The 140,245-nt window shown below is 54.3% G+C and overlaps 2 protein-coding genes across 4 annotated transcripts; both read left to right on the forward strand.

Moving 5' to 3' along the window:
- The first annotated feature begins 4,158 nt into the window (after window positions 1-4,158).
- On the forward strand, window positions 4,159-68,385 carry PRDM15 (PR/SET domain 15). Of its 3 annotated transcripts, none has more exons than XM_053657882.1 (25): window positions 4,159-4,222; window positions 18,421-18,466; window positions 18,979-19,072; window positions 20,523-20,676; window positions 23,099-23,351; window positions 30,030-30,131; window positions 31,399-31,623; window positions 32,943-33,072; window positions 34,532-34,713; window positions 34,843-34,937; window positions 35,353-35,440; window positions 36,134-36,193; window positions 39,242-39,409; window positions 41,595-41,689; window positions 42,752-42,883; window positions 44,380-44,514; window positions 45,369-45,532; window positions 46,374-46,453; window positions 46,748-46,867; window positions 56,888-57,019; window positions 58,123-58,206; window positions 58,586-58,761; window positions 62,389-62,469; window positions 63,895-64,104; window positions 65,016-68,385. In XM_053657882.1, the coding sequence occupies exons 2-25, from the start codon at window positions 18,430-18,432 to the stop codon at window positions 65,493-65,495; spliced, it is 3,477 nt and encodes a 1,158-aa protein (XP_053513857.1). In that variant the 5' UTR covers window positions 4,159-4,222; window positions 18,421-18,429; the 3' UTR covers window positions 65,496-68,385. The 3 variants fall into 3 exon arrangements, with proteins under 3 accessions (XP_053513857.1, XP_053513858.1, XP_053513859.1); XM_053657883.1 differs by having other exon boundaries at window positions 63,895-64,086; XM_053657884.1 differs by lacking the exon at window positions 36,134-36,193.
- A 19,646-nt stretch (window positions 68,386-88,031) lies between these two features.
- RIPK4 (receptor interacting serine/threonine kinase 4) lies at window positions 88,032-111,610 on the forward strand. The gene is made up of 8 exons (XM_037144602.2): window positions 88,032-88,279; window positions 96,952-97,243; window positions 101,722-101,864; window positions 103,691-103,740; window positions 105,934-106,092; window positions 106,892-106,995; window positions 108,329-108,587; window positions 109,182-111,610. The coding sequence occupies exons 1-8, from the start codon at window positions 88,092-88,094 to the stop codon at window positions 110,339-110,341; spliced, it is 2,355 nt and encodes a 784-aa protein (XP_037000497.1). The 5' UTR covers window positions 88,032-88,091; the 3' UTR covers window positions 110,342-111,610.
- Window positions 111,611-140,245: the final 28,635 nt, after the last annotated feature.

Below are 140,245 nucleotides of genomic sequence, written 5' to 3' on the forward strand. Positions count from 1 at the left end.
GCAACCTTCCTTTCAGCTGTTCTGAGCCCACCTCCCTGTTGGGGTGTGGAATGCTCGCTCGAGAGCCGGGATGGAGCCCCAGCTTTGCATTTTGGGGTAAGAGTTTGTCTGTAGAAAGCCCCAGCCATTACAGGGCTCAGATTCTGGACCTTTGAGGTGAGAAACGGCGACGTCACCGTGTCTTGTTTGGGACTGAGGTGTTCGGGCTTAGGATTGAACTGCTTCCTGTGTGACCTGAAGTCCACTTGGGGCTGACACCCCCAGAAGAGCCTGGATGGGCTTGTCCTAACTTACCAGCTTCCCTAACCTGATCTCCTCCTACCTGTCACCTCCTGTGGGCACCGAGTTCCACCAATCCCGGCTACATGGCCCAGATGAGTCTGCCTTCCCTGTGGCCCCCCTGGGAGGTGCACCCAACACACACCCCTTACTTTTCTGATGTTCTAAATGCACGCAGGCCCTGCCTTCTCCACGAGGGGGCTTCGACCACCAGGTGTGGCCCGGCTCATCTGTCGGCACGCCCCAGGCCCTGTCTCGTGGCCCTACACATTCTCTCTTGTGCTCACGCCCCAGTGAGAATGCCAGTGCCCGAGCTCCCTGGGCTGAGAAGAGTGCCCACCTGACCAAAGTCAGCAGGTGGCGCCAGATAAGCACACACGGCCGATGCCCATCCTGACAGGGCCAGACAGAGGGGATGCACATGATGAAAAACAAACTGTTTTTGACTTCAGTCACCTTTACAAATTCAGGGTGCTGTGTGTACAGGTCAAGGAGTCATTTATTTAAAAGAGAAGGCAGGCCACTCTCCACAGAGGGCTGCATACCCGACGGATGACCCAGTGCAGTGCTCCCCCACTCCCCGACCCATGAGGAGAGAGGGTCAGGCCAAACACTTCCCACGGCAACCTAGAAGCATCAGCTTTTCCACGAATCCCCACTCAGCCCGGCTCTCTACCCTGACTCCAAAATGCAAACTGCCAGGTTGTGCCTAGCAGGTGCCAGACATTCAAAGCTGTGATTCTGTTCATGTCCTCAATATTGATGAGATCAAATTAGATGCTTAGGTGCCTTCCATATAAGGTGTCTACTCAATATTTTTTACAAAAACTAGAGAAAGACTTGAGATCACAGTGATACTAGCTAACTGAACACTTACTACGTACCAGGAATTATTTCCAGTGTTTTATACATAGTGGTCCCTGTGCTCTTTGAGATAACCCTGTGCATTTGATCTGGCCCAGTTTTACAGACTGGGGAATGGAGCACAGACAGGTTAAGTAACTTGCTGAAGATCACACAGCAGGTAAGCGGCAGAGGAGACGCTGAGCCCAGGCCGTCTGATTGGAGAGTCCATGCTCAGAGTCAGGAGTTTCTGCTACCTCGTGTCAAAGGGGAGAATAGGACTTATGGCCTCATGCAGTCTTTTCTGAACTGTAAGTGAAATGCTCCCTGTTATGGGTGAGGATAATATGAAGTGCGATGCAATGCTTTGCACATAGTAGGATTTAAATGATCTGCTGATTGCTTCTTTGTTTACCTGCATGGGGGAAATTAGCCAGATTGAAAACACAAGCTAGAGAGGATGTAGAGAAGTGGCTTAGGATACATTATGTCCACAATGTACTAATGGAGTTTTATACTTAACTCAATAACCAGAGCTGATGAGATGGGTCAGGCCAATGTCAGGGCCAGGAGCATCACCCCCAGTCAGAATCTCATGGAAGAGCAGTTACTTCTTCTTGCCACAGCTGGTCTTTGCTTGGGGAGAAGATGGTGTTCTTAGGAAAACCCACTGATAATAATGGAAGCTCTTCTGTTTATTTTTTTAATTACTCCAGCTTATTTTTTAAAATTTCAAACCTACAGAATGATCCTTTACCTAGGTTCACCAATTCCGTGACATTTTGAGGTATGGTATTTCATTCTAAATTTCTTCAGAATGCATTTCCTATGATAGCATCCGCCTATCATATCCGGCACAATTTCCATGCTTGGAAAACTTTTCATTGACTCAATGCTATTATTGAGTATCAAGTCCATATTCAAATTTCCCCAATAACATCTTTTATAGATGGCTTTTATTTATTTATTTATTTTCTGCCTGGGGCTCAAAGATTGTACATTCATTGCATCAGCTGTAATCATTGAACATTTAAAACTTTAAACAACAAAACTTTTTACCTTAAAAATTTTGGATATCAATCTGTCTTAAAAAGACACCATTTCCAGCCTTCACAGAGGAATGCATTAAACGCGCTGGGAACCCTTTCGAGGAGATGATGACGTTTCAAGCCCCAGCCCTGTGCCCCATGCCCTCCTGTGAGAAATGCCTTTATGTGGGTTGAGCTCATCTACTTTTTCAGCCCTGCTGTGATCTGTCGCTTTTTCTGTGAATGACCTCTTTTGTTTTTTGTGTGCTGGTACCTAGGTAGCCCACAGAGGCCCAGAGAACTGGCCGTCTGAGCATTCGGGAATTGTAATGCCACTAGAAGGGTGTGTGGGGCCAGGGAGGGGTGCCCATTAGCAATAGTGGTCAGTTCGTGCCTTTAGAGGTTGGGGAGCATTTGTGCAAAGACCTGGGAAACCTGGGAAAGTGTTCCAAGACAGACGGAGTGGGTACGAAGGACTCTGAGACGGTGTTGCCTGCAGAGCAGAGGCAGGCTGGGCTAGTATGAGCCCGGCTCGGCTAGTGTGAGCCTGGCAGAGGGGAGAAGAACAAGACGGGTCTGGGAGGCTGTGGTCCGGACCGCTGGGAAGTCACTGCAGGGCGTCAGGGAGGGCGGAGAAAGGAGTCTTTAGCAGCAGGACACTCACTCCACACGGCCCCACACCTGAACATCTAGCAGTCAGCCTTCCACCTGTGCATGCGCCCTTCAGATGGGGACTCAGGACTGACCTTACACTTGTACCAACTCCAAGTGAAGCTGGCGGTGGGATAATAAACCCCTCCTTACCAATTTACTCTCCCACCAGAGAAGGATGAGATAGTAGTTTTCTTGGTCTCTTCAAAACAATGCTGTTATACTTTAAAAATAGTTGCTAATGTAACAGATAAAAACGATCTCATTGCACTTCATTTTTTATTACAGTATTTGAACAGCTTCTCATAACCTTAAGAGCCCTAGTATTTTATTGTGAACTGTCCTTAGACTTTTTTTCCCTATTGGATTATTTATACTTAAAAAAATTGACTCGTAAGAGTTTTACATGTACCATGCAAATGAATCCCTGCCCCTGTCAACTTCAATCGATGTCCCCCCAGCCCATCACCTCTCTTTGACATTACTAAGGGGGTTTTGACCAGGCAGACATGAACGAGGCAGTTTACTTCTCTGACTCTAAAAGGCCAGGACCAGGTGAAAAGACTCTATAGTCCTTCCATTTCTAATATTTTGTTTCCGTTCTCCTTTGGATGGTTGGGGTCAAGAGGCCACACAAGCCCCCAAGCTGATAAAGGGAAGAGGAAGAAGAAACACTCAGTGCCAGGGTCTGGCCTCAACCTGCCTGTGCCCTGGGTCATAGGTGCGTTTCTGGGACTGTCCACTTAGCAGCCCGCGCTCCCAGGATTCAAGGGCCTGGCTGTGCCACTCGCCAGCCAACTGCTGGGCATCTAGTACTTAAAGAGCTTGTTAGGGGGCAGAGCAAGCGCTGTGGTTACCGGGCCAAGAAGCGCAGCAGCCCATCGGCTAAATTCCGAAGTTATGTTTGGGCAGCACACCCCAGGCCCGATTTAATAAAAAATTCGACCCCTCCTTCCATCTAACCCCCCCAAAGAAGTCAAGACTCGGCCTAGCCACCACAAGGGTCGTCCGTGCACATCTCAGTCGGGATCGCGGGGCCGGGCCTAGCCACTCCGTAAGAGATAGTGCGTGGCTGCCAGACACCTCCTCCTGCTCCGGGGAAAGGGTAGTTGGAACGCGGCCCTCTTCTCCCGGGCGCTCCAGATCCACGCGGCCCGCTCACCCCGCACCCCCTGCTCCCCAGTCCACGCCTCCTGCTGTCGGACCACACTGTCCGCTGCTTCATCCATACTGCCCGATTCCCGTCGAAGCCACCGCAACCAGGCCGCCCGCTGCCGAGCCACGCTGCCCGAGCCCCGCAGCGAACGACAACTCCCATAATGCCACGCCGCCGTCCCCCGGCTTCCGGTGCTGCGCAGTTTCCGGAGCGGATCGCAACCCGGAGTCCGGATCCGATCCCGCTCGGCACATTCCAAAGGCAGGTAAAGCCCGGGGCCCAGCGCCCGCCGGTGGTCCCCGCGCGCGCTGCCCCCGCCCGGCCCGCGCTTGCTTCCTCCGCGCGCCCGCTCGTCCGCCGCCCCAGCCCAGCTCGGCCTGCTGCCGCCGCCGCCCCGGTCCATCCGCCATGCCGACTGTTCTTTGTTACATTCGCCGGCTGTGGGCACCGTGGGCGATCAGAGTCAAAACCCGGCTGGATTTCCCGGAGCCGCTCCGGGATCGCCCTGAGTGCCGCCCGCCACCCGCCCCGCCGCCGGGGCGCTCCGGGCCCGCCGCCCGCCGCCCACCGGCCGGCGCCCACCATCCCCGGCCAGCGCGGCCCGCGGGCGCGGGGCGGGGGGCTCCTCCGCCCCCGGCCCGCCGTCCCCGCCCCCAGTGCTTTGGTCGCCGACGGGCCCCCCCCCGTGGTGTCACTCTCTCCTTACCGGGGCACAGGCCCTGGGGCGCGCGAGAGGGCCCCTGGACCTCTGTCATCTCGGTTAGAGAAGCAGGACCCTGGGCGATGGGGCTGCCCAGGCCCCCCAAGAACACCCTGCATCCTGTTTCTGTAAACCCTTGGGTGGTAGAGGGAAGGTAGTCAAATCCGTGAGCAGGTGCCCATCGGGATCTGCCCGCCTTCGAGTGGGTGGCTAGGCTGGGAAGGGCGCGCCCTGGCGCAGACAGGTGGAGGAGCTGGCCATGTGGCCCCTGATGAGAGGGACAGGTGTTCTCGGTGAGGTCAGCTTTAGAAGTGGGAACTCATTATGGAAATATAGGTCTACCTGATGGTTATGTGTTTACCTTTATTAAGCTCTTAATGGAGTGGATGAGATTTTCTCCCACAAATGCTCGGAAATCGCCTACTTCCCTCTTCCCTGGAAGGTGGATTAAAATGGTAGAATCAAGTGTGTGACCAAAGGCAGGTGGACCCGTGTGTGTATGTAAAGATGCCAGTGCACAAAAACCACATTTGCTTAAGCCTCTTGCATACAATTCCGACTCACCTGATGAGTCCAGAGATCCCAGTGTGGTTCCCGAGGGTGTTTTTAGGGTGAAAAGTAAATGAGCAACTGGTTTTGTGATAAACCTTAAAAGGCAAGGATGAGCACTCTCTCCAGAGAACACACCAGTGCAGACACTTTGTTTTTATAAGTGAGATCCTCCCCCCATTCACAGGCACTACACCATGTTTTGTTTCCAAACCTGGACATTTCCACATTCTCCACATTTTCACTGCTCCACTCGGCTCCTCTCATTTCCTTGACATCACTGCCTTATGGTGAATGGTTAAGAAATAGGAGAACTACAGTGTGGATTTTGAAAGGGAAACCTAGTAAAATTTATCCATTACCCCGACAGCTTTGATTCATACTTGTACAGAAACGTTGCCAACAAGGCCTATAGTTAGTAATATGTTTGCTTTTGGACGCAGCAGGGACATCCTGTTGTATTTTTTCTGGAGACAAATAAGTGAATACCAATAGGGGTTAATAGCTATTCTTGGAGCAATTGTATTTGAGAAAGGACTCTGTTTCCTTAGGACATACCCCTTGTATTGTTCTTTTGATAACATCTGTGTAGAAGAACAAGAGAAGACCACTCTGCCATTTTGCAGGTTGATGGGAGATTTAAAACAATTCTTTTTGACACATGATTTCAGAGCTTAAGATTACAGGCAGCAATTTAAGTGCTTTCTCAGCTTCCTCTTCCTTTTCACATGTGTAAAGTGTGGGCAGTCCCTGTCCAGTTCACCTCCTGGTTCCTGAATGCGTGCGTTCATTCATTTATTCATTCAACAAGTGTTTATTCCTTGGGCAACTGCTGTGTGCCTGGCACTACCAAGAACAAGAGAAATGTCCTGGCTGGCGGACCAGTGGTCAGGAGGGAGGAGGATAAGACGATGAACAATAGGCTGTGTCAGGTTGAGGGTGGGTAGAGCCAGTGGAGGCCCTGGTTCAGGTAGGGGTGGGTACACCTGGCCAGTTGGGACCAGAAAGGTCTGCCTGAGCTGGAGACCAGTGCTGGGGGTGCTCAGTGGAGATCTAGGGTAAGGGCATCACTAGCAGACGAATGGTGAGTGCAAAGGCCCTGGGGTGGAAACAAGCTTTGTTGCCCAGGAGAGAAAGCACAGGAGGGCAGCACAGGCTGTCCTGAGTGCCAAGTGGATGCCACTGGGGGCTTTGGGCAGGGAGGGACAGAACCTGTGTCTTCATTGATGACCCCATGGCTGACATGTGGAAAATGCTGGCCCCAAAGATTCTATTAGAAATGGGGAGAGGCAGAGGGGAAAATGAGGAGTGAAGACAATGTGTATTTCTGGAGCCAGGCAGACCTTGCTGCTGGTTTGGTTGGGGAATGTGCGATAGGTGGCAGGAAGTGCCATTTACTAAGGAGAAGATGACAGGTGTGCCCATGTGAGATGTGACCTGGGGGATTCAGGGCCCTGCAGAGGAGCAGAATCTTCTGACTGCCCCACTGGGGTGGGGTAAACCTTTGCCCAGGGCCCAGGGTCCAGGTCCCTTAGCTTCCTGAGAAAGAGTCCCTTGTACTGTCCAGGAGACGGCGACCTGCAGCCCCCAGTCTTGGTGTGGGCCGTGGCCCAGGGGTGTGGAAACCTCAGGGTGCCCACAGATGTGTGGATGAGTGGGGAGTGCACCCACTGTGGGATAAGACCTCAGACTTTTGGCAGATGAAAGGGGCCCTCCTGCTGACAGAGGAAGTGGGGACCCACTGGCATTGACAGTGGTCATGGGTAAGTGGCTGTGGGCACCAGGCCATAACCGAGCTCTTCCAGTCCCATCTATGTGTCTGCAGAACAGGGTTTCCTGCACCCAGACATAGAAAAATGGAGAGCAGGGCTCAGCTGAACGTTTGCCCACGATTTGTGAAGCGATTGTGGAGAAAGCCTTGCCTGCCTCAATTAGTGACGCCACAGCTTCTGTGTTGGTGACTTTACTGAAGCAGATGCTGCATTTGAGTTCTGATCAGTGGGGTCTCGATGAAGGCAGCGACAACTCAGTCCAGAAGAAATTAGCACGCCCTCGTGGTCATAGAAAGTCAGGACTAGTTTGGTTTCTGTGCACATTTGTAGTGTGATCGACAGAGCCATTTCAGGCACGAATATGTGACACTGGGTTTAGTGACTGTAGCAATGGGGTTAGGAGATGCCAGAGAAGGAAGTGCCGGAACTTCCTGGCAGCCCAAGAGGAGCTTGCTCGTGTGCTTCGTAAATAGATGGCAGTGGGCATCACCCTGTAGAGTCCAGCAGACACACTTAGAAGAGTGACGTAACGCTTTTGTTTTAAGATGTCAGCATTTATAATATACTGGAAATTTACGTCCCTTGCAGCTGTTTAAACCAAGGGTGCCAGTTTATATTGTCGGTTCAAGTGCAGAGAATAGCATCTGGTAAAAACCCTTTTGCAGAAATATTAGCAAAATACTTGCTGGTGCCTGGAACCAGGCCTCAGGCAGGGTCTGGGGCCTCGGGTGGGGGCAGTGCTGGACTGGACCATGGTCTTGGGAGGTAATGGGAGTAAGTGCTGTGTGCAGAGGGAGAGAGGACCAAGGGGCCAGCTTGGTTTACCTGTTTTGGCACTTTGGACAGGAGATGAGATGAGAACAAAGAAGGGCTTAAGAAGGAGCACCCAGCAGGACAGAAAGAAGAAAAGGACTGGAGACCACAGAAGAAAGGTTTCCCCGAAGGGAGGGTGAGGGCCCACTGTGGAATGCTGCCCCGGGACCGGAGCTGAGGGAGGGGTGGGTGGCCAGGTGAAGTGGTGGAGGCAGGCTTTCTCATTGGCAAGAGAATGGAAGGTGAGGAAGCCCTTTCCAGAATCTTCGCAATGGGAGAAAGCAGAAATGGGGCAGTCGAGTGGAGAGCGGAGGAATGAGCGGGTGCTGTTGGAAGCTGGTCTGAATAACCCAGGAGGCGCGACTGGCTGCTGCAGAGCGGGTGTGTGATGACAAAGGCTGGGCCTCCTTGGGGAAGGTGAGTGCGGCCTGCATGGTATGTGACAAATGTGGCCAAGAGGGCTTCAGGGAAAAGGGCTGTTCAAATGAGGTCATACAGATGAGGTGGGAGCTGGAGAGAGGGAGAGTTTCTGGGAGAGGAAATGAAAAGAAGGGGGTGTAGAGGCCAGTCCTGGATGATTTGGGATGGGGAGGAGCCCTCGGACTGGCTGAGCAGGCGGCTCAGGGTCATCGTGGGGTCCCTGTGGAGGCCTTTCTTCCTGGCAAGATCTGAGGAAGCCCAGCTCCGAATCTTCCCCTTGAGTCTTCCAGAGCCCATGGTGTCCTATTTCCACAAGCTTCCATAAAATTGAAAGTTAGGTTTCTCAGATATGACACCTTCCCTCCTTACCTGAGAGGCGCCCTATGTTTTTGGCTCCATGTGACTTGCTGACGTCCAGCGCGGTCTGTGTCTCCACAGCTGCGAGCATTGATGTGCTGCAGGTGTCGTCAGAACACCCTCATCAATGGGCCTTCCGCCCGTGGTGCGCTGGAAGCAAACTCCTCAGAAGTAGGGTGTCCTTCAGTCATGCTTCCTGCAAGAGGACTGTTACTTCTTACTTGCTGTCTGGGGAGAGGGGACTGTACCTGCCGGACGAAGAGTCTGTCTTTGAGAAGGAGTATTCTGAGTGTTTAGTAACTCTCAAGGCCTTTGGCCTGTTGTAAGTTTAAAAGATATGGATGCTAATCAGTTATAGTAAGTTTGCTTTTTATTGTAATTAAAAACATAAAATAATTTTAGCACCTTTTTAGTCAAGAGAAATCCCTGTCCGACCAGGCTGCTTCAGTTCTGTTGACTGATCCTATGGTCTGGCTTCCCGATGTCCCTCTTGGTCCCCTTCCCCCAGCACACCCACCTCCTCTGCACTTGGTTCTCCGACATGACTCATTCTCTCTACAATGCTCCCCAACCTTATGCTGAGGGTGCATGAGGGTCTTTCAGAGGTCCCAGGGTGCCTAGTTTAAACTTTCTTGTCTGTCACACCAGGCCCATTATGTAATAAGACTCAGTACTCATGTACCCCCTTTTTTGTTAAGTAAAAAGATGACTGCAGGTTAAAACTCTAACCAACATGATAATGTTAATGCTACCTCAGTTTCTATTCTTAAGATGACAGAGTAAAGACCTCTCTCTCACCTTTTGCTGAGAAATTCCTCTTAAAGAAACAGATGTGCAAATCAGAAAGACAGTTGCCATCTTTGATGAAACTAAGAGGTTAGGAAAGAGAACAGAAAGAATTATGCAAGAAATAATACAAGAAGGTTTGCAGGCTGAAGGACACGAGTGCCAGGGTAAAAGGGCCAACCGGTGCCCAGCATTGAAGCAGGTCATGAAACTTGAGGTCCCTGCAGCTAAAACAAAAATTCTAAAAGATTTGGAGGTTGGGAGTCACATACAAAAGGTTGCTGGCCAGAAAGACGCCAGACTCATCAGCCGTAACACTGGAAGCTGAAGGGCGATGGAGTGCTGCTTTCAGTGTTCTGTGTGAAAACGACCATGCACCCAGGCAAACCAGCTGTCACGTGGGATTAGAATAAAGACATTTGCAGATATGGTAAGCCCCCTCAAAAGATGTACCTCCTAGGCCCCATTCTAAGGAAATTAAAGGAAAATGTGCTCCCCACACTGAACGGCTAAACAAGCCAGTGGAAAGAGGAGGCCTCAGGAAACAGAAGCTCCAGATACACCAAGAGAACAGACAAAATTCAAGTGATGGTGAAGGGAAGGCCCAGCACCCGGCCTGCGTCAGACCTGACGGGCAGGCATCCAGGACAGGAAGGGTGGGCTCCATGCAGCTCTGGTCCACCATTGGCTGGACCCTATAAAAAAACCATAGGAGGATGGGCAAGGATGCAGCCCTGGGTACCCTGCCCACCACACTGCTGCCTCTACCAGCAGACTCCACACACGTGCGCACTACATAACCTCCACACAACCCGCAAAACAGCACAACAATCACACACAATGTAAAAACCTAACCAAAACAGCCCAACAAAATCTACACACAAACAACATAAGACTTACACAAAAACAGTACAATAAACCCCCCATACAAACAACAAACAGCACAACAAAATCTGCACACAGCCACATAAACCTACACACAGCACAAGAAGGCCTGCACGGAGCAGTGAAACGTCCCCACAAACAACAGAAACAGCACACGCCAAATCCGCACCCGACAAGACTGCCACAAAACAGCACAGAATTAACACACAACAAGACCTACACACGCACAGCAACACGAGACCTGGGCAAATCACAACAACACTAACATAACACATAAAACAACGTTGAATTGACACACTGCAGTGGCAAATAAAATATTAAGTCAGTTGCCCCTAGAAAAGAAACGTGTTAGTGAGGGACGTCAGATGTCACTGGGGGCAGCTTCTCGAGACCTCAGTAGTGCGTCCAGAGCTGTCACTGCACACTCCGGTTTAACCAGACTTATAGTGGGGAGTGACGGGAGGGGAGAGCGTGTGATTCGTGTACCATAGGAAGAGCTAAAGCTGCAACCCCCAAGGCTGAGAGTTCTGGGGATCCCAGAAGAAGCCTGCCGTTTCAAGACGTGGAAGTAGGTTTAGCAGGAAAACCCAAGGACTTGAGAGGGGTCGACCTGGGAATGGGATCAGAAAGGAGAGGGGCAGGAGAGGGTGCTCCTTAGCTTCTAAGGCTCTGCATATGCTTTATAGCCATTCACTTTAGAATACAAATGATCTTATACTGGAGCAAAAGCAAGCAGTGGAGGTGAGACACCCGCTGCTCTGTTGTACTGAAGAGCCTTGCCTTGAGAGGTGGCTAGAGTTGGCCAGGGGGCTGGCTGTGACCATGTAGGTCATGTAGGCATGTGTCATGTCACACGGGTGCCCCTGCTGCCCCCGATTCCCACGTCTGAAGTTAGGCAGCCGCTGGTGGGCTGTCTGTGGTCTCGGCGGAGACTGCTGATCTCTTTCCATCCTGTTAGGATACGTGCAGAGGGTGTCTGGGCTTCCCCCACCTGCTGTCACGACCCTGCGTCAGACGCCTGCAGATGCTGCCCTGGGAGCCAGCGGGGCGGGTGACGTGGCTCTGGGAAATTAGTCTCTAAAGCGATGAATGTACTACATACAGTCACCAAGGCTGGGGCTGGGCCCGGCTGTGGCAGAGTCTGATTCTGCCCTTGGGGTGGGCTCACTGTGGCAGCGAGGAAGGATGTGGGCTAAACAGTGGCAGCCTGGGGTTTTACCATTGGCACTCGTGACCACAGACAGACCAAGACAGAGGGAGAAAAGGACCCGAAAGAGACAGAGCCAGTGGTGCGGTTGGGGGGAGGGGTATAATGGGGGGGCAGAGAAAATCCAGAAATGAAAGCTCTTGGGGCCGGGAAGTCACTTTGTGTGGCTGGAACAGCGCGTCATGTATCATGTGAAGTAAGATTAGAAGGCAGGGGGGTCCTAGCTGTTTACAGAATTGTCAGTGCCACATTCATGAGTTTGAACTTGGTTAACACGCGTCGAGGAGCGGTCACTCTGTATGCCATTTCCTTATGACATGAAAGCTGGCTTCTGAAAACACAGCCATAGCACAGCAGTGACGCTAGATAGAGGATCACGGGATGGACGTCTCTGAGAGCCACCATCGCACGAAGTCCTAACAATGAACTAGAATTAGAACGGTGTGTGCCTCTGCAGGCTGGGAGGGGGCTCGGAGTAGGTATTCTAACCCTCCCCTTGCACAGGCGAGGAAACTGAGGCCCGTGGAGGGGAAACTAACCGAAGGCCTCGCATCTAGAAAATGGCAGAGTCAGGCTCACTGCCTGTCCCTGCTGCCCCTCCTGTCACAGCAGGCCCAGCCCCTCCCCTCGCACCGACAGCCCGGAGTCCGTGCCCCGGACCATGGTTCTAGCACGTGAATCGCTGGCTGCCGGGGGGGGGGGGGGTTCCGGTCCAGGTAAGTTCAGGAACTGCACACACTCCCACAGATCTTATTGCGGTGCCCTCGGGGCCTTTAATGTGCCCTTCTGTGTCAAGACTCCAGAATGGGGACTGCAACATGTCACAAACTTGCAGGTCACAAAACTGCTCTCTGCCCACCTGCTGCCCCCACCCTGGTCCCCACAGGGCACCTTTCAGAATAGTTCTGCAGCACATTAGTGCAAATCGCTTGTTTTTTGTTAGCTTTTTTCCTCTCACGATTTTTTCCTTAATGCTTTTAATGTCATGAGGGCGTATCCTGAGGGAAATGTCCCTCTTGCTTAAAAAAGTGTTCTGTGCCTCTGGACCAGCGCTGGCTGCCGAGTACCTGCGATGCAGCTGATGGGAATTGGGATGGGCTCGCAGTATTAGATACAGACTGGATTTCCAAGAGTTCGTATGAAAAAAGTTACAAAATGACTTTTATTATGAACTATATGTTGAAATGATAGTATTTGGGATATAGTCTGTTAAATAAAATGTTACCAAACTTACATATGTGAATCCTGGCAAGGATTTTTGTCAAGTTAGACGAGATTGTCCTAAAATTTATGTGGAGGGACAAAGGAACTGGAATGGCTGAGAGAATTTGGAAGCAGAGCCCCATTACAGGATTTACTATAAAGCGATGATGCCAATCAGGATGGTATTGATTGCTCTCTGCCCAGTGTGGTGTTGGTGGAAGGAGAGACAGATCAATAGGACAGAAGCGAGAACCCAGAAATAGACCCGCACAAACATGGTCAGCTGGTTTGGGATAAAGGTGCAAAAGCAATTTAATGGTGCTGATGCAGCTCTATGAGCACGAAAATGAACTTGGACCACAACCTCACGTCTTACATAAAAATGAACTCAAACCGGAAACTAGACTTTGAGGTAAAATGTAAAATGGTAAGTCTTTTCCAAGAAGTGTAGGAGAACATCTTTGGGACTTAGGGCCGAGGGCAGAGGTCTCAGACACAGTGCCCAAAGTGCAGTCCATAAAAGGAAAAACTGATAAGTTGGACTTCCCCCAACTCAAACACCTTTGTCCTGTAAAGGCCTTGTGAAGAGGATGCAAAGACAAGCTGTGAGCAGGGAGAAAATATTTGTGAACTGCCTCTTTGAGAAAGGATCTAAATATAAGGAACTTTGAAATCTCAGCGGTGCAAAAACCATACAGTCCGACTAGAACATGGGCAAAAGACAGGAAGAGGCATTTCACTGAAGATTTACAATTATTTGAAAAGATGTTCAATCTCATTGGTCGTTAGGGAAGGAAATGCAAATGAAAACTCCAGCAAGAGCCACTGTAACCTGTGAGAATGGCCGCAGTGACGATTGTGAGCCCTGTGCTGGCACAGGGGGAGAAGCTGGGTGGGTCCTACGTCACCAGCCCAGCCCGCCACCCACAGTGCGCCGTCTTCACCAGCTCCCAAAGACTCGTGCCCGTGGCTTCAGTTATGGAGTTGCTTCATCTTGTGCGTGCGTGGTCTTCCCCTTTTCCTGTTGCCTCCCATTTTCCCAGTGTCCACTTAGCATGTGGCCCAGAGATTGCACTTGTGGGCATTTATCCCAGAGGGATGACCACTTATGTCCATGGAAGAACTGGAGCACTTTTTTATAGCAGCTTTATTTGTTGTAGGCAAAAACGGGGAGAAACCCCAGTGTTCTTCAGTGAATGTATGGTCCAGCTGTGTTGTGGAATATTATGCAGCAGGAAAGAGGAATGAACTGTCAATACATGCAGCAACCTGGATGGATCTCAAGGGCATTATACAGATCCATAATTTTATTTTCTATTTTTTTTTAAAGCTTGTTTCCAAAGACCACACACTGTATGATTCCATTTATATGACATTCCTGAAATGAGAAATTACAGAGATGCAGTTAGGGATGGTGTGAGGGATGAGAGGTAGCTCTAAAGGGGACCCACGATCGAGGTCTTCTTAGTGATGGAACAGTCCTGAGTCTTGGTGGCGGTGGTGGGTGCATGAACCTACACCTGTGAGAAAATGACTTCGAATTACGTGCACACGTGCGGGGCCAAGGTCAGTTCCCTGGTTTCGATAGCGTGCAATTCTTAGTGCTACAGTTACATGAGAGTCTGAGTATTGTCTGTAGTTATGTAAGATATAAGCCTTGGGGAAAAACTGAGCAAAAGGTACATGGCACCTCTCCGTGCTATAATTGAAACTTCCTGTGACTCTATAATAGTTCAAAACTAAACAGCAGCCAAAATCATACTACAAGTGTGGCTCGCCTTCTGTGTCCCTTGGAGAGGGCTGCTTGGGACCCTGACAAGGCTGTGGGAAGTCATCCAGGCCGGGGACAGTCTCCTGGCACATCCTCCTTCATTGCCCCCTCCTTTATCTGTCCCCCTCTGTCATGTGAGTGGGAGGGTGTGGCCAGGCACGTCCCATCAGGGTCACAGACCAGATAATCTTCCTTTCACAGTCCCGTGGGCTGCCTCCCTGAAAACGCCTTTTTCTCTGAGTTATTTTTATTACCTGTGTTTTAAAATTATGAAGTTTTTGTTTTCCAGTGTTTCAAAGCTGATTACTTTTCCTAAAACCCAGCCTTGGTAGATCATTAAAATATTAAATAACCTTAAAAAATCTTTTACCACCTCACATCCATTAGGATGGCTACTACATTTTTAAAAATCAGAAAATAACGCGTGTTGGAGAGGATGTGGAGAAGTGGGAGCCTCGCACACCGTGGGTGTGGATGTGAAGCGGTGCAGCTGCCGTGGAAACCAGCAGGAGGCCCTCAGAAAACCGCCCGCGTAGCCGTCCCGTGGCCCAGCAGTCCCCTTTCTAAGCGTTGGGTTGGCCAAAAAGTTCCTCTGGTTTTTTCCATATGATGGGCACTGATACCACTTAGTTTTCTTTAACTTCATTCAAAATTATTCTGTTAGACTGGACAGTGAGGGCTGTCTGTCAGCGTGCATTTAAAAAATCTTACCAAATCGGTAAATTTTTATGTAGCCATTTTAATGTTGAAGACGGAAGAAAATAAGCAACATTTTCAGCGTATGATGCTTTATTATTTCAAGAAAGGTCAAGCCCTAGCTGAGACACGAGAAGACCTGTGCAGAGTGTGGAGAAGGTGCTGGGACTGGGTGAGCACATCAAAGGGTTTGCGAAGTTCCGGCAGGAGATTTCTCGCTGGGCAGTGGGTGCTCCGCATTCAGGGAGACCAGCTGAAGTTGATGGCGATCCAGTCGAGACACTTAATTGAGAGTAATCCATGTTATACCACGCAGGAGGTGGCCTGCATACTCAAAATATCCAAATCAATGAAGTTACTGGTGAAAATGAAAAACGTGTCTTTTATTTTACTAAAGAAACTAAGCAGACTTTCAGCCAGCCCAGGGCACACACCCCAAAGTGCTGAAGGCAGGGTTTTCGGGAGGGATTTGTGCACTTCCGCTCCCAGCGGCAATTGGTCACAACAGGGAAAACGGGGAAGCAGCCCAAGCGTCCGACAGCAAACACACCTAAACAAAACGTGGTCCATCCAGACAATGGAACACTCTTCAGCCGTGAAAAGGAAGGGCGTTCTGATCCCCCCTACCATGTGGGAGAACCGTCAGGACACCGTGCTGAGTGAGGTCAGCCAGGCCAGGGAGACCTGTACTGTAGGACTCCGTGTGTTCGAGGGACCAGAGTAGTCACCGCTGTATTAAATAGTCTTGAAAAACATTCTGAGCTTGTCTGCTGCTGCAGACCGAGCCTGCACTTCTTCCGCTCCCCCAGGACCCTCACCGGGCCCTGCTTGCCTGGGGCCTGAGTGCGGGGCCTGTGCTGGGTGAAGGGCTGCTCCCTGAGCCTCTCAGGCCAGCACTTGAAAAGCGGTGGGCTTTAGAACTCCACGTGGTGGTGCAGAAACGCTGTGCTTTTTGCAGAAAATGTATGCAGAACTCGAAGTAGTCTGATGAAAATTCTGTGTTTGCCACACTGGGGTAGCGGTGGGGTGTCTTTACATCTCAGCAGCCTAGAGAGGAACCGGCCCCCTTACTCTCTGCTCTAGGCCGCTGGAGCACTGGGCCATCACTGGGGGGATGGCACGGGCTCGGCGCTCTCATGCGCCTGCCTCCGCCCCATACAGATGTGCCACAGTGTTGAACCTGCCTAGTGACCACAGGAAAGCACATTGTTCTAGATCTCTACCCCCTTGTTGAGTGCATAGTGTTTCCGTGGGGAGCCGAAGTATTTGCCAGCTTCTCCTCAGAAGCAGAAGACAAGGACACGTTTATTTGGCCAAATCTGGATCGTTCCACAGCCCCCTTGTTGGCCTTCCATCAGGTCCCGGCGGCCCCTCATCCTGCAGTGTCCGTGGGAGGAGAGGCTCATACTTGGCATTGCCATCCCAGCTAAAGTGAGCCGTTAGCACAGCCTGGTGGCGGCGGCGAGTGTCCCGGGAATGCCTGGGTGAGGGAGGGACGCGTCTTATTAGAGCCCATGAAGTGTTCCCGGGAACACCAGGCGCCGTCCTGAAAAGCTGCCCTTGCCTGTAGCACCACTACTGGTTTGCGAGATTTCTTGACTTGTACGGTAGCAGAGATTTTCTGTGTAAACTCTCTTTCCAGTATGTGTAGCTGAAAACCGTAACCAATCTTAGTGTCCAAGGGAGGGGAGGCAGGAGCCCTGAGAAAGCAAAGACAGGCCAGTGCAGCCGCGCCCCAGGAGGCCACAAAGGAGCGGGACCTGGGCTCCAGGCCTGGCCTGCTGGGGGGCGGGGCCCACACAGGTGCCGAGCACCTGCAGCTGGTCCCTGCCTCTTGGCCCCCGGGTCCAGTGTGGGGAGAGACACCCGATAAGCAGCACACAGACAGATGGTCTCGGCGGTGAAAACCGTGGTGAGGGGAAATTGTGGGCTGCTTTCAGGAAGAGTTACAAGGGCCCCAATTTGGGCAGGTGGGTCAGAAAGCACTGCCCAGAGAAGTGACAATTAAAGTGAGACAAGAAGAACAAGTGGGCGTCCGCCTGTGGCAGAGGTGGTCAGAGGTCACGGGCACAGGGAGCAGCACGGGGGAGGCCCGGAGGCAGGAAGGAGCTGGAGCTGAATAAACCAAGGCTGCTGTGGCCGGAGAGGGTCAGCTCGGGGGAGGCGGGCACGAGAAGCTGGTGGGTTTGGGTTTGGTCCCAGGAACAGCGGGAAGCCCTTCAGTTTCCATTTGGCAAGTTAGTCGCTTGGGTTCGTGCTCTGGGCCAGGGCAGGGCGGGGGAGCCGTCCAGGTGGGAGAAAGCGGGGCGTGGCCAGGGGAGGTGCGGAAGTAGACAGTGCAGGACAAAATACCCCCTGGTCATTTGTCTGCGGCACCTTGAGGGCAAATCAGCATTCCCGTCTCTGCCTTGTTTCCTCGTTAACTCGCTGCCACCGGGAGCCCTTCCACCCTGCTCTTGTCTCTGCCGATGCAGGCGTGTGTTCGGCAAATCCAAGTTTTTGTTGGACTTGACATTGTCTGTGTGTCATGCTTCAAGCTCCTGGGAGAGGGGTGCCGTGTGGAATAGCTTTCCGGAAGCGCCAGCTGCACCCGTTCCCCAAAAGGTGTCCACATCACAGGGGCTGAGACGAGAAGTGGGATGTGGGAGGGTGCGCTGGGTTGGCCTCTCTGGGGATGGAGGGCGTGGGAGGGGGGATCATTATGGAGCGGCACATGCTGGGTGTGTCGCCCTTTCTGCTCCCCCAGAGCTGTGTGAGATGAGCCTTTTCATTTCCAGGCTCCAGGGTTAACATGTCCAGATCACCCTGCAATATGCGGGGGCGCATAAGCTCAGCTGCCCGTGGTGGGGGTGGCTCTCGAGCTGTCCCTCAAAGGATGGTCAGGAACTCGGGGTGACCGGGTTGGACTCTGAGATTCTGTGGCGAGCAGGGGGCCCTCCTCTGCGATGTCATGGTTGCTTTAGGCCCATGGGTTTCAGGCAGCAGCCGGCAGCTGAAGAACAGAGGTGGCTCTAGACACGGTTGTCCTGGAAGAATTCACTGTCTAGTGGGGGAGGGGGGAAGTGACAGTGTGAAAACTGGCTCTTAAAACGTGGTGACGTATTTATTTTACAAGTGGAAGCATGGCTAATATAAAAAGGCGAAAGTCTGAATTCATGAAGGCCCCCAGCCCCGTCCTGCCACACGGGGGCCCACCGTGGGCCGCTGGGACGCGCAGGCGCCGGGAGGCGGTGCGCAGGGACTTCCTTCAGAAGTGCTTTGTCAAAAAGCTCGTCATTAACGACGCTCTCTCGTGTCCTGACAGGTGGCAGCGATGGCCGAGGACGGCAGCGAGGAGATCATGTTCATCTGTGAGTGGCCGAGCCTGCCCTCCGGCGCGGGTGGTGTGGCGCTGGCTGTCGGGGCAAAGTTGCGTCCTCGGGTCCACACTGTCTTTCCAGTGCACAAGCGCTGTTTCTTTTTTGGTTGAAATGACTTTACTTGCCTTAAGAAACATGATTTATTACATGAGAGACATGTGGCAGGGGTGTAGTTTTAAGAGGTTCATCTTTCCCAGAATCCCCAGCAAAGGGCACTTCGCAGGGGGTGGCGGTTGATCTAGAAAAGTAATCCAGGGCTATGGAAAGTGACTTACGATGCGTTAGACTTATCGTAAACAGGTGAAGTGGGTGAGTTTTCGTTTATCGTCGTTCCTTGGGACGACCCGTTGAAATGCTCCACAGAGCTGGGCCTTTCCTGGGGGAGCACGTCCCGTGTTTGCGCTGTTCATCCACGTGGGGGGCAGTGTCAGTCCCCCCGCTGGGCAGGGAGCCCAGCAGTGTCTGTCTGGTGCCTCGCCCTGATGCTGGACGTCTCTTTGCAGGGTGTGAAGACTGCAGTCAGTACCACGACTCCGAGTGTCCTGAGCTGGGCCCCGTGGTCATGGTCAAGGACTCCTTTGTGCTGAGCAGGGCCAGGTGAGTGACTGCCTCGGCTGTTCCTACAGTTCCGCCTGGCCGACGGGGCGGTCTCTGTGGCGGCTGCAGTGAGGGGCTGGGGGCCTCCACGTCTGCCAGCAGGGAGGACGCCGCCGAAGGGGGAGGACAGGGTCTAGTGAGGAGGGCCACCCTCGGCCTCGCACGGCATCTGTGACTTCCGTCCCCCTGGGGGCTGCGTCATGCATCCCCAGGAGGAGCCAGGCGTGTTTCTGAGGCTGCAGAGGGGGTGGCTCATAGCTGGTTCGTGCCTCTAAGGAGCCAGGCGGAGACCCGGACCAGCACCACGGAAGAACCGATCGGTTGGCCTGGTTTACATTGGGGAGCGACGGCCACGTGGCGGGTCTGCCCGCGCGGTTTCCCTGTGGCCAGCCTGGGCCTGCCTCCTGCCCAGACGCCCACTGTGGGCCTGGCTGGGGAGGGGGGGGGCGGGCGCAGCAGTGAGTGCAGGCGGATTGTGGGTAAGTACCTGCAGGTGCCATCAGGGGCACCGTGGCTCTGCCAACCCATGTGTCCCTGTGGGGCCGGGTCACCTGGTGGGCGGGAGCAAGGGCTGAGTGGCCGCTGGTTCACGGCCCAGGTCGGCCACGTCTGGCTCTTTGTACTTGGATGAGGCGTTCTCTGTGCGCCTCAGTTGCCCCGTCTGTGAAGCAATCAGAGTAACGGTTCCCCGCCCCCGCTCCCGTAAAATCATTGTGTCCTGCGTAGTGTAGTGCCTGGCACGTGGAGACGTACACTTATCAGTGTTATTCTCAACTGGTTGTCTGGCCTCTTTATTTATCTGCTTTTTCTCACTGTGACTTACCTTCTCGAAACAAAGAGATTAATATCTTTGCCTAGAGATTGAATCAGGTCTCCCCAAAACCTTCAGCGGCTGCCTGCTGCTGCCCTCAGAACTCACTGGGACGCTCAGTCCCACAGCGGGACCGTCCGCGATTGGGTCCCTCGCTGAGGCTCTGGCACGTGCTGGCGTCCCGGCCCCGTGCCCTCCTCCGGCACCGCACCCTCGACGCTCTCCTAGTTCACTCAAAAAGGCCGCGTCCCCCACGAAAGCAGCCCGTTCAGCCCAGCCGGAAGCCCTTTTCTGGCCTTTGGAATGCCATGGCTTTTCCTGTCTTTCTTGTGGAACTTTCCACGTGGCACCTGGTCTCGGGGCTGCTGTGGTCTTCCTCCTTCCCGGACCGTGTGCTTCTGTGGGTGAGGGCTGTCTGCGCTGTGCCTGTTGGCCTACCGCACCCTGCACCCCGCACCCAGACACGAGCGTGTTGGCTCTGCCTCGGGCAGGTGGGGACTGGGGCCGCCCTTTAGTAAGCGACCCTCCGTTGAGTGTCCTGGGTGACAGTCATCTTTCCATTTATCTTCACTGCCTGTGTCTGGGTGCAGGCCCGGCTCCAGCCAGTGGCGCTCAGGAACTTACTTTGTCCCATTTCAGGTCGTCCCTTCCTTCCAACTTGGAGATCAGACGGCTGGAGGACGGAGCCGAAGGCGTGTTTGCCGTGACACAGCTCGTCAAGCGGACCCAGTTTGGTCCCTTCGAGTCTCGGAGAGTCGCCAAATGGGAGAAGGAATCCGCGTTTCCGCTGAAGGTAAAGGCCGTGCCGACGGTGCCGAGGAACCGGGTCCTTCGTGACCCTCCTCCGCGCCACTGGGCGCCGTGGCCAGAGTGCCGGTGGCCTTCAGATGTCCCGGAAACAGCTCCGACTAGTGCAGTTCTGCTTACTTTCCAGCAGAATCTTCCCCTTTTTTCTTTTAGTTCGTTTTTCATGACACCAGAGTGTCAGAGTTAAGTCAGCATTTTGTCATTTTCCACTTCGCAAACGCTAAAGAGACTATTTAAAACGTAGGCACGAGGAGACCCAGGTGCTGCCCTCACTTCTGTTACGACCCAGGAGGGTGTGGCGGGCCGTAGGGGTGGGCAGTTCTGTCATTTCTCGCAGCAGTGTGCTGGTACGGCTGCCGCCACACCTGTGCGGAGCGCATGTCCTGTGCCCGGCCCTTCCCAGAGGAAGGTGCCGTGTCTGGGCTGCGATGGACCCCGGCAGAGTGTGGCGGCTCTGAAAACCCGCCAGACTGGGATGGGGCAGGTCTTCTGTGAAGCTGAGAAAAGTGAAATAGAGTCGCAGGGAGGGCTTACAACACCAAAAGTGTGGCCCGTGGGTGCCCCCAAGGCCAGGGGACGCAGGTGTTGTTCTCGGGCTGTCCCTGTGCCCAGCGAGGTACCAGCCCCGAGCGGGCCTGAGAAGGACCAACGAGGAACAGGGCGGGGCGCTGGTCGGGCCGCAGTTACCTGCAGGGGCGGACTTGCCTTGGACACCCTGAGCGGGGACCCACATTTCGGGACAGAGACAAAGTCAATGACCTCAGGTTTGGGGCAGGCCTTGGAAAATGGCACTTTCGAGGCCAATGTCAGCAAAATGAGGGAAAGGGAGGGGCACTTGATTTGTTTACCAGCAAGAAAGGAAGAACTCGAGGCTGCTGGCCACTGGCCTTTATGGGACCCAGGCCACACGGGACAGTCTCTGTGGGTCGAGGCCCCTTGGAACCGTCCTTGGTGCGCCTCTTGGTTTCTTTTGGTGACTTGGTACTGAAGGTCCGCATCTGGCACAAGTTGTTTGCGGCCCCAGCTCAGTGCCCAGCACCTGTGTGCCGGGGGCAGCTTTCTGTCCCCTGGAGGGAGGGCAGAGGCCCACTGGACAGAGGCCCAGGGCAGCTTTCTGCCCCCTGGAGGGAGGACAGAGCATGCCCCCACAGCAGCTGGGGGTCGCCAGGTACCCAGTGGCCCCCTTGCCCCCCCCCCAGTTTCTGAGGGGTCCCTCCTCAGAGGGGCCTCCAGCCCATTAGCAGCGGGGAGCCCCTATGGGGAAAGCTCAGGAGAAGGGAGAGGCTCTTCTCCTACAGTGAGGGAGGAACACTTGCATCAGAAAATAGGGGACGAGAACCCCTACACTTGTGTGTTTCCTTTGAACTTCAAAACACTTGTTTCTCCCCCTGCTCCCTGCTTGCATTGAATCCACAAGGAACAGTGCTCTGTTACAGAGGAGGGCGCATCTTAGAAAGACAGGGGACTTTGCTTAAGTCACTGAACACCCTGTAATAGAACCGGGAGAACTCAGGTGTCTCGATGCCCATCAGGACCATGAATATGACCTGCCACCCTGATTCCCACCTGGGCCATACATAGCACTCAGGAGAATCGATGACACCTGGACCAGGTGTAGAGCCCAGATATCCCAATGACGCCAGCACCTCGAGAACACCTCAGGCATCCTGATTCCCAACTGGGGCGCGGGCAGGTATAGAACTCAGGTGTCCATTTCCCACCTGGGTCAGGAGGAGAACTCAGTGATTCTAGTTCCCAACGAGGTCCTTTGTAGAACTTACGTGTCCCGCTGATACCTGGACAAGGTATAGAGCTCAGATGATCCAGCGGCACGTGGACCAGGAATAGAACTCAGGTGTCCTGATGCCACTAGACCAAACGTGAACTCAGATGCTTTCATGCCCTCTTGACAGCTGACTAGTTTGTCCACGAGTGGACCTCGAGACCTCAAATGTCCCCCTGCCCAGCTCGGCCAAGCATTGAACTCCAGTCTCCCAGTAACTCTGGGACTCGGAGTGGGCCTCAGGTTTCCGTCTGTCCCCTGAAGCACGAGTAGAACTACTCGGCCCCCTGTCAGGACCACAGGTCAAAGTCAGGCATCCTGATCCCCAGCTGAGCCATGCATGGAACTCAAGTGTCCCAGCGACACCTGGGCCCGGCGTAGAGCTCGGGTTCCCCAGCGACACCTGGGTCTTTCACTGTATCTACCGCTTCCCTCTCGCCCTCGACCAGCCTGATCCGTCTGAGACCCTCCGAACTACTGTAACCCCCCAAACGGGGTGTGTACGGGGCCTGACCTGGTTCCCAAGGTCTGGACTGGTTGCTCAGCCCCGCCCCCCAGCACACACACACAGACGCTGACTCGCAGACTGGTGGTAACCAGACCCTCCTCGGTGGGCGCCCCCCAGGTGTTCCAGAAGGACGGGCACCCCGTGTGCTTCGACACCTCCAACGAGGACGACTGCAACTGGATGATGCTGGTGCGGCCGGCGGCGGAGCCCGCGCACCAGAACCTGACGGCCTACCAGCACGGCAGCGACGTGTACTTCACCACCTCCAGGGACATCCCGCCGGGCACCGAGCTGCGCGTGTGGTACGCGGCCTTCTACGCCAAGAAGATGGACAAGCCCATGCTGAAGCAGGCCTGCTCCGGGGCCCACGGTATGTGGTGGCCTTGTGCAGGGGCCTGACGTCAGTGAGGGGCTGTGCTGGCTGCGCGTGGGGAGGGCAAAGGGGCGGTCTTGACCCCGCGTGGCTGGGTCTGCTGTTCTGCTTGGAAAGTATCCGGGCTGATAGAGAATGGAAGAGCTCGCCCCTAAGCCAGACTCTTACTGGTGGGAAGTCAGGCCTCTTGGCTCTGCTGCCATAAGCCCCACCCTGGGACACGGCCAGCTGCGTCCTGGTCCCCCTCACCCCTGGTGGGGAGCTCCTTCCGCAGACCGCAGCTCCTCCTGGTCCTCTGAGGCTGGGTGCTGTTCTTCTGGTTTGGAGCAGAGGAAACCAGTCACAGAGAGGGCGAGGAGCCTGCCCTGTCACAGTGCAGGAGATGGGACGTCTGGCTCCGGGGCTGTGCGGTCCCCCGTACAGCCTCCAGAATGTGGGGTACGTGTATGTGTGTGCAAGAGTGTGTGTATGCATTCAGAGAAAGACCTGGTGAAAATCACATGTGCAATTGGCCCAAGCCCGACCTTCCTATTGGAAAAGCGAATCAGTCGTGTCTGGAGAACCAGGGTCCCGGCATCACTTCGTGAAGGGGACCCACTGAGTTTAAATCTCTCCTGGCTGTGGGTCTTGGTGGCTGGTGGCATGGGCCCTCTCCACAGACCCCTGAGAGACTGGGGACGTGGCTGACGCTTGGACGTCTTTCACCTGACCTAGCTGCGCTGGCGCACACTCCACCTGGTGCTGTGGGGGAGACGTGTTGTTTCTGGTTGCCATGAGGATTATTGCCCCGATGCCCCCTGGTGGCGGGACTGCCGCAGCGAATGACTTGTTTCCTTTTTGTTACAAACCCAGTGTGATAGAAAAGGGCTCCAGAGCGAGAGCTTCCTCATTCAGAAGGTCTGTCTGTCCTGTGTGTTCATGTGGCTGAGGTCTGGTGAGCTGCCCTGGGTGACACACCCGGCACTGCGTGAGGGGAGGACTCTGGGACGCTGCCGGAATAACAGGAAGAGATTGTCCCAGGGCCTGGAGGCCAGCAGTCTGAGATCCAGGTGGGGCGGGGCTGGTTCCTTCCGGAGGCCGAGGGAGCACCCTTTCCAGCCTCTCTCCTGGGTTCTGGGGCTGCGGGCAACCCTTGGTGTTCCGTGGCTTGTGGCTGCATCACTCTGGTCCCTGCTGTGGCTTCACAAGGCCTCTCCCTGTGTCCCTGTGTTCCTTCTTATAAGGACAACAGTCACTGGGTGTGGGGCCCACCCTACACCAGCCTGACCTCCCCTTACTTTCCTGACGACTACAGAGGCTACTTCCGAAGCTTCCAGGTGGACCTGAGTGTGGGGGTCCCTCTCCAGCCCACTGCAAGCTAGGTGGGCGAGGGTGGAGTGGGGAGCCCCCGGGGGTGTCCATGGGAATGTTGGGGGCACCAGACGGCCCCCCCGCCAGTCTGGTGGCAGCAGGAAGATAAAGTAAGCATGGCAGTGGGTGTTTACCCCTTCCCAGAGATGATTCATGGGAAGACTGGGCTCTGTGGCGTGTCTTACTTCGATAGTGAACTGGACAGAAAGAATTTGGAGAGACCGATGACTTTCCACCACCCTCTAGGATTTGCTACAACCAGGCACCTGGCCCCCAAGGGAGGCACCGCTGCGGCGCCGCACTGGGTCAGGCGGCACTTCCCAGCATGCCGAGCTGGCCTCCCCAGGCACGGCCCCCGATTGCTGGGCTCTTTCTGACCTGGTTTTCTCATGTCCCCGATGCCTCATGGCCCAAGCAGCTGACATCGTGTGTGCCTGGGAGCAGCCCAGTCTGCACGTCAGGATTTGGGGTGTTAGAGGCTGACCTGGTCTCTTATGTCCTGGATGATGGTACATCCCTCATGATGATCAAGGTCAAGGTCAAAGCAAAGGCTGATGCCACTTATCGGAGTTATAGTTGTTCTGTTTGCTTTTGCCTGCCGGAGAGATTTTTCACCTGGAGCTGATCGTTGAGAGAACAGATTGTGAGGCTGTGAGCCTGGCGCTGTGTTGTCCCAAGCACTGGCAGTCAGGACTACGAGGTGACCGAGGTGCCTCCTCCAGGCTTCTGAGAACGTAGGCCGCTGTTAGTGATGGGACAGCCAGCATAGGCTGGGAGGCGTGGTCACCCTACAACAGTGAACTTAGGTGCTCTGAAATTTTAGACATACCATTTATGGATTTCTGTTTCGAGACCAATGACAAGCAGTTTTTGAACTTAGCGAAAGTTACTGGCCACCATAGTATATCTGAGTGGACGGCTGTGGGGCTCAGGGTTGGCCACCAAAATCGGACGTCCAAGACCGCCTTTGTGAAGAAAAAGGTGAGGCGTGCACACATGTCGTGCCTGTGGGCACGTGTTTTAAAGCACACAGAATGTCACCATTTTAACTCAATGACGGCGTTTTTGACTGGCTTGTTCCAGTATTTTTTAAAGCAGCACCAGTGACGAGTGGTTGACATACAGTAAAACGTGGCGATTTCAAGGGTGCAGGTCTGAGAGCTTTGACAGATGGGTGCAGCTGTGTGAGCCCCACCACAGTCAGCAGGCAGGACCTGCTCCTGACCCAGAGACGGGCTTCTCACGCAGCGCCCTGGAGACTGGGGACTCCTTTGCGCCCCCCACGTTCCGCCGTTTCTTTTCCCAATTTAAAAAACTGTGCGTTTTTGCCCAGGTGGGTCCTGCTGTAGTGCCATTGTACTGCTCACTCGTACTTACCTGTGCGCCTTTTCCTTGCCCCTGGTGTAAGCACTTTCCCTGTTGTCACCATCTCTGTGGCATTGTTTCCTGGGCACGGTGTCACACTTTGGGGAGACACTGCTCTTTTGTTGGCCATCAGGCATTGCCTTCTGGTTGTTGGTTATTTTCTTTCTTAAAAATGCTTACCTTTGAGGGAACAGTGGGGACTTCCATCAAGATGGAGGCATAGGCGGATGTGCCGTGCCTTCTCACACAACCAAGTTTAGAGACAACTAAATATTAGCAACAGAAAACACAGCCAGAACACAGAAAATTGAACTTCTTGGAAGTTTGTTAACAACAAATTCTTCAGCCTGACCAGTAAGGGGCGAAACCAGCAGCGGGTGTAGCAGGGTTGCACAGGACTCGGTCAGACAGACTCAGGCGCGCGGAATCCAGGCGCAGAGTTGGACCAAGCGAGCGACCGTCGGGGAAACAGCCAGGGAGCAGGGCTGCTGGTTGACTGTGGTCGCACATTGGTGCGCGGATAGACAAGCAAGGGAGTGGGCAATTGGACCGGAACCCAGCTGGTCCCCACAGCAAGCTGCAGGGAGGGCACCACCATTTCCCTGCTCTGACCCCACCTCCACATACAGTATCATAACCCAGCGACCCTGAGTGGTCCGGCCCTGGTGAACCACCTAAGGTGCAGCTCCTCACCCAGCAGCGCGAAACAGCAGAGGGGGTCGCCATTTCCCCGCTCTGACCACGCCCCCACATACAGCGTCACAACCCAGTGACCTGGGAGTCCGAGGTGCCGCTCCTCACACTTAAAGGGCGCAAACAGACCAAAAATGGCTCAAGAAGATCTCAAAGCCCCAGAGCCTATAAATCTAAGTGATGAAGAAATAGCAAAACTCTCAGATGCACAGTTTAAAACACTGGTGATCAGGATCCTCACAGAACTGGTTGATTATAGCCACAAATTAGACAAATATATGAAGGTGAAACTAATTGAAATGAATGGAATTGCACAGGACACCAATAGCAATGAAAAGGAAACTGGGACTCAAATCAATGGAGTGGACCAGAAGAAAGCAAATAATGGCCAAACAGAAAAGAGTCAAGAAGCAAGAATTCAAAGAAGTGAGGAGAGTCTTAGGAACCTCCAGGACATCTTTAAACGCTCCAACATCTGAATTATAGGGGTACCAGAAGGGGGAAAGGCACAGCCACCAGTGGAAAACTTATTTGAACAAATAATAAAGGAGAATTTCCCCAATCTGGCAAAGGAAATAGACTTCCAGGAAATCCAGGAAGCTCAGAGAGTCCCAAAGAAGTTGGACCCAAGAAGAAACACACCAAGGCACATCATCATTACATTAGCCAAAATTAAAATGAAGGAGAGAATCCTAGAAGCAGCAAGAGCTAAGGGGACAGTCACCTACAAAGGAGTTCCCATCAGACTGTCAGCTGATTTCTCAAAAGAGACCTTACAAGCAAGAAGGGGCTGGAAAGAAGTATTCCAAGTCATGAAATCCAAACACCTACAACGAAGATTGATCTATCCAGCAAAGCTTTCATTTAGAATGGAAGGACAGATAAAGTGCTTCTCAGAAAAGGTCAAATTCAAGGAGTTCATCATCACCAAGCCCTTATTATATGAAATGTTAAAGGGACTTATCGAAGAAAAAGAAGTTAAAGAAACATGAACAGTGAAAGGACAACAAACTCACAGTTATTAACAACCACACCTAAAACAAAAGCAAACTAAAAGGACAGCTAGATCAGGAGTGGAAACATAGAAATGAAGATCTCATGGAGGGTTAGCAACAGGGGAGTGGGAGGAGGAGAAGGGGGGAGAAGGTACAGAAAATAAGTAGCATAGACAGTAGATAGAAAATAGGTGGGGGGGCAAGAATAGTAGGGGAAATATAGAATCTAAAGGACTTGAGACACATGGTTATAAACTAAAGGGGGGTAATGGTGGGGATGGGGGGTAGGGTGGAGGAGAATGAAGGGGGGAATAGAACAACTGTAACGGGATAATCAATAAAAAATTAAAAATAAATAAATAAATAAATAAATAAATGCTTACCTTTGGGGACATGAAGCCCTTCCCCTGGTGAGGGGACAGTCGTCATGACCAGTTCTTGGTGGTCCTGCTGACCCAGCTTCAGGGGTTCCTTGCGTCACGTCAGTTGAACTCACATTCACAGTAGTGACGTTGTTCCAGGAGATGAGCCTTGGCACACGAGGGTCAGCTTCCAGCCAACCCGTGTCCGGGACTCTCCCGGGCAAGGGTGGTTTTCCCTGTAGAAGCCTGTGTGTGTGAGAAGGTGAGTGAGAAGCGGGAATTTGGCCCCGACCTCTGTTTGTCTTGCTGTCCCGATACTCGGTGCTCGATACTCTCCGAGCGGGGATTCCCAGAGGGTCAGCAGAGACCAGGGCCGGTTGGGCAGGACCACCCATCACAGCCTCCTGCTTCCCCTTCTGCTCCCGACCCTCTGCGGGCTGTTTGTTCTTAGTATAACAAAAGTTTCATAGTGCATTTATATTTTTTCTTTTTGTAATCTTGTAAGGACTCAGAAAGGGCATGTAAACAGCTGCAGCAAAGGTTGACATCTTTTTCTTCCATTCTTTGGAACCTTGTTGCTCATTTTTGATACAGGAAGGTCTGTGCTTCCTCACCCCCCCCCCCCAATACTGAAAGCCTGTGCATTCACAATTCTGGATGATTTAGTTAAGGACCCGGGACTTTGTTGCGTACGTGGCCTGAGAGTGTCAACACAGGCTATACAGTGACAGTAGTGGATGTGGTGCTGACGGCTTGGGGCCCCAGGCCAGCATGGAGAAGCTGCCAGGCGGGGTTCAGAGAAACCAGGCTGGGACAGGAGGTCCCCTCCCCAACATTTAGGTCCCACAAGAGCATCAGTAATTTTTTAAATGTAGTTTATTGATTATGTTATTACAGTTGTCCCATTCCCCCCCTTTATTCCCCTCCGCCCAGCACCCCCCCTCCCACCAGCATCCCCCCATCCTTAGTTCATGTCCATGGGCTGTACATATCAGTTCTTTGGCTTCTCCATTTCCTATACTATTCTTAACCTCCCCCTGTCTATTTTCTACGTATCATTTGTGCTTTATTAACCCCCTACAAGGTTCTCTCCCTCACTTGTTCCCTGCACCTTTTCCCCCATCCTCCCTCCTCCCCCTCCCCGCTGATAACCCTCCAGGTGATTTCCTCAGGCATTTTTCAAAGGAAGCTGCAGTCCCCTCCTCCCAGCCAGGGTCTCCCGCTGTCTTCCGTGGACCCTGGTCACCTTCTCTCTCTTTGGCCCCTGTGGTTCTGTGAGGAAGAAAGACCAGAGGCTCGCCCTGGACAGCAGCCACCTGCCCCGGGGGGCTATTTAAATCTAAATTCAAGTGAAATAAAATAAAAAATTCAGTCCCCTGGGGCACTGGCACATGTCGCCTCCATCCGGGACCGCACAGTCACACAGAATTTCTGTCATTGCCCAACTTGGTGGACAGCGCCGGCTGAAGCTGCGGCCACACTGGCCTCAGGGCTCACTGGCCGCTGTTTGAGTCCCACTCTCATGGTGAGCTCATAAGAGACTGAGGAGTTGATTTCGTCTTTAGGATGCATTTTTTCCTTGAGGTCGTTTGAAGGGTCCTCCTGGTCCCATGGGGCTGGCTTGTCGGAGGAAGACAGGCTTCCGTGACGGGAGACAGACCCTGCCTGAAGCTGCTTTGGCTCCGCCTCTCGGTGCCCAGTCTCCTCATCTGAGAAATGGGGAGATTCACAAGTACCCAGTGAGTCCGTGCGTGTAAAACTCTGAGCGCAGAGTGGCAGCTGGACCCTTGAAAGTGCTTGTGAGCAATGGCCGCTGTCACTGTCACCTGTGAGGACAGGTGCACCCTCTGCGGGGCGGGGCCTCTGGGGGCAGAGGAGCTGCTGTGGATTGCCTTGTCTCTGTTTTGAAGCTGCAGGCACCCCGGAGAGCAGCACCCCAGTGGAGTCGGAGCCAAGCCAGTGGGCGTGCAAGGTGTGTTCCTCCACCTTCCTGGAGCTGCCGCTCCTGAACGGTAAGGGCGGCGTGGGGCATTGCGTCAGGCTTTTCAGAGTCCTGGGTTGGTCCCTGTGATGCCTGCTGTCACTTGCATACCACCATACCACACCTTTTATGGCAAGATGCACCACCGCCGGGATGCTCCCCAGCCTCCTGGAGCAGCTCGGCTCCGGGGCCTCTGCCCCTGAGACCTGCGTGTGTGGAAACCAGGCCCTCCACCCAGTGCCCCGCTCAGCTCGTGTTTTTGTGCTTTGGCTTGAAGGTCCCCCTCTGGGCGTCTGGCACCACGGGGTCTTTTGCTTATTAAGCTCAGCGGTGCCTTACAGCCGGGGGAGGCTCCGATTGGATTTCGTCTTTCCAAGTGTTTTTCTCCGGGCAGGTCTTGGTTAGCTTGCTCTGCTGGGTGTGGCCCGGCTGCCAAACCCTCCCTCCCACTGGTGTCACGTTTGCTGTGATGAGTTTCTCTCCCTCACTCGTTCTGTGTGGGCACTCTGCCAGCACCATGTCCCCAAATACGACACCAGTGCCATGAACTTCCTACATAGCACCCGAGTTGAACCAGTGGTTTGCAGCAGGAAGAATCTGGCCTGGCCCCTGTGCGTTTGAGAACGTCAGTCCCCATCGTCCTTTGGGCCCTCCCTCCTCCTGCCTGCGGGGGCCCGAGACCCCGCCCGTCTGAGCCGCGCGCACCACCCTGGGGAGCCCGGCCACTCTCACCTTTGCACCCACCTGTGCCACCTGTTCCCTGTGTTTTGTCCAGGTCTCGGCTTGGGGCGTCTCTGAGGCTTTTTTCAGTTGAAAATAAAGCAAAGGGTTTTTTGCTTTTATGCAGTGATTTTAAAGGCACGGGTTGAATGTTTCTCACTCCTCTTAGAGGTTACATTTTTAAGTTATCATGTTATGTAGTTACTGTAGAGAAATTACAAAATACAGATAAACCGAAAGAAGAAAGTTACAATGGCCTGGCACGTTTCCATCTGGAGATTATTGACGTTCTCACGCATCCTTCGATACTGCTGTGTGCACACAAGCGTTTAGTTTGCACACACCCGTGTGTGGTGAACCTGCTCTGTTTCTATCATCTTGTTGACGTTTTAAAGTACTAGTTGCCTCTGGTACAGCGGGAACGCTTTATTTTCAAAAGCAGTGGAAATGAAGTTTTACTTACCTGTGCAGGGGGCACATGATCGGCAAACACAACCGAAGCAACAGACCAGGGGGCGGGGGCGGCCACACCGACGGGCTTCCCCGCGCCACCTCGCACGTGCCTCCCTCTGCCGCAGAGCACCTGCTGGGCCACCTGGAACAAACCAAAAGCCTCGCCCCGGCCAGCCAGCAGGAAGGGGCCTCGGACAAGGAGCCGGACGCACCTCGGGGAGAGCCTCCTGCGGTTCCCAGGAGCATCGGTGCCGCCAAAGAGCAGAAGAAAAAGCCTCGAAGAGGGAGGAAACCCAGAGCCTCGAAGCCAGAGCAGCCTCTGGGCACCATTGAGGGCAAGGAGCCGGCAGGTGAGGGCCGGTCCTGGGAGACTGGGAGGGACCTGAGGCTATGTCACCTGTCACCTGCATTTGGGGCAGTGGGAGCCTACAGGGAGGTGGACTCTAAGTCCTCTTTTTCTGTAAATTAGCTCCTTTGGAGTACACCTTACACATGATACAGTTTGTACTCCGAAGTGTGCAGGTTGTGGACTTGGGCAGGAGGGTCCGCCTATGGAAGCAGCACCTGGCCCTGACCAAGAACTTGTCCCTCTCCCAGCCACCCCCCACCCCTCCATCTCTCGTGAATCTGCCTTGCCCACCCCAGCAGTTCGCATGAATGGTCTCCTTCAGTGCGAGGTGTCTCGCAGGGGGCATGTGGGGTGCCTTGTCCATGCTGGGTTTCAGCCACTCCCCCTTGGTGGCCGAGCAGTGTTGTCCACTGTGTGGACACCCCAGTGTCCACTCCTCTGTCACCGGTAGGTGGGCACACAGCGTGTGTCCCGGCCCTGGTAGAAGCTCATTCTCGGTGACAACATCCCCAGTTGAGTTTAGAGGGACCTTTACTTCCTTTTGTGGCATGGGTCCCCTCGCTGCCCTCTCTGCTGACCGCTGGGCCATGTCCTTTATGCTGCTGTCACACTCCAGGATTCCTTCTGCTGGCCGGTGCGCAGCCCACTCTGTGGGCGTGTGTGGGGCTGGTAGGGTGGGGACGGTTGGACCCCCTCCCCTCGTCTGAACAGGGAGGGCCAGCGAAGGGGCAGAGCTGTTCCGTGATTATTTCCCAGGTGGGGAGTTGCGCTGGGCAGACACACGGTGGGCGAAGCGGTGGGAGCCGTGAGAATGGTTTGCATGGTCTCCCCACGCCTTGTCTGTCTCCCCGAGCCGGGGCCCCTACCACCGTGGTTGCTTTGTAGCTGGCTCCTGCACTGGATGGTTATCCGCTTTGGGACGTACTCAAGGCGGCTTATCTGATGATGAAATTAGTAGCTCTCAGTCTCTGTCACGACTAATGTATTAAGTTGTAAGATCCCACAAACTATCACAATGCATTGTTTTCGGTTGGCATGAAGAGGGATTGGAATAGCATTACGACTGCTGTGGTTTTAAAAAGGCATCTCGCGGTGAAGCTCCGGTTTTGAGTTAAGAACATGGTTTTGTTTTCCTGGTTGTGCAGGTAAACATGTGGGTTCCAAAGTGGTGCTGGTTTTCCTTCCTTTTCTTTGCACCTGTGTAAATCTTGCAACCCATGTCGTGGGCCCCGCTGCAGTGCCCTCAGGCGTGCCGTCTCGGTTGGTGTGTTCTGCCCCTGCCCTGGCGACGACGTGGCCTTGCCCCTTCTTTCTGCGCAGAGCAAGTTGCAGAGATCGTCACGGAGGTACCACCGGATGAGCCTGCAGCTTCGACCCCGGATGAGCACATTGTGGAGCTGGTTTTGGGGAAGCTGGCTGCCACCCCCAGCGACGCCACTTCTGTGCCCAAGTGAGTTGGACCACAGCACGCGAGACCGGAAGCACTGTGGCCGTGAATCCTTTGGGAGGGAAGGCACCTCCCAGTGGGAAGGCCAGATGACGGGCAGGGGTGGCGCTTGTGTCTCGTGGGGACAGACAAGCTGGGGAAGCAGCGGGAACCCAGGAGTTGAATGGCACTGAGAAAAACTTTTAAGGATTTTAATTTTGGTAAAATAGGCACAGCATGACATTTGTCACCTTAACCGTGTTAAGAGTTTAGTGTCTTTAAGTACATTCCCATAAATTCCCCACTGTCCATCTTCATAACTTTTCTGTCTTCCTTAAACTGAAACGCTATACTTTCTTAACAATTATTCCCTCCCCTTCTACTCTCTGTGTCTGTGAATCTGAGTACTGGAGGGACCTCATGAAAGGGAGGTCACACGGCATGGTCCTTTTGTACCTGGCTTACGCCAGTCAGCGCGGGGCCCCCGAGGTCCACCCCCGTGGGAGCCTGTGTCCGGGCCAGGGCGGCACCCGCCACGTGGGCAGGCCACGCTCTCCACTCCGGCTCCAGTGGGCACACACTCGGGTTGCCTCACCTCTCGGCTGTAATGATAAAGCAGCTTTGTATTTCAGCTTCCGTAAATTCAACACCTTACTCAGTGTTTTCCTTTTTTTTTTAATTTCACTTATTTTTAGAAAGATGGGGAGGGAGAAAGAGAAGGAGAGAAAGATCGATGTATAAAACATACACCGACCCGTTGACCTGGCTTCAACCCAGGCACGTGCCCTGACTGGGAATGGAACTGGCGACCCTTTGGTTTGCAGGCCCCCACTCAACCCACTGAGCTACACCAGTTAGGCCCTTTTTTTTTTTAGTGAATGAGGAAAGCGTATTTTGTCTTTTGTTGTTATTCCCAGGTAAGTTTTGCCCTGAAGTTGAACAAGCTGGTGGCGATTGTTCTCCCCTCTGGCTCTGTTTGGAGTCCTCTTAACCATTGTCAGATGTGCCTGCTCCTCCGCAGTTCGGAAACCTGTAGAAACACTGAAGCCAAAGCTGAGTTAGAAATGGTGTTACCTGTTAATTTACTTACGGTCTATCTTAGTGCCCTGAGGTTTTCTGTGACTCACGGGAGAAGACATTTTAAAATCAGGCCCAGGGAAAGTAGAAAGCAGTGAGGAAAGCCGCACAGATGTGTCTGCTTGAGCTGAAGCCCAGACTGAGCCTGAGGCTCCCAGGTGGCCGGAGTTAAACGGCCCAGCACATGTGGCTGGTGCAGAGACAGCTTCCTGCACCGTTCTGTGTTCCAGGTGCCCCTCCCTCTGGATGTCCAGCCTCTGGGGGTGCCTGAGCTTGTCCTCTTCCTTCTCCTGTCAAGTCGGGACGATTTGGAAGGACCCTTTCCAAGATGGCTGTAGCCTTGAACTCTTGCCCCCAACAGCCCAGGGCCCCAGGTGCCTCACAGTTTGCCTGTCTCCCCGGTCAGGTTCCCCCATCATCAGAGCAGCAGCATCACGCTCAAGAGGAGTCTGATCCTCTCGAGCCGACACGGCATCCGGCGGAAGCTGGTCCGGCAGCTGGGGGAGCACCGGCGGGTCTACCAGTGCAGCACCTGCAGCAAGGTCTTCCAGAACAGCAGCAACCTGAGCAGGCACGTGCGCTCGCACGGTGAGTCCCGGCTGTCACCGTTGCCGGTGGCCGAGGGGCTGCCTGTCCCCTGCAGGTCAGCGGTTCCGGGGCACACGTGTCTCAGGTCACACCTGCCGTTGGGTCAGCTTCTCACTGTTGGTTGCGTAGGTGACAAGCTGTTCAAGTGTGAGGAGTGTGCGAAGCTGTTCAGCCGCAAGGAGAGTCTGAAGCAGCACGTCTCGTACAAGCACAGCAGGAACGAGGTGGGCGCAGCTGCGAGTCTTCTTCCTGGTCTCGGGGGACGCGTGCCTTCGACCGACAGTCAGGGCCGGGGGAGAAGGCAGAGTCAGGAGAGAGGAGAGAACCGAAATGGCCGGGCCACCTGGCGGTTCAGGACACATTTCGGTGGCCTGGCCAGGTACAGACGGGGGTCCCGGAGGAGTTGTGGGGGGCAGGTGGCCGCTGCGGGCTGTGCGGCACCTGGGTGTGGGTACTCTTTCTAGGACGGTCGGTGGGAAGAGGGAATGATTTTCATTTTCCCAAGTTGAGTGGGAGAGTCATAGAGAAACGTCGTAAACCATACACACGTGGAAGTTGCTAGAATGTTCCATCAGGAAGCTCGTTCTGCTTGAACCTCCCTGGGCTCCTCCGCTCACTGACGCCCTGCCCTCTGCCCAGGTGGACAGCGAGTACAGGTATCGGTGCGGCACCTGCGAGAAGACCTTCCGCATCGAGAGCGCACTAGAATTTCACAACTGCCGGACAGGTGAGCGGGCACCATCCAGCGCCAGTTCCCAGGGGACGGGCTGGAAACCACGGACATGAGAAGGGAGTAGAGATGGAGTTCCCAGACAGCCGTACTTCTTACCTTTCCCACCGCTCACGGGCTGGTCTAAAGGCACAGGTGGGAACTCCCTGCGTCTACAGGAGCTTACTTATCTCGCTTCCTGTTGCACATGCCCCACATCTGAGGCCCCGTGTCACCCTCCAGAAGCGTGGTGAGCAGTGGTGTTGCGGTTGTGCCAGGGCCACGGGAGAAATGAGGAGGTGGGGTGCGCCTGCCGGAGTGCCTGTCCCTCACCTGGCGGCAGGGTCTTCCGTAGCCATTAGCCTTCCCTTCTGTGTGGAACCGCCAGCGGCCAGGACAGGGCGCTGCAGCGCCATGCCCAGACCACGCTGCTGTGAGCCCACTTCTGCCCTCCAGTCTCCAATGATATGAGACCTTGCTTTACTTGTGCCAGGATGAGCCTGTGCAGAGGGGGCCTCCCCGGGTCTGGACAAGCGTGCTGGGCGCCGTCTCTGGATGAGCTGGTGACTGGCGAGCACACGTAATACAGAGATCCCCACGCACAGCCAGGAGGCAGCGGTGTGGGAGCCCAGCCAGCGGAGAAAGCCCTACCCTGCCCCCTCTGCGCCCTCCTGGTGCGCCCTGGGTGACTTGCATTCTCCCTCTCTCTAGGACCCCTAGCACACCCGGGAGAGGGGGGGACCAGTGGCAGTCGGCTTAGAGACCTACCAGGTTAGCCTTTGATACTGAACCCTTTCCTGTCGACCCCTCTGTGTGCGTCACTCGTATTCCTGTGCTGGTTCTCCTTATGGTGGGTCTCTGGGGAACCTTAGCCAGCATTAGCGCAAGCTCCACGGCCTCTCCTGCCGCGGCCAGCGTCTGGTCTGGGGCGTCTGCCGTGTCCCTTCGTTTGGTTCATTTGTTTGTTCTGCTGTGAGGGCTCCTGGCTGAAACCAGGGCCTGTCTTTTGTCCATGGCAGGCAAATCTTATTTCACCTGAGCCCCAGGTGCTCCACAGCCTCTGCATCCGTGACACTCAGTGACCTTGGAAGGTTTCAGTCAGACTTCCGGTGTGCTGAAGCACCTGCATTCAGAGCCCTGCACCCCGGGTGTCGCCCCAAGTCTGGGGCCAGACCACCCAGCAGTCTCCACTGCTGCACTTGCAGCAGAGAGCTACAGGTGGAGCTGTGGTTCCGGTCAGGCGACGCCCTGTGTGGCTGCTCTCGGATCTGTACTAGTGCAGGAGTGGCGTGGGGCTGTTGGGCTGTCAGGAGCAAGAGTGGTGCCTGCCCTGTCCTGTCCGGTGTGTGGTGAGCAGCTCCAGGTCCAGGAGGACTAATCGTCCTCTTTAACTGCCTCTCTGGACACATGAGATGGAAAGTAACAACAGAGGGTAGCAAAGGGGGTCAGAGCCGCAGACGCTGCACGTCAGTTGAAGTTCTGGCCGACCGGACCTCCTCCTTCCAGACGGGAAGCAGCCGAGCAGCTGTGGCTGCGGTGCGCTTTCTAAACTCTTCCTAGGACACTCTCATTTCACAGACTAGAAGTTTGGGTGGAGAATGAAGGATAAACCTGGAAATGGAGATCGTTCACACAACACAGTATTTGTAGACCGTTACACTTTTTACCTGTTCACCGTAGGAAAACGTGTGTGTTCCATAGACCGTGAAGCCAAGAGCGTGTGTGATGTGAGGGAGGAGCTTTGGAATGTGCAGTCAGGTGGGCTTTTCTCAAGCTTTTGCTCACCACATCCTGTCCTGGGTGTGACGGCGTTGGCGTAACTCTTCTAAGTGGTCCCTGCACTGCCCTTGGCCATCAGACTCTAGAATAGCGAGGGTTCCGTTCAGACCCTGAAGCAGAACATAGCCCTTCATGCCCCCCGGGCAGGTCGGCTGCCCGAGAGATCTGTAGTCTTGTCTCCAGGTGACCCTGCGCCCACACCCTCTGCCAGAGCCCGGTGAACAGGCCTCTGTTGTCTGTTGCTGCACACGCTCCACGCAGTCATCAACATGGAGCCCGAGGGCACCGGCTTGTTGGCGGGAGAGAGTGTTGGCACCAGACACTGTCTGCATTCCCGACGGTGCCCGGGTACCACGGTGGGAGCAGCAGCCCTGGGCGGGGCACCGGCGCCGGCAGCTCTGCTGCAGCTTACTCTGGTGGGCAGAGGCCACACCCGAGCCAGGGATGGTTACCAGGGATTTCTCGCCACACGCTGGGAGGGACAATGGGAGGGACTCTTGAGAGGGAAAGCTAGAGCCCAAGGGCGCACCACACCTTCCAGTGCTGTTGGGCTCCGGGGGGAGGGATGCAGCGGTCCGGAGGGGGCTCACCGGGGCGTAGCAGGTGCAGGCCAGGCAGGGGTCTTTGTGATCTGATGAAACAGCCTGGTGGAGGCGGCTCCTCACGAAGCAGGTGGCAGGCGCCCTCAGTCTGGTGGTCCCATTCCTGCGAAGCTCTGCTAGGGGAATTTAGCAGAAAGGCGGGGAAAGAGCTACGTTGCTAAGGAGCACTGAGTTATCCATAGTATCAGAGCAACGAAGTGAACTGTGATAAGTGAACAGGATGGACTGTCACATAGCCACTGAAGTAAAAGTGAACACGTTTTGCAAAAGCACACGTACTGCCTACAAGTGAGTGTGCACAGGCGATCATGGAGGTGCACCTGGGATGCACCTGGACTTCATCGGGGCCACCTGAGAACTGTGGCCTGAGCCCCTGGGACGTGTTGGTTCTCGCAGCAGGCTGGGGACGGGGCAGGATGCTGCAGACCCCCGCAGAGCCCAGGCCGGCCCCACAGGGAAGGGTCTGGCCCACGCGTCAGCAGAGCCCAGTCGGAGGCCCTGGACGCGGGCTCCTTCGACACACCCAGGGCTCCGCTACAGCAGAGTGAGACCTGCATCAGATTCACTGCAGAAAATAGCAGATTTCTGGTGGCCTCAGGGGTCCAAGTGTTTGGCAGTGTTTGCCGACATTCTCAGAGGTTAGCAGGCTGAGCCCAGGGCCCAGAAACAAGGGTGATGTGCTGTGGCCTGAGGGTCTGGGTCTGGGGGGGCATGCACCCCGTGACCCGCACTGGCAGGCCCACCTGCACAGGGTCCTGCGGGGAGTTCCTGTAGTCTACGAGTCCTGGCGTTGGTGCTCCAGGAGGGCCGTGGGCAGTGAGGGCTGCCCCCCGGGGCTTGTGTAGGTGACGAGCCTGCGGGTGACTGGCCTTGGGGGGGACATATGGTGGGGGTGGGGTGAGGGGCAGAGCTGAGAGCAAGCAGAGAGGGCCGGATGCTCGTGCTGGGCATGAGGCCCTGAGATCCCTGAGCCGAGGGGAGAGCCCAGGTGTGTTGGGGACAGACAGACACCTGGAAAGGTGGCCCTGCGGTGCAGGTGCCCAGTGGTCAAGCTGCTTTACCCACCCAGAGCAGGCCTTCAGGGGAGCCGGGAGAGCCGAGGGACATCCTTGGCACGTGGAGGGAGAGGGTGCAGTGGGACAGAGAGGTGTGGGGACTGACAGAGTCCCTGGCAAAGTGCTGTGACTGCTGGTGAGGAGCCTTTGGGTGGCGTGGTGGGGCAGGGTTCGGTGTTAGGAGGAGGTGAGCTAGATGTCGGCTCCAGCCTGGTGCCTGGGAGAAGCTGCAGCAACACCGGCGACGCTGCTCCCCGGCCGGGTGGCCCTCACGCATCTCCGCCCTTCACCCGCACTCATTGCCGCCCCCATGGCCGCAAAGTGGAGCCTGCATCTGGCGCTGTTCACCTAAGAGCCGCTGTGTCTGCTTGCTTCCCGGACAGATGACAAGACGTTCCAATGTGAGATGTGTTTCAGATTCTTCTCCACCAACAGCAACCTCTCCAAGCACAAGAAGAAGCACGGGGACAAGAAGTTCGCTTGTGAAGTCTGCAACAAAATGTTCTACCGCAAGGATGTCATGCTTGACCACCAGAGGAGGCACCTGGAAGGTGAGCACACCTGCCCGGGGGCTGGGCTCCTGGGGGCAGGGGGAGGGGGAGCCACGCCCACGTCGTCACCAGCTCTCTGGACGCAGTCTGGCTCTGCCATCCTCTGACAGAGTCATCGAGCTGTGGGAATTCGGCTCGGGCAGGGAGACGGGGCCACAGAGTCATGTGCTAATGGGACCCGCCAGAAGGGCCCCAGGTGTTCAGGGGGGAAAGAGTTAGGGAGACCGGGCTCTTTACAGGATTGCATGTTACGCAGTCATTAAAAACATTTTTCCCAGAGGTTTTTCTTAACATTGTGAGCAAATGCTTTTGACGTGATACAAGGAGGGGAAAACCAGTGTATGAGACCCGCACGGCACACGCTTCCCACCATGTGCACGGAGCAGAGTGTTCGGGCAGGTGCGCTGGTGGGGCCCAAGGCGGATGTTCCTTGGCTCCCCTGCTCTCTGGGGGGGCCCTGGCCCTGCCATGTGTAGCAGGCTCGGGGCCCAGGGGCTGCCTGTCCAGGCGGTGGATCCCCGAGAGGTCAGGGGAGAGAGCAGCGTGGACTTCAGGGGTCCGGCGATGGGGTGAGCTGGGCGAATGTGTCAGGACTGGAAACAAGGGCCGGTGGGCCAGACCCCAAGCTGTGCAGGCGGCACCCCGAACGGGAGGGCGAGAGCGCTGAGCAGAGAACACTCCCCCGGAGGCCTCCGTAGGGAGCCTGCCCCGCACACCTTCTTTCAGGGCAGCATGTTTATGTCGGCCGTCCTGCGTTTTACCCCAACAAGGCTGTTCTCCTGCTGGTCGGCCCTCACAGAGCGAAGCACCTTTTCTTAAAATTTAAAAAAAAAAGAAAAACATTTTCTAAAGAATTGCACATGAAGTACAGTTAAGCCCACAGTCACCACTGTTGGCAGGTTCTGCGACTTTAAGTGAAATGACCCATAACGGAAGCGGCTCTACCATAGACTAGTTGATGGAAACAAGATCCTTTAGCATGTCATCAGGTTAACCTGATGATGAAATGACGCTATTATGTGAGGACTTGCTGTGTGTGCTTGTCAGGAAGTAGTGTATGACGCCTGGCGGTGCCACACACGTGTAGGGGCGCATGCATTGCGTCATGCCTTTCTTAAACCAGCCCGGAGTCGCGGCTCGTCCACTCCACCGCTTTACCGGGCAGTTCTTCCTGCGGCCTCGTCAGATGCACCGCTTCTTCCTCTGACTCGTTACGGGGTGCACACAGGGACTCACGAGCCAAGCGTCATGCCTGGGCGGCCTCCGTGTCCTGACCTGTGCTGCAGGACTCCCTAGGCTGGTGGGTGGTCCAGCCAGACCCCGCTTGTGAAGTCCGAGTGCGGCCCTACGTGCTGGCCACCGTCAGCACCGCTAGTGTTTCCCAATGGACAGGTCGATGCCTGCGCCCGGGTCGCGTCGCAGCCCGGCGTTACACGTGACGCCTCGCTTGTCATTTCCCGCTGGGTGAGCAGTGCTGCCGTGGCCCTTCTGTGGCCCCCTCTCCACCGAAGTCCATGCAGGCCCTGCTCCGGCCTGGTGTGCGTCACGGCAGCCTGTGGGGACCACGTGGTTTTAGGCGTTCTCACATCCAGCCCCACATTTCACACCATGTTACGTGGGAATGTCCCAGACGTGTAGAAAAAGAGACCATGGGAAGTGACTTTCTTCTGTTCAAAGATAACCTATTTCATGCAAACTTCTAAAAGTGTTTTGATCCCATTTATGAACAGTTATGCCTTAAAACCATACAGATTTTATTATCATCCAAGTTTGCACCCTGATCCCAATTGAACTGATTTAGTTGGAAGGATGAATATCGGCCCCTGTTTAAAGAAAAGCCTGCCTACCCAGAGCCACCCTGAGCAGCCTGGCTTTTCCCCGAACCTTTCCATCGGGTGCGGACACCCACACTGGGGTCCTCCGTTGTAGCTCCTCCGCCACATGTGAAACGGAGACTGCTCGCTGCTCTTGGGTTTCCAAGTGCAAACACCATGTCACCGCACCCGAGGCACACGCGGTCGGTCTCTGCTCTCGCTGTGTAGGCGCGGCGGTCCAGACTGGCCCACGTCACACCCAGGTGACACCACCCACTTGTTCATCTGCCCTCTGGAAGTGGCGCTGGGCTGAAGCAGAACTGACCGCTGTCACGTGTTGACTCTCTCACTTGGGTGGGTGGGCTTTTCAGGAGTCCGGCGGGTGAAGAGAGAAGACCTGGAGACCAGCAGTGAGAGCCTGGTCCGCTACAAGAAGGAGCCTTCGGGATGCCCCGTGTGTGGCAAGGTAACGTGCGCGGCCCGGCAGCCTGAGGCCTAGAGCTCATGGTTTCCTCACGTTACAGCTCGGAGCCCTGCCCGCTGAGTGTCCAGGGGGCGTTCGGGGGAGACGGGCTCTCAGGTGGCCTCAGGCTACACTGTCCACTCATCAGTCCCCTTGTCACTTTGCTCTTTTGCCGTTGGGCTGGGTCTCCAGTGAGTGAGCTTAGAAGTGAGTGTTTTCCTGGTTAGAGCCCCTTTTCCTTCTGCTACGACCCCGCCTGCACACTCTCAAGCTCTCTGCGCTGCGGCAGAGACCAGAGCGAGCGCTCCAGGAGGCGGGAGGCCCTAGGGGCTTGGTTCTGTCTGCTGAGGCGGGTCTCCCCCGTGGCATGTCTGAGTGACAGCCCGACAGCCCCATGGCCACTGGTGTTCTGTGGCATGTTCCCCATGTGAGCGAAGGGGACGTCACCCTCATGGGCAGACTTGCCCGGGGTGCGGCTGAGGTGGGCCAGCAAAGAGGCCAACTCCACAGATAAACAAGACCCTGAATGTCCACAAGTGCACCGCCCGTCAGCAGGGTTTGCACCACGTGGGAGCCCACACTGGCACTGCCACCCAGGCCACAGAGAGTGCCAGCGTTCTCTGCAAACGAGCCCCCTGGTCTCCACTTAGACTCTCCTCCCAGGACTCTTGAATGTGCTCAGGTGGGCTGTGTGCCTGGGACTAGAAGTAGTGTCCCCCTCGGTATGCGGGGCACCTGCTGCAGAGGGGGCCCCAGCACCACCGCATGAAGGGAATGTGGGGGGAGACGTGCCCACTGGCCTGTGTTGGGGTCCAGTTTCTGAGTGAGCCACGTGCAGCCCACGTGAGCCATCGGGTGCCGGGGCCCCAGTTTGGACACTAGAGAAGCAATGGCCTCCACTGGACCGCCAGTGGCAACTCGGCCAGCCTGCTGCCGTGTGGCAACATTACCGGATTGGTTGGGGCTTTTCCAGAGAAAACGGAAACTGTGTTTGTGGTTGTGGCTTCCCTGGTGAAGCCCGGGGTCTGGGCAAGGCGCCTTCACGCCCGGTCCTTCGGCCCCCAGGTGTTCTCCTGCAGGAGCAACATGAACAAGCACCTGCTGACCCACGGCGACAAGAAGTACACCTGCGAGATCTGCGGCCGCAAGTTCTTCCGCGTGGACGTGCTCAGGGACCACATCCACGTCCACTTCAAGGTGGCGGCGGCGGCGCCCTCTCCCGGCGGCTCACCCGGGGCGCGGTGGGCCCTCATGCCTCATTCTAACACCCTGAGTATTTGTGGTCTCTGCAGCCCCACGCAGGGCCCTGTTAAATTTCCTCCCGCCAGGCGGTGGGGGGTGGCATTTGCTCCCCTCCTCCCTGCCTTTGAGGAAGGTGAGGAGGGGGCTAGAGCTGGGGGGCAGCAAGGACTTGGGGTCACCATTAAGGGGGGGGAGAAGAGCCGATCCAGGGGAAACGAAGAGGTGATGGGGGTGCTGAGACCCAAATGCAGCTGGGAGCCCCCTCCCTGGAGACCCCACCTGCCTGCAGCTCTGCGATTGTCGGGGCAGTTCCCAGCCCGGCACAGCTGGAGTCTCACTGAGCAGGTCTGAGAGACGGGGGGGTGAGGCGGGAGCAGGCGGGCGGCCCCCAGGGGGGACCTGCAGGTGCTAGTCCCACCACCCCCTGAGCCCCCACATTTCCCTCTGTGAAACGGAGCCCTGAGACCTGCCACGGAAGTTGGGTTTCTCTGGCGGTCAGACGAAACCCAGTGGAGGCGAGGGGCCTGGCGTGTCTGAGTGCCATCGGTGGCCCCTGAACGGGCGCTTGTCCTCCTCGGGCTTGCTCTCCTCCTGTTGCCCGTCCTCTGCTAGTGGGAAGTAGGTGATCAGCTAGTGCCGACATGAGGACTCCCGTAGAATAAATGGAACCGCAGCCCCTGTGGAAACCTCTGTGCTTCAGCTGGAGGGAGCAGGGGAGAAAGGATAGCGAGCTTTCTGCTGGGACGCTGTTCCCATCCCCACCCCTGCCCCCCCACTACCTCCAGCTCCCTAAGTTTTACTTTCCAATGAAACTTGGCCAGCAGTGCTGTGCGTCCTGGCAGCCACTGCCTGAAAGCGGGCAGTGGTGGGGAGAGTGGCCGAGAGCCCCTGCGGCTGTCGGAAGGAGCTGACCACCAGGCATGGCCAGCCCTCCTCCATTGCAGACGTGGCCACCGACCCCCTGAAACGCCACTCCCTCAGCTCCCAGGCTCACCTGCCACACAGCTGCCCCTCCCTGGGTGTTTCCAGCCTCTGGAACAACTGCCGGAGTGTTTCTTTTTCAGAGAAGTAAACGGAACTTTAGGAACTCGAGGGCAATAAACGTCACGTCAGACGGAAGGAGGCCTTAGAGTCGCCCCCACCGACAGAAGCCCCTGTCGAGGCCAGGGGTGTTAGGTGTTTCCAGGTTCAGGGGGCAGGAAGTGCACTGTTGCCCACCTTCAACCCCCGGTGGGTGTCAGCGTCAGGGAGGTGGGGTGCGCCCCCCTGACCCGAGGGACAGCGGCTGTATCGGGCCCACACCTGTCCCCACACAGGGAGCTCGCAGGACTGCCTGCCTGCCAGGGAGGCGCTGCCTTCTCCCCGTGGGGGAACCTCACCGTGGCTGCGGAGTTAATAACCAGCTGAAGCTTCACCAGGCACGTTGGAAACCAGCTCTGTGACTTTTGCAGGACATCGCACTGATGGATGACCACCAAAGGGAAGAGTTTATTGGCAAGATCGGGATCTCCTCAGAGGAGAACGACGACAATTCCGACGAGAGTGCAGACTCAGAGCCTCACAAGTACAGCTGCAAAAGGTGTCAGGTAACCCGACGGCCCTGGCGTCGGGACGGGAGGCTGGGCTGCAGGGCCACTGGCCCCCTCAGGCTCAGGCTCGGGGAGCCTTGCCGGCTGGTGGCCCCATTCACAGGGGCCTTGTCACAGGTGTCCTGAAAGGCCGCCCTGTGTCACTGGTTCTTAAGGGTGGCGCATGGTCTCGGCTGTCACGTGGACCACCTCTCAGAGCCAGTCTCCCGACTGGCCTGCGCACCGGCCCAGTGGCTAACCGAGGGGATGTCTGGCTCCCTGAAGGCCGGCTGCAGACGGGGCCTCCCCTCCCCTCTCCTTCCCCCGTCTCAGGCCAGTGGCCCTTCACCACCACCTGCCCCACGTGTGGAAGGCGGGCCTTGCCCAGAGTCAGCAGTTTTGTTTTCAGGGAACCCTGGGCTCCATTTTCAGCAGCTTGCCATACGAGCCGTGGTCCCTGCTAGGGGCTTGGCTGCTTGGGAAAGCGCAAGGCATACCCTGTTGAGTACAGGTGCCCATGTTCCCTGTGAGCACTGGCACCTGTGTGCTCATTTGGGCACCTGGCCCTGCACCTGCCTCAGGCAGGGGTGAGAGACAGGGAGGTCAGGTGGGTGGAGAGGAGGTGCGGTCAGGGTGCAGCTGGTCTGGAGAGGAGGCTGTGAGGCCAGGACATGCCAGGGGGCCCAGGAGGGGCTGGGGTCTACTCCCCATGTCCTTCTGCTGTAGGTTGGCTCTGCCCCTGCCAGTCCCCTCTGCACCTGTCAGGGTGACGGGCTGTCACGGGCATCGCTGTGCCCTGGTGGGTGGCAGTGCGTGCTGAGCTGCGGGGGCCGGGCTGTGCTCTGGGTGAGCCGTGGTGGGCTTGTCCACAGCTCACCTTCGGCCGTGGGAAGGAGTACCTGAAGCACATCATGGAGGTGCACAAGGAGAAAGGCTACGGCTGCAGCACCTGCAACCGGCGCTTCGCCCTGAAGGCCACCTACCACGCCCACATGGTCATCCACCGCGAGAACCTGCCAGACCCCAACGTGCAGAAGTGAGGACCCCGGGGCTGTGGGCTGCAGCACTGGGTGGGGGCGCTGGAGTGGGCCAGTCCGTCTGCTCTGCGAGCCCCAGCTGGGTCCCCATTGATCCTGTTCTCCGCTCCTCCTGCCCTGGGCCCACATACACCCCTGCCAGGACTCTGTGTGACCAGCCACATTCCAGGCCTGTGGAGCCACCAGAAGAAGCCCTTCCCCCAGTGATTAGGGTCCCTGACTGGCAGCCCCATGTCTGGCTGCATCCCAGAGTCGGTGCCCCGAGGCCAAGTGAGTGACTAAGTGGACTGGTGGAGGCTGCAGTAGCCAGCTCGAGCCGCCACAGCCTACGGCCGCAGACTGGGCGGCAGGAACAGCAGGACTGTGCTGTCCCAGTTCCCGAGGCCAGAGTCTGAGATCCCCACGCTGCAGGCTGCTTCCCTCGGGCGGCTGTGAGGAAATCTGCTCCAGGGCCCTGCCCTTGCCTCCCATTTGGCCGTCTCCCTGTGTCCTCATAGTCGTCCCTGTTACCCAGGTCCCTGTCCAAATCTCGCCTTTTCATGAGGACGCCAGTCGTACTGGATTGGGCCCTACTCCAGGGACCTCGTGTTCTCCTACTCCCTTGTTAAGGCCCAGCCTCCAGATCCAGTCACCTTTCGGGGAGTTGGGGTTACGGCACGGACATGGGTTGAGCGGGGGTCACATGAAGCCCCTGATAGCCCTAGAATCTTTGTGTCCGGGGCCATCTCCATCGGACCTTTTCGGTCCCACCTTTGCCGATCGTGGTGCTCAGGAAAGGTGTCCCTGCTGCGGCCGGTCCCTGCCTCTGTGGGCCACCCTGAGGCTGTGGTCTGGTTCCAGGTACATTCACCCTTGCGAGATCTGCGGGCGGATCTTCAATAGCATCGGGAACTTGGAGCGGCATAAACTCATCCACACCGGTAGGTGAGCCCTCAGGACCCGGGGCCTGGAGCTGGCCTGGCGCACTGGCCTTCTCTGCGGAGCAGTCCTGCATCGTCCCCTCCCGCCTCGTTCTTCTTTCCCCGGCTTCTCCCGTCCTGGCCACCTCGTCCACTCCCAGCACAGCCTCTCCCTGCTCGTCACCCCTGCAGTCCTCGGATGCCTCCTTGTTTCCAGCTGCAGGGGGGCTGCCTTCCCTCCCGGTTACTGCCTTTGTGCTGTGACCATGGATGCGGGTCTCACGGGCTTCAAATTTGGATCCGTTTGTTTGTAAGGTGTGAAGAGCCACGCCTGCGAGCAGTGCGGGAAGTCCTTTGCCAGGAAGGACATGCTGAAGGAACACATGCGCGTGCACGACAACATCCGGGAGTACCTGTGCGCCGAGTGCGGGAAAGGTAGGTGTGGGGCTGGGCGCCGGGGCCACAGGTGTGCCAGGTGGAGCTCTAACCGGAGGGTGTGCGAGAACTGGCACGTCAGCGCGAGGGGTCACCACGGCCATCAGAGGGAGCCCAAATGAGAGGGCAGCATTAAATGAGGGACCTAAAACAAACACGGACATGAAGAATTCAAGGCACAGGCTGCTTTAAAAGCGGGGAAATAGTACAACATGTACTTGTTTGAAATACCAAACAGTTCTAAGAATCGCCATGCGGTCTAAGCGTAGACTCGGCTGTGAACTGCTGCCGAGTACAACCCACTAGGCGCTAAGACGGTGATTTGCTCTGACCGGTGAGCACCGTGACCTGTGTTTAATCAGGTGAAATTACTTAACTAATAAGCCTATTCATAAACTATCTCCCAGTAAGTGATATTTAAAAACAGATAACCCCAGTACATGGTATGATTTTAATCCACTTCTGATTTTAAAAAACCACCACAAGGACCCAGAGCCCTTGCTCAGGGGCCCCTTCTTTGTCCCCTTCCAGCAGCCGCAGCGTGCAGAGCAGCAGGCCCGCCCTCCTTCAGTAAAGTTACCCGCTCTGCCATTAGGTCTGGGTGAAGTTCTGTGTTCCATGGAGATTCCTTTTCCTTTCTTAAGTTGAGACATAGCTGACCTGCCACGTTGTGTAGGTGTGACGCGTGCATCGATGCAGCTGTAAACGCAGTGCGGTTGCTACAGTGCGGTTGGGTAACCCCTCCGCACATCCCATGTTTATTGGCATTTCGCTTTGTGTGGAGGCCGGTTCAGGTCTGGGCTCTTAGCAGCTCTGCGGTTTAGTGTAACCGTGTGGACAACAGACGCCACGCTGAGCGTCCCATCTCCAGAACCGGCTCGTCTGCTCTTCGTGCCTTAAACCACCTCTCCCTGGTCCCCCCCACCCTACTCTGCTTTCACAAGTTTTGTTTTTCAAGAATCCACATAGAAGTTTTTTGTTTTTTTTTAAACTTTTTAAAAATTTTATTTATTCATCTTCAGAGGGAAGGCAAGGAGAGAGGGAGAGAAATGTCAATGTGTGGTTGCCTCTCGTGCGTCCCCTGCTGGGAACTGGCCTGCAGCCCAGACATGTGCCCTGACTGGGAATCGAACCGCGATACTCTGGTTCGCAGGCCCGCACTCAACCCACTGAGCTACACCAGCCAGGAAGAATCCACATAGAAGTTATACATAGTATTTGTCTTTCTCTGTTGGACTTACCTCACTTAACATAATGCCTTTAACATCCATCCACGTTGTTGCAAATGGCAAGATTTCCTTCTTTCTCGTGGCTGAAGAATACTCGTTGTGTAGATCACACCTTTTTTATTTATTCATCTGTGACGGACCCTTGGGTTGTTTTCTTTCTTGGCCATTGTGGCGAATGCAGCGGTGAACATGGGGATGCAGCTGTCTCTTCAAGACTCTGATTCTGTAGACGTACCCAGAGCAGGGATTGCTGGATCATATGGTGGTTCAGTTGTCGATCTTTTGAGGAACTGCCATTCTGTCTGCCCCAGCGGCCGCCCTGATTCTCATTCCCACCAGCAGTGCCCGAGGGCTCCCTTTCTCTCTCTCTTTCTTTTGCTATTGAGCTGTACAAGTTCCTTATCGTGTCTCTTATTCAGTGTACGGTTTGTGACCATGTGTCTGGCCCTGTAGGTTGTCTTCCTGGTGGTTTCCCGTGCTGTGCAGGGCTCTTTAGTTTAATGCCGCACGTTTGCTTTAGTGTTTGTTGTCTGTGCTTTTGTGACTTAGCCGAGCAGTCATTGCCTCAACCAATGGCAAGGGTCTTGTAGCCTGTGTTTCCTTTCAGGAGTTTTATGTTTTGGGTCTTACGTTGAAATCTTTGATCCATTTGAGTTCATCTTTGTTTGAGTGGCGTAAGATGGGCGTTTACTTTTCTACATGTGGCAACCCAGTTTTCCCAGCACCATTTATCCAAGGGGCTGCCTTCTCCCCATTGTGTGTTCTTGGTGCCCTTGTCACAAGTTAGTTGGCTGTTTTGGGAAGGGTTTATTTCTGGGCTCTCTATTCTATTCTGTGGATCTATATGCCTCTTTTTATGCCAGTACCATGCTGTTTTGATTACTGTAGCTCTGTGATATGTATTATAATGCATCATGTATAGTGATGTCTCCAACTTCGTTCTTTCTCAGAATTGCTTTGGCTACTTGGGGCTTTTTGTGGTTCTAAACCAATTTTAGAGTTGTCTGTTTCGGTGGAAAATGTCATTGGAACTTTTATCAGGATTGCATTGAATCTCTAGCTTGCTTTGGCTGGTCTGAGTATTTTTACCATATTAATTCTTCTAATTCATGAACATGGGATATCTTTCCATTTATTTGTGTTCTCTTTGATGTCTTTCATCAATGTGTTACAGTTTTCAGTATACAGGTCTCTCACCTCCTTGGTTAAATATATTTCTGAGTGTTTTATTGTTTTCAATACTATTGTAAATGTGATTGCTTTCTTAATTTCTCTTTTATATAACTTGCTGTTAGTGTATAGAAATGCAACTGATTTCTGTATATTGATTTTATACTCTACAACTTAATTCATCTATTATTTCTAACAGCATTTTATTTTTTTGTATTTTATTTAATCTTTATTGTGTTTTTCCATTACCATTTAGTCCCCTTATACCTCCCTCCCCACAGCAGTCACCACACTGGTGTCCATGTCCGTGAGTCCTTTTTCCATTTCGCTCCGCCCCTCCAGCTCGTACCTTTGCCCCCCACCAGCTGTCATCTGCTCTCTATGTATCTGTCTCCATTTTCCTCGTTAGTTCAGTTTGTTCCTTAGAGTCCAATAGGAGTGAGATCACATGGTGTTGTCTTTCTATGACAAGCTTATGTCACTTAGCATAGTGTTCTTCAGGTCCACCCATGCTGTCACAAAAGGTAAAATTTTCTTCTTTTTTAGAAAAGAAGCCTTCTACTGGGCTGAGTAGTATTCTACTGTGTAAATGTCCCATAGTTGTTTCATCCACTCATCTGCTGATGGACACTTGGGCCGCTTCCATATCTTGGCAATTGTAAACAGCGCTGCAGTGAACATAGGAGTCTTGTGTTCTTTCCAAGTCGGTGTTCTGGATTCTTTTGTATTCCCAGAAGTGGGATCACTGGGTCAAAAGGCAAATTCATTTTTAACTTTTTGAAGTATCTTTATACTGCTTTCCACAATGGCTGCACCAATCTGCATTCCCACCAGTAGTGCAGAAGGGCTCCCCTTTCTCCACATCCTCACCAGAACTTGTTGTTGTTGATTTATTGATGATGGCCATTCTGACAGGTGTGAGATGGTGTCTCACTGTGGTTTCAGTTTGCATTTCTCTGATGATTAGTGATGTTGAACATCTTTTCATATGTCTATTGGTCATCTGTATGTCCTCCTTAGAGAAGTCACTAGTCATGTCCTCTGTCCATTTTTTAACTGGGTGGGGGTTTTTTTTTGGTGTTTTGTAAGTTCTTTATAAATTTTGGATATTAAGCCCCTATCAGATGTATTAGCGTATACGTTCTCCCATTCTGTGGGTTGTCCTTTTATTTTGTTGAAGATTCCCTTTGTTATGCAAACACTTTTTAGTTTGATGTAGTCCCAATTGTTTATTTTTTCTTTTGTTTCCCTTGCCTGGGGAGGTATATCCGGTAAAAAATGGCTACAAGCAACATCTGACATTTTGCTGCCTATGTTTTTATGGTTTTTTATCGTTTCAACTCTAACATTTAAGTCTTCGATCCATTTTTTTTTAAGATTTTATTTATCTGTAGAGGGGAAGGGAAGGAGAGAGGGAGAGAAACATCAATGTATGGTTGCCTTCATGCGTCCCCTGCTGGGAACTGGCCTGCAACCCGGTATGTGCCCTGACTGGGATTCGAACCGCGATTGTCTGGTTCGCAGGCCCGAGCTCAATCCACTGAGCTACACCAGCCAGGGCTTCGATCCATTTTCAATGTATTCTTGTGTGTGGTGCAAGGAGATCTAGTTTAATGTTTTTGCACGTATCTGATTTTCCCAACACTATTTACTGAATAAACTTTCCTTAGCTCATTGTATGTGTTTGCTTCCTTTGTTGACTATTAATTGACTATAAAGGTGTGGGTTTATTTCTGGGATCTCCACTCTGGCCCATTGTTCTGTGTGTCTGATTTTATGCCAATACCATGCTGTTCTGCTTTACTACGGCCTTATAGTTTGATGTTAGGTAGCATGATTTTTCCAACTTTGCTCTTCTTTCTCAGGATTGCTGTTGCTATGTGGGGCCTTTTGTGGTGCCATATAAATTTTCAAAATATTTGTTCCAGTTCTGTAAATACGTCATTGGAGTCTTGATAGGGATTGTGTTGAATCTATATATTGCTTTGGGTAGTACGGACATTTTCATGGTGTTAATTCGTCCTGTTCATGAACACAGTACACGCTTCCACTTATTTGCATCTTCTTCAGTTTCTTTCCTCGGTGTCTTATAATTCTCCAAATACAGGTCTTTTACATCCTTGGTTAGGTTTATTCCTAGGTATTTTATTCTTTTTTGAAGCAATTGTGAATGGGATTGTTTTCTTTTTGTTTTAAATTTATCTTTAGAAGGGAAGGGAAGGAGAGAGGGAGAGAAACATCAATGTGTGGTTGCTTCTGGTGCATCCCCTGCTGGGAACTGGCCTGCAACCCAGGCATGTGCCCTGACGGGGAATCGAACCAAGATATTTTGGTTCGCAGACCCGTGCTCAATCCACTGAGCTACACCAGCCAGCGTGGATTGTTTTCTTCATGTCTATTTCTGTTAGTTCATTATTGGCATATAAAAATGCAACTGATTTCTGGATATTAATTTAGTATCCAGCTACTTTGCTGAATTCACTTATCAGTCCTAGTAGTTTCTTGGTGGAATCTTTGAGGTTTTTTATATACAGTATCATGTCATCTGCAAATAAAGACAGTTTTTCTACTTCCTTTCTAATTTAGGTGCCTTTTAGTTCTTCTTGTCTTATTGCTGTAGTAGGACTTCCTATAAGTATTATATTGAATATGAGAGGTGAAAGTGGACATCCCTGTCCTGTTCCTGATCTTAAGAAGAATGCTTGTAATTTTTGCCCATTGAGTAGGATGCTGGCGGTGGGTTTCTGTTACATGGCCTTTATTATGTTTAGGTATTTTTCCTCTCTTCCCACTTTACTGAGAGTGTTTATCATAAATGGGTGCTGGATTTTATCAAATGCTTTTTCTGCATCTACTGATATGATCATGCGGTCTTTAGCCTTCATTTTGTTTATGTGGTGAATCACATTTATTGATTGGCGAATGTTGTACCAACCTTGCAATTCTGGAATAAATCCCACTTGATCATGGTGTATGATCTTTTTGATGCATTGCTGTATTCGGTTTGCTAATATTTTGTTGAGGATTTTATTACCTATGTTCATCAGAGATATTGGCCTATAGTTTTCATTCTTCGTAGTGCCTTTCTCCCTGGTGAAATGAGTTTGGGAGCCCCCCCTCCTCTTGAGTTTTATGAGTTCTAACGGTTTTTTAGTTGGAGTGCTTGGGGTTTTCCGAACATCAGATCATGTCGTCTCCAAACAGAGATCATTTTACTTCTTCTTGATCTGAATACTATTTCTTTCCTTGCCTATCTGCTCCCTCTGGTACTTCTAATGTTAAGTCGAATAGAACTGGTAAGAGTGGCCATCCTTGTCTTATTCCTGATCTTAAAGGAAAGGCATTTAACTTTTCACCATTAAGTATGAGGTGGGTTTGTCAGATTCGGTCTTTAGTGTGTTGAGAGGAGCATTCCTTCTGGACCCAGTTTGTGGAGCACTTTCACCATGAAAGGATGTTGTGTTTTGTCAGATGCTTTTTCTCGTCTGTTGAGGTGCCCGTATGCGTTCTATTCTTCGTTCTGTTGCTGTGCTACGCAGCACATGAGTTGATTTGCAGATGTTGGGCCCTCCTTGTATCCCAGGGGTAAATCCCTCTTGATCATGGTGAGCGGTCCTTTCAATGTGCGGTTAAACTCTGTTCGCTGATATTTGGTTGAGAATTGTACACTCACGTTTCTCAGGGATGTTGGTCTGTAGTTTCCTGGCGGTGTCTCGCTGTGCGGCCTTGGTGTCGGCGAGTGCTGCCCTGGTGAAATGAGTTTGGGGGTGTTGCCGCCTCTCGGATTTTTTTGGCAGAGTTGGAAAAGGATTGGTGTTAATTCTTTAAATGTTTGGTAGAAATCACCAGTAAAACCATCTTTTTCTATTTGGTTTTTAAAATAGAAAAGTATGAAGATAACACAGATGCCCCGTAATTCCACTCACTGGATAACCTTTCTGGTCCACTTAAGACTAGATCAAGTGTACGAGGGGAAAGAACAAACTGCAAGGAAAAGTGTGACGAAGCTTCCTTCCTCTTCCTCAGCTGCCTGTCTCCCAAAATCTCTCCCTGCACGGGCAGCGTGCAGGCTGTTTCACTGAGGAAGTAACTCGGGCGCCCGACCACGCACAAGTGGGTGTGTCCTGTGAAGTGGTTGCTGCCACCTCAGACCTCAGTTAGACTCTTCGAAAGATGCGTTGTTAATCTTTTGGTGGGAACATTTCTAGTAGTTCTGTGCCTTAGTGAGGGCCATGCCGGCCCAGCTCCCGTTGCAGCTGCAGCCAGTGCCCGAGTTCTCCCGGCCCCTGCCCCACTTGCTGCCCACCGCCCACCCTCCCCCCCAGGTCCGGAAGAGACTGCAGAGCAGCGTGGAGGTGGGGGAGGGTTGGAGGTAGACAGCCGTGGTTGGGCGTCCCTTCCAGGTGGGCAGGGAGAAACCACACCCAGGCCCGCAGCGCCCATCCCCCATCTAGCGCTGCTCAGCGGCCTGGCTGGACAGGCAGAAGGTGCCCAGGGAGGACCCTGAGGTCAGAGCTGCAGCTTATACTGCTATTTTTATATTTGAAATGTGTCGGGTGTTTAGTTTGAGGAGTTCTCTCCTGAGCCCTGCTTGCAGCGAACACCTGCGTGAATCCTCGGGCTGCCACGTTGTTTTACGTGCCTCGTAGCGTCCTCACTGTCCTTCCCCTGTCATCCCACAGCCGCCAGTGCGGGCCTGCAGACTCGATGTTTGCCTGTTCTTTCTTGCTTTTTACTTACCTGAAAACCCACCGTAGACAACTTTCCGTTTTCAGGACGGGTAGATACTGCTTAGCTTTTTCTCACAGCCTTGCCCGGATTCGGTCCTGGGCACCCTATAGGCGGACCCTGTCGCTCATGCATTAAGGGGCACTGTGTGCACAGCCTTTCACCACCACGGGTGTCTCTGGTGCTCGCGCACCGCGTTCCTTTACACTTTCCTCAGAAATTTGAGATCTGACTGGCACTTTCGGGTGAGCGGCTGTTAGAGGTAAGGAGAGTCCCATACCTGGCAGCCGGGGCCACTGTGCCTGGCCCAGTGGGTGTCCACAGGCAGCAGTGGTAGCCGAGGGTCACAGGAAGATAGCTTGTTCAAGCTCAGGACGAGTCCTGGTGAGACAGCCACATGGCCTGCAGGAACGCCAGCTAACCAGGCCTTTAGAGATGTAAAAAGGGACCCATTCCAGGTTTGGGAATTCTTTTCCTTATCTTTTAATTGATTCTAAAGAGAAGGGAAGGGAGGGAGGAGGGGAGAGGAACATTGATGTGAGCAACAAATGTTGCACGTGCCGCCCCCCCCCAGGGTCCGAACCCGCTACCCAGGCACGTGCCCTGACTGGTAATTAGACCTGCAACCTTTTGGTTTGCAGTGTGACGCCCAGCCAATTGAGCCACACCAGCTAGGGCGGGAATTCTAAGTATTTAAAAAATATCTGTTTTCCCCAAAGACGGTGGTAAATGTGATGCAGACTGAATCAAAACCACAGTATGCAGCCTTAAGGTGCCTGCCCTGCAATGGCCACCAGGTGGCAGTCGTGTGCATTTCAAAGCTGTCCTCAGACTTTATTTTCTTATTTATTTAACTGGAGAGAGAAACATGACCGTCACTAACACTGGCTGGGATGGGGAGGTCAGAGTGGGCGGTGGACTTTGTCGTCCCTTCACTCCTGACTACTTTCTGTTGTGTTTTCTAATGACCGTGTGCTATTTCTGTGATTTAGAGTAAGTTCGTTTTGGATGCCCGTGGGAGAGAGGTGCTAGTTGGGGCAAACGGCAGAGACCAGCTCCCTTCTGTTCATCCAGCCACCGGGTGCTGACCCTGCAGTGACTGCCCATCAGGGGTCAAGGCCAAGACGGCAGAGCCTGGGCGAGTGGCTGGTGCAGGGCAGAGTGTGCTTGTGTGCAGAGGCCTGCACGGCCTGTGGCGGGGTAGACGGGTTAAAACGCCGAGCTGTAGGTTCCGGCAGCCCGGGGCCTCTGCACTGGCTGTTCCCCGGACCAGGAGTGCTGTTCCCCCCACTCTGCCTGGCCACTCTCAGGGGCCCATCTGAGGGAGATCCCGTAACGCCCCCCATGAGCCAGCATCCCGGCTGTCTGGGCTCCTGCCATCTTCATAGCTTTGTCCTTCTCTTCATTCTTTCTCACGTGACACTCTGCCCTGCTTGTCTGCCCCTCCCCGGAGGAGCTGGGGACCTTGCTTGGCTCCTGCTGAGCCTCTGGCCCCTGGCGCAGTGCCGGGCCGCGGCAGGCGCTCCAGCGTCTGTAATGAACAGTGCACACCGTGAGCAGTGCGCGCTGTCGAAAGCAGTGCAGGGGTCAGGCAGGACCTGACGTTGAGTGACAGCAAGTAGCGGGGCCCCCAGAAGTGGCCAGAGTGTGCCCAGGAGTGTGGCCCCGGACGGGCAGGCTGTTGGAGAGCCATCCACCAGGTTAACGTCTTGTCACCTGTTGTTTTTTTCACTGTGAGTGCATGTGATTTTTAAACGGAAAGATGCTGCCCCGCAGTCAGGGCCAGGCCCACACATGTCCTTGCCCCCCACAGCCCAGGAGCCCCTTTCTGTGTGCACGGGACAGGCTGAGGAGGAAACGGCCTGGCAGTGCATCGGGGGCCCAGTCAGGAGCTGGGTGACGTTCCCGTCCCTGTGGACGGTGGCCGAGGGTTTCCTAGGCAACCTGGAAGGGTGCTGGTGACCCGATGAAGCCTAGAGGATTCTGTGGGCACAGGGGTCCTCCCACGGCTGTTGGTGAGGATGGTGGTAGTTGTCTGCCCCCACCACCCCCTTGCAGAGGCCAGTTCCTGGGTCAGCCTGTGGCCAGGGGATTGGATGTGTCGACTGCATGCTTGGGAACTGCTTCCCCCTGCTCCAGAGGGGCCCCGCCTGCCGCCCCGTGGCCCTCACACTGGCCCTTCCTGTGCGCCACCGCCTGCCTAGCTGGTGTCCTGGGCTAAGACCCTCAGCACCTCATTCACACCCTGCCGGCCTGGGTGGTCCCATCTCTGCCGGCCTGAGCAAGGTGGTAGCTTATGTTACTGTCTTCAGCAAAGGTTGACTTTGTGAAGTTAAGCTAAGGGTGGGTTGAAAGTTCGAGCTGAGACCATAAAGCTAGAACGTTGGTGGCTTTATTCCTGACCTTCATTACTTTTACACCAGTATCAGCAGGAAACTCCAGGAGGCTCATACTGCCCTTCCCTAATGACCTGACTGCGTCACGACCGCACACTAGGGACGTTTACTGACAGCTCTTGTTGTCCTGAGCGCTGACTGCCAGGGTGGGGTGGGCACTGCTGAGATGAGCTGTCCAGATGCTGACAGTCAATTTTAAGCACCTTCAATGGCACGACTCCCTGTCTCTCTTGGTGGGTGAGCCTTCCTGAGAGGAACCTCTAGCCCTGTCCTTCCCTGTCACCGTCCCTGCAATCCCTGAGACCCGTGTGTGCAGCACTGTGGCAGGGAGGGCGGTCCTGAGCTCAGAGTGCCTGTGCTGCACGGGGGTCCTGGGCGCTGGCACTGTGGGGGGGTCCTGGGCGCTGGCACTGTGGGGGGGTCCTGGGCGCTGGCACTGTGGGGGGGGGTCTGTGCTGCGGGTCAGCCATGGCAGCGGCCCCTGCTGTGCCCGGCAGGCATGAAGACCAAGCATGCGCTGCGCCACCACATGAAGCTGCACAAGGGCATCAAGGAGTACGAGTGCAAGGAGTGCCACCGCAAGTTCGCGCAGAAGGTCAACATGCTCAAGCACTACAAGCGGCACACGGGTGAGTCCTGGCCGGAGTGCAAGCACACGGCTAGTGCACAGCAACCGCTGTGCCTCTTGGTGGAACGACCCCGACAAGAACACCTCACGGCTTCTCACTTTCTTTAGCTCCCATTAAACCCAGGTTCCAGTGAGCTCAGAGCTCCAGGAGGCGGCTGGGTAAGCAGCTGGCGTCAGGGAAACTTCCAGTCCCCACTGGCACCGTCACTTGTGTCATTGCGTGTGTGCACTAGAGTAGGCCGCTGCCTACTCGCCAGTGCAAGTTTGGCGACACCTGCCAGTTCTGCAGGGCCCTTGCCCCTCTCAGCCGTTGCTCTGCGGGAATGTGTGCCCGGAAGTGATCACACAGGGGTCCAGAGGTGTAAACAAACTGATTTCAGATCCTGGGACGTCTTAAGTGTCTATCATTAGGGCAATGGCTAAAAAAGAATGCATCCGCTAAAAGTGATGAGATGCTGTTAGTCTGCATAGAGTTCATGGTACAACAGGCTGCATTGAAAAGCAGCCTGTGCAACATCAAATACGCGCCCATTGTTTATAAAACACTCACACATGGGTAATTTTGTACGTAAGAGGGAGTTGAGATAGACGTGAGAACAGAAGGAGGCTTACCTGCCTGGGGACTTCCCGGAGTGACATTTCTGGTGGGAGCCTTTCTGCCTTGGTTCCGTGTGCTCACCAACTGGGATCATCGGCCCAGACTGAGGGCCAATGGGAGCTCTGGGATCTAGGTCGGAGCTGATAGGCACCTAACAGTACCCACCTGAGTTCCACAAACGTGGCGTCTGCCTTCCCTTGTCGTGAGCTAGTGCAGAATGAAGCTCCCTGCCTCGGGTCCTGCTCATTCAGAGTGTCTGACATTCGGTGGGGGCCTGGCCGAAACTCAGCTGCCACCCTTTCTGAGGAAGGGACCTTGCCGCCACCTCCAGAGGGCAGCCTTTCCAAGCCACAGTTTTCCGATGACTAGAAGTGAGCGATCATGGCCTGTGACCCTTGGCAATCCGCCTTCCCCTGCAGCCTCTCCAAATGTCAGGGACCAGACACCTGCCATGCCTAGTTACAGCCCTGTGAAACCCCTGACAGTGAGTGTGCCTTTTCCCGCAGGGATTAAAGACTTCATGTGTGAGTTGTGCGGGAAGACTTTCAGCGAGAGGAACACGATGGAGACCCACAAGCTCATCCACACAGGTGAGGGGGTGTGGCCAGGGTGGGTCCCAGGGGGGCGGAGGGGATGGCTGTGTGGCCCTGTAATGTGTCTGACTGTTGGGGGATGTCTGGTGCCATCCTGCCTCAGTGGTAGCCCTCTGCCCCCTAAGCATCAGCCTGATACAGTCTCTAGATGTCTGGTCTGGGACTTTCAATCACTGGAGCAGTGACACAGCTCCGCACTCAGGGAGGGAGAAGACCAGTCATACTTGTCTCGGGCTGACCTGGGGGGCCGTCTTGGCAGCACGTGCAGGGGGAGGCACCCTCCCCGCCTGTCCTGCAGGCCTGTGACAGCCTCACTCATGGCCTGTGCTTGTCTTTTCCTCCTTGTGTGTGTGTGTGTGTGCGTGTCTGTGTGCAGTGGGCAAGCAGTGGACGTGCTCCGTGTGCGACAAGAAGTACGTCACCGAGTACATGCTGCAGAAGCACGTGCAGCTCACCCACGACAAGGTGGAGGCGCAGAGCTGCCAGCTGTGCGGGACCAAAGTGTCCACCAGGGCCTCCATGAGCAGACACATGCGGCGCAAGCACCCAGAGGTGAGCGTCCTTCTCTCCGCCCCCGCCCCGCCCTCTGCCCCGGGCATGCCCCTGCCATCCCCGGACACCGCCACCTGGCTCGTGGATCTGTCTCCCCTCGCAGACCCAGACCTCCCGGAGGCAGGGCCTGGGTCTCACGTTCCCTCTGACCGCAGGGCCGGCACGTAGGAGGGAGGCACTGAACAAGTGAGCAGAAGAGCCTCGCCTGGCGTTTGCTCAGGCTATAAATTAATTGTCCCCGGAGTTACTGCAAGACGGAAGTACAGCCCTGCCCCGTTTCCCCCATTCTTCCCTCTGGAGAGACGAATAAAATGTGCAGAACAGGGAGTGTCCAGGTGGTGTTGGGGGCCGATCTCCAGGTGGCGTTGCGGACCCAGAGGGAGAAATTGTAGAGGCAAGAAGACCTGGCTTGCCTAGAAGCTTGTACTAAAAGAAGGTCCAGGACATTAAATAATTCATCCTGCTTTAAAAAGAAGCAAACTGAAAAATAAAACTAGCAGGACGTGCAGGTAAATAGCTCTCAGATCACCGAAAGGGAAAGGCTCACCCTGCATAAAAGCAACAAAAGACCTCTCGAACAAAAACACCAGTAGATTTGACTACATAAACACCACCACACCTGGAACCGATGTAGCTAAAAGAACACGCAGAGGGCAGACTGGGAACGTGGGAGATGTCACTGCTGCTCACAGGCACCGCCTTCACTGGCAGAGGGGCAGCATTCGGTGAGAAGAACGCGCGCAATGCCACGTGTGCAGTAGGGCGGTTTGTGAGAGGGAACACGCGAGGGGAAGGAGCAGGAAGAAGCACTCATCGAGTTGAATCCCACAGACGCAGGTGCTGATGTAGCAGTGCTGTCCCCACCCACCCGCTGAGCAGGAGGGTTTTAGATTCGAAGTGACCATGTTGCTGCACGAGCCAGGCCCTCTGCGGTCGGGGTCCTCTGGGGGCAGCGTGACGTGAGGGATGATCCTCTGGGCGCCTCCATGCCACGCACGAGGAGTGGGCTGAATCAGTGTCAGCTTAGCCACATGCTTGACTCTGTGAACAGAATTCTGAATAAACCTGTGGGACGCGTGTTGTAGCAAAAGCAGGATGCGCTGCGCGAGTGTGCACAGCGCACCTCGTCCGCACCCGAGTGTCTGCAGCACTCGCCTTGACAGTGTTAGTGGGACGGGTGGGCGAGGCCAGGAAGGAAACAGCACACACAGCGTTTTCTCCCTCTGGTGAGGTCACAGGTCACGCTCTGCTCCATGCGGACACACTCCTCGGAATGACGTTAGCCACTTTTGCCGTCACAGGAGCACAGTCTGCTGCATGTGGGGGATACGTGCAGGGTCCTCGGCGCCCATGCCGGCAGGGCAGGGTCACCAGCCCTCCAGTCCCTGGAGGTGCCCGCATCCTCTGGTGCGCGGCGCTGGGGTCCCCTCGGAGCTCTCCCTGCTTTCACCCGGAGAAACAGTCCCGAGCAGGACGCCAAAGTGCCGGCACTCAGGGTGGCCCAGGGTGGGGGGGTGGCCAGGGTGGGGGGCTCCAGGCAGGCGCTGCGGACGCCTCCAGCGGCACCCCAGGAGTTGGGCAGAGCCCTTTTTTCAGCCTGCGGGTCTCTGTTCTGGGGGTTACGCGCGTGTTCGAGTCCACGTCTGCTGACTGACTGGGTGCTGCTGGGTGGAGAGAGGCCTGGCACACACAGAGGGGCTCCGCAGGGGTCTGTCCACCAAGTCCTTCTGCGGGGATAATGATCACTTCTAAATGGATCGCTCCACAAGGCTGCCTTTTGTGGCCGCGACTCAGACGGGGCAGTGCGCCCCCAGCACCCACTCCTCGCTGGGCAGATCTGGCTTCCGGAAGGGGACGACAGGCAGATGAGGAAGGGGAAAGAAAGTGCCTCGGTGACTCATCTCTCGTCAGCTTCGTCCTCGGCCCCTTCGGTCTCAAGCCGGTAGCCTGTCCTCTCTGGGCTCTCCTGGGTCGTTTCGCTGGCCTTTCATTCTATATTGGTGCGGACGAACGCATCGTCAACGCCCACTAGTGGTGAGCGGTGTGGGGCCAGCCAACCAGGGCGAGCCCCGCCCTCCTGGAGGTGCCAGTCTTGGGTGGGAGCAGAGGGAACAAGGAAGTAGGCAGGCCGTTAAGTAGTTACAGGTGATGGGGGAGGAGGCGATACCCGACGGAGAACAAGGCAGGCAGACGGTGACGGTGGGGCCGGCAGAGACCCGGGGAGAGGGTTTCTCCGCTGCTGCGGTGTGAGGCCAGCTGGGTGCTGGTGTCTGTGGGCCTCACAGCCGGCCCCACAACTGCGCGCAGGCTCAGGGCTGTGGGCCGCTGGAGGCGGACTCAGGTTCGGGTGCTGGGCATGGACGACTTCCATGTGTTCGGGATCTTTTAGACTCGATGCCGTATGACGGCTTCAGCCTGGGATTGTTGTGGTTTGAGTGAAGGTTACATTTTAAAAACTAAGGCACGCAGAAACAGTTTCCATTTACGGTCTTACCTCCTAACGAGAGTAAAGCCAGGGCACGCGTCTGTGGTTGCTGCTGTGTGGCATCAGTTTCCGGACTGTGTGACTAGGACCCTGGTGATGATGATGTTGATGATGAAGGTGGTAGGTGCGGTCGTGGTGGTGGTCATGCTGGCAGTGGTAGGAAGCACGTCAGTGGCCCCTGGCTGCTTTTCCTCGGTCTCACAGCACCCCAGTGACATGCGGGTGCTGCCGTCGGCATTCCCGTCCACCTGAAACGCGCCCCCCCTTGTTCGCTGACCTGTCAGGGACGGCGCCAGCCTGTCACCCGAAAGCTGCTTCCCCGTCGTCCTTTTTATGCAGGCCACACCCACAGTGTGGAGTCTGTGACTTTCCATCTTTGCTTTAGTTGAGCAGAAATGTAGGCACTTGCGAAGCTGGTGGGATGCGGAGCCCTACGGGCAGACTGCCGCGGTCCCCCGTCTCGTGCACCCTCCACGGCCGGTCTCCCTTTGTCAGCAGCTCACCTTCATTGCGCCCTTTTGGAGGGTTCATTCTCTCTCTGCTCACGTGTTCCATGGCCTCCCGCATGACTTGATTCACTTAACTAATCACAGTAGCAGGGACGAAAATCAGGGCAGGACCTGGTGACCGGCGGGAGGGACACGTGGGCACGTGGGAGGGAGGGAGCACAGTGAGGCGTCTGCGCCCTCAGGGCCGGGCAGTGTGGCTCCCAGAGGGAAGGTGGGGGAGAAGGTACCCACCCATGGGGAGAATTGAAGAGTAAAGTGTTTAAGGCATAAAGATCTCAGTTTTGGTAATTCCTTGTGGGACACGGATTTGAAACAAGATTCACTGAAATTTTACTGACTGAAAACACATTAGTATGGGAAAAAAAGGGGAGCAAATACAGTGTGCCCCGCTCGGGCATTGGTGGGTGGGCATGAAGTGAGGCTTAGACGGTTTCGGGGGACACCCTCCACCCGCAAGAGCATCGCAGGTGCTCGCAATGAGGGCACGCAGTACGAGGGGAGTATGGGCCTGTGTGGGATTCCGGAAGCGAGGTTCCAAGGTCAGTCCCTGGCGGAATTGGTTCGGAAACACGGGGACGCCCGTGAGGGACTACGGAGAGTTGTCCCAGCTCACCACCCTGCACTCTCCCACAGGTCCTGGCCGTGAGGATTGACGACCTGGACCACCTCCCAGAGACCACCACCATCGACGCCTCCTCCATCGGCATCGTGCAGGTGAGCACAGAGCGGCCCTGGGAGGCGCCGTCCCCCGGGACTTCCAGCCTCACACTCTGTCTTTTTGTTCCGTCTCCCCCCCAAGAGCCTTTTAGTTTCCGTAAGCTTCTAGAACTTTAAGGAATCAGCTCCTGTGATATGGAGGCTGGTAAGTTTGAACCGTGCAGGCCAGAGGACAGACTGGACACCCAGAGAAGGGTCAATGTCACAGCTGAAGCCTGAAAGCTGAGGGAGGCAGTTCCCTCCTCCTCCAGGGACCACAGTCTGTTCCAGTGAGGCCTGCACCTGATTGGATGAGGCCCACCCTGAATGTAGCGGGCGTCTGCTTTACGCAGTGTCGCCGATTTAAACGTTACTCTCACCCGCAGAACCTTCACAGCCCCTTCTGGACTGCAGTTGCACCAGACAAGTGGCCTCCTAGCCCAGCCGAGCTGGCACTGAAGGTTAACTATCGCTGATGGTTTCCAGGAAAACTTGGCGTGATTAGATTGATGAGAAGACTCACTTTAAATGTATTAGATGAACTTACTTTTTAAAGGGACTTTTAGTCAACATCCTTATAAAAATTTCCTTTTACTATAAAGAGAGCATGTCTCACTCGAAGCTATTTCGAGATCACCTGAAACCATTTCAATGGTGTTTGCAGCACGGTGCTCGGGCGCTGGCTTGGGCTGTGTGGGCACAACAAGGCCAGCGGTGCCCCGGAGGCCACTGCAGCCCTGATGCAGTGATGGCCGTGCCCTGGCGGGCTTCCTCCGGGTCTCTCTGCCACTGCATCAGATCGAGTCCTGTGGTATGGCGCCAGAGGTCCAGGAGGGGGCTGGATGGCCAGAATGGAGTGCCCTGCTGGCCACCACTGCCCACTGGCTGCTGTGACCCTGCACGAGCCCTGTGTGGGTCACAAGCCTGGCCACAGTGCCCCAGCTCCCAGAGGACTGTGGGTGGTGGGTGACACCATCTGGGATTGCCGTCATGGCTGGGCCCCATTTGCTGTCCCCAAAGGAGATGACTGTCCAGTTCTTGTGGTGAAACGCGTTTTGATCCAAGATTGATTCGGGGGGTGAGAGCCTGATGTGGAGACATTTTCAGCCTCAGGCCGAGCTTGTCAGGGTTGAAACAGTGGCTTAAAATTTTTGTTTTTTAAAATTTGTGTTTATATATATTTCAGCACAAAATATAGCTTTTAAAAATATGACTAGTAGGTACTTTGCTCCATTTAACCACAACTCCTGAAACTCCATCAGTCTTTAGAAATGCAACCAAGCAGATAAGCTGTGGTCACTCTGTTTCCTGTGGCAGCTCGGTGACCCAGGAGCCTCGCCACTGACCCCGGAGTGTGTCCGGGGCCCATGCTGGGACCAGGACTGTCACCATGGGGTCACGACCCCACTGACCCACATGGTGCTGACACTTCTTTCCCTGCAGCCGGAACTGGGCCTGGAGCAGGAGGGCTTGGCAGAAGGGAAGCCAGTGAAGGCCTCCAGGAGGAGTCACAAGAGGAAGCAGAAGCCGGAGGAGGAGGCGGGGCCCCCGGTGCCCGAGGACTCAGCCTTCAGCGAGTACTCAGAGAAGGAGCCCGCGTTCACGGGCGGCGTGGGCGACGAGACCGACTCTGCGGTACAGAGCATCCAGCAGGTCGCTGCTTCCCGTGCTGGAGTCAGGGCCCAGTGGCGAGGGGCGGGGGCGCACCGCAGGTGCTGCTTCCTTCCCTGCCTGACATGCCTGCGGGTGCCGCCAGCGCACGTCCCATTGTCCACCTCAGCATCCTTGGGGGGACCCAGAAATCGCACCTGTCACAGGGACTGGCAGCATGACCTTCTGGGTGTTAAGGAGAGCCAGCCACTCTGGCTGGGAACTGGGAGATTGTCAGTGGCCTAGGTGTGTCCCTTCGTGGAGGGCGTGGTCCCCTTGCATCTGCTGACCAGTCAGGGACAGCGGGCCTGCAAATGAAAGGAGCTATCCGGGGAGGGTCAGAGGAAGGGGAGGACGCGTGGCCTGCCAGTCTGCTTCCCCTGATGGAATCTTCCGGTGGCTCAGCCGCCATCGCTTTGGTTCGGGGCCCCCAAATCTTTCATCAGTGTGCATCTGATGCTGCGCAGACATCCGCGTTGACTTGCCCTTCCATCCTGTGCATGAGAAAGAAAGCCGCTTTCTTCGTGGCTCATCAGCGGTTGGCACTACAGAGTTGCTCATCGGCCCCGCAGCTTTCTAGTTGGGCCTGAGCAGTGAGCTTCAGAGGACTGAATGTGTAGTGAAGACGATGCTCTGTCTTTCTCACTGTGGCTTTCCTCTGACCTCCTCTAGCCAGGGAAAGAGTTTGTTTCTCATTTCTACCCAGTGGCCTCTGTGATGGCCTCTGTGCCTTGTTTCTGTTTTCACTGGAGTTGTTGTTTCAGGACAAATTAACCTGATTTGTTTGCCCAGAGGGGCTTTGCCCCTCCCCTTTGGCCATGTGATTACTCCAGCATGATAGCACCGCCCATGTCTGTTGCTCTTCATTTCACAGCGACTGTTTAACTGTTTTACATTGTCTCTGGCTCTTCCAGGTGGTGGTGACTCTCGGTGACCCAAACGTGACCACTCCATCCAGCTCAGTCGGCTTGACCAACATCACCATGACGCCCATCACCACAGCAGCCGGAACCCAGTTTACCAACCTCCAGCCAGTGGCTGTTGGACACCTCACCACCCCGGAACGTCAGCTGCAGCTGGACAACTCCATCCTGACCGTGACCTTTGATACGGTCAGTGGCTCCGCCATGTTGCACAACCGCCAGAACGACATCCAGCTGCACCCCCAGCCGGAAACTTCGAACCCGCAGTCCGTGGCCCACTTCATCAACCTGACCACCCTGGTCAACTCCATCACGCCCCTGGGGAACCAGCTCAGTGACCAGCACCCACTCACGTGGCGGGCAGTGCCACAGACTGATGTGCTGCCGGCCCCGCAGCCGCAGGCCGCCCCCGCGCCGGCAGCGCAGCCCCAGGTGCAGGCTGAGCAGCAGCAGCAGATGTACAGCTACTGAGACACCTGGAGGACTCGCAGAGGGAACCTCAGACAGGTTCCCTTGTTTCTGGTTCAGACGTGTTTGCTGGATACCAAACAGAGAAAAATCATACGTTGCAATGTAAGTGAGGTGGACTTAGTTTTTGCAGAATTATCTCCAAATCCCCCAGCAACTGTGATGGTCTGCCAGCCTGATTTGGGAAGTGACTCCTGGCAGGCCGGCTGTAGGGGCCAGCAGGTGGCAGGCGCTGGCTCAGCCAGGCCACTTGTCAGCCAGGGCTGTACCCTGCCCTGCCCCCCGCATTTCCCAGCCAGACTGGGTCTGGCATACACGGGCTTGGGGAAGCAAAACTTCGAGAGAAGCAGGAGCATCAGCGGCAAGCACTGTGCTGTCAGGAGCTGTTACCTGTCAGAACGCAGACAGTCTTCCATGTGGCACGCCAGCTACGGTGACAGCTCTCTCCTCGGGATGGCTTCTGCAAGGGAGCCGGCAGAAGCTCAAGTCACACGCGTCCCTTCTCCGACACCCGGGTTGAGTGGGCTTTGTTTCACAACTCCAGGTGGAAACCGGGGGTGAGCAGATGGTCCAGCAAGCCCGCAGCCCTCCACTGCCCTCAGGCTCGTCGCAGGCAAGGGGCACAGGAGTTCTGACTCGGGCGTAAAGGCGTCTTAGGAATTTAATTCGTGAATTGATTTTCAGGACCGTGTTTTCACTTTTTAAGGAACTTTATTTCAAGCACATGTTAGTGTATTGGAGACTCTGTAGTGGCCATGTCGTTTTTACGTTTGAACGTGCTGAAGTCATTTGCACTGTAGGACTGTCAGTCCATGTCCATCCCACGCAATGTCCCGGAGCGCAGGGCCCCACCGTTGTGTGTGGCGAGGTGGCGCCTTGCTGTCTCCGCTCCGTGGCACCTGCGGCGTGGATGCCTTGCCGCCACATGTGTTCGTTGTGACCGGGACTCGCCAAAGTCCTCTGAACTGAAGAACGGGGAGGAAATTCACCTTTCTTTCTGGTTCAACTTTAATCCCAAAGGTCGGTGTGGTTACAGACCACTTTTCCGTGACTGCTGAGTAAGCTGGGAAAGCCTCGCTTTCCTGAACTGTGGTGGAGCCGCCATGTCCCCCGGGCAGCGACGCCAGCAGAGGTTCGTTCACCGGGAGCAGTGTCGATACCCCTATGAGTGTGCCGAGAGACAGCCAGCCCGCTCCCCTGGGGATGCCGCTGCCGTGTGTGTGTGTGTGTGTGTGTGTGCGCGCACACGCGTGCGGCTGAAACACACAGGAGCCAGCCGCCTGCTGTGCAGCTAGGAACACAGAAAGAAGTGTGATTTTTTTTCACTCCCCTGATGTTTTTTTTTAACGACGTCTAAAACGAAATGATAAATTTGCCTTATTTTGTCCTTGATTGCTCTTTGTCCCCGACCCCGCACGACGTGGGAGGCCGTCTTGAAGAAACACTGAGTACGAGTCAGTAGTGGGTGAGCAAGGCCGGAGTGACCTGACATTGCCAACCAGGCTAAGGACGATTTGTTATGCAAGAGGATTTTCTCAGCACTTCACTTTGTTCCAACGTGGAAGATGTGAGGGCAGGGCTAGGGTTTGTTCTGTGCAATACACGCCTTCGAGACCCGAGGAGCGCCCTCTCCCAGGCGGCCCGGGAAGGGGGCGTCCAAGGTCCCGTCCCTCACACGGCTCGTTCACACACTCGCGGCTCTCACCTCCGATGAACTAATTGTGGGAGATTGTTTGACTTTTTAATTTATGATAATTATTTTTATGTTATTTATGTATATAATTAACTGCTTTTTACATAATAGATTCGTCAAAGGGATTTTGGTGAGGGGTGATAGGTTTTCTAAAATATTGTCTCCATTCTCCAACTAGAAGGGGCCAGGTGTCTGCAGAGTCATCCAGAACGCCAGGGGTGCCTGAAGTCTGTTTTTAATCACTGACAATTTCTTTTTTGCATTTGCAGAATAGAAAGTGTGGATGACCAACTAAGAAAATCCAAACATGATTGATTAAACACCCGTTATTTATCTTTTATTCTTCTTCCCTATGAAATAAAGGCCTTTTAAATCACAGTTTTATTTTTTTAAAAAAGTTGTTTTTGTGCCAAGAGTAAGAATGCATTAAATGTTTTTAAGGAACCTAATTTACGTTATGTGGCCCAGTGAACAACCTCTGTTTATTTAAATAACGGATGCATAAGAATCCTTCTTGTTACAGTAAGTGAGAACTCCAAATAAAAATGAAATTTACTCCCAAGTTTCCCGTGGATGTGTTTGGCCTTCTTGGGGTGACTGTGTCGGGCAAAGTGGCGTCAACTTCTTGTCTGCAGGCAGCTGCTCTGGGTTCGAGAAGCCGGGGAGCAAGAACACCGGGTCCTGCCCAGCCACGTGTCATTGCCTCCGGGTTCTTCTGCGCCGTTGTCCCTGTCTGCTGGCGGAAATGTTGACGTTTTCAACTGAGCCCAGGTGCGCAGCTGCGTCCATGAGAAGAAACCAGATCAAGCCTCTGTGGCCACCGGGCTCTGTGAATCCATCTTGGTTTTTCTGAATTAGTCAATCAGGAGAATGTGTTTCGGGCCTGTGACTTCGTAACGTTGTGCAGTTCTGGGCCACTGGCGACGTGGAGCTTGCCCAGCTGCACCCCAGTTCAGACGCCTGCGTTTGTCCGAGCTCCGTGGCCAGGAGGGGACTGTCTCTGGGATGTGTTCTCAGGGCCAGGGGCCACCTCCCTGGGTGCCACAGGAAACGGCTTTGGAGGTAGAAGATCTGGGCGTGGGAGGCAGATTCACGGACTTGGCTCGTTTTCTTTTCTGGCTACCACGTCCAAAGGTGGAAAGCTCGTGGCTTCCCTGCTGGAGGCAGTTAGTGACTTTTGAAAGGTGATAAGATTGGAGAAGTTGGGTATATTTCATGTCTTATCAGTTTGTTTAATGACAAATAAAAGGTGCTGTGACCTGTGTTTTTCAATCACTGGCCCTCTCTCAAACTGCCTTTTCCAAGTAATTGATTGATTTTGTGCATTTCGAGAACAGTTGCATTTCCTGTTGCCAGCAATGACATTTTGACTTCTCTGCAGTCTGGAACCCGCACAATGCTTGGATCACTTGAAATGTTCAGTGAGGTCTCTGAAGCTTTCCCCGCAGTTCGATTCCCAGCCCGGGCACATGCCCAGCTTGCAGGTTTGGTCCCAGGCCGGGGTGCGTCCGAGAGGCCATCAATCAGAGTTTCTCTCCCTCCCCCTCTCTCTGAAATCGATAAGCCTGTCCTCGGGCGATGATAGAAGTGAGGATAGGCACAAGGAAATAGGAGTAGTCAGAGGGGGAAACTTAGTTCCGGCACTTCTTTGGGCCGGTGGTCTGGAAGGAACCCTTAAGGATCAAATATTGTATACTCTGATTTGTTAGGATGGCCAGTTTAAAGTAATGAGACACCTGAAATTTCATCCAACCTATTAAGGACTTGAGCTCAAAATGTTGCCGTAGACACTTGAGTCATACTGTCCACAGCATCAGGTGGGGGCTGATCTGGCCACATCCCACACACTGAGCACCTCCTCGCAAGCCAGGCCTGCGTGGTTCCCGCACGCGGTCAGCCTTCAGGAGCTTCCACAGGGAGTGGCGGCGGCGGGTGCTGTTCATCCACTCGGCTCATCCACACCCTGTGCTGCTGGTGAAGTCGGGTCTCCAGGGAGCGGCGCACTCCACCGGCAGCCATGTGCCGCACCCACCCACGCACTGTCCCTTCTCCCGCATTAGAAACCAGTTCCAACAGAGAAGGGGGGTGGCTGGGCCACTGGCTGCTTCCTCTCCTCAGTTTTTGTGTCTGGCTCCAGCACATCAATATCAAAGGGGTCCTTGTTTTGCACTGTCAGTGATGTGATGACTCGTGGGGTGATGCAGCCAGCGCAGTTGTCCAGATGGGGCCACAGTTGCCCAGACAGAGCAGGCTGGGCCCAGCACCCCCGCCCAGCCCCGCTCCCCATGGAGCTGAGGCTTCGCATCCACACGCCACAGTCCCGGGGGCAGGTGGCGGGTGTTCCCAGAGGACACCTGAAGTGCCTTGCTCCACACCCACCTGCCTGGGAGCCACGCGGCCTGCTCTCCCCGTGGACAGACGGGTCAGCTTCCCACAGTTGCTCTGAAAAGCGGGAAACACATGGGGGAAGGTGTCCTTTCCACAGCACATAGGCCCACCTACGTTTTTTGGGGTTTTTTTTTTTTTTGAGATTTTATTCATCTTTAGAGGGGAAGGAGAGAGGGAGAGAAACATCAATGTATGGTTGCCTCTGGTGTGTCCCCTGCTGGGAACTGGCCTGCAACCCAGGCATGTGCCCTGACTGGGAATTGAACCGTGACCCTCTGGTTTGCAGGCCCGCGGCCTACCTATGTCTTAATAGAGAGCCCAGCCGAGCACACTTCCCCGGAAGGGGGAGAGTGGAGAACCCACACACACTCTGCACCTGCGACGTGAGGCCTGTCTCACTCAGGGATGTCCAGCTCCTCCTGAACGCTGCTGAGTCACCACCTCGTGTGACAATCTGGAGTGTGACCTGGGCTCCAGAGCATCTCTCCTGTCCTGAGTTTCGCCCACAAAGATGGGACCTTTAGCAGGTGAGTAGGCGGCCCTCATGAATGGGGTCAGCGCCCTTCCGAAGGAGACCCCAGAAAGCTCCCTGCCCCCGCCCCCAGGGAGGGCAGCGGGAAAGCGGGCCTTCACCAGACACGACATCTGCCGACACTTTGATCTTGGACTTCCAGCCTACAGAAGTGTGTAGAAAGACATTTGGGGTAATTTTTAATAAGCCACCCAATCGATGGTAACCTGCGACAGCAGCCCGGCCGAGGGACTGAGTGTGTATGCACGTGAGTGTGCGTTAAACGCACAAGTTCGCCGGTGTCGGTTTGTGCGTCTGCCCCCTCGTCAGCGTACCAAGTGTGCCGTTTTTGAAGGTGGGCTTCCTTTCCCTGCGCAGAGCACCCCCGAGGTCTGCCCAAGCTGTTTGCTCCCTCTGAGTGCGGACTCTGTGGTGCGAGGTACCCCAGGTTGTTGAGCCCCTCCCCCACTGAAGGGCTTTTTGAGTTGTTTCCAGTTCGGGGCCGTTGTGTATAAAAGCTGCTACAAACACTGGTGAATTCACATTTTGGGGGACGTAAGTCTCCATTTCTGTAGGATGAGTCCCCAGGATGAGTGGGGTGAGTGAACTGAAGGGTCAGCGTGTGGATTCATCCGGGGAACGGCTGTGGACCAGCCCGGCAGCCGGCGTCAGGTCGTCTCCGTGTGGTTTGTATTTTCCATGTAACTGGCGTCTTACGGTACCGAGGCGGTGAGACATATTCACGCTGCCGTCTAAGGGCAGAACTTCAAGTCTGAGATCCTGGCTTCGGGGAATTGGAAAAAGAGTGGGTCCCTCTCAGGCGCACGGCAGAAAGGAAGGGCACCCGCTACCTTTGACGTCAATCTGTGTTAACAATGTTTTTCCTAAGTGTTGGGAGAAACAGACTTCATGTCTCCCAAAGCTTTGAAGCACTGAAAACAAAAAGCTCCCCATTTGTTAAATCCAGTTGGAATCAGCACTTGAAATCTCTAAGTCTTCCCAAGACCTTTGCAAATCCTGACCTAGTGTGAGGCACCCAGGCAGCCGTCTTTCCTACCCTGCTGTCCCGGGACTTCCCACACCAGGCTGTTGGAGTCTTGGTGGATGAAATAAAGGAACAATGGAAGTTTCCAAACAATGCCACAGCGACAGCAGTTACCATGTCTCATATTCTTAGTACCCCAGTGTCCCTAGCAAAGATCTCTTTTACTGCACTTGGTTATTTTTTTGTAGTTTGGACGTCAGATGTTCTGGTCCTTTAGCCTCCAAGAGCTGAAACGTGTGTGACTCAATTGGCAGCTCTTAGGTGCATCATGGAAGCAGCAGTAAACATCTGTAACAGAAACAAACCGGCCTTGAATGCCCAGCTCATCTCGGGTTAGAGTAAGAAGAGTGATAGCTTCCGGAAGGGCCTCCTAGGACTTGAGCTCAGCTGGTCCCCTGCCGAGTCCTGAGTGGCTGTCATCTCCTAGTGAGATGACATGGGCTTTCTCAGCTGACGGGGAGCCTTGCTGCCGGGAGCTCCTACACACCACCATCTTCGTGAATCCGTGGTGCCCTGTTTGTGGAGCTGGGTCTCTTCCCTTGTGTGGAGAAGAGTGTCGGCACTTTTAGAGAAGCTGTGACTTTTCAGGAGCCGCCAGCCCCCTACTTGGGCCAGACAATTTTTTTCAGGAAAAGAACACCGACAAGGTTGCCCTACCTGGTGTGGCTCAGTGGACTGAGTGCCAGTGGATTGACCGAGAACCAAAGGGTCGCTGATTTGATGCCCGGTCAGGGCACATGCCTGGGTTGCCGGCCGGGTCCCCAGTAGGGGGCGCTCAAGAGGCAAGTACACATTGATGTTCCTCTCCCTCTCTTTCCCCTCTCTCTAAAAATAAATAAATAAATAAAATCTTTAAAAGAAAAAGAACGTCAAGGTAGACAGCCACGTGAAGGGATGTTCTCAGTCTCCTGGTGGAGAGCACCCCACCAGGATTCGTCAGGACGTTCCCCAAACGGCCAGCATCTAAATGTGATGCCAGTGAGTGTGGAGACTGCTTTTCTGACCGGAGACCTAAAAGCAACAACAACAACAAAATGAAATGCCTTCACTGGCTCCTAGCTGACTGTCCTGTGTGGCTCCCATCGCCCAGCCCTCCCACTCTGGCGGTAATCAACCCCCACCCCACCCCTGCCTTCAAGTGGCGTCAAAGTCTAAATAATTTAACCGATTATCCACCAGCCGCAGTCAGACTTCTGACTCTGCGGGGCTCGCCGGCACCTCGGGTTGGCAGGGCCAGCTGCCCCAAGAGCATCCACCCTTGGGGTGTGTGGGGGGAGGGGAGACAGCTCATTCGGGCTCCAGTGACGCAGCTGAGCCCGACAGCTTTTTCTTCAGCTAGGACCAGCTCAAATTTTTACAGCCTTGGCTGCGATCTGGTGCCATTACGCCAAGCCAAGAATAGAAACACAGGTTCACTTCCCCAGACATGGTTTATTTTGTTATTCATGCAGCAAGGGGAAGACATCTTGCAACACCACACAGTCATCCGAGTGTCCCCACCCAGCAGCACCCTGGTGTAGGGCCATTGAGGGCACTTCCTTTTGTTCTGCTCGTGGAAAACGACAACAGCACAGGTGGAGGAGAGCTGATCATAGGCTTGTGTCTCCTGACCTCTCAGGTTGTGGGCCCTCAGCCTCAGGGGCCCCACATATGGGCTGTGCCTTTCAGGGGTTATTGTGCATATTCTAGTCGAGGGTGTGTGTGTGTGTGTGTGACTGAAGTCTAGGGACCTAGAAACTCCAGATCACTTTATCTCCATGAACCTGGCTTCAGGATGTGGAGCTTTTCTGGAATCTATTGACTATTGATACAGTTCACAAAACATCACCGAGATGCTAACCTTTTAAAAGCCCTCACTTTTCCAGGATGGAGAAAATGATGATGTCACTTTCCTGTGACCTGACAGACAAACACTTCCCATGTCTCATAACTGTGGTGGCTTGTGTCTATCTACAGGAATACAGGGTGGCTCATGGGACAATGCACCACGGCCCTGGAAGGTCCTTTTGGACCTTTCCTGCTTTGAGCAACAAAACAGAGCCTTACAGGCCCCCGTACGACAAATGAAGCGAAGGGAACACCGCCCGCTGCTAACCTCAGGCTCTGTTGTTTGATGCACGTAAATACTACACTGGTTTTACGCAGTCAACTTCGTCTCTTGATCTTGTACAAAGAGAGTGCATTTCTGTGGTTGCATTTTCTATCTAAGCATATAATACACTTTGAATTTGATTTCTTTGATGATCGGGTTTTGGGGGGAATTTAAAATTTGAACTTGTCCAGCCTCCGAGAAGAGCAGGAACCAGTGGGGACAATTTCAGTCATAACTGGCGGGGAAATGACACTATGTTCTGCATGTGCCTTTCATTTCTCTTCCTCTGAAGTTGATCTAACGAGAGTGCTCCGCTAGACAAAAGCGGTGCGCACTGCCTCAGTTAACCATCTTTCACATTCGCCCTGCCTTGCAAAAAGGAACGCACCCTTCATCCTATGGCCCAGCTGAAGGAGCTCTTTTATACCCACGAGGATGTGCCCCGTGGGGCTGGTCAAGGAGAACCGAAGGCACCTGCCCAGGACACACCCTGGAACAACGTTTGGGCTTGCCCGTCTTGTCCAGGAATGTTTTCCGGAAATAAAAGTTTTTGATCTTGTGAAACAATAGCTTCCGCAAGACAGTAAGTCAACTGCTATTTTTTTTCCTTGTAACACATGCAAAATATTTTTTCTGTGGTCAGATTTAGTTAGGACAGAACACCTGAAGCTTTGGTGTGTTTTGGATTGTGATCCTATACTCTAACGGGTTCTTCCTTTTGAATCTGAAATTAAGGTGATGATTCTGTGCGTGTCCATAGGACGTAGGGCTTCTGTGGACAGGTTGGCAGATAACTGCTCCATCTTTGCAGGTGAGTCTCTAGTAACTTCTTGTGCAGTTGAACTGAACTGACAGGACTGTGACCTTGTCACTGTGGCATCATACAGTGAAGTCTTACACTAGGGACATTAAGGCTGACGTCAGAAGGGCTCCCGGAGGACAGACACCCGTGTCTGCCGCATTCGCAGCCTCGCTTTCCTTCTGGCTGCCCTGTGAAAACTGCGTGCGGTTTGGTAGAAGCACTTTTTTCAATTAAGTATATTTCGATTTGAAGTTCTTCTAGGAAAGGTTTAGAATGTGCACTACTTATGGTTAAGACAGGGAAAATAGAGATTCAGAAATTGGAGCTTTTAGAATAAAGGTAGAGAGGTTTTTATTTTTTTAAGAGAATGGTATATTTTTCTATGGTTATTGTTTGTAGCTCATCTAAACTAACAGGTTTTTCAGTAGTTGGATGCATTTACTGTTGAATGCCCATTCAATGAGTAGCTTCATCCTAGATTAAAAATTCCTTGACATCTTTATGCTGTTGAAGATCTTTTTCTGATATTAGGATGAGGGAAGGCATTTTACCAGAAATCTAAGACGAGTTTATAGGCATTTGTCTTTCATATCTTATCATAACTTCAGGTGACTTATGGTTGACAAACTTCTTTTGTGCTGACACATTTGAGACGGTCTCAGATTATGTCAGAAATCAGGGAGGCACTGGGCTTTCAGGGCACAACAGCTAGAAAAGACTTTAGGCACGATTTTTTGGAAGGGTTAACTCTTAGGAACCTTCCTGATTTTGTGCTGATGTCGGAGGCTTGGGGCTCTTTCTCATGAACTATGAGCTGCCTGGTCTCGTCTATTGCATTAGAAAGGGCGAGAATACCCTTGATTTGCCCATTTCTAAATGGAAAGAACGTGTGTGTGGCACATTTTGAGATCAGGCAGCACGTGGCTGCGGCCTCAGGGTCTGTAACAAAACCTGCCCAGTTCTGCGCTCAGAACTGGGGGGCTCTGTCCCTGGCGTTAGAGGAAATTGGCAGTTATTGTAAGACATAGCACAGCACCCAGGGAATGACGTGTTTATGGCTTGTTTTTTTCCTTTGTTTCTTGCTTGTCCCTGTGCACCAGAGATAACGATTGCCCCTGTGTGCTAGAGATAACATTTGGATTTTTGCTTCTGTAAGCTGCTTCTTGCTTGCAGAAGTTAACAGTCTGCTGTAGACCGCTCTGCTTGGTTTTAGGAATTGTATCTTGACCCCTTGTGGCTAAGGGCGAGGGATGACCTCTGGAGTGCCAGCTGTAGGAGACAAAGCCTGTCTCTGGTAGCAAATGCTGCCTCAGTTTCCTCTCCCTGCCCCCAAAGCTTGGTCAGAAATCAATGATGGGTAAGACCCCTCACAGTGGGGGCAACCTAAGCCAGACTGGATCACTTGGGAGGCCTTCATGGAAGGACGTGGTGGGGGGCTGCAACAAAGAACAATGGACTCTCACCCCCCAGCTTTGACATAGCCTGAGTCCCCATGTCCTCTGGGAGAAGCACTTCCTGGCTCTAATCCTCTTAAGCCCGAATACCTGATGGGGAGAGGTGCAGTTCCTTGTCTGGCCAGAGAGTGCCCTGGGGAAAAATCTGGCACCACAAAGACTTCTTGATAAACCTGTGAAATCTGCTCTGCTAAGAGTGCTTTCATTCATATGTTAAGGGTTTGAGCAAGAAACCCTAAAACTCTGTTCCTGACAGACTCTGACTCGTACTAAGCCCTCAGATTTCTTTGAAATGTTACCTACTGTTTGATCCTTGACGCCCTGTATTCCTGTGTATTACAACCCAATAAAGGGCCCTGGAAGAGGGCGCTCGGGGCCTTTTTCTCCTGGAGAAACTGGCTGCTGCTGACCTTTGTCTCCCCTGAGAAACTGGCCACAGCTCACTTCTCCTCCCCAAGCAGATCATGTCGTATCTCGGTCATATTCATTCTCATCCGTGGCACAAGGGGGGACTTGCGAGGAAGTCGCCCCCACAGAAGATAGGTTGACATGTCTTCTGAAATATTTATATTTGCTGATTATTGTTGTGATTTTATATTAAAATTTTTTAATTGCGATTTTATTTTATTTAAATTCCTCCCATCTGTGCTTAGCTCTTTACTTTGTATGTGGGCTTTGTAAGTGACAGACCACCTCTCACCCTATGTAAGCAATTGCTCCCCACTGTTCGGGGCCCAGAATTTGGAGACTGTCTCCTCTGGGTCCGTGCACATAAATAAAGGTTCCACTTCGCTTCCTCCAGTGTTCGGCCTGAGTTCTTCCTGTAACACTGGGAAGGCTTCTTCATGGAAAACAGCAGCTGAAATAAGAAAATATTTTTTCTATGTGGTCCAAACACATACAAACACACACTCTCATGCACACAGTCACGCGAAACACTCTCACCCATACCTCAAGTTCAAAATTTTTAATTAGCATTTTAGAATAGATTTTTATCTTTAATATTCATTTAATTTGTCTTTGTAAATAAGTATTTAACATTAGTACGTAGGGGATAGGTTGACATGTCTTCTGAAATATTTATATTTGCTAATTATTGTTGTGATTTTATATTAACATTTTTTAATTGCAATTTTATTTTATTTACATTCCTCCCATCTGTGCTTAGCTCTTTACTTTGTATGTGGGCTTGTTATTTGCTTTTATGTCTTATAGATTTCTAAGGAAAATATGAATTATATTCTTTAAGAATCTCTCATGAAGCCATACTTCACTGATAAATGTATGTTTAATTTTGGAGCATGTATTAGCAGTATTGCAGCAAATACTTTGCCAGTAAGAGAGAGGAAGGGAGCAAGAGAGAGGAGAGGGAAGAGAAAGGGAGAGAACAAACACCGGTCTGTTGTTTCACTTATGTATGCGTTCACTGGCTGATTCTGGCATGTGCCCTGACTGGGATCGAATGCTCAACACCACCCCAGCTGCTGTGGCTCAATGCATTGAGCCCAGTCTGTGAACCGGGAGGTCGCCAGTTCAGTTCCCAGTCAGGGCACATGCCTGGGTTGGGGTGTGCGAGGGGCAATCAGATCTCTCACACATTGATGTTTCTCTCCCTCTTTTTCTCCCTTCCTTCCCCTCTCACTGACAGAGTAAGTAAATAAAATTTAAAAACCTACAAGTACTCAATTTTGGCATGTCAGAATAATACTCTGACCAACTGAGCTTACCCGGCCCAAGGCCACTTTATGAAGATTTTAGACTTAAATAGAAAACATGTGTCGCTTTGTAGTAGTCTACTCTGGAAAAGGGTCAAATAAGTCAAATTTTATCATTTGGTTAATTGGAGTCCAGGTAGCCAAGGAAAGAAAAACTGAGATGAGTCCCTAGAGAAGTTGAAGAATTCGTCTTTTTCTTTCTAAATTGACTCCCGGTTTTGGGAATTTCCTTGTAATGAGGTTCTTTTGGTGGTTTTCATTGGTTGGCACATGGGCCAGGATTTGATGCCGAATTGTTTCTCGTAGAAAAATTAAGGTTTTTATTACAACACTCCCTCTCTCTCCCTGTCTCTGAACACTTGCAGTTTCTTGTGCCCAGCCCCAGCATGGGGGGCTCTCCATTCTCCCTGTTCGAGTCTCCAGGGAGAGCCCCTGCCAGCCGGTATTAGCCACCCTGGGGGGCCTTCCCTTGTCGATGCCAAGACCGGAGTGGGAAGCCGGCACCGAGGGGCCACGGTGCTCACCCCGCCCATGCTGTAGAGACCACCCTGGGAAATGGGGCCGATGGGCTGAGGGTTAAATCACCTTAAACTACAGCTTTAAAGGGCACCATGGCCCCTGCAAGTAGTTAGGGCTTCTCAGGAAGTATCCAGCCAGGAACTGAAAAGTGGAGACATTGGCTGAAGAAGACACAAGATACCAGAATCACTGTACACAGGACAGTGAAGCCTCAGTCCCCTTTCAAGTAGGCAGCTTGGGACCTCACATGGTTCTCCCAGTCACCATCAGCTGCCCTGTTGTATTTTCCTGAATGTCATCGATGGTCTGAAATCTCTTCCCTTTCAAAGGTGATTTTAGTTTTGGGAAAAGCCAGAAGTCGCAGAGGGGCTGAGTCACCTGGGTGATTTGATGTTTCACCAAAAAACTCTGCACGAGACGTGATGCATGAGTGAGTGTGTTGTTGTGATGAAGCTGCCAATCACCAGTTTCCCACAGCTGCGGCCTTCTGAGTCATCCGGATGGTTTCCCCGGAGGAACGTTCAAGCTCAAACAAAATTTGATGCAGATTCCTTGCTCTACTCACTCAATCATTTTGACTGTGACGGCCACACGGACACAGGCTCACTCAACAGCATGTACCATCCCCACTGACTAGTACAGTGAAGTCATCCTTGTTCACACATGTGCATTCCAGTCCACTCTCCTCAGCTGCCAGGTTACATTGATGTCATGCAAACGATTCTCCTTATATTAATGACTGGACTTTTTTATACAGACCTCATATACATACATTACTTGTATTAAAAGACAGTTATTTTATATATACATATATATAGTATACAAGTAATATATTTTGTATATACTCATATGCATATTATATGTAAATAATCGATAATTGTCTTCCATCAAAACAAAAGCCTTCATTTTTAGAGCTGTTGCCGGCTTGCAGAAAAACTGCAGGGAAGGAACAGACTTCCTTAGAGCCCCCCGCCCGGGCCCCTCTCTCCATAATTGTCTCTATTATTAACATTATTAGTGTGGTACTTTGTTATAATTTATGAAGCAATATTGATAAGTTATTATAAACTAGCATTTAAAAATTAACACTTAAATTGAGCAAACTAACATTAACAATTCAATTAATTAATCATTGAAAATATGTGAAGGACTTTTTAAAAAAGCTTCCGTGTCTCCATAGCTTTAGACCAGTTTTCAAAGACTTCTGCTTACTGTGGAGAGGTTTTTCCTGTGGCACCCGTGGGCGGTCCCGCAGCAAGCGGCACAGGCAGAGGGTGGGCGCTCGGAGGGGGACAGGCACCTTCACTGGGTACCTGCCGACAGGCCAGCGCCCACTCCCTAAGCCATGGTGCGTCCTCAGGTCAGGTTCAGGGAGAACGGCTGCCGCTCGGGCCAGAGAGTTCGTGCGCCTGCCTAGAGTCTTTCAGCTGTATTACATAAAAGACTACCCGTTTACTGCGAGACGGTGAAAGACTTGCAGGTAAGTACACAACACCTGGCTCCCACCTGTGGTCCAGGGGTCCTGACCACGCTCCCTGACTCACAGCCCACCTCTGTCGTCTTCCGCTGTGTCTCTTACCTGTTGTCACGGACACCTCAGTGGAAGGGCCAGCATCTCAGAGAGGAGGCGTTCAAACAGACCCGGCGCCCAGCGGGCAGGTGCAGAATGCACAGCTCACGTGACGAGCTGAAAAGGAACCAGTAGAAACATTAAAACGATGTGATGTTGTTAATTGGACTTTTTACTCTTCGATTTGCAAAACAGAACCCAAGCCTCTGCAAGCAACCACCGTGACATTTGTGTTAGTGTTACTTCTTAAAGGCGTAATTCAGTGTCAGATATTTTTAAAGATTGTATTTATTTATTTTTTAGAGAGAGGAGAAGAGAAGGAGAAAGGGAGGGAGAGAAACATCGATGTGAGAGAGAAACATTGATCGGTTGCCTGTCAGTCCTGCCCAGAAGGGGGACCAAACGTGCAACCCGAACATGTGCCCTGACGGGGAGTTGAACCAGTGACTTTTTGCTTTGAGTGACAACACCCAACCCACTGAGCCGCACAGTCAGGGCAGTCCCCAGTGTTTTAAAAGTCTCTCTTTCACACACATACATGTATATATGTACACACAGGCATGTGCACATGTGTATATGTGCGTGTGCACGCTTTGGTGTGTGTTCACATGTATATGTGTTTGTGTGTTTATCCATGTGTGCACGTGTGCGTGCACAGATACACATGTGTGCCTGTGTGTAGACATATAGCCAGTGTGGCTGGGAGATCAGAATGGTTCAGCTTCCGTGAGGGCCATCTGAAGTCAACACACCTCTCCCCGACCAGAACCTCAGCGATTCTGCTCCTCAGTCTTTACCTGAGAAATGAAATCATATCATGGGAGTGACTCAAGGCAGGTGTGCCCACAGGGGGAGAGACCAGGGTGTGAGAAGCTGGGGTGCTGTACTGCCTCCCCATTTTCCTTCTTAGTAATTTTTATCTTCATCGGCGTGACACACACGCTGGTCCTGGCCAGCTCAGCGCTTCCAACAGCCTGGGGAGCCCCGTGTCCCACTCATCTTCCCTCTCCTGGGGAGCTCCTGGTAGTGGGGTGGTGAACTACCTTAGCTTTTCCTTCGACTTCTTATCTCTTTGCCTTTTGTGGTGATCTGCGGGAGGTCTCCTTGGCGTTGAAAGTGTTTCGTTTTGACTAGCAAGTGTTCTTTTCTGAGTTCTTTCCGAATCTCCAGTCTTCTTCCTTCCCAGACCCTGTTCCAACTTCATCTCGTTCCTCTGAGATTTCATGTCAGGCTTCAGTTTTAAGTACCTGTTCGCCCCTTTTCTGGTGTCTTCTGCCTCTCACATAGGAGGCTTTCCTCAAATCTCCACCAGTCTGGAAGTTTCTTTGGGCACAGGCAGGGCTGGCTGGGTACAGTAAACCCATGAGCTTCACCGGCCACTTCCCCAGGTGCCCAAATGCCAGGATGTAGATGTTCCAGCCAGGCCTCTGTGTGGTGACTGATGGGTGTGGGGTACACCTGGTTGATCGCGTTCTGGGGGGGTCTGGGACAGCTGAGTGGGGAGGCTCGGGTTCACATACACACAGGATAAAGAAAAGCCTACTAGCCTTTGGAGGAAAGGCGGTCTGAGGATAAAGGCTTACAAAAATGAATGCATTTCTTTCATTATTCTACAGTCATTCCTTTGATGGTTTCCTGCTTCCCCCTAGATGGGTCTTATATTTGAGCCATAGCCTTTAATAATAAACATTGAGCTTTCCCTGAACAAATTAAAAGTGAGCATTTAAATAATGCATTGTTTGTTTAAGCTTTAAATTACAAATGAGATGAGTAGTCACAAAGTCACAAAGCAGAGATGTGTTTGAAACTAATTTAAAGATTACATTAATTAAAGTCACTTTCACCTGAGTTCCCTCCAGCTTTAGGACTGTGTATGCTACATAGGGAGGCACAGGGGGATGGCACCTGCCCACCTGCTGCGGTGGGCTGGGCGACCTCACGGCCCGCGCCTCCTAGACCTCGGGTGGGGAGTCGGAACAGGACTCTGACCAGAACCGTGGAAACCCTGATTCCTGCAGAACTTATTTTATTGGTTCCATCTGTCACTTGGACCTCCTGTTTCATAACTTTAAAATGATATATGACCACAGAAAAGTGAATATATTTTGCTAAACTTTAAAATTAATAGTAAAAAAGTAAGAAACCCTGATAATCTCCTTGTTGCTTATGGAGAGAATTAACTTACCAGTGGAGGAGGCGGTTGGAACTTTAAGAAACTCTAAGTAACTTTCAATGATATATTTCACCTTCTGTTCTTAGAATGGCCTAAAGCTACATGAAGCAACACACGTGATCTCGGTAGAAATGGGGATTTTGTGTTTACATAAGATTAATTGGCAGGAGGTACTGAGGAGCAAGAGAGGGCTGTTCTCCCCAGATGTGTACTTGGATTACGGCTAGCCAAGTCACAGCATGGCCGCATGACCCATTTTTATTAATTGTGCAAGTTATTCTGGGTTGGCTGCTTCCCTTCCAAGTTCAGAGCCCCTCAACTAGCATTCTCTCGCACACAGCTCTCCATTCCCCGTGGTACTGAGAAAGACAGAGTCTGAGTCTCGCGTACATGCACCCATCTCCAGAAAAGAACTCCTGCAGCACGAGCACTGGGAAAGCCCTAAGCCTCTTCTTTCTTTTTTTGGTGGTTCTTTTTGTCCTTACTGTATTTTCCACTAGGAGTGACTTGCAAATTCCCGCATTTTAAAGCTAATTGGAATAGCTGTGCTCTGGTGGGTCAGGCCACCCAATGGGTATACTCTTGGTTCTTTTGTCTTATTTTATTTCCAATACTTAGGGACTGCTTTTTAAAAGTTAATTTGTTTTGTAAGTCTGTAAAATATTTGCATGGCTCCAAAGTCAAATCTATGAAACAAGGCAGGCCCTTCCCCTCTCCATCCCCATAGGTATCCTTCAAAATACCTCTGGCTTAGTCTCCCAATGCTTACTTTTAAAGTAGAAGCAGATTAGATAGATAGACAGATAGATAGATAATAGGTAGGTAGATAGATGGACAGATAGAGATAGCTGGCTGCCTTCCTAGATCCCCCCTGTCTTGGATAAATGGTAGTGTATATTTGTGCTTCCTCCACCTTGCTCTGTTCACAGGGAACTCTGTGATCACTGAGATAGCAGTCTCCTTTTTCATGACTGCATAGTATTCCCCCATGTCCCTGAGTTATGCTCATTCACCCAATGCCCCAGTGATGGGGATTAGGTTTCTTCCAGTCTTTTGCTTTTACAAATTGTATAATATTTTAACAAAAAATGGGTCTCATTATGCAAATGCCTGTAGCTTGCTATTTCATTGAATATAACTTGGTATTATTATATTTGTCTACTTCGGTCATCAAACACACCAGATGGGATTCATGGCAGATTGGACTTTGTCGGTGCATCACGGAGAGCCCATGAGTGCAGCCCAGACAGAAAGAAGAAAGGCACTCAGAGCTGACACGTGTGCAGGGCACCGGACACACAGACTCTGTTCGGAGGACAGGTTACCTTGTTCCTATGTTACACCCCACAATTCTGTGAAGTAGGGGCCTCAGTTTCACCTTCCTCATTCTACAGTCGGGGAAACGGGAGCGAGAGAACCGGTGGCCAGCAGGACTGGGACACCTTGGGCTGCCCTGGCTGCTGCACCTTGCTGTCTTCTTCTGAGGCTCGGACCCAGAGGCCCAGGAGGGCGGGGCCCTCTGTGACAAGGGCCGCTCCTGGCACAGAGATATTTGTGCACCACAAATATTTGTTGAGTGACTGTATGGCTGGCTGGCTGACTTGTGGGGCTGTCCTGGTCCCCCAGCGGCCTCCACTGCAGTTCCCCGCCTGCAGTTCCCTGGCTCAGCCCACAGATGGCAGGTGGCCGCCTTGCAGAGCCACTCCCCTGAGAACCTGGCAAAGCCACCGGGGTGTGTGTGAGAAGTACCCGCGGAGAATTCCTTTCTAAATAGGCATCTTGGGAAGAGAAGTCTTGGCTGGCAATGTCAGATCTGGAGCAGCGATAGGAGGGACCCCGCTGGCAGAACAGCGGGCAGGCAGGGCTCCCAGCCCTTGAGGTGGACACCCTGGAGCGGGGTGGGGGAGGGCAATCCGGGCTCAGGTGGAGGTGGGAAGAGGAAGCAGTAAAAGCTGATCCCTCCACACCACCCCCCCCAACCCCTGCCACTGAGCAGAGCCAGAGGCCAGCCCGACCTTCACATGCCTTATTTGAAGATCCTTTTAACGCAGCCGGTTTGGCTGCAAAAAGAGGAAACCTCGCTTCTCCACTTGCTGTTGTCAGGGGACCTGTCCAGACAAGGGAAGACTCCTGTCCTGGACAAGCCAGTATTCACTGGACCCTGAACAGCGTCATCAGCCTTCATTGTAGTGGCTTAGAAATGGCTTAAAAAGAAAGAAAGAAGTATAAACCACAAACAGCCTACAAAAAGGCGAGTGTACCCGTTTTGCCAGTAGAATGACTGGCTAGCTTTAGAAAATAGGGTTAAGTGAAATCAGGGTTCTCCAGAGACTCAGAACCAACAGGGTGCGTGTGTGTGTGTGTGTGTGTGTGTGTGTGTTTACTGGAAGGAATTTACTCCGTGTAATTTGGAGGCCGACCAGTCCCAAGGTCCGCAGGCAGGGTGAGTCTGCACATCAGAGACCCAGGACAGCCTGTGCTCCATTTCCAAGGTCATCGGGCAGGACATAAAGTTACCCACATGGACCCCCCCACCTGAGCTCACTGATCAGCTACAGTCAGCAGGCCCAGAGTGGGCCCAGAAAATCAGTGTCTCCTGGTTTCGGACGAAATAAGGATTCTTGTCCCTGGGACAAGATCTAGGCTGGCCGATCCGTTTCCCGAGGCAGCCATAGCCAAGTATTTACTAACTACGGGGCTGAAAACAGCAAAAAATGCACAATATTCTCTCACAATTCAGAGGCATCTCTGAAAAGCGAGGTTTGCGTTAAAGATTCTCTTGAGGAAAGCTAGAGGACCGGGTCGGTGCCGCCTACCCCCACCCTTTCTCCCCCAGCCCCAGGCGTAGCTCTAAAACCCTTGCCAGGGACTGTGCGTCCGGTGCCCTGTCTCTCAAGTCCCTCCTTCGGAATTAATGAGCGCAGGATCGCAGCCCTGAACAAGCTATGCTCTTTGAGCACATAGTATTCAAATCATGCAGGAATTTCTCAAAAGCAGCCCTGCGAGTTGCAGCAGGAGTTGTCCTTCGAGGAGAGCAAGGCTTCCCTGCGGGGCGGGGGGAGGACCTGCCCGGCGGAAGGGGGCAGGGCTCGGAGGAGCGGCGGCGGGGCGGGGAGCTGGCGCGGCGGGGAGGCCAGAGGCTGGGGGGTGGGGGCGGGCGGGGTCGGAGGAGAGGATGGGGTGGGCGGCGCGGAGGTTGGTCTCCACCGCCCCTTCACCGTGGGCTGGTCAAGCCGGAGGGCCTCAGGGCCGCTGGCTTTACTCGGGACCCGGGCCTTGCTCGGTCCCAGACTATTTGAGCCATTCGCTCCGGAGTAGAGTGTCGGGCACGCGCTGCCCCCGACCCTGAAGAGACGGGGTTACGCTTCACGCAGCAGTGCGCCCACCAGAGGCGACAGATGCGCGACACTGTACTCACCCAGCACACGCCGGGCGCCCTGTCTCCTTGAAGCCCCACTGCCATCCTAGGAAGGGACCCCTGTTCCCCCACTGCAGGGACCAGCCAAGTCGCCCAAGGGCCGGGTGCCGGGATCCCGCCCAGGAGGGTCCTCGTTCCAGCCTTGGCCTTGGCCTGCAGGGTCGGTCCGGCCCCCACTGTGGGACGCAGAGGCAGCTCCGGCCCTCGCCCGGCTCGCGGGGCCGGCGCGTGGTGATAGGTGGCTGGGTGGGGAAGGGGACATCCGCTCGCGGCCGGGCACACCCGGGGACTTGGGCGGCGGAGGCCTCCCCTATTGAGAAGCGCTGTGCCCGGAGGACGCGGACTTAATTCTTGGGGAAAACGCCCGTGGAAGCCCGGCGGCTGGCACTTCCCGACCCTCCCCTCCCCACCAGCGCTCCCCGCCGGGCAGCGGTCTCGGGTCAGCGCGCTGCCCTCGGGCCTCGATCTCCCCGCAGCGCTTGGCCTCGAGCCCCGGGGCGCGCGGGGTCTGTCTCGGTCACCTGGCACCACCCCCACTGGCGCTTCTGGGTCGTGCTGTGTTCATCCTCACGACCTCCGCGATGCAAAACTCGCACCATTATTCGCCTGACGCTTTTCTTTCACTGGGTCATTTTTTAACCTAAAATATATTGAAAGTGAAACTATGCTTTGATGAAAGGTTTCATTCAATATAAATTATTGACACTAGTGCGCTCCATCGTTTCGGAGATTGTGAGTGCTTACACAACTGTGGGTCAGATTTCTTTGTTCATTAGGAAAGTTTCTACAGCTCATCAAGATGGAAAATTCAATTAATATTCAGTTTGTCCTAGTTAGCATTCTGTTAAGATTTATTATATTTTAAAGCTAATGTTGAAAGCTTTAAATTTTAATTCGTATATGCTTAATCTCACTGTTTTGGGGATTTTTTTAAAGAAGGGTTACAAGTTATAAAACATCTTTAGTTAAAAAAATGACAGCTGTTTATATTTTGTGCCTTTTCACGATTTATTTAAAGCATTTCAACTAAATGATTTGCTGTGTTCATTTAAAATCTTCTCACCCAGTGTGCATTTATTATGTTAAATATTTTCCCAACAAAATAAGACGAAATACTGTCTCCTCTTTTGACACTTTAGTCTCATAACTCAATGTAATACCAAATGTCTTCTATCTACCGATAAACTCTCCTTGGTGTGTCATTGATGGCCACAGAGTAACCACAAAGGTTTATCCGCTGGAATTATAAAATAAACAATGCTAAAATAATGATTAAAATATTGCCCCTGGAAGTTACTTTTATTCTTGGACTTGTCCCCTTACCTGCCAATGACCATTAACATAAACAACCATTACCTACAATCACAGAGGGTTTAGATAAAACTCTGCTGTCTTCACAACTCCCTGCAAGGGACTTTGTTTTTCTTTGACAGATGAAAACACTGGCCTCAGAGTGGACTGAGTGGCGTGTGTGAGGAGTGCAGCCAGGTCAGGAGCCGGGGCAGGGCCGGTCCCACCCAGCCCGGGCCGGTGATCTTTGTCCCCTCTCAGCTGGCAGCGGGCTGCTGGCTGTGGAGGCCTCTTTGGACTCTGGTGCTCTGGCTATGGAGCCCAGTGCTGAGCCTGCCACAGATAAGCCATAAATATTTGTCAAGGGAAGCGAGCGGAGGGTTAAATAAATGAAGTCGGCGGCTCCATTACTAAGCTGGTGTGCACTGCCAGCCACCGATGCTGTGCCTGCACCCGGTGAGACCAGAGTCCGCAGCGAGTCTTAGAGAAAGGGGCCTTGAGCTGAACCCAGGAAACAGCACCGGTGACTCATTTTCTAGTCAATTCATTTTGTCCCCACCCAAATAATGACAGTCTACTTTCAAGTTATCTTTATTTATTCAAAATCCCAATTATTTTTAAAATGTTGGTTTAAACGTTAAGTTACATTTGCTGCCAGCAAGCTTGAGATAACCATTATGCACCCCAGTCTCAAGGAAATCAGTTTTGATCCCGAGATTATGTAGCAGAGAATGTGGCCGCTGGTCTTCCTAAGAGGCCTGGGGACCAGCCCGGTTTGGTTCCCACGGAGGAGTACCCTCCACAAAGGGTACTCGTGGGGGAGGGGAGGCGGAGCGCTGTTCACAAAGCAGAGAGGAGCCCAATTATTTGATGTAAAATAAAATGACACAGGCTGGGTTAGGATCAGCCTCTCCTTTTTGGGTGACTAACGCAAAAATACAGCCAATGTCTTCGAAATGCTTCCTCTTTTATCTTCCCATCCTGCCCTCATTATTCATCTCCGTTGGCCAAGAATACGTCTCCGCTCACTGTACACTCGGACAGAAATGGGTGGTTTTTAGGTGTGAAAGTTTCCAACCGCGCTTTTCGACCTCTGACCCAGATATCTTTCCAAGAGTGGCCTAAATTCAGGCTGGAATATTTTTCTCTCAAATGTGGAAAAACCATCTTTCCTTTTCAAGTGATCTGATCTACATGTAAAAGAAACACTCCCCCCGCCCCCAAAGAAAGGGCGGGGAACTCCTGCTGTCTTCCGAACATTAGATATTGCTGTTGGGGTAATTATAAAAAAAGTTACTTCCAAAGTGAAAACTTGAGTGTAAAAAAAAAAAAAAAAAAAAGACGCGAATCTCCAGGGACTTAGGCTGAGTGGAAAAAGCCAGTTCCCAGCGATCCCGCACTACAGGACTTCTGTGTGCAAATACAACCCATTTTGAAATATAACAACTTTAGAAATAGAGTGATGGCCGGGACTTGGGAGTTCGGTTATAAAGGAATCACTGGAGGGTCCTTGCGTGATGGAATGTTCTATATAAAGACACTAACCTACGCAGGCGACAACGCTGTATAGCAGCGAAGGACAAGTACATCTGGGGAGTCTGAACAAGAGCCTAGCTGTAACACACAATATCCCAGCTGTAATACACTTTTTCCCTACAACTGCACGGGACGCTACAAAGATCTAAATTCACACGCCCGCTCGACTGCCGCTGCGCGCTGTGCCGGGTCCCTTCCAAGTCCCGAGCATCGGGGGGAGAAAGCAGTAACCCCACGCGCCCCTCGGTGCGTGTGCAGGGACCCGCTCCCGGGGCGGGGCCGGCGGAGGGCGGGGCGCGTGGAGGAAGTGACGTCTCGGGCGGGGCGCGCACCTGGGCACCTGGGCTGGTGCTGAGGCTCGGAGCGGCTCGGGCTGGGGGCGAGAGAGGAGCGATGGAGGGCGACAGCGGGGTCCCGTGGGCTCTGGGGCTGCTGCGCACCTTCGACGCGAAGGAGTTCGCGAGTTGGGAGAAAGTCGGCTCCGGCGGCTTCGGGCAGGTGTACAAGGTGCGCCATGTCCACTGGAAGACGTGGCTCGCCATCAAGTTGTCGTCGTCGAGAACTCTGCACGTTGACGACGGGTAAGCGGCCCAGACAAGGGGCGCGGCGGTGCGGGAGACGGGCCGGCCTGGGGTCGGGGTGCTTGGGTTCGGGGAGTCCCCTTCACCCGCGTTGCCTATGAAGCAGCCGCGGAGGGAAAAACCGAGCGCCCGCCGAGGCCAGGAAGCCCCCAGCGGTGTCCGCGCGGCTCGCCTGGCCGAAGCGGGAGCTTTGGGGAGCTCCCGGTCTAATTGCGCGCTCCGGGTCTAGGAGCTGCGGCGCCTAGTTGCGGCCTCGGTAGGCCGCGCTTGCCCGAGACGTTGTTAAAGCGCCCAGTGGTGCCACCCGCCTTCCGGTGAAGCTCCGGATTTTTAGGGTCGTGAGCTCCCCGGCGTCGTCGACCCGCGCCTCTCGGAGGCGCGTCCGGTCCTCCCGGGACCCACCTTGGTACTGCGGTCTGCGCCCGGCTTAGCGAAATTGCCGTGTGGGGATCTGGGCTTTGTGAGTTAGTGAGTCTCCGTTCGACTCACTTAGTAATTTACGCTGGAGCACAAATTGGTGTAAGACGGTAATTATTTCGGTCGGAAGCACTGGCTAGGCCAGGCCTCCTCGGCGCCCGGACACTTGCGCTGCGGTGCTTGGGCCTGGTGGTCCCAGTTGGTGGGTCCACTGTGGTCTGCAGAATTCGGGGCATGGGGATGCGAGGGAGGGCCTAGAGGAGCAGCTGTTGTTTGTTTTTCACCATTTGCATTCGCGTCCTAATCATTTATATGCACGCTTCAGTTGAGCACATTTAAATAATTAGTTGTCCCTGGATGAAGTTCGCATTCTGTGTGGAAGTCGTGTTTATGTTCTGCATGGAGCTCCCCCCTAGACATACACCCCAGACACAGGCAAACTCAGAAAAGCGGCTGCGATTAATCCCCACCTCGCCTTTGTGCCGACTGAGACCTGTCCTCTGCTTATTGAATAGCGGGGTCTCTTTTCATCGTAGGATGGTGGTGACCTTTGAGGTGACAGTGTGTCCCCATGACTTGAGGGACGTGCATGCCTTGTGTGCCTCCACAGCGTGTAGTGATGAATAATTAATACGCCTGGGAGAAGGGCCCAGTGCATCTTGGTGTTTTCAAACTGGCCTAGCGGACGGCGCAGGAGCGTGGTGTCCTTTTGCTGTGAGCCTCAAACCCAGTGTTTCCTGGAAACTTCAGTAGAGTGGTGACAAATGTCAAAAAAAAAACCACACCTGACTGGAGGGTGAGGTGCTGGGGAAGCCCTTTCCCCTCACTGCACCAGGGTTCCTGGAAGCCGCTCAGGTGGGGAGGGGCACTGTGGTTATTTTGATGAAGGGCAAACCTCTTTGAATACCAGCCAGTGAGTGTTTAGATCCTGAGAGGCAAGACCCTCTCCCTTGGGGTGTTTTTATGCTGTTGGGGATGTTTGTCTGATGGGGTCTTTCGGTGGAAGTGAGTTTTATTCATCAGTAAAGGTTTTACCAGCAGTTTTTTATACTGGAAGAGCCAAGTAAACAAGCCCAGCCCCCCTCCGATGAGTCAGCCTGCATCCTAGAATCTGTTATTTCCAGCGACTCTGCCCTTGTTTCTTGGGTGGCCCAACTGGAGGTAGGGTTTCTCCACTTGAGGCAGGTTGTTCAGAATCTTGCAGAGCCTGGTTGAAAAGTGTTTTGTCCTTTAACTGGAAGCCTTTCCTGCCCTGCCCAAACCAGGGCAGGTGGTGGCATGCATGGGGTGGCTGGGTCACTGTCTGCATCGCCCAATAGGAAGCCACTCACCCGCGCTCTGCCGGCTGCGCCTAGCAGGCTGGGGTTCTGCCTTTTCAGCAAAGGATGAGTGCTTCGTTTGAGAAGATGGTGAAAACACCTGCTCTTGGCCAAGAAAACAGCCCTGACTGAAGTGTTCACTGGGGTCGGCTTGAGTTTCTTGTTGGGGTTTGTGTCACTGCACCACAGTGCAGGGGAGCCGGCTGCAGTGCAGTTTTGCAGGGTTGCAGCGAGGCCTTGCCATCGGTCTGGTTGCCGGTCCTGCCAGGTACAGGCAGGTCGGCCTCATTGCTCCTTTGGTGAGCTGCCTTCCATCCCTGCTCCGCTCTTGGCAAGCTGTTCCCTGTTCCCTAGAGTTCCTGGGTGCAGCCCCCAGCCCCGCATCCCTCCAGGCTAAGTCTGGACTCAACCTGTCTGAAGGGTGCTGGGTTGCAGCCCCCTGGGGGGCTTTCCAGGTGCGATGTGAAACTGGCCCCTGTACTTAACTTGGAGGGCAGGCAGAGACCGGAGGAGGCAGACCACTCCAGATGAGGAGGGCGCAGGTGCAACAAACACGGCAACTGACAGCTCGTCTGGGGTGACCTTAGGACTTCTGTGCCCGCCCACCAAATCTTGAAAGTTCATGTAGAGGCCCTTCCCCAGCACTGGGCCTCTAATTTCCCAGGGCGATGGGAGTCCCTTTTGCCTCTTCCACTTGTTACACGGGGACCCACCACAGGTACAGGCGTGGGCCAGGCTGATCGTCATTGGCTGCTTGTATCTCTGGGCAGGCTGGAGTCTCTCGCCCTGCCCCCAGCCTTCCTGCCACTCCTTAGCCACAGCAGGGCCTCATCCCCGGCACCACCTCAGAGCCGCAGGCTGCCCCAGGCCTTGTGGGCCGGTACTTCTTTACTGGAAGGTGGGGGCTGTGCAGCTTCAGACACCCCCCAACCCCCACACCCAGGGCCCTGGAGCACAGATGGCACCCATCCTTCATTAGGGGGTCCTGGGGCCTGGGTGGAGTCTAGCGATGGGGGTGTCGCCATGATGCCAGGACTGGTGACTCCAGGGCCCCCCTCCTCCAGCCCCAGCCCTCGGGCGAAGAGAAAGCCCTGAGTAACCGAGCGCCCGGCTGGGCACAGGCCCAACAGCTCTGTGCCATAGGCGCCGGCTCGTTGGGACGAGCCCGAGCAGCCCTGGGCTCTGTAAGTACAGGGCTGACAATCCGACAAGCCCATTTCTTGTCAGTTTTAAAAATAGCCGTGTGGGAACCCTGGCTGGCTCCCTGGGAACGGAGCTGGGTTGGCGCGAGGTGAGAAGGCGTGTGGAGAGCGCCAGCTACGCAGGGATGACACCATTTCCCTGCCCCCTTTCCCCCAAACGCGGCTCCGGGCCTCTCCCTCTGCGGCGGGAGGGTTTTGTTTTGCTCCTGCAGCACCTTCCGCCGCTCCGTTCCGGCCCTTCTCTGTTTGCATAGGACCCGTCCCTGGGCTGCCCCTTCCCCCTTTCCAGAGTGAATGCTTCCAGAAAGGGTGGGAAGCATGGGAAGGCCTTGCTTTCCCTGCCAGCCCAGCAGCATCTCCAGCCAGTGCCTTAGAAATGGTCCTCCTGATGTTTATGCCTTTTCTCCCCCTCCCCAGTGCCCTCCCTCTAAGAGAAAACTAAATGAAACTGTCATAAGTGCTGTCGACAAAGGGACAAAGGATCGTTGACCCATGGAGGCCCCCCAGGTCCTCTTAATTCCCAGAGATTTCCTCCCCAGGTCCAGGGCAGGGCCCTGGGGATGGGGGCCCTTGCTCCCTTACTGGTGGGAAGCAGAAGTTGCACTCCTTCCCCAAACAGCCCAGGAGATGTTTTGAGATTACAGAAGAGGCAAGTCCTCCTGGATTGTGTCTAATTGTAGCTGTGCATTTAGCACGGCACAGTCGCCCGGGCGTCTTCAGGAAGGCTGGTCAGGGCGGGTCTGGGCGGCACGGAACCCCACTGCCAACAGTGAAGAACGGGGTTTGGTGACTGTTACCGTGAGCAAGGCTTGGGCCCTGGGCCCCCACCCAGCACTGGGGCCCTGGAACTGCTTTGAAAATCTCTCCAGGCCCGAAAATAATAATAGAAATAATAACAATCATAGTAGTAATCACAGTAGTAGATCCACCGTTCCTTTTGTGCGGTCCATGGAAACCAGAAACACTGCTTTGAGGGAAAGTGTTTAAAACATAATTGCCATTGACTGAAAACAATTGGTTGTTTCTCTCAGTGAGAGGGACACTTCCGTCCTTTCCCGCGGCTCCTGGAGAGGGCCCATCACAGGCTTATTGAATTGCAAATGCCGCTGGGAAATCTGATCAGGGAGGGCTGTAGCACGCCCCCCCAAGTTGATGGTGCCCCCTGGGGTCTGGGGGGGGAGGAAGTGCGGGTCCTAGCGGGGTACCCCAGGAGCCACTGAAGCAAGACCTGGAGCAAGGGGTTTGTTTGGATTCAGGTTTGGTAGTTACTGAAATATAAACAGGATGAGCTGTGTGTGTGTGTGTGTGTAGACTCTTTATGGGGCCCTAGTGAACCCCTCCCCCAGGACTGTGCTACACGGCTGGCCTTCGAATCCCCCTGAGCCTCCTGCTGGGCGGTCCCAGGATACTGTTCCTCACCCCAGGGACACGAGGTCACAGCAGGCCCCTCCACAGTAAGGCATTTCTTATTGAGCTGTCACGAGAGAAGGCAATTTGTCCCTGGAAACAATGACTTATTTTCCAGGAGAGCTGGTTTTCTTCGGAGAAGTGTCCTGTGTCATTGGTACAAAGCCTGCCTGGCATTGATCCCCAAGAGGGTGCGGGGGCTCTCAGAACGTTCCGGCTACGGATGAGCAGCTTTTGGGGGGAGCCAGCCAGCGGCAGTGGCTCTTCTCATGTGTTTTTTGAAGTACGGTAAATGGTTTGGTAGAAGGGCCCGGAGCTGGGGCAAGAGCAGTGCACCTGGCTGGACTGCAGGTGGGTGGGAGGGGAGGAGTGACATGCTGATGAGCTCAGTGATCAGAAGTCACCTGAGTTTTCTGGGTGCAGCCCTTTGGGCAAATGGAAGGAAACACTGTATTTGCAGGGTGGCTGAGGAGCTTTCACTTCCTAAGACGTTCAGCCATCGGGTAATTGACTTTGCTCTCACATAAGTTTATTATCAGTCAGGTTTGGCGTAGAGGACTCATTTAAAAATGTAGTTAACAACCCACATCCCGGTTTCCCTTTTTTCATGAGATTTGGAAATGTAAACCGCTGTGCACAGCTGGGGCAACGGCCCCGAGTTGCTGAGACAACTGGCGAACCAGCTACTTGCGCTGGGGTCGTGGGTGCACATTGTAAAGCAAGGTGTCTGGTTTCTGGTTGGTTAACAAATGTGTACTTGCAGCCCTTTCGTGCAGTAGATTGCAAGTTGTTGTTTCTCAAAAAAACAAAAAACAAAAAAAAACAATGATACAGGAGAAAATAGCTTTCCTGGATAGAAATACAGAATAGCAACATATCTGGATATCACCAATAAAGAATTCAGTTCTTTGAAAAGCAAAGTTTCCTTCATGGCCTTCCTCGTGGCTTGTCAGGCTCTGAAAGCTCGCACTGGGCTGGGGGTGTCTGCTCCTGCAGCAGGACACGCGCCACGCCCGTGGGCGCAGGGCCCCAGGAAGAGCTCAGTGGGTAGGGGCAGGCAGGTCACAGGACTGGCCTTCAGGGCATAGGAAGTGGAGGGGTCACAGGAAGTGGAGGGGCGGCGGGTGCTGAGCCCCGGCCCAGCCAGGGTGCTGGAGCAGTGGTAGTGCAGCTAGTCACACGGAGAACGACCCAGGTCTGGCGGGAGGAGGGATCTGGCCTGGGGTGACGGTGGTATCTTTTTCTCTCCTTTGTAAGTGGCAGGTTTCATCTTGAACAATGCTGGGCCTTCGCACCAGCCCTTTCCTCTCTCAGATGGCTGCCGCTCAGCATGGAGTTGGGAGATTGGGGGGGGTTGGGAGATTGCGGTTCTGGGGTCAGGGTCTGTGTCGTCCCGTGGCCTGACCCTGTGCTGAGGGTGCAGGGTGGAGCTGGCCAGGCCAGGCGGGAACCTATGGAGGCCCTGCTGCATGAAGTAGGGGGCAGCCCTCAGCCCTGCCCAGGGACCCCGCAGCTGGCAGGGTGCTCTTGTGGGTGCCCCGCTTCCCGCCAATTGGCTGCGTGGCCGAAGCACTAAGCAGCAAAGTCCGGCCAGACCTCTGTTTTGCTTTGTGGTGATGCTGTGATTCACTCCTGATTCGTGTTTCACTTGTTGCCAAGGCCAGCGGGACTCTTTGCTCTTGAGACTGTTAAAACCCAAACTTTTGACCACTCCACCCCAGCCTTCCCCCCTCTGCTGCTGCTCCCAGAAGTAGGGGACCCCGGGGGATCAGGGTGGTGGTCCTTGCTGCCTCTCTCCTCCATGGGCAGTCGCCCCCAGCCTAGGCTCCTGTGAGGGTCTCGGCCTCTGAGTTGCTCACCAGCCCTCCCTGCCCTTTCCCGCTAGCTAGAGGCCCCAATACTGCATCTTTCCTAGGTTTCTGGACCTGCCCTTCCCAGTACCTGGATTCCAACTCCCTGTGTTGCTGTAATTTTCCGTCTCCTCCCCTAGAAGATAAACCTGGTGAAGGTGTAGAAGGGTCCTCTCCATCCCCACTCTGGTATACAGAGGGTACTCTGTAATGTCCGTGAGTGAATTTTAATTAGATATGGATCAAACTTCAAGTGAATACTGTCAGTGCTTGAGTGGGTGGCTCCAGATCAGTAGTTTATTTTAAATTTGGCTGAAAATGCGCAGATTTGGTCTGTAGCGAAGGTTCTCGGACTCTCACCATTGGCACTTGTGATGTGGGGACTGTGCTGTGCCTTGTAGGATGCTGAGCAGCACCTCCGGCTGCCACCCTCTGCCTGCCAGTAGCAGCCCTCTTTTGTGACGACCACATGTCTCCAGACAGTGCCCAGTGACCCCTGGGGGCACAGTTACCCCTGGGCGAGGATCCGCTGGTCTGTACACAGGGTTCCTTTTCTGACACTCACCTGGGGCCTGCCCGGGAGTGTTGAGAGCTGGGTGCTGGCCTGGTAAGTAGTCTAATCTCGGCCCCTCCTCCCAGGGCACTGTTTTCATAACTGTCAGGGAAGTCTGGGAGCAGGCTGCAGTCTCAAAGAGGCGGCAGGTCAATAAGCACCGAACTCGTCTTGTCAGTGTGGTGTTGGACTCTCCAGCACGATCGTACTGGGGGCCAGGGGGTGGGGCGGGCGCAGGTGGGCGGGCAGGTGCTTCCGAGCTCCTGGGGACCCTGTGGTAGGAACTAGCCTGTTGTGGATTCTGGGCAGGACTGTGTGCTCTGGACTCTGAATCTGGGGAGGGGGGTCCCTGAGGCCGCCCCAGCCTGCTGCCTGTGTGTCCCTCAGCAGGCGCCAAGCTGCTCAGCCCCAAGCTCTTTGTGGCGTGTCTGGGCTTGTGGTGTTGAACTTTTCCTTCCAGAGCTGATGGGAAAGTAGTCTCCTCAGGATCCAGCCAGAAGGGCCTGGGAACCTGCATGTCGGCCTGCCTGCTGGGTGCTTTATACTGTGCCCTGGGAACCGCCAACGTAGATCGCACACAGTCAGGCTCTGTCCTTGCAGGGTTTGGCCTTGTCCCTGAACGCTGCCTGAGACTTTGACCTGGAGTGCTGATATCAACCAAGGCACTGGGATCTAGTCATCAAGTCCACAGGCCGCCTCAGGAAGTGGCCCTAGACTAGGGGTTGCACACTTTCTTGAGGGGCCAGAGAGCAAAAATGTCAGGCTATGGAGGCTGGAGAGTCTGTTACAACCACTCATCTGTGCCTTGAGTGTGTGTGCAGACACAGCTCTTGTGGACGAGGATGGGGGAGACCGACTTGCAGCCCAAGTTTCCTTACAACAGGTGGGCTGTGGACAACAGTCTGGCAGGCTCTCAAACAGTTCGACATAGCAGGACGATCACATGACCCAACAACTCTCCTAGGTGTATATCCAAAGTGAAAGCAGGCATGCGCGCAGGTCCTTGTGCACCGCACAGCCCCAGCAGTGTCAGTCACTGTAGCCAGGAGGTGGGAACAACCCGCATCCCTCCACAGGGGAGCAGGTAAACTCAGTGAGGTGTGTTCGTGTGGTGGAGTACTATGCAGCCAAGAACAGGGTGCTGTTTCAGCATGGGTTTCCATTGAAAGAAAGCATACGATCGATGACACAGGCCAGTTACTGAAAGAGAAATCCCATGCAGATGTGATTGGGGGTGGGATGCTGTGAGGAGGAAGTTGATTAGGCACAGCTTCTTTTGGGGATAATGGAAATCTAGTGTGTGGTAAGTGGTTACAGGTGGGCCACATCATCACTATTTGTATTACCTTTGAGCTGTAGACACACACGGTTAAAACGGCACATAGCACGTTACTCCAAATTAAGAAGAGGCTCACAGAGATGGCTCTTGGGCAGCAGCCTGCAGCCCCTGAATGAGACGACTGTGCCGTCGATGTAAAGGGTGGGTCGGACTCAGCAGTAACTGGGCCAGCTAGTGGGTCCACCTGAACAAAGAGGGTGAGGTGGGATCTTCAGAGGGATAACTCGTTACGGCTCTCAGTGGAACCTCAACTTCTCTTCCCTTGCCCTGACCGAAGGGATTCTCAGCTCCCGCCTCTTCACTCAGGCCCCATGCTTGCGTGGTGGCTCCACACTGCCTTGGGGTTTTCAGGTAATAATTAGGTGTGTTTGGGTAGCTGTGGGCCTGAAGATTTTGGATAATCCAGAATTCAGTTATGCAACATCAGCGTGAGCTCCATGTGTGCACATGTGCACAGGTACCCTTACATACGTGTGTATTAATAATTTTCTCAGCTCTGTGGAGTCTGTTATCGCTTGGCCGTGGTGCTTTGTGTCAGTGGCTCGGTGACCAGTGTGAGTTCCTCACATCTCTCACCTTTTTCAGGGAGCGGCTGGAGCTTCTGGAAGAAGCCAAGAAAATGGAGATGGCCAAGTTCCGATACATCTTGCCAGTGTATGGTATTTGCCAAGATCCCATGGGCCTGGTCATGGAGTTCATGGAGACCGGCTCCCTGGAGAAGCTGCTGGCCTCTGAGCCGTTGCCGTGGGACCTGCGCTTCCGCATCATCCACGAGACCGCCGTGGGCATGAACTTCCTGCACTGCATGTCCCCGCCGCTGCTGCACCTGGACCTGAAGCCTGCGAACATCCTGCTGGACGCCCACTACCACGTCAAGGTGGGGACCTCCCGTTCGGGGCCGGGGTGGCAGGGCAGGGAGTGCTGGAAGAGGGCGGGGGGCTGCGGGGTCAGGAGGAGCCTTCGGGGCAGTGTGAGGGTGGGTAAGAGCTGGAAGCAGAGGCTTCTCTTAGCTGAGAATGTCTGGGATCTCCAGTGGTTGGTGTAAACACCAAAATGTGTGGCTGGAAAATAGACTCTGAATACGGGCTGTGCCTTCCAGGCACCTTGGGGAAAGAGACTGTGGACCTGTGGATTCTGGTCTTAGTGGATGGCTTAGGACACCGGGTGGGAGATCAGGCCGACGCCCTGTGAAGCCATGGCCTTGGGCTGCCTGCCTCGGCGGTCGCAGAGGCTGGGGCAGAGGGGCTGTGGGGTGCTCTGCAGAGGAGGCCGTGGTGTCGTGGCAAAGGGGCCCCTCAGTGGGCTCCCCCTGTCGCAGTTGCGGGGCCTGGGAGCAGGGCTGCACTTCCTCCTTCTGTTTCTGGTCCGTTTATGAAACAAAAGTATGGTGAACAGTAGAACTGAAAACCAGGGACCTGCCACCTGGGATGGGCAGTCAGGGTTGCACGTCTGTGAGCATGTTCTCCGTTGGCAGGCCTTGTGGGCTGGGTGTTGAGTGGTCCACACCATGGCGGGCACGCGCCGCAGCTTTTTCCCACGTGGTGATGCTCACATGCTCTGGAGGCCCTCTCCCTTCGTCCCTTCGTCCCTTCGTCCCTTCGTCCTGTGCATCAGCGAGAAGGGTCCAATCCTGAACGATGGTCTGAGTTCCCTGCCGGGTCACGATGGGAACAGGTGAAGGGACTTGCCTGCGAGCTCTGACTTGTCGCTGTTCTGGCCACACATGCAGGACCCCTCCCTGTTGGCCCGAGAAGGAGGGACCTGAATTCAGTCTGGCCCTGCCCCTGGCTCTGCCTGGGCCTCAGTCCTCACCTGTGGCAGGATGGAGGTGCCAGCCGGCCCCCACACGGTGACTCCGTTTGCCCAGGCTTTGCCACAGGCCGCTCAGTCCTGGCTGCGCCTGCCCGAGGCCAGGGCGGGAATTCCGTTTTCACTTGGGACTGTAATTACAAGTTGTCCCTTCTGTAGGTGTCCCTCAGTAATAAGAGTTTAGCTGAGGGCAGACGCGGTGTCCTGTCTGGTGTCCTCGTGGTCGGGAAGGCTGGCTGCACACCACCAACGTGAGTCCTCACTAGCAGTGTGTGCTCTCGGGCACCTGGCGAAGACTGGACCCTTCGCTCTCAAACTCGACAGCACACAAGGAAGGGGACAGTGACAGGCCCCTGCTGTGGGCCAGGGGCCCTGCTGCAGGAGACACCCCGATCTTCGAAGTGGGGGACGGGGTGGACGGTGGCCTTCAGCTCCTGCTAAACTGAGGCCCAGAGGGATTAAATCACGGGCCAGTCATCCAGCTGGGGGAGGGGCAGGCCTCGGTCGTCACAGAGCTTCAGGCTTTTCTGGTCTCAGGTGTGGGGTGCAGGCGGGGGAGACTTTAGGTGGAGGAAGCAGCCCGAGAACTTAGAGGCGATGCTGGGGTCTGGGGTGGGGGTTCTGGAAGGCCCCTCTCCCACCCAGTGTTAGGGACTGCAGCAGTGCTAGAAGGCTGCTGGGGTGCGTGTTGGCGGCAGGTACTCCGACAGGTGTGTCTGCAGCCAGGTGCCTTCGAGGCGTCTCCAGAGTCACGGGCCCTCCTTGGCCTGGCTGGGCTTTTAACAAACTATAAAAATGATCCCTGAAAGTATAGTCTTTGGCTGGGCTTTTATATCCACCTCTCCTAACAGGTCGTGTGGAGTGTGTGGGGCAGGGGGGCCTCCCTTAGGGACCCCAGTGACAGCATCCTTCTCAGTGTCCTGCAGAGGAGCACAGCCCTCCTCCCCCGGCACCGCCCCCAGGTGGGTGGGGGGGAACCTCTGTTGTTGTGAGGGGTCCGGGACAGTCGCGTGCTTGGCCCGTGGAGGTGCTCCGTGAGGGCTCGTGTCACTGGTGTTGGTATTTCTGTGGCTAGTGGATGGCCACCCTTGCCACATCTGGGATGTTGGCATTGATCTGGGGACCATCCCAGTGCCGGGTCCACAGCAGGCACCTGCTCCTTGCTCAGTAAGGACGGTCCGAGGCCGTGGCCTTGTCCTTGTGGGTCATATCTGACTGGCTCTTAAGAGGCCTCCATGGGAATCTGCCTTTCCTTCTTCCAAGCACCCGGCATCGCAGGCCTGGGGCTGTAGGCCAGTTTAACAGACGGGCGCAGATTCTGTAAAGAGCCAAGCGGGGCCTCCCTGGGGATCCTGAGCAGGGGGCGGGGTGGAGCCTGCATGGACTGGTCTCCGTGACAGGAGGTGAGGTGACAGGAGGTGAGGTGACGCTGCTGCTTCCAGGCCCAGGGCACCCTGATGGGTCCATGTGGCGGCTTTGTTGTGACTCCCTCTTAATCAGGCATGTTACTCACCTGCACAGCCCCAGACAAACAAGTCGTGTTTACCCAGCGCATCTCAAGTCCTCAGAAATCACTAGTGGGGTGTGGGAGGGCAGCTCGGCCTTGTTTGGGGTGCCAAGTCATCGATCGATTGGCCAACCGGGCACTTTTCAGTCCGTGCTTATTTGATGCAATAAACCTTTATTCTAGAATCTTAAAAGAAGTCAGCCGGCCCTGGGTCCTCAAGACTTTCTCTTGTCCGTGGGTAGCATGACTCAGATTTCACAGGAGCTACCTATTCTGCAAAGTGTATTAAATAAAGACTTTTAAGTTCATACTTGATGTTAATAGTAAATATACCAAATATTGATAGTAAAATGTTAATTTAAATATACGAGCAGTGGCCCCACTTCAAATTGAAGATGAACTGACTAGTGTAAAATCTCGTCCTCACGCCTGGCCCAGTTCACCCAGATGGAACTTGATTCCGAGAGGTTCTGAGGGCCGTGGTCTCCTCGGTCCACAGAGAGAGGCCTTTCCCCCCAAGGCAGCCCTGCCCTGGCCTGTGTCAGTCTGGTGTGCCTGGCCGTGTGTTTGCTGTTCACAGGGGTGGCCCGGGTCCCCCGGTTGAAGAAGGGGGGCAGGCTCTGTGGAATGGGTGGGGAAACACGAGAGGAGAAATCTGTAGGCGGGGGGTCAGCCTGCACAAATCAGAATTCTGATTTCTGCATTTTGATGTCAGAGCACTTTGTACGTGAAATTTATGCTTATTTTCTTTCACTGAGTACATTGGAAGCTGGGAGCTGTGCCTAAAAACAGCAGAAATGAGGAGAAAAGGATGCCAGTGCGGGGGGGGGTGCTGGGTGCCCTGGTCTCCGTGTGGCTTCGAGCCACTGTACAAATCTGCCCGGGCGGGGCGATGGGTTCTTTCTGGGGGAACTGGCGCCTCCTTTCCAGAGCGAGGAGCCCCCTGTGGGCCAGGGAATGGGCAGCTGCTGGGAGCTCAGGAACCCCCAGCTGGCTGCCCCCATGGGCCCCGGGCGCTCTTGCAGGCTTTCTTCCCAGCACCTCCCCACAGATGTGGTCAGCGGTTCCGTGAAGGAGCCGGTCATCAGTCCTCACTCCTCCCCGCCTCCAGCAGTGGTGGTGACGCCAGGCCATTGGCTCACCTGTGAGCTGGCACAGGAGCCCGGAATTAAGCCCTGACTCAGCCCCATTTCCTACCGCTCCACGGGTGTGTTCGAGGGGGAGCCCAGGGTTGATGAGGAGGCTGAAAGGAATCCGTAAGCCCCGAAGAGAACCTCGAAGGCCTGTTTTCCTGTGGACTCTGAGCCCCTTCGTGCCAGTACCTGTGGCCTAGTCTCACCCATGCTGCTTCAGCGGCTTCCGGGGGGTGGGCTGCTGGAGGGCCAGCTGGTGACCCCTGAGAGTCTGTGTGACTTTACCTCCCCAGTGTGCGTGCCTGTGGAGGTGCAGGTGTGGGGCTGGGGTCCAGGAGCTCCCACAGGCTGGCGGACCCTGGGGACGAGGAGACGCGTGCCAGCTCTTTATTTGGGGGCGTGTGTTTGCTGGAGCGGCCAGGAAGCATCTGTGTGGAACGGAGCATTCCGGGTGGAGGGCGAGGCTGCACGGTGTGTTTTGCTCGCTTTAAAGGGCTTCCGAAGGCGCAGCTCCCTTTAAAGAGCGTGCTGCCACCTGCCCAGCTGCCCGGCCGCCGAGGTTGCACAACTGGGTTTCCTTAGTGCCAGGCGCAGCCGGCCTGGCTCACACGTGTTGTCTGAAAACCCAGAGCCTCTAAGCGTTGCCCTTTCCCTGCATGCCGATGCCAGTTGCCAACCACAGTGCAGACTCGATTCCTGGCAGACAAAGGTGATGATCCTTCTGGAGTTCTCTCTCCCAGTGAATTCCTTGCTTAGAGCGTAATCTTCCCCCCAACCCATCAAGCTTATAACGGCTCCAGACCTGGTTCTTCCTGAGCTGCTGTGCTTGCCCTCCTGCCCCAGGGAGCTCGGTCCTGGCTCTTGGTGTGAGTCCTGATTGGGCTGCCTCTGCCTGCTCTGTTACAGATTTCCGACTTCGGGCTGGCCAAGTGCAATGGGCTGTCCCGGGACTTCGGCGTGGACGGCGTGTGCGGCACCGTCGCCTACCTGCCTCCAGAGCGCTTCGGAGAGGAGGGCCAGCTCTTCGACACCAAGCACGACGTGTACAGGTGTGTACAAGGGTGTGCGGGGGCGCAGCCCCCCAGCCCCTGTGTGCTGGGCCTGGCGGGGGCTCTGCTCCCCAGTTCTTCGTGCTCTAAAGGGCAGTTTCCCAGAGGCTGCTTGCTGGGATCAGATGCAAGGTTTAGTCCAAATGAAAGCATTCGGGGCTTTCAGCTGGTGGGCACAGGCTGCCCCAGGTCCACAGGAGACAGACAGTTGTCTCCGGTGACTGCCTCCTGCCCAGGGTGGAGGGTGCCAATGGTCGTTGCCATTGTTAGGGCCAGTTACGTGACCATAACTGACAGCCTCTGCACTGGAAACGCTTTGGCGTTTTGAAATGTGTGCTGCGCAGCCCGTCTGCTGAAAGCACCCGGCTTTTGTGGTCTGTGTGTTCGGGCTTCTCCGAAACCGGGCCCTGTGGCCCAGTGGCTTGCACCTCCTGACGTCACTCGCCTGTGACAGAGGAGCTCGGGCAGCGGCAGGCTGTCGATAAATGAGCATCCGTGGGATTTGTGTCCTCGATCAGGGATTTTCATCATTTTTCACAGTGCAGACAAACTAATGACTAAAATTCTGCCGTACACCAAAAACTATATGTTTTGCTGATCAGACAAAAAAAAAATAGGTATACTTTTGATTCCTTCACCTCATACAGCTTTTTTGGTGCTGGCTGGTGACATTTTTTACTTGACAATCTAAGAGAAAGGAGGGCAGTGCCCCTGACTGAACAGTTGGGCACCGCGCGTTCGAAAACTGCCCGTGGCACTCCGGCTGAATGTTGCTGCCCCAGAGGACAGTCCCCGAGTCATTGAGGCTGCCTTCTGCCAACTGTGAAGGTCTCAGTGACAAAGAACTTCTTGGGGAAGGAGAGAGGGAGGGAGGGTACGAGCGTGCACCTGAGTCCCGGAGCTTTGCCTTTCGTCACTGCCACTGCCTGGAATCCTGGCAGACTGGTGTGACTGTGACCGTCAGGCTGCCAGCGAGTGGCACTTTGGGATGCTAGTCACAGCCTGCAGCGTTCAGGGAGGGTCAGATTATTTCTGTTAGAGAGGGGAGTTGGGATGTTTGAGCTCACAGATTTCAGTTAATATTCGACGGAGAATCCTCGGCTCTCGGTGAACAGCCACCCTCGTCTCAGAGCTAGGTGGTGGCTTAACCTTTGGGTTCCTGGTTTTTTGTTTTTCTAACTGTGCCACCAGATTGAGCCATGTTTTGGTGGATTTGAAGTCATTTTATATGTTATGTATACAGGGCAGGGCAACAAGAGGTTGATAGTTGCCCCTGTGGAAAACAATACAGCCCCGAATAAGTGAAAGCACAAGAATTAACTGGTTTGTGCATTCACAGTGGTAACCCGACTTTTGCCATGCCCTGGACATCATTCCCAGCAGCCAGGGGGGCCCAGGGTGGGGTTGCCAGCACGTTCCCTGAGCACTGTCTGCTGAGCACTGTCTCTGGCCCTCCAGTAGACTCCCAGTGACCAAGTTACCCACCAGGCCCAGCACTGTGGTCAGCGTGAGATGCCCAGTGTTTGCAGGACGGTGGCGGCGAATTCAGCCTATGGATGAATGCAGCCGATGGTGGCTCCCCTATGCGGGGCTCCCTCCCGGAGCTGGCATGTGCAGCCCCACTGGCCGGGTTTTGTCCTTTGCTGCACGTTTGAGTCATCCTCATGTCCCACAGTCAGCCTGTTTAAAACAGTTCATGAGAAATGTCTTGCTGTCATCTCTCTTGAAGACCGAAGGCGCTTTCTCTGGTGTGACGCTTTGCGTGAGAGCTGCGGCTCTGTCTGCGGGTCTGGCCCACAGACACTAACCTGCCTGTCTCCCTCCAGCTTCGCCATCGTCATCTGGAGCGTGCTGACGCAGAAGAAGCCGTTTGAAGGTGAGTGCACGCACCTTCAGGGGCAGTGCCTCCGCCTGCTCTGGAACAGCGGCGAGCCCACCACGGGGTTCTTTCTCTGCTTAGGCGGCGGCTGTGGTCTACACTCCCAGCGTAGGGGCGTCCTGAGGGAGGGGAGTGCTCTGCCCTGCCCACCAGGTTGGCATGGAGACCCGTGGCCACCTCCTCTGTGGTCGGCCCTGTGTGCCGACCAATACAGTGTTCTGAGGTGTGATTTACTCACAGGAAAAGCCCAAGTGTGCAGGGCTCTGGTCGGTGGGGTTTTTAAGGACCAACTAACTCTGACGTGTGTGTTATAATACACAAAGAAAATTGGTCGTTGTAACCAACCATTGCAAGTGTACAATTCATTGGCTTTAAGTACATTCACAGCATTGTACAATCACCATCACTGTCTAGTTCCAGAACATTCTCATCCCCCAGAAGGAAACCCTGTGCCCATTAAGTAGTTACTTCCCGTCCCCCAGCCTCGCCCCCAGCGGCATCAGCCTGCTTTCCGTCTCCAGATTTGCCTGTTGCGCTTATTTCCAGCTCGTTCTTTCTCTAGTTTTCTAAAATACACAGAAATTTACCATCTTGGCCATTTTTAAGCATGCAGTTTGGTCGTGTGCAGTCCGTTCGCAGTGCTGGGCAACCAGTGCCAGAGTCGTGGAGTGGGTTTTGGCGCAGATGGGTGACCCTGGTCGCCGACTCCCACCCCGGAGCTCTGTTGCCTTTCTCCCCCTCTCCATCCAGCCACTGCCCCCTGGTCCCTGTCCTCGGGTGTTAGAGCCCCGGCTTGGTGAAGTCAAGTACTTTGTGCCTTATTGAAGAGTTTCATTTCCTCTGTTGGCATATCTGGGCCACTCATGATACAGTGTCCTGACCAAAAATACCTAAAACCTCAGGTCACCGGCAGTGTGTGGCCCCAGGTTGTGGAACCTTTGTTGGCAGAGACTCGGACAAGGCCATTGCAGGGTGAAGCCCGTGTTGTCTTTCCTCCTGTCACCTGGTCTCCCAAACTCCTCCTCCTCCGTGGAGGTCCAGGGTCTGGATTATTTTAGCATGGCAGCATGCCAGTCTGGCAGGAAATTATCTGATGGACGAGACACCCAAGGCCAGGTACATGGCATTAACACCTAGAGCTGAGGCCCACTGCTCTGTTGCTGGGTAGACAGGGAGGGAGGAGTTCAAGGTGCAGAGGCAGAAGGCGTCTCCTGGACTTTGCGGCTAGCAGCAGAATATCCTCTGGGGGCTCAGTGTGCTTTTGCTGTACTAAGAAACTCTGTTGGGTGTTGGGAAGTCTGAGTTCTCATGGAAATAACGTGTAGATACCAACGAGAGTTATTGCTCAAGATTTAACGGGAAAGCAGAATGAAACATCAGAGCAGATCCTGGCAGCCGTCGGGGGCTTGGGGCCAATTTCCCACACCTGCTCCTCTGCCGGGACTCTCCAGGCTCACGGGAGCTCCTGGCTGTGGGTGTGCTGGGAACTGGAGTGGGGGCAGGTCTGCGGGGAATAAAGTGCTCAGAGTCCACCGCGGTGGACACTGTGGTTTTAGGCTGAGTGGAGAAAAATGTCTGGCCCACTGAAGGCCCCCTGGGGACCCTCAGTCTGTGACCAAGGAGATGCTACGGTAATGAGACCAGGTGTGTTTCTGAAGGAGGTTGGAAAGGACAGGTGGGGCCCCGCGTTATGAATTTGGGAGACCCTGTTTGCACGCCCTGTACTCGAACACTGCAAGGCCAGCCAGCCGGCCGCACCTTGGGACAGGAATCAGAATTCAGGGCGACCTCGTCATCGCAGGGGGGTTTGGATGCACGTGGGGGCTGGACGGTGAGACTCTGGCAGGCATGCATGCATGGCACCTCCCTTTGGCAGGCACGGCCACTCTGGAACATGTCTCGTCAGATATTTCCCTCCTTTGAACTCGGTTTTCCTTTGAGTTGGCTGCCCAGAAAGATTTGCTCTGTGATACGGCACAAGGTTTCCATTTAGTGTCTCAAACCAGGAAGGTGGAGGACAGGTGTGCCTGGGAAGAGAAGGTTAATGAAAGCTCTGTGCTCTGAGTAGGAATCAGGTGGGGTCTGCAGGCGTGAGCGGGGGCAGGGACACGCATTCCCACAGCTGTGGTTCCTCCCGGAGCTAAGGTAGCCGGCCCCCGGCCCCCTGACCCGCGTGCCTTCCCTTTGCAGATGACAGAAACTTCCTGCACATCATGATGAAAGTGTCAAAGGGCCACCGCCCGGAGCTGCCGCCCGTCTGCAGAGCCAGGCCGCGCGGCTGCAGCAAGCTCTTGCACCTCATGCAAAGGTGCTGGCACGGGGACCCACGCGAGCGGCCCACCTTCCAAGGTGAGTGTCCGCAGATGGCTTCCAGCGCAGTGCTCCCGAATGTTGCCGCTCGGCCAATCGGCTGGGGTCCCAGGAGAGAGGAGATGACTAGGACAGGGTCTGGGGTGGGGGCTGGCCCCGAGGGGGAGGGCTGTGCAGAGACAGTGCACCCAGGCAAGTGCCGCAGGGGACAGCTCGGCCTTGGCATCTGCGGGCACAGGACTGGGTGGCTGGAACTTCAGGTCAGTGCTTAGCCACCCACCCCGCTGCAGCCCGGGGCTGGGCTTGCTGCCCGGAGGAGCCTGCCCTTGGTGTTTCAGGGTCACGTACAGCAATGCATCTTTTAGGGACTGGCCTGACTGCTGGCCTGTGGCTTTCTTTCCTTTTTTCTTGGGGTCTTGTCCCCATGGAACAGATGTGTCACTTGGTTAGGACGTGACCTTGGTGGGTTTGAAACTGATCACTGCATTTAAAACACAGACCCATGAGTGAGGTGGGGCCGGGGCGGGGGCATGTGCCGGGTGCTGGTGGGTCTCGTCCTGTTGCCCGGCTCTGGAAGGCTGCTTTGGGACCCTGGAGCACTGTGACTCCTTGAGTCTGGTGAGACCTGCACAGGGTGGCTGACCATAGGCCCTGGGGTGGACTGTGAAGTCCGCTGGGGGCCAGCATGGAGGGAAGTCACTGTGCTGATGGAGTCCTTGAGCTGCAGGTGCTTTGGGTGTCGCCTCTGGCACCCCCACTTGTGGTGGCCTGTTTGCGTCGAGTGTATGCCAAGGTCATTGTCCAAGTGACGCGTCCTGTCTTGTTTTCTCCCCATAAGAAATCACTTCCGAAACCGAGGATCTGTGTGATAAGCCCGATGAGGAGGTGAAAGAAACAACTCAAGATCCAGATGCAAAAGACCCTCCGGAGCCCAAGAGTGAGGTACGGGGACTGAGAGGCAAACTCGGGGCTGTGTGGGGGTCGAGTTTTCCAGACCAAGGCCTCTTGTCCGCAGGCTCCCCCGCCAGCCTGGGCCCCTCATCCCCTCATTCCGAGGCTCGGCCTGACCTCTTGAGCCCATTCCGCATCAGACGGTCATGGCAGCCTTGTGCTTAGTGACAGAAGGGCCACAACACACTTGGTGGCCCCGGATTTATTCCCTGCCCAACTGTGCCCAGTCCCCACCGCCTGTCTGGTGACACATGAATGGTGTGGGCCTATGTGTGATATTAAAAAACCACAGCCACCAGGTGGGCGCTCTTTGAACTGGGGGACTGAAGGCCCCTGGCAGGCCTGGTTGGCAGGGACAAGGGAGACCTGGGCTCTGAGGGTCTTGTCGCACGTGGTTTGTTCAGTGAGTATCACATGGGCAGAGTAAGGTGTGATGAGGAGCTCCCAGGGCTGGAGCTTACAGTAACTAACCTGAAACGTGTGCTCTGCTGTGGAGAACGCACCCCAGGCTGTTGGTGTGGGGCTGGGAGATAAGCGAACATTTATGGAGCTTCCACCGTCTGAACAGCGTGTGCCCGAGGTTGGGGAGCAAAGGTGCCCTGGGGAGGCGACCGGCTCCCCTGATAAGGAAAATGTGGGCACTGGACAAATGGGTGTGGTTCGTACACCACACCACCAGGTCAGCGCAGATCAGCACCTCCCCAGGAGAGGGAGGGTTCGGGGTCAAACGGACACGAATCAGGAAGAGTCCCGAAATCAGCGGGATGTTTGCCTGCGCTGATGTCTGGTAGGGAAGCCCTCCCAAGGCTGAGTCACAGCGCCGTTCCCGTAGCTGCGCCCCAACCCTGCCCTGTGCACGCACAGCCCCGAGCCAGGCTCTTACAGCTCCTAGGAGAGGGTGCAGGTTGCAGGCAGTGTGGGGTGGCGGGAGGAGGGGGTGCCCCAGCCGCTGTCACCCCTCTCTTTGCTTTGTACCTGTGCTGACCCGCTTGGCGAACACTGCCCAGCCCTCAGTTTCATGTGCTCGCAGCCTGGTGACGTTTGCTTTCTGACCCTGTAATCTGCCACTGCACGGTGGGCCCAGGGCAGCCTGGTAGTGGCCTTTGCATTTTTCTATCGAGTCAGGCTTTCCTTACAAGGTCTTTCTGCCCTGTGGGCCAGCAGGGTGTCATTGGGCTCCACCAGGCCATGCTGAGGACAAGCAGGAGCTCCATTCCCTGCACAATGAACTGGGGACCCCGCGTTCCCCTTCCTTCCCCACCCCCACCGCCTTCCCCTATTGCTGGAGGGAGCCTCATGCCCCGCCCTCCGTGTGTCCTTGCAGGCACCAGTGTCCACGCTCAAGCGAGCCTCGGCCCCGGCCTTCGATAAGGACTACAGCCTGTCCGAGCTGCTGTCGCAGCTGGACTCGGGCATCTCCCAGACGCTCGAGGGCCCGGACGAGCTCAGCCGCAGCTCCTCCGAGTCCAAGCTTCCGTCAGCGAACAGCGACAAGCGGCTGTCGGGGGTGTCCTCCGTCGACTCTGCCTTCTCCTCCAGAGGGTCCCTGTCGCTGTCTTTCGAGCGGGAACCTTCCACAGGCGGTGAGCAGAGGGCCCTGTGCTGGGGGAAGTGACAAGCGTCATTATGGGGACGGCAGCGGGCAGGGGAGATGACCACAAAGAACGAGGCGCCCTGGTTCCTGACCCGACTCCTGGTTCTTTGCTTCCTCCCTCCGGTCGCTGACTGGTTTGGGGTGTTCATTGCATTGTAGCTCCCTGAGTCCAAACCCCAAGATATGCCCTGGCCAGGCTGGTGACAGTTAAGTGTTAACGGGCTGCACACCTGGCCGTGCGGGAGGGGGGGGGGAGGAGCCTCCAGCCTTCGTCAGAGCCTGGCCCAGCCTCCAAATGGGGCCCCACACCCCTCGTCCCATTAGCAGTCACCGCCATCAATGATGAGCCACCCATACAGGATGGTGAGCATGGTTTTTATTTTGCAAATTGACAGAGGGGCCCCTTGAGGTCATTCATGGGCCTGCCCACCATGTCTGGGATTAAACAGGCAGGGACAATAGGGGAAAAGTGACCTGGAGGCTGTGGGGAGGCACGGGCCCCATCTGGCCACCAGCCCAGCTCAGGGGAAGCCTGTGGGGAGCAGCCTCGTCTGACCCTCCCCGGCATCTGCTCTCCCTGCAGACCTCGGCACCACCGACATCCAGAGGAAGAAGCTGGTGGACGCCGTTGTGAGTGGGGACACCAGCCGGCTGATGAAGATCCTGCAGCCGCAGGACGTCGACCTGGTCCTGGAGGGCGGCGGCAGCCTGCTGCACCTGGCCGTGGAGGCCGGGCAGGAGGAGTGCGTCAAGTGGCTGCTCCTCAACAACGCCAACCCCAACCTGACCAACAGGAAGGGCTCCACCCCCCTGCACCTGGCCGTGGAGAAGAGGGTGCGGGGCGTGGTGGAGCTCCTGCTGGCCCGGAAGATCAGCGTCAACGCCACGGACGAGGACCAGTGGACGGCCCTCCACTTCGCGGCCCAGAATGGAGATGAGGGCAGCACGAGGCTGCTGCTGGAGAGGAACGCCTCCATCAACGAGGCGGACTTTGAGGGCCGCACGCCCATGCACGTGGCCTGCCAGCACGGGCAGGAGAGCGTGGTGCGCATCCTGCTGCGCCGCGGGGTTGACGTGGGCCTGCAGGGGAAGGACGCCTGGCTGCCGCTGCACTACGCCGCCTGGCAGGGCCACCTGCCCATCGTCAAGCTGCTGGCCAAGCAGCCGGGGGTGAGCGTGAACGCCCAGACGCTGGACGGGAGGACGCCCCTGCACCTGGCCGCCCAGCGAGGGCACTACCGCGTGGCCCGCATCCTCATCGACCTGAACTCCGACGTCAACATCCGCAGCCTGCTTGCACAGACGCCCCTGCATGTGGCCGCAGAGACAGGGCACACGAGCACCGCCAGGCTGCTCCTGCATCGGGGTGCCAGCAGGGAGGCCGTGACCTCAGAGGGCTTCACTGCCCTGCACCTGGCTGCCCGGAACGGGCACCTGGCGACCGTCAAGCTGCTGGTGGAAGAGAAGGCTGACGTGCTGGCTCTGGGGCCCCGGAACCAGACGGCGCTGCACCTGGCCGCGGCCGGCGGGCACACGGAGGTGGTGGAGGAGTTGGTCAGTGCCGACGTGCTCAACCTGTCTGATGAGCAGGGGCTCAGTGCCCTGCACCTGGCCGCCCGGGGCAGACACGCCAAGACGGTGGAGACGCTGCTCAAGCACGGGGCGCACGTCAACCTGCAAAGCCTCAAGTTCCAGGGCAGCTACGGCCCTGCCGCCACGCTGCTCCGGCGAAACAAGACCTAGCTCGCCGCCCTTGGAAACTGGGGCCCCATGCAGGGTTCTGGTCCCATCGTCATGATTCACGGTGGGGACAGAAAGATGCCGTGCTGGCCAGCAACCCTCACCTTGTTGATGGCCCGGTGGCACGTCAGCCGAACAGGCCATCAAGAGGGTCCTGACTCTGGACGCGTGCCAGGAGTCTGTCTGTGCGGGTTACCCTCCAAATGAAGGTGGTTAAACGGTGCTGATCCGTCCACCCATCAGTGAGTGTGTGCCCAGTGTCCGAGGCACGATGGGTGGAAATCATTTCACTGTGGTCCTGCCTCTGAGGCAGGCCCCTCGGTGACAGTCACGGGCGCTGTCCAGTCCGCTGTGTCCCGAGTGGAGCCTCCGGGGCGCCCCAGCCTGAGGATGCAGGGGCGGGAGGAGCTGTGTGTTTCATGTCCATTTACAGCGGCCAACGAAGCAGATCGTTTCGGAGTGTGTCAGTGGGATTCTTGTGTTACGAACACCCTCAGTAGGCGAGCACAGCATCAACTGTTCCTGTAAACCTCCTAAAAACATTCGTAGCATCTGATAGTCTGGCCTGTGCATGTTGTGTAAAAACTGATACTGTTTGTTGGTCAAAGCTGATAAGTTTCCACCTCTGACCCTGAAATTGCATCTCCGTCATTCCTTGGGACAACATGCCTTCCAGCGGGCCTGTTGCTGTCATTCATGTCTTATTGCATAAAATGTGTTTTGAATCCTGGAGCCAAATATGCAAGAGGCATTTAAAAATTCGCCTGTCACCTCAGTTTCGTACTCAGAACAGTATTACCTAGTTGGGTGAACCTCCTCACTTGTCTTCTTCCCGGCTGCCATGTTGGGGGTCTCAGACAGGCTTTCTGACCTGCCTGCAGACCTCGAAGCTGGGTAACCCGCAAGACAGCCCCAGGAGACCAGCCGACGCTCTCGGCTCTAAAAGATGCGGTGACCTAGCCCTGTTCACCCTGTCATAGGCACTCCATGTGGCAGGCCCCCCCAACTTTGTTATGAGAGTGCATTTGCCGCGGGAGATGGTTCTGTTTGCGAACGTGACTTGTGCTGTATGATACAGAGATTGATATTAATATACCATGTATATTAATGTGAGTCTGTGGGCTGGATATGTCTTTTCTATGACAAGAAATACCCAGACTGCTTAGAACTGGCTATGTTTTAATATGCCTCGTGCTTTCCCTATGACGTGCTCTATTTTAAAGATTGCTTGTAACACAAAAGCTTGGACGTAAATAAATAAAGCTATGTTGTTGTCTACCGTTTTTGAAGTCAGTGAGTCTGCTTTTTCTTATGAGTGAACCTGAGTAGGTGGATGTCTGGAAACCAGAGAGGTTCGGGCTGTCCTGTGTCCTTGGAGGTGCCCCTGCAGAAGGGTAGTCTGTGGGTGCTGAGTGAGCCACCTGATGTGGGGGGGGGACGCAGGGAGGGGGAGGAGTGACCTGGGCTTCCTGCCTCCTTCCTGGACCCCCGCCGTCTCTGAACCAGCGGGGGGGTGGGGAGTGGGGGGGTGGAGAGGGGGTTAGCCTTGACAGAAGAAGCTCCCATACCACAGTTTCTCTCTTTCTAAGAGTTTTATAATTCTTACTTTCACTTGTTAACTTTACAGTTTGAAATAATTTCAAATTATAGAAAAGTGGCGAAATCGTACAAAGAAGTCAGGTGTGCCCTTCACCCAGATTCCCCAGTCTTTACATTTTCAGCTCACTTGCCTGATCGTTCTGTTTTCTTTCTCATGTACCCTCTACCCATTCATCCATGTATCTGTCCCTCCGCCTGTCCATCTGTCCATCCACCCACCTGTTTAGGTCGCAGACAGCGTGCCCAACCCCAAATACTTGTGTGTATTTCCTAAAAACAAGGATTTTCTCTTCTGTAGTCAGTGGAACTGAACCCACACTGTCTGAGGTCTGCCTGTATTTACATCAACGTGGTTCAACTCCATCGTTACCATTATCTTGATGTTCAAGGTGACCCATGTGACCAGGTTGCCTTCGTGCAGGCTCTGGTGTGCCTCGGCCACATCCCTGCCACCCTTAAGCATTTCGTGCAATGAGACAGACCTGGGAAGTGTGTGTAACTCGCATGTGTGTAAACGTACCCATCTCATTTTTTATCAGGGACCTCGCCGATGCCTCTAATCACAGTCTAACTCCCCGGGGTTATTCCAGTTAATGCATATTCGATCTGCTTCCGCTGACAGAGGGTCGATCCCTGGCACCCTCAACATGCCTGCATAATTGTCCACCTTGCGTGTGCAAGGAATCTCCCTGCCACTGTGCTGGCGGCCTCAGCCTATGTCCACGCACGAGGGCTGAGCCAGCCTTGTGCCCAGCAGTGTGCCAGTTAAAGTCGCTGACCTATGAAGTGACAGGGTTGTTTTTTTAAAGCCTTTTGTGCCAGAGCCAAGAACTATTTCTCACTGAAACGGCCATTTGGCTTATCTTTCCCTTTTTGTCCACCAGGTACTTTCACATTTTTCTTTATCCCTTAAGATAGTAAGAGTTTAACAAGGTTACAGTTCTTCCCAGAAAACTTGGGCACTATTCTCCCCCTTCCCTCTGAGCCCTAGTCCATGCTTTTTCATTCAGGAGCGTGCTGTGGCTGGAAGACTGCGTGAACTTTTCTCCTGGACCTTCTACTCTGGTCAAAACTGCCCCTTTGTACCTGGGAGGATATCAAAGGGAGTCAAACCTTCTGAGCGGGCTGTGGCTCTGAGGCTGGGTCCTCTGGACACCCTCGGCCAGTCCCTCCTGGGCCACGCCAGAGACCAGCCTTCAGCAGTTCTGAGACCTGTAGATGGCAGGTCCCAGGAGAAGTGGCTGCCCCGGCTGAGCCCGCCAGGCACAGAGCAGTGCCCTCCCTCGCGGACGTGCGCATTCACGGGTGATCTTGCTCACTGCGGCCCAGCAGCCAGGGAATGACGCCAGAACAAGGGGGCGCGGCACCAGATGGGCCCTGGTTACGGACCGGGGTGTCTGGTTGGGGACACCAGCTAAGGTCTCGGCCTCCGCTTCAGTCCTGTCACTTCACATTCCACCAGCCGGGCACAAAGAGCCCCCATCTGTGAATTGCTCAGACCCATTTTACCTCCAGCCAAATGATGTGCGGGCCCCCAGGCTCCAGTGCCTTGTGACTATTGCTGATGCCCTCACAGACACATACCTGAAGCCATGCTCTTTAAGAACAGAGAGTGTGGACACCTGACCTGGGAATGGTGTGTCCCTTTGGGTGCCATGGTTTCATGACTCTGTGTCCTACAAATCTTAAGAATTTGGGTGCAGAGGCCTGAAGTCCCGGCTGGGTGAGGGCAGCTGTCAGTCAGCCTCCCGATGCCCTCGCCTTGAGGACTGGCCACACAGGCCCCTGTGTGTCCCAGGGCTTCCTTAGCGAACAGCTGGCTGACCCCTTGGCCGCTGTTCAAGGGACCTGTCCATCTTCCAGGTCACTGGACCTGATTCCAGCTCTCTGGGGCCTTTGTTTGCCGTAGGCATTTCTTTGGGCCAGGTATTAGCTGCTTATTTCAAAAGCATGGGCGTGGTGGGCGGGTCAGTAAGGCTGCCTGTCGGCACTGGAGCAGGAAGGAAGCAGGCACTGCAACAGTTGCCACTCCGAGGAGAGGGAGTCCTCACCTCCTCACCGCTTACGTCTGGACGGCCAGGTGCTGCAGAACTTGGACTCTTAATCCTGGACTTTTTCCCTCCACTTACTCTTCTGCCTTCATTCTCTCCCTCTAACCACCTTCCTGCCATCCTCCTCCTCCCTCTCTTCCTCTGTCCCTCTCCCCCTTGGTGATTAGTTGTCATGTGAACTCAGGGGTTTGGAACTCCACCACACAAGGCCCTGCACCAACACTGTGATCAGGGGGACAGCGGCACCGATGGTGACGGAGTAAGGAGGGACAAGGGACACTGGCTGAGCGGTCTGTTCCACACAATGATACTAGTCACTGCTGTAGGCCATGGCAAAGAAAAATGTACAGTGTCAGGAATGGCTGGATCTAGGTGTTCACACAGTGGTACCTTTCCTCAACTCCTGGGCGGGTCCCTTTGCTAGAAAAACAGTCCTGACCCCTCTGAGCTTCAGTAACCTAAGCTCCAGGATCCCAGTAGAAAGAGCTCTTTTCCCCTTCTAAAACCCCAAATTAAACACAATTCATAGATTCTTAGATACTTGTTTTTAGCCCTGAGAATTATGGCATCTTACAGTTGAAATGGGCATCATATTTTGCTTTTAGAGGTGCTTTCGATAGTGACACATTTTATAGCATGACATCTCAGGACTGATGCAATGTGGCCGACCGTCTGCCTGGCTCTGCTCTCTCCCAAAATCATTTGTGGGAAGAAAATGTTCTGGTCGACCAAGCTGGGCCAAGCCAGTTCATTCTCCCTGACTGCGGTGGGTGGTAGTTTTCTAAAGGAAAATTAGGGTGCTCTTACTGGAAAAGGGGGCAGGGGGGTGGTAGTTGCAGCCACACAGGGCCTGTCTGGAAAGGCCACAGAAGATCCGGAACAACCTGCAGGTGTTGTGTGCGAAATGTGCGTCTGCGTTTTCTCAGGGACACAGACAGAGGGCTCTCCGACCCGCAGCGCCCCTCTGGGAGAAGGGCGGTGGGTGTTCTGGAAGGATCACCCGTCAGCCCAGCAGTGGAGAGGTTGGCAGGTGACTTTGAAGACATGGTGGGTCAGAGAGCGAACCTGCCCGCCCCTCCCCCCACAGGTGTATCAGAGCTGGGAGAAGAACCCTGTTCTGGCTCCCAGTGAAGCCCCCAAACCAACCACGGAGTGAGGAAGAAGGTTGTCTCCAGTCACTGAGCTCCGCCTGAGAGAGGAGGTGCACAGCCGAGCTCCCTGTGCAGAGCCGGGGTCCTTTGCAGAGCCAAGCCCCGGTGATTGCACGGAGCTCGGGTCCCCGCCGAGGAGAGTGGCACCCACGTGTTCCTAAGCCAATGGGGACACCTAAGAAAGCACCCACATAACTGAAGGGGATGAAGCCCCCAAATAATGCAGAAAGGCTCGTTCGGAACAGCCCTCTTGCTGGGGTGACCACCTCCAGTGACTGCAGGAAGGAAAAGCCCTTCTGCAGCTGCGGGGTGCCTGCCGATGAAAGGGTCAGCACAGAGCGAGCGGTCTGCCTGGCCAGTGGCAAGTGCTGGACTCACCATGCAAGAGCTGCCCGGGTGGCATGGGAAGGGCACAGAGCCCGTGAGACGCTGTCTTGGCCTTCAGGGGAAGGGGAGGGAAGTGATGTGTGATGACGCTGGAGGACCCCGTGCTGGTGACGTGCCCCAACACGAGGAGCCCCAACACGGAGCTGAGCTGGTCTTTCCAGGGTGGATGGGACGGGTCAACAGAGGAGCGAAGCCTTTCATTCTGCCTGGAATGGAAGGGTCTGAAGGAGGAAGGGAGGGAGGGGACAGAGGACGTGTCCCAAGGGAGGCACTTGCAAACACCTTCCACAGCAATGGCAGAAGGTGGCTTCCTGGGGTCTCCCTTTATGCAGGGACAGGGCAGAGTTGTGTTGTGACAGGCCCCCCTGGTCCATGTGATGAAGCTTTTCTCAGCTTGATGGGGCTGTTTCCGGAAGCGGTCACCCAGGGGCCAGCCAGGGCCTGGCTGACACTTACGTGGCAAGATGGTGTGGCTCAGTCTGCTGGCCATGTGGTCGGCGCACTTCTTCCCTGGTTCACGACAAGAGAAGCACAGACAGTGAGAACAAGCTTTGGGGACATTAACAACCATGTGACAGAGTGAGTTGATGATGGTTAGATGTGACCATAATAATGTGACTCTTCAGGGGTGCAGGCCCAGACTCCAAAGGGAGAGAAGATGGGAGAGAAACAGGACGGCCGAACGTCTCCCCCAGGAGCAGGGAGACCCAGGCCTCTCCCGCCCTGTGCAGCTGCTGCTCCCGCCCTGCCCACACTCCATCGAGAACAGTCAGGCTTGAATCAGCTGGGCCTGGACCCGGTGACTCCAAGTGTGGGGGTGGGGAAGGAGCTCAGGAGGAGGAATTAGGTTGATTCTATATACGGGGTGGGGGACCCTGATATACTAGGGTTATCTTCTGGAAGACCGTCCCCTGGGAGTGTTCTAGGAATCCACCTGTACCAGCGTACAAGCTGGCGCTGTTGTGAGAGGCTGGGTTCGGTGAATTTTTTTGGAAGACTTTTTCACGGTGTCTTCCCATGTCACGATGGGTGATTTACCAGCACACCTGCCCACACCATGCTGAGTGTCCAGCAGGTTTTGGCTAAAAATGGCATGACCCCTCGGCTCCATTCTCCCTGTTCACATGATCTTACCCCAGGTGACTTTCTTTTGGTTACCCCAGTGAAAAAACTCCTCAAAGGCAAATATTTTGCTGACTTGGAAGAGGTGAAATGAGCACAACAGAAGCACTAAAAGGCATCAAAATCGACAAGTTCAAAAACTGTTTCGAGCAGTGGAAAAAACCTTTCAGTGGGTGTATTGCGTCCCATGGAGAGCACTTGGAAGGTGACTAAGGTTTAAACACATAAGAATAAATACACAATTTTTAATAAATAAATTCTGGGTTTTGGGGTGGGAGCTGAGCCGCACCCAGCCCTGCAGCCCCTCCCTTCTCTCCGCACGCAGCACTTCCAAACAGGAAGACGTCTGCAGCCTGGCACTTAGAGGTCCTGCGCCCCATCATGCTGCAGTGACAGCCACCCACTGAGCAGCCTCACCCCTGCACACGGGGCTTCCAAACTCCTGTTAGCAGCTCATGTCTGGGAAATAAACAGTGAGCCCAGTAGACAAAAAGAACGCCCCACACATGAAAGATAAAGACGCCATCCCCAACCAACCCAACGAGCAGAGAAAAAAATCAGAGAAAACGGAGCTAGTGTATGGATCAGGAGACAAGTGTGAAAAGTATACACTCATCTCGGAGAAAAGAGGAGGTTTTAAATAAATGGAAACCAGAGCAGGAGTGTGTGTGTGTGTGTGTGTGTGTGTGTGTGTGTGTGTGTGTGTGTGAACATTTAGAGAACGGAAATTGGAAATTTTTTTAATATGATGAGAGAAATGAAGCTCCTTAAAGAAGGAGAGAAAGGTCAGAATGATTCCAGGGGGGCCCAGCATCCCAATGCTAAAAGTTCCAGAAACAGAGAAAGAAGGTAACGTCCCCAAATAAAAGCACCCAAGTCACGGACAGAGAAGGCCACTGTGTGTGCCAGGACTGGGGGTCAGTGCCCTGGAATTTCAGAACGGGATGGAGAGGTGGCCCTAAATGTTCCAGGGGTGTGGGTGGGCTTCTAAGTCTGAGGCTGCAGACCAAGATTAGCCAAGGGGAACCTGGGAGACAAGACAGTGACGCCACCCTCGTTCTGAGAAAGTGATTTCTAAAACTCTAGAACTCCTTTTAATGCCCTCCTTCAGTTCTCAGCTTCCTGCTCAGATTCCCATCTGCTGATTTACCCGTGCTACCTTCCACCTACTTGACCTTGAAGTAGGAGCTTGCCTTCTAGTTGCTGGGTGGAGCTGACCTTGGGACAGTGAGGCTGCATCTACTCTCCGTCGACCAGCCGGGCGAGACTGTCATTTCACTCACTGTCGTTTTCATTTCTAAAAGTTCTGCTTCATTGCTTCTGTGTCCACCTTCGTCCCCCGAGTAGCGCCCGTGTTTAAGTCCTCCTTTTACACCTGTAATCCTTTTATTTTACTTTACTTTATTTCCATCCCTGTACCTTTTGTTTATTTTTTTCTGCCTTACTGCACGCCCGAGGACTTGTCCAGTACTGGATGAGTAGAAGCGATCCTAGCAAACACTGTGGTCCCCGATTTTGAGGGGTTGGTTCCGGCCCTTCACCAGAGCGTGTTACTTTGAGATAGTTTCCCCCTCACACCTGCCTGTTTAAGCCACTATCTGACATTCCAGTCGGGGGGGATTTTTGGGGGTCTCATTTCTGTTTATTGGGTCTGCTGGCGGGCTGTTCCCTTGCACCCCAGAGGGGCTGCCTGAGGGAATATATCTACATACTAGCAGAAGAAGACCCTAGTTGGGCGTCCTGTACAGTTCTCTGCCTGCCACCAACCCGGCCTCATCTCCTGCCCCGGGGTGTCCACCCCAGGTGCCCCGGGACAGCCCCCCGCAGCCTCCCAATCTGAAGCACCGTGTGCCCCAGGCTGGCCTTCGTTTCTTCCTTCCCTTTGGGCTGCTGGAGATTCCAGTCCCGCTTCTCCTGGTGTGGAGAGCTAGTCATCTAAAAGTATCCTCGCATTCTACGTGACATTTCCGGCTGTCCCGTAGGAAAGTGCTCGAGTTCGTCCACCCAGGCCCTGGCGGGCCTGACCACACCAATCGGGTCACAGTGATGTACCAACAGCACATTTTGATTCCTTTGTCGACGATGACGTAACCGTGCTGAGTGGCCATGGGTGCGGGTGGGGGTTTTGTAGAAGAGCTAAGTCTCCGTGTTCCACAGTTGGAAATGAATACCTAAAACATTAACAGAAGAAGCAGACAGACAGCAGCGCAGGCACATGCTGGGTGGACATGAGGGGCAGGGGCTGCAGGCTGGGAGCGTGGCCGCCCCGCGGGGTGAGAGGGGGCAGCCCCCGCCGAGAGCAACAGGGACAGTCAGCCATCTTCCGATTTCTTGGGTTTCACTGCATATTCTTACTGATCTGATTAAAAAGCAGACACAATACAAGAGACTGAAAGTACTGCCTCCCCTTGTTTGACTGCGATGGGATAGAAAATGAGGGGCAGGGAGGCTGTGATGGTGGGAGACCCCTCCCTCTGATGGACGCCCGGTTCCGGGAATCGCCAGGCTCTGCCCCCACTTTTCAGGGTGTTTCAACATCAATTCAACATTCCCGGGCAGGTGACCGGGTTGGGTTGAGAATTTCACGGCTGGATATACAACTTCAATGGCCCCCAAGACCTGCTCCATTGATTTAGAACTGATCCATTGGCTTGGTAATCTCCCTGCATGGATTTCTTTTTCCATGCTGATGAACATAGAGGCCCCCGGTGGCTTCCTGGGAAGGCAGCATCACCAGAGAACATTCCTTTAGCCCCGAGTGGGAATAATCCATGTTTATTTGCCTCTGAGTAACTGGGTGGGGCTTCCCTAACCAGCTTGTTCCTCCAGCTCCCTGCCCTCCACCCAGACTCCAGATTAGGGTTCCAAGGAAGCGAGGGCCTCCGCCTCTGGCCTCAGGAGGCTTGAATCTTGACCTCCCTCTGAGGCGCTAACCAGGCTGCCTCTCGCTGCCCCTGTGTGTGGGCAAACACGACTATTTCTCGGGGCCTTGGTGGGCAGGGGAAGGTGATGGGGCCCCACCTCTGACAACGCCGCCTGAGGCCTGGCCTGCTGGGTGTTGCCCAGCCTGCTAAGGTGAACGGGGCACCCCTTCCATTGCCTTCCATGGGACCTTCCTTGGGGGCTGTTGCAAGGGGGTCTCCGTCTTGGGTCCGGCCTGTTTGCTCCACCTCCCAGCGCTGTCCCCGAGTGGCCATGCGAACACTGACTTCCCAGGCTGGGGACCTCTGGGCTTTCTCCCCTTCATGCTCCTTGAGGCCGGCTCCCTCCATCACCCACCATCCCTCATAGAGGGACGGAGAAGGCAGTGGGCTTCGGTGGCAATGCCTCTATGAACAAGATGACAGGAAATGACCCATACTGCTGGGTGGGAATGTGGCCCTGCACCAGAAACATTGACGGACACACTCTGGGAGTGACGAATGAATGAATGAATGAATGAATGAATGGATGGATGGACGCTTTAGTCTGACTCCTTCATACCACGCAGCTGGGTTCCGTGACTTTCCTATACCTACAAAAGGATTGGCAAATCAAAACATACAAAACCACCCTGAGAAGTGGGAGCACGCAGGCTGGATTCTGGGGGAGAGCCGCTCCCCTCGCCACGGTAGCGGGCCTGGAAGAGAGCAACACGAACGAGCGAACGAGCGGCTGTTTGGTTACTACTTCAGGTTCCGGCAGCCGTAGCGCTTGCTTTGCGTAGGGAGCCAATTTTTGAAAACCATGTATTGAGGTGACAGGTACACAATATAAAATAAGTCCTTTTAAGCGCGCGCACAGCCCTCAGCATTCAGTACATTTGCAAAGCTGCGTGAGCCCTTCTGTCTAAACTCCATGGCACTTCCATCTCCCCAAAGTAAAACCCTGCACCCATGAATCGCTTTCCCCTCTTGCTTTGCTCCGGCGACCACCAGTCTGCCTGCCGCATGGCTCGGCCTGTTCTGGACACTCCACACAAATGAGATCATGCAGTAGGCTACCTATTGTGTGTGTTGCCTCTCACTGAGCAGCGACTCGGAGGGCCACCCACGCTGTAGCACGCTCCAGTGCGGCCTCCCTTTTCATGGCTGAATACTATTGCCCTGCGTGGGTGGGCTGCATGTGTTGATCCGTCCGTGCCATGAGAGACATTTGGGTGTTCCCACGTCTGGCTGTTGGGAGCAGTGCTGCCGTGAGCATGGTCTGCATGGACTCACAGGAGTCCCTGTTGGCAGTCACTTTGGGCATAAGCCACCAGAAGGTTTTTATGGTTCACAAAACTTTGCACCCCATCCATTTTCGGGTTTCATGACTTGTCCGAGGGCAGCAGGTCAGAAACTGCTTTACTCAGAGTTCCATGTTTTAAACGTTAATCTCAACCCAAACACCCTCCTGGTAACAGCCAGAATAACGGCTGACCAGATGCCTGGGCACCGAGGCCCAGCCACGGTGACGCATGCAGCTAACCATCACCTTGTCCTTCCCCGACTGGCCCACAGGTCACCGAGTTACTCAACCCATGGCCCCAGGGAGTCCCCCTTGCAGTTGGATGAGTGTCATTGTTCCCACTTAGCATCCAGAAACTCAGGGGACCACGGGCCCCATGGATGCGGGGCCATGCCTCTGATCCAGGGTGGAGGTGCTGGGAGGGAAGGAGTTAATGCAGTCAGCCACGCAGCACTGAGGCTGGCTGGTCACCAGAACAGCGTCTACTTATCCGGGCACATTTTTCCTTCATTTATCAACGCCAGTGGCGGCCTGTTGGGACCTGCCACAGGAAATGTCACCTGGGCCAACCTGAATGCGGCCTTCCTGGGTCGGGAGGCCTCCACCTTATAGGTGGCCTCCTTACTGCCTTCACAGCTGGCCTCTCCCTCCACCTTCAGCCTAGGGGAAGGGCTGTGGTCCCACTGCCCCTGGATGGAAGCTTCCAGGTTTGCTCAAGCCGGGGCCCATGCGCCCTGACCTTCTTCGTTAACGCTGAACCCATGCCACCACTCCCAGGGGATGAGGGAGAGGTGGGCATCCCATCTGGGTTCGCCAAAGAGCGGGGCCAGCCTGGGGACCTGGGCCCCGCCTCCCTCCTGCACACGGACAGAAGCTTTGGCATTCAGGACAGCCCGTAATGGCGAGGGTTGAACTTTGCCCCTGCTGCCCACTTTCCCACACTGGCCCTTCCCTTTCCTGCCTCCACCTCTGACAGTGTCCCCGCAGCCACCTGCAACATCCCTCAGCCCCCCCACCCTCCCTCTCTGCCCCCTAACCACTTCTAGAACTTGACTTTTGCTCTCTGTCCTTCATACCAGGCCTCAGACCACAGTCAGCCACCTCTTTAGAGCATTTCCTGGGATACCCCTGACCTTCACCCCCAACCTTCACATCCTTTTGCTGACAAGGGAGACCTCGGGGCTCTGCTCTGGGCCTCACCGGCCTACTGGCCTCCAGCCCTCAAGGAGGGGCACACCTGGTCCTGGAGGGGCTATTGCCTCCACTTTGTCCCTGCAACTGGGCTCAAGGCTCGCCATCCCAGGCTGCACACCCCCACCCCTGCCCCGGGTGTACAGCTTGACCCTCCCAGGTGGGGCCTCTCATGGCCTGTACCCCTCCCCCATCAGAATAGCACCTGACTGAATGTGGATGAGAGCGTGGGGTGCCAGCACTGGGAGGGCCCTGGCACCCCACTTTACAGGTGGTACGACTGAGGCCTGAGGGTGGAAAGGCTGAGGCTCAAGATCAAGACTGTCTTCTGGAAGAGCCAGGGGTGGAGCTCAGGCCACCTGCCGCCTGCCAGCCATCACTCTCAGATGGTGTCGTCCACACCCGGCTGCCGGTGTGTCCTGTGTGCCTGGCAGGTGTGTGGGAGCAGCAGGCGTTGCGACACCACCAGTCCTGATCGACGGAGGCTGCAAGGCGCCGAGCACCTCGGGCTTGTCGGAGCTGCGCACAGGTTCGGGGAGCAGAACACAGGACGGAGAAGAATGCAGGTGCCGGTCACTCTGGGGTGTCGCCTAAACGCGGAAGGAGTTCTTTCGTGCCGGTGCGCCCCAGATACTGCCCAAGACATCCTTACACCAAAACGCTCTCCGTGATGCTGCTCATTAACTTGTTATTAAAATTTAAATTCTTAATATTTTTGAATTGAAAAATGTCTCGATTAAAAACATTTTTATTAAAATTCCTCTCTTGAAATGTTTATTAAAAATTATTTGTAATTTTTTTACTATATCCTAAACATTGTGTGGGACTTTTAAGAGTTTATCAATGATTTATGAATATTTATCATTTATGCTTGTACTTTCTTATTTATACAATAAATACTACACTAAAAATTGTTTCTTGTTCATTTGAAATTCACTTTTGACTGGGTGCCCTGCATTTTATCTGGCAACTTTACTTACGTAACATCTTCCTAGCAATCATTGGTTATTTGAAAAGCATAAAGCTTGGGTTTTCAGGGCTCCAGAATTTGAATTTCTTCCCAAGTGAGTTTACTCTGTAGATTTTACTGAACCCGCAAATGCTGTGACCCCATGAGCACGGAGGGGGCACTGCCTGCGTGACGAAGAGAGCGTGCTTTGTCGTTTGTGGCATCAGACAGACAGCGGGCGGAACGGGCTCTCCTCCAAACAGGAAGTTCCTTGCTTCTTGTCACTGGTCACATGGAGTAAGGACTTTGGGGGTGCTGATGGCATCTGAGCACTGGGCTGGGGACAACGTGCGAAAAACTGGGGAGGAGAGTCAGATCCTCCCACCCCAAGTCCCTGTGAGGCTACTGAATGGGGGTGGGGGGGACCTGTGCAGGTTGCTAAGCCCCTGATGGAGGGCATCGGGCGGGGCAGCCCACCCCCACCCCTACAGGGTTCCACGGGGTTAGATGGGAAGTGTGTGGGCAGCGTCAGCACCGCAGGGGACACTCAGCCCTAACAGCCATCGGCCAAGCGTGTCGGCTTCCTGTCCTGCTGGCACTTCGCGGCTCTTTCCTTCTTGGTAGCGTGAATTAACCCCGAGGTTAACTCAGGACACCAGCCAGGCTCTCTAAGAGGCTCCAGGCCTCCAGCCTTCTCTTCCCCCAGCGAGCAGCCCCTCAAAAGCAATCAGACTCTCACTCCCGGGCCTGAAGACTCCCATGGCCCTTCAGTGGCCTCTTTGCGCCCATGAAGACCCCTCCCCATAGCTGGTCTTTGGCCTCATTTTGGGTCACCATCCTTGACCTTCATCCCAGCCTCTGAGAGTCCACTGGCCCTTCCTGCACATCTGCCCCTTTTCTCCTGGGACATCCTGCCTGGCCCGCAGCCCCACCCTCCTCCTCCGAGCTGCGGCCTTCCCATCCCACACCCAGGCGTGTGTCCCGCCTTGGACCCCATAGGAGGATGCGCTTCCTCAGCGACCACTCTTCCAGGAGCAATTAAAGGGGCCAGTGAGGCTACTTTAATTGTCCCAGACAGCTCTCCCCTACCCCACCCAAGAATTCCATAATAAATGCCACTTCCCCATCAAGAGAAAAGTCTTGCTCTTTCTAGAAGATGCCAGGGAGGTGGATGTCATAAATGGTGGAGAGCTGGAGGTGGTGAGGGGTGGGGAGTGCGTGGGCAAGGACAGGCACTGGGGTGGGAGTCAGGGCAAGGGACTTTCAACCACACGTCTCAGGACAGCCTTCTGGGAAGTGGGCTCCTACCCTGGCTGAGAAATGGGAAGGGAGGATGGCGTGTGTGCGTGTGTGTGCGTGTGTGTTGCTTTCTGAAACTTTCTGAAATTCTAACCCTCCCGAACTCTAAACCCCAATCGGATCCCTTTGGGCTCTGCGTGGAGCCCTGTCTACATTGGAAGTGGAGGGAGGGCAGGAGCTGCTTTCTTCCCCGTTCCATCCCCCGTCCCAAGCAAAGCTGAGCCCGTGAACGTTCTCAGCAGGTGATCTGAACGAGCATGGATGCAAGGCGCCCTGGGCAGAATTCTAACAGCCCCTGCCCCATGTTTCCCGCCCCTGGTGCACACACGCCTTCTCCCAGCTGTCCAAACAACGAACTACTCTTGGTGCTGCCGAAGGCGATTTTGCAGGTGTAATTAAGGTCCCAAATCAGTGGACCCTGAGCTGAGATGGCCCAGGTGGGCCTGGCCTAACCACGTGAGCCCTCCAGGTGCGGGTCTGGCGTCAGAGGAAGAGGAAGTCAGGGATGTGCAGTGTGAGAAGGACCGACCGAGGGCAGGGCGGTTCTCACTGCTGGCGCTGACCGTGGGGGACCATGGGGGACCAGGGGGCATGGAACGTGGGGGACGGCGTGGAGCTGAGGGCGGTCCTCAGCCGGCAGCCAGCTGAGAAAAAGAGTCCTCGGTCCTACAACCGCAGGGGCTGGGTGAGCTGGGAAGGGGACTCTTCTCCAGAACCTCCAGGTGAGACGCCGGCCAGGCTGCTCAGCAGTGAGTGTGTAAGCGAGTGAATGAGACTTCTAGGCTTTCGCGTTTGTGGTTGTTTATTACCAACAGAAAAGGAGTCCAGGTGTCTGTGATTTGGGGTCTTTCTGAAGCGATCTGCAGACAGACAGAGAAAACCATTGATAGGTTGCCTACCCTACATGCCCTCACTGGGAATGGAACCTGCAACCGAGGGAGGTGTCCTGACTGGGGACTGGACCTGCAACCCTCTCATGTATGGGACGATGCTCCAACTAACTGAGCCACCTGGCCAGGGCCTACCTGATTATTTTCAAAATCACCGGTACTTACTCTAAAGAAGGGGTAAAAATGGCGAATAAGCACATGGAAAGATGCTGAAGGCACGAGTCAGAAGGGACATGCACGTCAAAACCACGGTGAGACATCATCACCCGCCTCTCAGGACAGCTGGTGAAGAGGGTGGGACCTCCTGGGGCACGTGCCCTCAGCTGGTGGCAATGGGGCACCACCTGGCAGTTCCGCAAATGACCAAACATACAGTCACTGCGTGACCTAGCAATTTCACCCCAGGTACATGCCCGAGAGAAATGCAAACCTGTGTCCTCACCACAATGTCCACCAATGTCCGCAGCAGCATGGTCCATAACAGCAAGAGGTGGGGGCAGCCCCAGGTCCTGAGGGGATAATGTGGCCTGCGGGAACCACACAGTGTATTGGCCACAGACAGGACCTGGGATGGGGTCGTGCGCGACGACCTGGGTGCCCTCTGGGAACGTGGTGCCAAGCGGAGGAAGCCAGCCGCAAAGGGCCACGCAGTATGTGATTCCGCCCACACGCCGACCCGTAGACACAGGAAGTCGATTCTTGGTCGTCAGGGGCAACGCGACACGCAGGACTCGTGGGCTGACAGCGGAAAGGTAGGGGCTTTCTTCTGAGGTGACAACAATGTTCTGACACTGACTGGCGGTGGCTGCCCATCCTGCGTACGCTAAACACCACTGAACGCAGCTGAAGCCACGGGGCCACACAACGAAGTGGGCGACCTGTATGGTACGTGAGCTCTGTCTCTGTGAAACTGATACCGGAAAATCGCTGCTGCCCAGCGCCCCGCCCCCTGCGTCTTGTCCACCCCTCCCTGGTGTGAGCCGGGCGCACGTTCCAGGTGAACGAGACAGGTGCCGTCCGCTTAGTTAGGAAGCACTGGAGGAGGCCCGCCTGGTCCCCACAGTGCGTGACCCCTTCATGTGCCCCTGAGGCGTGGGTACCCACCCTTCCACCCCCACCAGCTGCCCCTTAGCTGACAATTGTGCAGCTGGGCTGCAGCAGCCTCCCGGGCCTGGGGCTCCCGATTCTGTCCTCACATGGAGGGGTGGCATTCAGACTTCCAGGACACATGGGAAATGTTAACTGTCATTCTCTGGCGGCTGTGTAAGACAGAGGACATCACCTTTGTGAGCTCTGGCCACAGCCAAGCACTGCAGGTGTCTGCACAATTCTAAGGCGGGGGGTGGGGTGGGGGTGGGAGGGCCTCAGAAGCACCACGGGAAAGAGGCTGAGTGAAACACTATAGGGGCCGAGCCGGGACACAGACCCCGCCTCCGATGCTGACCTTCTGGCCCCTCTGCTCATGGTTTCTGGCCACAGAGGGACACCCCCAACCAGCAGTGGGCACTGTTTCTGTGGCCCTCCAAGGGGGCGGTGAGCAGGCAGCTGCATGGTGCCGGGCAGAGGCCAGGGTGTGGTCTGGTGACAGCAGTGTGATGCTGGGCCTTGCCCCCCCGCTGCTCCCGGACGAGGGGGCCTGGAGCACCGTTCCCTAACTCGGAGTGCTGTGTTGCACTGTGGCTCCCAAGACATTCGTCCCAGCCTTAAACCCCGGTGTCTGTGAATGGGGCCTGTTTGGAATTCCATCTTTGCAGACAGAATCAATTTAAGGATCTCTGGTTGAGATCATGTCCAAACCCAATGACTGGTATCCTTGCGGGAGGCAGCAGGAGACCAGCAGACGGCAGGGAAGCAGGGAGACCATCACGCAGGAGGAACGTCCTGGGGAGACATGTCTACAAGCCAAGGAACACCACGGAGTGCCAGGAGCCCCCAGAAGCTGAGACAGGGGCCCAGAACAGATTCCCTCTCAGAGCCTCCAGGAGCCAACCCCATGACCTTGACCTCAGACTTCCAGCCTCCAGACAGTGAGAGAACGCATGTCTGAATTTAAGCACCCAGGCTGTGGCCCGCGTTACGGCAGCCCCGCCAAACTCGTACTCCCAGGGAATGCACGGACTGAACAACATGGAAGATACTGGCAGTTCCCGGGCAACGACTGGGTTCCCCTCCTTCCCACACAGTACTTTTCAAAGTACAGGCCACCTGCTAGATGTTGGGGGTATTGGGGGAGTGTTACTGAAAGGAGCCACTGACACGTTGAGTCTTTCCACAGTGCCAAGTTTATTAGGGAGCCCACCCCCACAGCATGCCAATAGAGTCACACGCAGGTTACCCACAGAGGCAGGGCTTACACAGCAGAAGTGTGCAGGATGGGTGTCTGGCTCAAAGTCCCGCCTCTGTGGGTTACCATAGGTGGAGAGGCGGGCGTTGGTCTCGAGCCTGGTGGACACAGGGGCAGCGCGTGTCCGGTGGAGTGGAAGTCCCCTGGGGGCCTGCATGCCATCTGCGGTGCAGCCGGGCTTGAGTGAGGGGTGGTCCGAGTTCTGAGTTCCTCCAGCCCTCCGGGGGAGGTCCCACTCCTGTGGACGTCCAGATGGAGTCCTTACCCAGGTGTCTAGACTTGTGGTTTTGGGTTTTCCAGGCCCGTCTTCAGGGTGTTTGCTCAGTCTTGCCATAGCCCTGACACATGCCAGGGCTGAGAAGGGAACCCCTACTGGATTATTCATGGTGTCCAAAAAGCCTGCTGTGCTCCTGCTCTTTACAAAGGGGCTCCCCAGTGGGAAGGGGCGTGAGTGGAGCCTGATTCCCGGAGTGGGTCTGAGAGGCAGACCTTGGGGAGCGGAGTTGGTGTCCACCTTCAGGCTGCATGAGGCCTTTCTCGGCTCCTGAGTCCCCATGATAAATCCAGACCATCAGAGCAGGGCCCTGCAAGGGCCTATCTGCCTCTCAGACTGGATCCCCTGTGCTCAGAGGCCACCTTGTGAGGGGAGAGCCTGTGGAGCTGCAAGGAGGGAAGCCGGAGCCAGCAGGAGGAGGGCCGGGCCAAGTGCGCGCTGCGGACAAGAAAGGTAGAGGAAGCAGCTGGTTTCTTGGGGCTGCCGAACCACATTATCACAGAAGTGACTTAAAACCATAGCATTTCCCTTCTTACAGGTCTGGTCAGAAGTCTGAAATGGGCTTCTCCCCTGTGTCCCACGGGGGTACGTGCAGGGAGTCAGCAGGGCTGGCTCCTCCTGGGGGCTGTATAAGGATGAACTCTTCCTTTGGGTTCTCCGGCTGGGGGGGGCCTTGCCCGCTCCTTTCTGTCCTAAAGCCACTACCTGCATCTGTCACTCCAACCTCTGCTTTCCTTGTGCTGGGGGGACTCCTCCTCTGACTCCCCCCTGCCCTCTTGTGAGGACCCTGTTGTGACATCAGCCTGGCGGGGCTACCATGGCATAATCCTGCCAGCTCAAGGTCCCCACCTGAACCACCACTGCAGGTCCCTGTTGCCATTTAAGTGGGACACACAGGGTCAAGGTTGGGGACATCATTGTCCCAGGGGCCCTCGCTCTGCCTGCTACTCATGAGTGGAGAAATGGCAGGTGCTTGATGAACCTGTGCTGAGTGACAGAGGAAGCGGCTGGATGGACAGGTGACAAGAGCGAGGTGAGCAGGGCACTCACTCTGTGGGGGCCTCGTAAGTGCCTCTGCCCCACTGCCTGCTGCATTGCCCAGAGCCAGCAGCTCTGACAGTTCTAGAAGAGGAACTGGTTTTGTGCACCTCTGGCCTGCTGCCCAGGTGCAGTCACCTGGTGGGGGCAGCGGGGCACAGGCTTTCCCTGGGTGCCACCGTGTGCTCCTGGGAGTGCCGACCAGCAGATCAGCGTCACCTCTGACCCCTGGGCCTCCAGCCAGGTGCGCCTGCAGCTCCCCTGCTGAGACATACTCAGGAGACAAAGGAAAAGAGCTGTGAAGACAAGAAAGGTGGTCCTGGGTGGACCCGTGGCCCTGCTACTGGGGGAAAGGTCAATGACGAGACCATGGTGTGCAAACGATAATAATCGGGCATTAAAGAGACAGGTGAGTCTGCCTCCCCGCCCCTGGCCTCTAGGACTGAACCTCTGACCCCACAGAAAGCCCTGCCTCCACTGCAGGTGTCCTGGTCTCCATGGCAACCAGGACTTATTTCACAAATGAAAGGCTCTAGCCCCATGGGAATGGGAAGATGAGGACATTTCAAGGGACAAAGTTTTTGTTTATAGCACCTTGGTCTGAAGGTGTCAGGTGAGGTCTCAGAGCCAAATTCTACCCAGAATGCCTAAGTGCCGAAAGCAAGAACATGACCTTTTGTCAATAAGCAGAATGACTCAGGTCATAGGGTGCTATGGTTAGGATGCTTTTGGCCACAAATAATGGAATTTCTGTCTCTCAGGGGCTAAAGCAGTACTTTCAATTTCCTCATGGAGTCTGGAGGACGGGCATGGAGTTGGTGAGATTTTCTTGGCTTTCCCCACAGTGGCAGAATGGCCGCAGGGGCTCCAGGCATCACACCCTTTCAGGATGACATCCAATGCAGGAAGAAGGGGCAGGCAGCAAAGGGGCTTCTCTCATCACAGCTCTTGAACCACAGAATCCCACCTTATCCAGAAGCTCTCAGAGACTTCACCTTAGTTCTCATTGGCCAGGCTGAGTCTCACAGTCACCCCTAGATACCATCTCCCAGACAGAGGGAAGGGTGTTACCAGGGGCCGAGAGTCCAAATGCCCTCCACCCACACGTTCCAAAAAGACAGAATGAAGCCTGTGTGGTTGGGGTGAAGCTCGGGGAACACTTCCTCCTCCTCCCGTCCTCCAGCTCCGGCCAGCACCCCCTTTGCTCCAGCTCAGCCACTGCTAGCTGGCTGGGCAGCCTGGGAAACGCAGGTGCGCTGGCTTTCCATGTGCCCGGGAGTCCGTTGGCCAAGACTTCCATTCTGGGCTCAGTGACCTGCTGCCTCCACCTAGAACTTGACCCAGGCAGAGAGACGCTGAACTGAGGTCAGATGTGAACGGCCATCCACACAAATCATGGAGAGGAGTCAGCTCTCTGTCACTTAGCACTGTCCCCTCTGCAGGCTGGCCCCGTGGAGACTTCGAGCTGTAACTTCTCATTGTAATGCCCCGTGCCCTGTTTGCCCAGCACGTTTTATTGACACAAACCACAGAAATGAACCGGGCGAGTCTGGAGCAGACAGGGCTGCTCCGTCTTCCCACGACTCTTCCTCCCTGTTCTCTCCTCTGCTGCTCTGTTAGGAACTGGGCAGTGCTGAGGATTGACTAATGGCCCCCCCCAAAAAATATGTTAGGGTTCTGACCCTCCGGGACCTCAGAATGTGACCTTATTTGGAGACAGAGTCTGTACACAGGTGATCAAGTGCAAACCAAGTTAGAAGGGTGGTCCTAACCCAACGAGACTGGCATTCCCAGGCAAAGGGGAAGTTTGGACAGAGGCTGACCTGCACAGGGGGACGTGGAGGGAAGACATGGGAGAAGATGGTGGCCGGGTGCCTGCAGTTACATCTGTGAGCCACAGGATGTGATGAGGAGGCCGGGCACCCTCCCCCAAAGCTGTCAGGGAGCGCCCGGCCCGCCAGCACCGGGTTTGGGAGTCCAGTCTCTCGAGCTGCAAGAGTGCGTGTCTGTCCTTCCAGCTCCCACTTTGCAGTGCCTTTCTTAATAAGGTGGCGTGGGAAACAAAGACGGGGCACTAACTCACCAGGCACCGGGGCTAGAAATGCCTTTTCAGAAGCTACCTTGAAAAAGCGGAATACTATACCCAATTATCTGTTCTGGTTTATGAGACAGTTGCACGCCAGCCCAAATTTTGAGAATCTGGGTATATGTTCAGGACTCAAAAGTTTTGCTTGCTGAGAATTTGACCAATGAAGAATCGCTTTGTAGGCCACGTTCATAGATGGACTTTGTCTATAATGTCACCGACTTGGTTTTCTCAGAAACAAGAAATACATGAATTTCAACGTTAAGGCATTTTCAAACGGGTGTGAGGGCAGCTCCTCTCCTGGGGCTGAGTGTGACCACCGTGGTGGCCCACCCACTGGGGACAACCACTTGGAAACCACGCAGGGAAGTCCAGCAGCCACCCTCCAGCTTGGAGCACGTCCCTCTGCCCACGGGGAAGTCAGCGATCCACTGTCAGTCAACCTGTGCTGATGCCTGCCATGGCAAGTGGGATGGTATTGATTTTGGCTGCAGGCTGGAACTATTTTTAGCCGCTGGACTGCCCAGCAGGAGCCCCTGGGGCTGGTTCCATGTGGGTTGGGGGAGGTGCCAAGCCTCCCCTGGAAGCCTCCGGTGAGGAAACAGCACCCACTCTGTGGCTGGCACCTTCCTTGGCAGCGGGAACCCGTGTGAATGTTTCCTGTGTGGGCTGAGTCATCCCCCTGTAACTGTGCTTGGGAAACACCTGGAAGGGCGCTGGCAGGGGACGTGAACCGGGGCGGATTCTGCAGGGCAAGTGGTCCAAACCTTGTTCTGTTCTAACTGGGGCTGGGCGCTGACCCCCCAGGAGGCCTTCTCGGGGCCTGGACTCTGCCCTAGGCCAGAGCTGAGGGGCTGAAGGAAGCATGTTGGAATCCTGGCTTTGCCACGCCCACTACACGGAGAGGATGTCACAGCTCCTTCAAGGAGCTCCTTCAAGGGGGCCTTGTGAAATGCACATATGCTGCTTAGCCCAGGAGAAAGTGGCCAACCAGTGTGCCCCTTAATGCTGGGGGCTGGGGTCCCCTGGCTGGTTTCAGACTCTGAGGGTAGGGAGGGCACCATCCCCAGGCCCGGAGCTCAGCGGCCCTTCCCTGGGACAGCCGCTCTGTCCCAGTGGGCGTGGACGCACACGTGGCCTGCCCTCCTCCCTCTCATCCTGGGCTGGAGAAGACCCGCGTCTGTCTCTCAAAGCGGTAGAGGGGTGGCCCCCTGCAAAGGAACCTAAGTGCCAAGCCTGATCGCCACGTCCCAGAGTCGCCGTCAGGGAGGATATTGTCCCAGCCCACCTGAAGGTCACAGACTACCTGCACTGCAGGGTTCACAGTCATCAGGCTTGAGGTCTGTCAATGTGTGTCAGTTTGGGGAGAGGCTTGGGGGACGAATCCCCTCGGCAAGTGGCCCACAGCGCTTCTCGGGGCCTTGACTCTGCTCTTGTGCCCAGGGGCTCCATACACGGGGACATGAGTGTGGCACCTCTCAGACCTGCTCCACTTCAATTTATGTTTAAAAGTCAAGTTTATTGAATATAATTGACATACAGTAAAACTCCTCCTTTTTAGCGTATAGTCCTGTGAGTTTTGACAAAGGTACAGAGCTGTGTATCCACTGTCACAGTCAAGTCATAGGACACATATATCACCCCCAGACTGCTCCCCATCACCTTTTGGGGTCCTCCCACCCCAGCCCCGGAAGCCACCGTTTTGCCTTTTCCAGACTGTCAGCGCATCGGAATTATGCGGCTGCAGCTGTCTGCGGCTGGCTTCCTCCACTCAGCGGAACACGCCAGAGCTCGCCCGTGTTGCTGTGTGTGTTGTAGTGTGTTCCTTCCTGTTGCTGAGTGACATCCACTGTTGGTGTCATATGAGTTTGTCTATTCATCTACCAGGTGATGGACACTCGGGCTGTCTTTGGTTCGGGGTGATTATGAATACTGCCATGACCGTTTGTATACAGGTTTGGGTGAAAACATTAGTTTTCACTTCTTGGGGAAATTGCTGGATCCTTTGATAAATATTTGTTTAACTTGGTAAGAAACTGTTGACCTGTTTTCCAAAGTGGCTGCCCAGCTGTTGATGGTTCCTTGGTTCTGTATCTTCACCAGTACTCGGTATTGTGAGATTATTGTTGTCATTGTGATTATTTTAGCCGCTGCAGTGGGTGTGTAGTAGTATCTTATTGTAGTTTTAATTTGCATTCCTCTGATGATTAATGATTGGGCATCTTTCCGTGGGCTTCTGTGCTTTCTATCTATCATTTCCACCTGCCATCCCCCCCCCGTGGGAGTATATCATGGGAAATGCTTCCTTGACCCAGTCTTCTCATTTTAAAGATGAAGGTTCTTGTCCTTCATAGCAATGTAGCAAGAGGAGGGATAAAACCCAAAGCAACTAGGCCAGATTTCTCTTCCCCTCAACTCAAACTATGAAATGGCCCCATCCATAAGGAAATAAGTTAACTCAATGGTCCTTGGCTTTTCCTGAGACTTCAGGTTAAAACTGGTAGGATGAATATGTTCACTGTTTCTACTCCTTTAAAACATCCTTTAAAATGCCAGCACTGGAAGAGTAAGAAATCCACCCTTAAAAACAAAGAGAAGGAGACAGCAACAGGAAAGAGGTGTCCACAAAAATGTGGATGGACAGGTCTGACTGCCTGTGACAGACAGCTCTGGTGGCCTCCCCTGCGTCCTTTCTCCCTTCTTCCTTGCTGACATATCCCAGTTCGGTTGGGGCAGCAGTGTTCCCAGGTAACATGTCTCCCAGCACCTCCTGTCCTTAGAGATGTCCACACAGTCCTGTGCAGGTGGAAGTCTGCTGGAGACCCCGGGAAAACAGGGCTCCTGATGTTGGAGCCACTCCTTCTTCCTCATCATTTATTTGTCCCCTTCTTTTATCTATTTTCAAATTTTGAAATTTAAAAACACTGGAGCTTAAAAAGAAGACCCTGAATATTCATAGAAGAAAACAACAGGATAAATTCAAAGGATCAGAAATGCCTTCAAAATTCTAAAAAAAAAAAAAGTTTTATCTGGGATTCTTTATGTATACAAACCATCAATAAATGGGTGGAACAAAGATGTTTCAAGATATGTGAGACTTAAAAATTGTACCTCACATGCATCTTTTCTCAAGAAGCTACTGGGGGACATGCTTTACTTGAGCAAGAAAATAAACCCGGAAAGAGAAAGACATAAGTGCATGAAAAAAGGAGGCCATAGTTAACTCCAGGAAAAACAGAAAGTTGCACAAGAAAGGAAAGACAGTCTTAGCGCTCTAAGTGGCTTAATTGCAAGAACATTTAGGGAGTCATAACAATGTCACCATTAATCATTGATTTGGCCAAAGACTGTGATGTAACTAAATTGTGAACATGGTGGGTCGGGTGAAAGAAGTTGAGAGTGGGGGTTGTGGTGTAAGTGAGAATAAAAAAAATTATAGGATAATTATGATTGTTAAAATGTGGAGGGGACCACTAAAAACCAAGAGACTAGAAAGGAGGTAACTACAGGGAGAGGGAATTGGAGGTGGGCAGGGGAAGCAGTAACAACCTCTGTTTACCACAAACCTTGCCAGGCTGTTTGACTTTTTAAACAATGTTATAACATTCAACTGAAAAAGGAAGAAATAATAGCCTGAAAGTTTTGCTCTCTTCCCCAGAGGAAATCAGCACAAGCATGTGGGTATTGCTGTGGAGTGGACTTTAGAAACCCACGCCCAGTGTGTGGCCTGTGGGACTCGGCCTGAGGTTCTCCTTTTTTGCTGTGTCCGGTGGCTCCACCGGCCCTGGTCGCTGAGCAGGCTCAGGTCTGAGCACAGGCATACGTGACTAAGCCAGAGTCATCCCCTGCCTTTGGCAGGTTTATGAGCAGGTACAGGTGGATTTATTGCTATACAGCCAGCCGCCAATTAACAAGTGAGAGGTTCCAACAGGTAGGACTGGTGATGCAGACAGTGGGGGAACGGGGGACTGTTCAGGGACTCTGCTCCCTTTTTTCTACTGTCTTCTGCAGACTCTTGTGTTCTTTCCCAGCGGGACCCACATGTTGGCATTTACACAGCAAAGGAGCTTGGGGACTTTCTCCCGCCATAAGATGGGTCTGGCTTGTCATCTCCTGTCTGTTCAGATACTGCCACGGGCCTCCTTTGGGTGTCGGGTGGGGCATCCTCCTGCAGCCAGGCCCCCAGAGGGATTCCTCAGGGCCCCGCCCACTTCAGGGGAGAGTATGGAAGGGAAGGGTGGCCTGCTCTCGGGCAGCCTCACCCCTCTGCTCAGACCACATGTCCCATTTAATTTTGTGTCCAGCTTCAAGAAATTGGAACTGAGCGGTTTACCCCCTGCCTTGGTATACTGTGGCTGTTATATAACAAAGTCTACAACCCTGGTGCTTCTACAGCAGAGTGCTAGACTCTCACAGTTCTGGGGGCCAGAAATCTGAAGTCAAGGTGCTGGCGGGACCCTGCTCCTTCTGAAGGCTCTGGGAGACCTTCCCATGCCTCTTCCTGAGCGTCTGGTGGCTGCTGGCTCTCCTCGGCTTGGAGATGGCTTCCTGCCTCTCTGTCCCTGTCTTCACATGGCCTTCTGCCTATGTGTCTTTTCCGTTGTCCCGCCTCTGTGTGTGCACACATCTGTGTCCAGATTTCCTTTTCTGTTTATAGACACCAGTCACATTGGATTTGGGGCCCACACTAGACCTTAACCTTGGTGGATGACATCTGCCAAGAACCTGCTTCCCCATAAGGCCGCAGTCAAGGGTTCTGAAGGAGGTCGGCAGGTGGACATATCTTTCGGGCGGACACAATTTGATACACTCCTCACTGCTTCCACCCTCACACTGCCAGGGCGTCCATGCCCTGAAAACCTTCTTCCTTCACTGGGCTGTCCCTAGAAGCCATACTCCAGTCATCCTCTCTCTTCTCTTGTCATCAAACTTGAAAAAGTCCTTTTCTTCTCTGCTTTCCCATCCGCACCATCCACCCAACCCACGCTCTCTTGAAGGACGCTGAGTGCTTTTCCTCATGTTTGGTTCTCACACGATGTGCCTTTGACACAGTTGTCAAGTCAGAACCTCCTGGCTTCGCTCAGGCTCCTGTGCTCCGTGTTGGGGCCACGCCTGGCACTCAGTTCATGCTCCATGGCAGCCCAGACTTCCTGCTGATGGCCTTCTCCTTGCGGGCAGGCAGGTCTGTGTCCTCTGTAGTGTCTGACCAAGCATGGGACAGACAACAGATCACCTGGTCTACGTCACCCCAGTGCTTCCAGAGCCATTATTTGGGGTGGGGGCTCCCCTTGGGTCAGGGGTGGCTTCATTCTCAAAAGAAATCACAGATGCTGCGCTTCACAGAGAACAGGCACGCAATACTTGTCTGCTGAGCAAAGTCAGACCTTGCAGAGTTCGGTGAGAACAAAATGAGTGAGCGCCCTGAGCTGGTGCTGGGATGGGTGAGCGTCCTGTGTGGAGTCGCTGCCGAGGGGGTAGGGGACTCCGGGGTTCTTCCCACAAGGCAGGTCTGCTCTGGGCACCGCCTGTGCCCCATGTAACTTGTGGGTGAAATGGTAGGAAACAGCAGAACGGGCCAGTGTGCCTCCTGGAGGCTGACGCATGGGGTGTGGTGCCAGCAGGCTGTGGACCAGCCTGGTGATCCAAATGCACTCAGCTTCCTGCAGACCTGCCCGACTGGTCCCCACACCTTCCTGAGCATCCCCCAGGAGGAGGCCATGGGTGGCGACATGGCAAGTCCTGTTGGCTGCAGCCTGTTTTGGGGACAGAAGCCACCCTCTGCAGAAGCCATCTCTGCATCAACGCCACTCTGTCCTGTGCCCCCATGGCAATCTGCGGGGAGAGAATCCTCCCCATTTTCAGGTGAAGGCGCTGGAGCAATCTCTTGGCTCACTGTTACTATGGAGTGTTGCCAGGACCTGATCCCAGAATGGCAACCACTGGGGCTCCTGCTGTGCAGAGAATGGGTGCCTTGAAGATGCTGAAGGACCCAAGGGTGGGCCCAAGGCTTGGGGCAGGGGTGAAGGGCGGGGAGCTTGCCTCTGCTCGGCCAGCCTGCAGCTGCTAAGGCGCTCCGACTTGTGGGAGCTCCTGCACCCCGCCTCTTCCCCAGGGACCGAGGGCTTTAAATGTCAAACCCCAAAGACACTGAGAGCTCAATGACTCTCCAGGGCCTTTCATCTTGGCCCCTCAGAGGGTGACTCCGCCTCACCAATGTGCTGACCTGATTTTTGTCCCAGGGCAAAGCCAGCCTGGCTGGGGGCGGAGGGGAAGGTGGTGGGGAAGGAGGTGGGTGGAGGAGCAGGTATGCACGGCTTTATTGACAGAAAAGTGAGATGATGTCACCGAACAAGTGTCTCCCTCAGCAGGAAATGCGAGTCGGGCGGCATGCCTGAGGGGAAGGTCTGCCATCAGTCCGCTAAGACAGGCTAACAGAACCAGGCCTGGGTCCAGGGGCCCGGGGGGGCGGGTCAGCGGCCACTGCCCCCTGCCCAGGTGGGAGGCAGCCCCGCCCTTCCGTCAGGCATAGACAAGGAGAGTGGGGTCCTCTGCAAGGGACAAATGGAAGCCCCGGGGACAGGTAACTCCAGGCCCACACACCTTCTCTTCCAGTCCAGAGAAGAGGGAAGTTACCGGAAAAGGAGGAACAAGGAACAGACTGGTCCTCCACGTGTGAAGAGCATTGTCACATAAGAATATCAGAGGGGAAGGAAGAGAGAGAGAGGGAGAGAAACAGACACCAACAAGTCCATTGTCACATTTAGACAACACGAGCATATCGTGACCTCAGACTTTCCCCTCGGCCATCTGATAAGGCAAGTAAAATGGGAATTACGGTTTATTTATTTGCAGATGAGGAATTCTAAACGAGCAAGAATCGGACCTTCGGTTTCACTAAACCAGTCTCTTCAACCCTTCAGCCAGGCTCCACTGGGGCTCTGACCTTGGGCAAGTTCCTTAAACTCCAAGTTATGCCTCAGTTTCCTCATCAGGTGGGTATGAGGCTTGAATGAGTCAGCACGTGCAGAGGCTTTGATCGGAGCCCCGTCCACAGTAAGCGCTGACTTCATACTGGCCATTTAGAGCGTCCTATTGTTCTTCCTGCCACCCCAGAGCCACCAAACTACCCCAAAACATACCTCATTATGTCACCCCCTGCTTTTAAACAGTTTACCACTTGGAGAACTATTCTCCAAATGGTGCTGCAAAAAGATCAGGTTAGACCCTTCCTGCTAACTTGAATGGGTTAGTAACTCATTCCTTCTAACTTCCTACTGAATAAGATAAATTTTTTAATCATTCTTTTTAAAAATTTTTATTTAATTGTTGTTCAAGTACAGTTTTCTGTCTTTTACTCCCATCCCAGCCCACCCCCCCAGTGCTCCCCACCTCCCTCCCATTTTCACCCCTCTTACTTGTTGTCCATGTGTCCTTTATACTAGTTCCTGTAAATGTTTTTTTAATTAAAAATTTTTTAATTATTGTTCAAGTACAGTTGTCTTCATTTTCCCCCCATCCCCACCTTCCACCCCTTGATCCCACCACCTCCAGGCTCTGTCCATGTGTCCTTTATGGATGTTCCTGAAACGCCCTTCTCCCCCTTTACCACCTCCTATCTCCCCTCTGGCTACTGTCAGTTTGATAAATGGAAGAGTCAAATTATTTTTTAAAAATGGGGAGAAAAGTATTTAATTGACCTCAGTTCTGGGAACGAATCATTGGCCTAAACTTACTGGAAGGAATCATATACCTGTGAGTATGTTTGTCTGCGTAACATAAAAATCTCCTGGAGTAAGAACAATGCAAAATGAGCGGTAAATGTTAAGAAGATCACCTGCATAAGTGTGGGTAAGCAAAGGGATGAATTCTTGAATATATGGAAGGGCTCTTATAAATCAACGTGAGAAATTCACTTCAGCCAGAAAATGGTCAAAAGCCGTGCATAGACTATTTGAACAAGAAGCATTAAGGTCTAAGAACCCCATAACTGGGAGGGTCCTGTTTATGGAGCAGCCGGGTCCCAGACGGTCCTCCCAGTAGCTCTGTGTGGGGGGGGGGGCTGACTGATCCCCCTGTTTGCTGATGGACACAGAGCATCAGATGGGTTACAGATTCTCCCTCAAGTCTACAAGTTCTAATCCACAGAGCCAGGATTTGAGCTTATCTTGGATTCCAAGGGCTTTGACCACTGCGGTGTATAAATGAACTTTTAACAATACACTAATTTTTGTAAACTCAGTCTCACTAACAGTCAGTGAAATGCAAATGAAAGCAATGAAGAAGCAGCATCTTTAGCTATCGAACCGCCTTTGAAATGATGTCATTCCATCTTGGTGAGGCTGCGGGGCCGGCATGCCCACACACCGGTGCGCAGTGCAGGCTGTTCACCCTGTTCCTGAAGAAATCTAGGAAGAGCCTCAAAACACGTTCTCACCCTCTGACCTAGAGAAAGTCAACATAAGGAAGCGGAGCTATGATACACAGTCGTGAACGAGAAGGCTTATCAAAGCATTATTTATAATACAGTTGTCGGAAACAGCCTCAATACAGTCATACCTCGGTACTTGTCGGCTGCAAAACTTATCAGACCCTGTACTCATTGCATTTGGAAGGAAAAAGCAGTGTTTCAGCACTTGGCACTTGCTCGGGACTCACCACACTCGCTAGAACTTGTGTGAGTCACAACACCGCCCAGCAAGAGAAGATGCTCCATCATTCAGTACTCGTCGGTTTTAGTGCTCGTGATGAGTTCTGGGACGAATTAGCGGCTGTACCCCCAAACCAAGGACTGATGATGTAAGTTATGGTGCTTCCACATGGAAATATTATGCAAATTTTTGAAGAGCTTGGGAAGCACCAACGTCTTAGAAGCAGACTGACAGTACTGTGAGAGTCAAGCAGGAAGATGTTTAAAGTGGGTTTTGAGGAGTAGGGGGGATTTCCCCAGCAAAGGGAGGTGAGACCACTGTAGACAGAATTCAAGGTGAACAGGGCTGCGGGTTTGAGGAGCCCTGGTTTTCTGGGATGGGGTGGGGTGGGAGTCTTGGACAAGGCAGTGGCGGAAGGTGGGTTAGTTCAGGTGCAGAAGGGGCGCAAGGACCAACCAGACTTTGAGCAATAAGGAAATACTGAAGTGCTCTTTAAGCTCCACTCCTATTGTGGAAATGATAAATTCTGAGGGCAGACCATTCGGACAATATAAACCACAGTGCGTGCGTGAGGAGGCAGTGCGCTCCCCTCTCGCTAGCTCGGTGGCAGTTTCTTGCCACTCCGTGAGTGAGCTGGTAACGTTCTGTTCTGGGATGCACACGAGTGGA

The sequence above is a fragment of the Artibeus jamaicensis genome, unplaced genomic scaffold (assembly GCF_021234435.1).
Source record: "Artibeus jamaicensis isolate MK-2021 breed Jamaican fruit bat unplaced genomic scaffold, CSHL_Jam_final scaffold_474, whole genome shotgun sequence".
Lineage (NCBI taxonomy): Eukaryota > Metazoa > Chordata > Mammalia > Chiroptera > Phyllostomidae > Artibeus > Artibeus jamaicensis.

Excerpts from the sequence above, each read along its gene's own strand:
- PRDM15 (XM_053657882.1), top strand. The coding sequence starts at position 18,430 with ATGGCCGAGGACGGCAGCGAGGAGATCATGTTCATCT. Across the intron at positions 20,677-23,098 it reads AATCCGCGTTTCCGCTGAAG|GTGTTCCAGAAGGACGGGCA; the intron begins GTAAAGGCCGTG and ends GGCGCCCCCCAG. Across the intron at positions 58,762-62,388 it reads TGCGGCGCAAGCACCCAGAG|GTCCTGGCCGTGAGGATTGA; the intron begins GTGAGCGTCCTT and ends ACTCTCCCACAG.
- RIPK4 (XM_037144602.2), top strand. The coding sequence starts at position 88,092 with ATGGAGGGCGACAGCGGGGTCCCGTGGGCTCTGGGGCTGCTGCGCACC. Across the intron at positions 101,865-103,690 it reads ACCAAGCACGACGTGTACAG|CTTCGCCATCGTCATCTGGA; the intron begins GTGTGTACAAGG and ends GTCTCCCTCCAG. Across the intron at positions 106,093-106,891 it reads CGAGCGGCCCACCTTCCAAG|AAATCACTTCCGAAACCGAG; the intron begins GTGAGTGTCCGC and ends TCTCCCCATAAG.